Raw genomic sequence first — 144,179 nt, 5'->3', positions numbered from 1 at the left:
TGATTCAAATGAATTCTTTTTAATGGTTGAGTAATATTCCATGGTGTATATGTACCACAGCTTCCTTATCCATTCATCTGCTGATGGGCATCTAGGTTGCTTCCATGTCCTGGCTATTATAAACAGTGCTGCGATGAACATTGGGGTGCACGTGTCTCTTTCACATCTGGATTCCTCAGTGTGTATGCCCAGAAGTGGGATTGCTAGGTCATATGGCAGTTCTATATACAGGTTTTTAAGAAATCTCCACACTGTTCTCTGTAGTGGCTGTACTAGTTTGCATTCCCACCAACAGTGTAAGAGGGTTCTCTTTTCTCCACACCCTCTCCAGTATTTATTGCTTGTAGACTTTTGGATAGCAGCCATCCTGACTGGCGTGTAATGGTACCTCATTGTGGTTTTGATTTGCATTTCTCTGATAATGAGTGATGTTGAGCATCTTTTCATATGTTTGTTAGCCATCTGTATGTCTTCTTTGGAGAAATGTCTGTTTAGTTCATTGGCCCATTTTTTGATTGGGTCATTTATTTTTCTGGAATTGAGCTGCAGGAGTTGCTTGTATATTTTTGAGATTAATCCTTTGTCAACAATCCTTTGTAGCTTTATTTTCTCCCAATCTGAGGGCTGTCTTTTCACCTTGCTTATAGTTTCATTTATTGTGCAAAAACTTTTAAGTTTCATTAGGTCTCATTTGTTTATTTTTGCATTTATTTCCAATAATCTGGGAGGTGGGTCATAGAGGATCCTGCTGTGATTTATGTCGGAGAGTGTTTTGCCTATGTTCTCCTCTAGGAGTTTTATAATTTCTGGTCTTACATTTAGATCTTTAATCCATGTTGAGTTTATTTTTGTGTATGGTGTTAGAAAGTGTTCTAGTTTCATTCTTTTACAAGTGGTTGACCAGTTTTCCCAGCACCACTTGTTAAAGAGGTTGTCTTTTGTCCATTGTATATCCTTGCCTCCTTTGTCGAAGATAAGGTGTCCATAGGTTCGTGGATTTATCTCTGGGCTTTCTATTCTGTTCCATTGATCTATATTTCTGTCTTTGTGCCAGTACCATACTATCTTGATGACTGTGGCTTTGTAGTAGAGTCTGAAGTCAGGCAGGTTGATTCCTCCAGTTCCATTCTTCTTTCTCAAGATTACTTTGACTATTCAAGGTTTTTTGTATTTCCATACAAATTGTGAAATTATTTGTTCTAGTTCTGTGAAAAATACCGTTGGTAGCTTAATAGGGATTGCATTGAATCTATAGATTGCTTTGGGTAGTATAGCCATTTTGACAATACTGAAACTTCCAATCCATGAAAACGGTATGTTTCTCCATCTACTTGTGTAATCTTTGATTTCTTTCATCAATGTTTTATAGTTTTCTGTGTATACATCTTTTGTTTCTTTAGGTAGATATACTCCTAAGTATTTTGTTCTTTTTGTTGCAATGGTGAATGGTATTTTTTCCTTAATTTCTCTTTCTGTTTTCTCATTGTTAGTGTGTAGGAATGCAAGGGATTTCTGTGTGTTAATTTTATATCCTGCAGCTCTACCATATTCGCCTACTAGCTCTAGTAATTTTCTGGTAGAGTCTTTAGGGTTTTCTATGTAGAGGATCATGTCATCTGCAAATAGCAAGTTTCACTTCTTCTTTTCCTATCTGGATTCCTTTTACTTCTTTTTCTGCTCTGATTGCTGTGGCCATAATTTCTAAACCTATGTTGAATAGTAGTGGTGAGAGTGGGCACCCTTGTCTTGTTCCTGATTTCAGGGGAAATGCTTTCAATTTTTCATCATTGAGGGTGATGCTTGCTGTGGGTTTGTCATATATAGCTTTTATTATGTTGAGGTATGTTCCTTCTATTCCTGCTTTCTGGAGAGTTTTAATCATAAGTGGGTATTAAATTTTGTCAAAGGCTTTCTCTGCATCTATTAAGATAATCATATGGTTTTTATCTTTCAATTTGTTAATGTAGTGCCTGACATTGATTGATTTGCAGATATTAAAGAATCCTTGCATTCCTGGGATAAAGCCCACTTGGTCATTTTGTATGATTTTTTTAATACGTTGTTGGATTCTGTTTGCTAGAATTTTGTTAAGGATTTTTGCATCTATGTTCATCAGTGATATTGGCCTGTAGTTTCCTTTTTTTGTGGCATCTTTGTCTGGTTTTGGAATTAGGGTGTTGGTTGTCTCATAGAATGAGTTTGCAAGTTTACCTTCTTCTGCAAGTTTCTGGAAGAGTTTGAGTAAGATAGGTGTTAGCTCTTCTCTAAATTTTTGGTACAATTCAGTTGTGAAGCCATCTGGTCCTGGGCTTTTGTTTGCTGGAAGAGTTCTGATCACAGTTTCGATTTCCTTGCTTGTGTTGGGTCTGTTAAGATCTTCTATTTCTTTCTGGTTCAGTTTTGGAAAGTTATACTTTTCTAAGAATTTGTTCATTTCTTCCAAATTGTTCATTTTATTGGCATAGAGCTGCTGGTAGTAATCTCTTATGATTCTTTGTATTTCATTGTTGTCTGTCGTGATCTTCCATTTTCATTTCTAATTTTGTTAATTTGGCTCTTTTTCCTTTGTTTATTAATGAGTCTTGCTAATGGTTTGTCAACTTTGTTTATTTTTTCAAAAAACCAGCTTTTAGCTTTGTTGATATTTGCTATGGTCTCTTACTTTCTTTTGCATTTATTTCTGCCCTAATTTTTAAGATTTCTTTCCTTCTACTAACCCTGGGGTTCTTCATTTCTTCCTTCTCTAGTTGCTTTAGGTGTAGAGTCAGCTTATTTATTTGAGTTTTTTCTTGTTTCTTGAGGTAAACATGTAATGCTATGAACCTTCCCCTTAGCACTGCTTTTACAGTGTCCCATAGGTTTTGGGATGTTGTGTTTTAATTTTCATTCATTTCTATGCATATTTTGATTTCTTTTTTGATTTCTTCTATGATTTGTTGGTTATTCAGAAGTGTATTATTTAGCCTCCATATGTTTGAATTTTTAATAATTTTTTTCCTATAGTTGAGATCTAATCTTACTGCACTGTGGTCAGAAAAGATGACTGGAATGATTTCAATTTTTTTAAAATTTACCAAGACTAGATTTCTGGCCCAGAATGTGATCTATTCTGGAGAAGGTTCTGTGTGCACTTGAGAAAAAGTTGAAGTTGATTGTTTTGGGGTGAAATGTCCTATAGATATCAATTAGGTCTAGCTGGTCCATTGTGTCATTTAAAGTTTGTGTTTCCTTGTTAATTTTCTGTTTAGTTGATCTATCCATAGTTTTGAGTGGGGTATTAAAGTCTCCCACTATTATTGTGTTACTATTAATTTCCTCTTTCATACTCGTTAGCGTTTGCCTTACATATTGAGGTGCTCCTATGTTGGGTGCATATATATTTATAATTGTTATATCTTTTTCTTGGATTGATCCTTTGATCATTATGTAGTGTCCTTCTGTGTCTCTTTTCACAGCCTTTATTTGAAAATCGATTTTATCTGATATGAGTATTGCGACTCCTGCATTCTTTTAATCTCCGTTTGCGTGAAATAGTTTTTTCCAGCCCTTCACTTTTAGTCTGTATGTGTCCCTTGTTTTGAGGTGGGTCTTTTGTAGACAGTATATATAGGGGTCTTGTTTTGTATCCATTCAGCCAGTCTTTGTCTTTTGGTTGGGGCATTCAACCCATTTACATTTAAGGTAATTATTGATAGGTATGGTCCCGTTGCCATTTACTTTGTTGTTTTGAGTTCACGTTTGTACAACTTTTCTGTGTTTCCTGTCTAGAGAAGATCCTTTAGCATTTGTTGAAGAGCTGGTTTGGTGGTGCTGAATTCTCTCAGCTTTTGCATGTCTGTAAAGCTTTTGAATTCTCCTTCATATCTGAATGAGATCCTTGCTGGGTACAGTAATCTAGGTTGTAGATTATTCTCTTTCATTACTTTAAATATGTCCTGCCATTCCCTTCTGGCCTGAAGTGTTTCTATTGATAGACCAGCTGTTATCCTTATGGGAATCCCTTTGTGTGTTATTTGTTGTTTCTCCCTTGCTGCTTTTAGTATTTGCTCTTTGTGTTTGATCTTTGTTAATTTGATTAATATGTGGCTTGGGGTGTTTTGCCTTGAGTTTATCTTGTTTGGGACTCTCTTGGTTTCTTGGACTTGGGTGGCTATTTCCTTCCCCATTTTAGGGAAGTTTTCAGCTATTATCTCCTCGAGTATTTTCTCATGGCCTTTCTTTTTGTCTTCTTCTTCTGGACCTCCTATGATTCGAATGTTGTGACGTTTCACATTGTCCCAGAGGTCCCTGAGGTTGTCCTCATTTCTTTAGATTCTTTTTTCTTTTTTCCTCTCTGCTTCATTTATTTCCACCATTTTATCTTCTACCTCACTTATCCTATCCTCTGTCTCTATTATTCTAATGTTGGTTCCCTCCAGAGTGTTTTTGATCTCATTTATTGCATTATTCATTTTTAATTGACTCTTTTTTATTTCTTCTATGTCCTTGTTAAACATTTCTTGCATCTTCTCAATCCTTGTCTCCAGGCAATTTACCTGTAACTCCATTTTGTTTTCAAGATTTTGGATCATTTTTAATATCATTATTCTAAATTCTTTCTCAGGTAGATTCCCTATCTCCTCCACTTTTGTTTGAGTTGGTGGGCATTTTTCATGTTCCTTTACCTGTTGGGTATTTCTCTGCCTTTTCATCTTGTTTAGATTGCTGTGTCTGGAGTGGGCTTTCTGTATTCTGGAGGTCTGTGGATCCTTTTTATTGTGGAGGTTTCAGCCAGTGGGGGCGGTTGGACGATTGACTTGTCAAGGTTTCCTGGTTAGGGAAGCTTGCATCAGTGTTCTGGTGCGTGGAACTGGATTTCTTCTCTCTGGAGTGCAATGGAGTGTCCAGTAATGAGTTTTAAGATGGGTGTATGTGTTAAGTGTGACTTTGGGCAGCCTGTATGTTGATGCTCAGGGCTATGTTCCTGTGTTGATGGAGAATTTGTATGGTATGACTTGCTCTGGAACTTATTGGCTCTTGGGTGGTGGCTGGTTTCAGTGCAGGTATGGAGGCTTTTGGATGGTCTCTGATTACTTAATGCTCCCTGTAGTCAGGAGTTTTCTGGTGTTCTCGGGTTTTGGGCTTAAGTATCCTGCCTCTGGATTTCAGTCTTATTTTTCCAGTAGTCTCAAGACTTCTCCAACTATACAGCACTGATAATAAAACTTCTAGGTTAATGGTGAAAAGATTCTCCACAATGAGGGACACCCAGAGAGGTTCACAGAGTTACATGAAGAAGAGGAGAGGAAGGAGGGAGATAGAGATGAGCAGGAGGAGAAAACGGGGGACTCAAGAGGAGAGAGACAGATCTACACAGTTCTCTGTTCCCAGAGTGTTCTCCATAGCCCAGACACCCACAAAGATTCACAGAATTGGACTGGGAAGAGAAGGGGAAAGGAGGAAACAGAGGTGTTCTGAGGTAGAAAATGGAGAGTCAAAAAAGTGGGAGAGAGTAATCAACACACTCCTGAATAAAAACGGGAACTGAATATTGGATTCTTAAATGTCCAAAATTTATATCACATACTGAAAAACAAAGATTAAAAATCTAGAGTAGAGGTTAGACTCTTAAAAATACAATTTTATAAACAAAAATAAAAACTCAAAAAACTTTAGAATATATATGAAGTTCAGTTTAAAAATAGGGCTTCTCTCTCTTTTTTTTTTGGCAAGGTTATAGTGAAATGAAAATGATAATTAAGGGGTAGTAGAGGAGTAATAGAGGACTTTAAAAGAAAATAAGAGAAAAAAAAGAATAGAAAAAAAAAGGAAAAAAATTTTTTTTCCTAATAAAAAAAAATCATAAAAATATATGAAAATGAAAGTTAAGGAGTAATGAGGGAGTAATAGGGAATTTTAAAAGAAAACAAAAGATAAAATATAAAAAAGAAAAGAAAAAATTTTTTTTTAATTAAAAAAAAGAAGTTAAAAATTTATCTAGGAATTTCTCTGGAGTGTTGCGGTCAGTGTGGGTTTGGTTCAGTTTCAGATAGCTCCTCATTCCATCTTACACTTCTTGATATCTATAGGCAGCCAGGAGCTTGACGGGCACACTCTCCTCAGGTGTGGCGCGCCTTCTCCCCTCCGAGGTCCCAGCCTCAGTTTCTGCCCACGCCGGTCAGTTGTGTGCGCCTTGTGCTTAGCTGCGACCCTCCCAGCAGATGTCGACCATCCAGAATCTCAGGAAGTCTTTGGTTAGAAACTGGAGGCCTGTTTGCCGTGTGGTAGGGGATGCGGTCCTTGGGGCCGAGCCTGTTCCTTTCCCCTCCCCCTTGCCTCCTGCCTCCGGTGGGACTGGGCCGGTCAGCAGCCGCCTAGCTCCTCTGGATTTGCTTGGTTCCTTTGTTCTGCGAACAGCTGGCAGTGTGTTTGGGTAGGTTAATTTTCTCTCTCTCTTTTGCTATCCCACAGTTTAAGTTGCTATCTCACAAAAGCTCCCTCCAATTGCCCTCAGGGCACTCAGGCCCGGTCCTTACCCTAAGCAATGCCGCCCGCTTCTCTCCATTCCACCCCCACTTGCTGGTGGTGGATGTGGGCATCTGGGGTGCTTTTCTGCTGGGAGTTGCTATTAGGCATGTAATCTGTGGGTTTTATTTATTTTTCCTCCCAGTTAGGTTGCCCTCCAAGATTCGATAACTTCCCAGAACCGCCAGTGCAAGGGTTTCCTGGTGTTTGGAAACTTCCTCTATTAAGACTCCCTTCCCAGGATGGGTATCCGTCCCTAGCTCTTTTGTCTCTCTTTTTATCTTTTATCTTTTGTCCTACCTCCTTTTGAAGACAATGGGCTGCTTTTCTGGATGCCTGATGTCCTCAGCTAGCTATCAGAAGTTGTTTTGTGAAGTTTGCTCAGTGTTTGGTTGTTCTTCCGATGAATTTGTAGGGGAGAAAGTGGTCTCCCCATCCTATTCCTCCACCATCTTGGCTCCTCCTGCCTTACTATCTCTTAAAAGTGAAAATTATGAAGCCATTTTTTCCTAATTTACTAGACACTAAGATTTCCCTTTACTGTCTTTTATGTGTATGGTAGGTATTTGAAATAGACCGTACAATGTAACTTACTGAATTCATCCTTAGTCGCCCATAACACACATACACATTCAAGATATCCCCACATGGCCACCCCAGCCTGTTGTTCAGTCACCCAGTCACGTCCGACTTTGTGACCCCATGGACTGCTGCACGCCAGGTGTGCCTGTCCCTCACCATCTCCCAGAGTTTGCCCAAGTGCTCGTGTTCATTGTGCCAGTCACGCCATCCAGCCCTCTCATCCTCTGACACCTTCTTCTCCTTCTGCCCTTTATCTTTCCCAGCATCAGGGACTTTTCCCGTGAGTTGTCTGTTTGCATCAGATGACCAAAAAACTGGAGCTTCAGCTTCAGCATCAGTCTTTCCAGTGAATATTCAGGGTTACCTTAGAGTTAATTCTAAGGATGCCCATCTTTCCTGAGGGAGTATGCCTGTCCTTGCAATGCTTGATAACACAGCTGTATGAGAGATATGGTAGATAAAAGCTTGATTTCGGCCCAATTCAGTCTCCTCATGGGTCAGACTCATTTCAGGCTTATCTAGCACAGCCTTTCATGGGGGACATTTCCAGGTCATTTTCTAGTTTTGATCTAATCTGCTAGCTGAGAAGCTATGTTAGTAGGAACGTTTATTGGAATGACTGACTTTACTAGAAAAGAATTATGAAGGTTTGTAATGCCAATGAAATATCCTCAAAGAGCTTCGTTTTCAGTGGTTTGCCTCATGCAATTTTGTGGCATGGTACAAGTTATAATTTCTTGAAAGCATTATCTTGCTTCGACTTTTTTGAAACGTTAACAATTATACTAATTTTAGAATATTTCAGTCTTTTATGGAAACCTGATATCTAGTAAGTTTGTAACTTTTGGCCACAAAAAAGTCTTGTCACTCAGTCCTGATATTTTCAGGCGATTTTACAACTGGGGTATTCTGGAAGTTTCTTGGTATAGACAGTTTTGTGATATTTTTCTTTGGAATAACTACTCTCTGTCAACCTTATTTAGTCACACATGTTTTCAAATACTTAAAAATGTTATTTTTCCTGAAGCATTTCTTATAATAATCATTTAATTCACCATTAGAATAACAATTATTATAGAAATTTACTGCTAATTATTTAAAGTTTACATTATTATAATTATTTTCATCTTCTAATTTAAAGCTTGTTTAAAAATAGATAACCAGTATGCTAACAATGAATTGCATTTATTTTCAGAGTATTCCTCAAAACCAGTATTTTTTTCAGTTGTTTCAGAATGGAGATTTCAGAATATAAAATATTTTAATATTTATTTTTATATATTTAACAAAAATATATACTTATTTTATATTTATTTTTATGTATTTATTTATATATTTATTTTATATTTTTATATACTAATGTTTTTCTTTATTGATCTTGAATTTTAGAACTAATAATCTCTTCCCTTTGCTACTTATTAATACTTTCTTTTCAGTTTTAACTTTTCAGTGTAATACAATATGAAACATGATAAAGAAGGAAAATTAGCACTGAAATTTTTCTATAAATGTTTGTATATGGAATTTACACATACATCATTTCAACTGTGCTCCTGAAATGTCTGAGCACTGCACTTAAATGTTTTAAAATGTTAAATTCATATTTTTGACAAAATACATACCACACACCCATGGAGTTTGCTTGTATTGAAGTATTCTTGGTTTGCTTTATTTTTAATTATTGAGGTTTCTTTCCATGTACATTTTTGTTATTGTCCTTAATTCCAGATTTAAGTTCTGAATCATGTCACAGAATTCAGCACTAGGCATCTGCAAAAATGACAGGGGCATTGATCCCCCCTAGACCCTAGTACATCAGAGGAGAGTCAGGCATGGTTGGTTTGTCACAGCATGGTGGCTATCTCACAGTGGGGGAATCTTAGAATGAGTACCAGCTGAAGCAATGACCGCAGTGGGTAATCTTATGAAATTTTATGGACAGCACATGCCTCTGGATTAGCTTTGGTAAAAGAAGAGACAAGGAAGAAAATAATGGAAAATGAGCTGACAGGGCTTTTGTAAGTTGACAAGAACAGCTGGGCACTACGGAATATAACTTCAAGTGATTACTGAGGACAATATTATACAGGGCTGGGATGACTTAAATTTCACATAGAGACTTGAGGTTCAGAAATTGTTACTGAATTTGTACAATAATTTTTAGCTTAAGCCCACCTCATCTCTACTTCCTAAACCTGGAGAAAAGCCTGGAGAAATGTTAACTACATAAATTAAATTTCCAATTACATGTGTGTGTGTGTGCACATGTGTAATAAAAATAAGATTACACTATAAATTTACACATCATCTAGATGGGGGTAGCTTAGTTGCTCAGTTATGTCTGACTCTAGCAACTCCCTGGACTGTAGCCCATTAGGCTCCCTTGCCCATGGGATCTCCCATGCAAAAATACTAGTGTGGCTTGCTATTTCTTTCTCTAGGTGATCTTTTTGACCCAGAGATTGAACCTGGTTCTCCTGCATTGCAGGCTGATTGTTTACCGCTAAGCCACCAGGGGAGCCCATAGCCAAGATACTTCTGAACAAAATTTAGAAGCCTGTCTCACTTCAGGTTCAGCCTTGCCAGAAGCTATGCTGAATGGTAATCTTGGGTTAAAGTTTATTTTGGATGGGAAGGCTTGTAATTTCTTTTATTATATAGATACTTAGAATAATAATGTATTTATTAAGCATATCATACAGAAAACATCTATAAAATTACAAAGGCCGAGTGTATAGTTTCTGATTTTTATCCACTGAACATATTAATGTAATTAGTGATAGGGCGAATAATAGGGTGTTATTAAAACCTCAGATCCCTCATTGTGCTTTCTTCTAGTTCCTAATTAACACACCAAGGGTAATAACTCCCTTAATTTTCCACACTATAAATTAGTTTTCCCTGTTATCAAGCTTTGTGGATGAAATCTTACAATATATGCATTTTTCAACTTGGCTTACTTTGTTTGGTTTCATCCACACAATTTCATGTTTTAGTGATTTTATTTTCTTACTTGGATATTCTTTTTAAAAGTTATTTGCTGTTTTCTCCTTGATAAATATGAATTCTTTCTATATTTGGTATATCAATTTGTTTTCAAATTTATGTTATATGTACTTTTTCTTCCTATCTTAACATTTAATGGTTTAATAATTGCTTAACATACAGGAAAGATTTAATGTCATCCAGTTTTTCAAAAAATCATATTTGATTAGTATTTGTAGTGTTTGAATAAGAGTGTGTACATTTAAGAAATATTTCCTGAAAAAAATATGAAATTGATTTTTGTTTATGGTGTGAAGTAGGGAAAAGAGTCATATTTTCATATGCATATAAAATTAAACATTTTCAAACTTTGTTGAAAAGACCCACCTTTCTTCCCTGTTCTGTAGTGTCACATTTTCTTAAATCAGATGCTTATACATAACTTCTGTTCTGATCTACGTATTTATCCTTTCCCCAATACTGCATAGGTTTAATTGCTGAATTTATAAGAAGCTTTGAGATCTGATAGTATAAACGCTCCATTTTTTAATTTTGCTTTTCAAAGTTGTCTTGGCCTTTTACTTTTAGCATTTTACTCTTAGCCTTTTACTCTTCCATGCCAATTTTAAAATCAGCTTGTGAATATCTTGAAAAGTCCACATGGAATTTTAATTGGCATTTCAATGAATCCATAGATGAACTTAGGGTGAATTATCATTTGAAAAGTTTGATTTATATAACCTATCAACATGGTATAGTCCTCAGAATTTAATTCTTTTAATGATGTTTTCACTGAAGAGATTTTAACACATTTTATTGCATTTATTTTAAATTTTCAATGTTTTTGAAATAAATGTAAAATTACATTTTAAAATAGTTTATTTTCCACCTAGAATTTCCTATAAAAATGATCTCTAAGTAAAGTGGTGATAAGAAGTTACTTGTGTTTTGTTCTCAATCTTAAGAATGTATCTTTTGACAATTATTAAAATTACTGTAGATTTTTCTTAAATGTTTTAGAAATTTGAATTAGTTACCTGTTTCCACTTTAAGACTTATTGCCACAACCTAATGACTTTAAAAAATCAAATATTTCTTTTCTCTCAATTTCTGGTGTGAGTTTAGATATTAATAAATCCTTTGGCTCAGGTGTCTCTCATGTCTGCAATCAAAAAGGCAACCCAGACAGGCTCCACTTCCAAACTCACTCAGTGTTCATTGGCAGAATTCATTCCTTAGTGGATTATTGAACTGGGAGTCCTGAGTTCCCCACAGGATGTTGGCAGGAGGTGACTCATGTCTTCACTACTTGGACCTCTTCATAGGGCAGCACAGGTTGTAACACAAGATGAAATGCTAAATAAGGTCATGAATACAGTAGCCACCCCACCCCTTATCCACAGGGGATACTTTTCAAGACCCACAGTAGATGTCTGAAACTGAAAATAGAACTGGACCCTGTATTATGTTTTTTTCCTATACATACATATATATGACAAATTTTAAGTTATCTTAGGCACAGTAGAAGATAAACAACAATCACTTATCATAAAACAGAACAATTCTAACAATATACTGTAATAAAAGTTATGTAAATGTGGTCTCTTTCTTTCAAAATATCATATTTACAAATTTAATCCTTTTCCTTCCTTTTATTTACTAATTTATTTTTGGCTGTGCCAAATCTTCGTTGCTGTGTGGGTGTTTCTGTAGTTGCTGTGAGCCTGCGCTACTCCCTACTTGCAGTATGCAAGTTTCTCAATGAAATGGCTTTTTCTTGTTAGGGAGCATGAGCTTTAGGGCACATGGGCTTTAGTAGTTGCAGTTTCTGGTCTCTAGGACACAGGCTCAGTAGTTCTGGGGCACCGGCTTAATTGCTCTGTGGCACATGGGATCTTCTTGGACCAGGGATCCTACCTCGATCTCATGTGTTAGCAGGCAGACTCTTTACCACTGAGCCGCCAGGGAAGACCCCTTTTCCATCTTAACTAAGCGCTTACACGCACTGTGGTTATGACTTTTGCAGTTTGAGGTGCAACAGCAAAACTAGCACAAACTTCTTCACAATTTCATGAATAGAAGATTTGTACTTACTGTAAATCTTAGCAACCTCAGCATATTTTTTTTTTCTTTCCTGAAGTTTAAAACTTACCTCTTTCCCCTTAAAGGAAGTAGTTTGCCGCTTCTCTTTGACATGTCCAGATTTCTATTATCATTGCTTTTACACTTTGAGTAAAATAAAGTACAGTGAAGATGATTTGAAGGAAGTCAAACAAGTCAATCCTAAAGGAAATCAGTCCTGAGTATTCATTGGAAAGACTGATGTTGAAGCTGAAATTCCAATATTCTGGCCACCTGATGTGAAGAACTAACTCATTGGAAAAGCACTGATCCTGGGAAAGATTGAAGACAGGAGGAGAAGGGGATGACAGAGGATGAGATGGCTGGATGGCATCACCACTCAATGGACATGAGTTTGAGCAAGCTCAAAGAGTTGGTGATGGACAGGGAAGCCTGGCCTGCTGCAGTCCATGGGGTCGCAAAGAGTCTGACATGACTGAGCGACTGAACTGAACTAAAGTGTTGTGATTCTGCAACAACCAACTTAGATGTCTACTAAGTGACTAACTAGCAGGTTATGGTAGACAAAAGGATGAGTCATATTCAGGGTGGGACAAAGCGGGTGGGACAGGCCAAAATTTCATCATGCTAAAAATAGCAAGCAATTTTAAACCTCCTATTCCTGCTGCTGCTAAGTTGCTTCAGTCGTGTCCGACTTTGTGCAACCCCAAAGACGGCAGCCCACCAGGCTCCCCTGTCCCTGGGATGCTCCAGGCAAGAACACTGGAGCAGGTTGCCATTTCCTTCTCCAATGCATGAAAGTAAAAAATGAAAGTGAAGTCGCTCAGTCGTGTCCGACTCTTAGTGACCCCAGGGACTGCAGCCTACCAGGCTCCTCCATCCATGGGATTTTCCAGGCAAGAGTACTGGAGTGGGGTTCCATTGCCTTCTCTAGGGCTTGTTTATTTCTTTCCTGAATTTTGTATTTGATATTTGCAGACAATGAAACTATGGAAAGTGAAATTGCAGATAAGGGGTAATTATGGTACCAAAAAAGCAGAGATCATTGCCCTCCATTTTCAAAGCAACCTAACACAAAGCTCTTTATTCAGTTGGGAAGTTCTTTCTATTGCTAGTTTGCTGAGAGATTTTAATTTAAATAAGTGTTGGATTGTACCTACATCATCATATATTGAAATAAAAAATAGTTTTTCTCTCGCTTTTTTATTTTTTATCTTGATTTGATCAGTTACATTGTCATACCTATGGTGTTTAAAAACAAAGTTTCATTCTGGAACTAATTCAAATTTGTCCTGAGGCATTATCCTTTTGATACATCCCAGTGTCTACTTACTAATATTTTGCTTAGCAACTTTGTGTTTATTTCGAAGAAAATATTGGCCTGTAAATTATATTTCATGTATTTTATTGTCATATTTGATGTTAAAGTTATGCTGTCCTCCTTAGTTCAGAAGCATTTTCTCTTTTCTTATACATTGCATTTGTCCAAATATAAATTGGTGCTTTTTTGTCTTAAACACAACACAGGAGAAACTCTACTGGTGAATCAATTTGTTCATAGAGATCTCTATAACGTAAGCTGTAAACATGGATTCAATTCTAATATAGATATAAAACAACTTCAATATTTTACTTTTTTATTGATTTTTAAACTCCTCCATTTTTTTGAATTTTTTCCATTTAACTGGAATTTTCAAATTCAGCGCTACAGGATTGTTAATGTTAACGTATATCTTTTTAACATGTAATTGATAAGTAGTGAAGGACCCCTTTTCATTCCTCCTAAAGGTTTATCGTACCTATTCTTTTTTCTTGATTAATCTTAATAGAATTTTGTTATTTTTATTAATCTTTGAAAGGAACTGATTTTGTTGATTTTCTAATTTCTATTTTATTAATTTATATTATTATTTTCCCTTTCTTTAAGCTTTAGGTTAACTTTTAAAAAATTAGTTGAGATAGCTTTATCAATATTGGGGTGTTTTTGTTTCTTTTTATATATGAATTTTAAGATCTTAATTTCCTTATAGGTTCTGAATTCCCTATACTATTCTAAATTTGTTTCCATTAAATGAATCATTAATTTTGGCATGAAACTTTTTTTTTAATCATTTAGTTCAACATAGTACTAACTTCATAATTTATTTTGACAATGACGCTTTTTTTGCTGGAAAATAATCAATGTCTAAACAAATTCTCTATTTTTTCTGTTACTATTTTTGGATTAATTTGACTGTATCAAAGAATATATCCTGAGTGACTTGACCCTTATGAAATTTCTAGAAGTTTGCATTGTTGAACAAATACAGAACCAAATTTGGAACAGACATAGTTGAAAGGAATGTACATTCTTTTGTTGTTACTCTCAGTATCCTATCTATATCAATTAGGTCAAAATTGTTAATATTTCTGTGCCGATTTCCTGTCATCCCTACTATTTCTTTGCTTGTTTTATCAGTTTTGTGGGAGATGTTTTGAAATATCCCACTGTGAATGTTGCTGTTCAGTTGCTCAGTCATGTCTGACTCTTTGAGACCCCATGGACTGTAGCATGCCAGGCTTTCCTGTCCTTCGTGAAACTTCCGGAGCTTGTTCAAACTCATGTCCATTGAGTCAGAGATGCCATCCAACAATCTCATCCTCTGTCGTCCCCTTCTCCTGCCTTCAATTTTTCCCACCATCAGGGTCTTTTTCAATGAGTTGCTCTTCGCATCAGGTGGCCAAAGTATTGGAGTTTCAACTTCAGTATCAGTACTTCTAATGAATATCCTGGATTGATTTCGTTTAGGATTGACTGGTTGGATCTCCTTGCAGTCCAAGGGACTCCAAGAGTCTTCTCCAAAACCACAGTTCAAAAGCATCAATTCTTCAGCCCTCTGCCTTCTTTATGGTCTAACTTTCATATCCATACATGACTACTGGAAAAATCAGCTTTGACTAGACGGACCTTTGTCAACAAACTATTGTCTCTGCTTTTTAATAGACTGTCTAGGTTTTTTATTAGCTTTTTTTCCAAGGAGAAAATGTCTTTTTAATTTCATGGCTACAGTCACCATCTGCTGTGATTTTGGAGCCCAAGAAAAGAAAGTCTGTTACTCTTCCCATTGTTTCTCCATCTATTTGCCATAAAGGGATGGGACCGGATGCCATGATCTTTGCTTTTTGAATGTTGAATTTTAAGCCAGCGTTTTAACTCTCCTTTTTCACTCTCATCAAGAGGCTCTTTAATTCCTCTTCACTTTCTGCCATAAGGTGGTGTCATCTCCATATCTGAGGTTATTGATATTTCTCCCGGCAATCTTGATTCCAGCTTGTGCTTCATTCAGCCTGGCATTTTGGATGATGTACTCTGCATATAAGTTAAATAAGCAGCACCCTGCTTATATACAGCCTTGATGTACTCCTTTCCCAATTGGAACCAGTCTGTTGTTCCATATCTGGTTCTAAATATTGCTTCTTGACCTGCATACAGATATCTCAGTAAGCAGATAAGATAGTCTGGTATTCCCATCTCTAGAAGAATTTTCCAGTTTGTTGAAATCCATACAGGCTTCCTTGTGGCTCAGCTGGTAAAGAATCCACCAGCAATGCTGGAGACCTGAGTTCAATCCCTGGATTGGGAAGATCCCCTGGAAAAGGGAAAGGCTACCCACTCCTGTATTCTGGCCTGGAGAATTCCATGGTCTGTATAGTCCATGGGGTCACAAAGATTTGGACACTACTGAGCGACTTTCACTTTCACTTTTCACACAGGCAAAGACTTTAGTGTAGTCAGTGAAGTAGATAGATGTTTTTCTGGAATTCTCTTGGTGTTTCTGTGACCCAATGAATGTTGGCAGTTTGTTCTTTGGTTCTTCTGCCTTGTCAAAATCCGGTTTGAACATCTGGAAGTTCTTAGTTCACATACAGTTGAAGCCTGGCTTGGAAAATTTTGAGCATTTCTTTGCTATCACGTGAAATGTGTGCAGTTGTGGGGTAATTTGAACATTCTTTGGCAATGCCCTTTTTTGGAATTGGAATGAAAATTTACCTTTTTCAGTCCTGTTTTCTATATTTTCTGGCATATTGAGTGCTGCACTTCAACACCATCATCTGGATGAATGTAACTTTTTCTATTTCTACTCTTTGCTTTAAATTTTTTTTAATATTATATATTTGAAGTCACGTCATTGTTGGTAAATAGATTTCAAATGTTTATATTTTCCTGAAATGTATACACCTTTATCATCATAATTTTTTTTTTTTTTTTTTTTGTCTCCAGGAACACAATGCTTTAAAGTTTGCTTTTTTATGTATACACTAATATAGGGATGTAGTGCTCCCCTGGTGCTCAGCAGTAGAAAACCAACCGCCAGTGCAGGGGATGCAGTTGGATCCTTGAGTCAGGAAGAAGCCTGGGAGAAGGAAATGCAGCCTACTCCAGTGTTGTTGCCTCAGAAATCACATGGACAGCGGAGCGGGAGAGGCTTCGGTCCATGTGGTCACAAAGAGTCAGATACAACCTAGAGACTAAGAAGCGGCTGCAACAGTGTAGGGATGGAAGCTGGCTTTCAGTCGGGCTTTTCCTGGAATTATGTAATTTTTCCATCCTCTAGTATTTACTCTCTGTCTGTCTCTGCATATAGTTAACATACATGTCTAGTAAGGACTATATAATCTGCTTTAAAAATTCTAATCTGACAATCTTAGTCTTTTACTTAGTATATAGTTTTTTAAATAAGTCCCATATTTATTTATCTATTTTTATATATTCATATGTACTATCTTACTAATTGTTTTGATATATATTCAACTTTCTTACCTTCTTTGAATTACTTTTTAAATTATATGATCAACTTATTATATGTACATTATTTACTGAGAATTTATAGTAGAAAATTAAACATGAATTTTGGAATCATTTTATCTTATACAAATTATTATTTTAGGCAATTCTCAATCATATTAAAATCCTCTCATTTTGGGTGGTATATATTTTAATTATATGTATATATATAAATATATATTTACTCTTTCTATAAATATTTTTATAGCCACTATCCAACATATATCACACACACATTTACTCTTTCAAATGCAATCTTTTCTTCCTGCTTCTTCTGCTTCCATCTAGAATGACAGTCTTTATACACAAACAACACTGTTTATTATTTATGTAAGGGTAGGTGTAATAATATGTTCCTTAGTTTTAGCTTGTTTGAAATTATCTTTAAATCCATTAACGATGATGTTTTTGCTGAATATATAATATGCAGCATTTTAACTTGTCTGAATCTGGCTGTAGTTTTTGTTTTCTGGTTTCTGTATTTCTATGAACAGTGCTACTGTTGCTCTTACAAGTGTAATGTGGTCTGTTTATAGCTGCTATTAAAGCATCTTTGTATTATTGGTGTTTGCTTGGTTTATCATGATGTACAGAGATGTGGATTTCTTTGTACTCATCTTGCTGGGAGTACAGAATTTATTGCACCTGTGATTTGATGTTAGTATTTGATTTAAGGAAATTCTTGTTCTATATTTCTTGAAGTATTGCTTTGCTATATTCCCTTCTCTCTTTCTATTACTCTGGTTAAAAATATGCTAGACATTTTAAAAGAATCTTTAAAAAGAGTGAACATATGTATATGTGTAATTGATTCACTTTGCTGTATAGCTGAAAGTGATAAGACATTGCGAATCCACCTATACTCCAATAAAATTTAAAAAGGAAAACAATAGGAAAACTGGGTGAGAAGTATACAGGGGGTGCCTGTACTCTTTGCATTACTTTTCTATAATTAGAAAACTGTTCTTAAATTAAGCATTTCTTTAAATTAAAAAACTAAACACAAAATATATGCTGGACTTTTGACTTTGTCTCATATATCATTTATGGTATTTTTCTAGTCCTAATTTCTCTATGTGCTTCACTATGAATATGTACTATTACTCCACCTTTCAGTTTCTTTCAGTACACTAATTCCTTTCTCCATTGTGTCCATTCTGCTATCAGAGTTGTTTGTCAAGGTAGGATTTTCAGATGATATATTTTATCCTATATTTAAAATATACTAATTATATCTATTTTAAAAATTTTCTTAGAAATACAGTGTCAAGTTTATCACTGAGTCTGTTTATACCTGATTGTCTTTTGAATTTCAACCCCTGTCTCTTAACAAAATAATAAATTCTGAGCTTTATATTTCAAAAAAAGTAGACTTTTTTTGACAGGTTTCAAAGTTCATTTGTAAGGAAAAAAGCTGACCTCTGTCTCTGGAGCTGTCACTCCTGCTGAAGGATAGCCTCCTGTGTGTTCTGAGAATCTGAGATGATTACCAGATTGGGTATGTGAGATCTTAGTTCCCTGATCAGGGATTGAACACACACCTCCTGCATTGGAAGCGTGGAGTCTTAACACTAGATCTCCAGGAAAGACCAAGAGAATTGTCTTTATTTTTTTGCCTCTTTATTTATTCTTTTTAATTGAAGGATAGCTGCTTTACAGAATTTTGTGGTTTTCTGTCATACATCAACAAGAATCAGCCATAGGTAGTGGCTTCCTCCAACACTGCGAAAGTTCAGAATTAACTGAATGCCTTGATGTGAAAACTGACAGGGTAGTGAAATCAATTCCCAACCCTTTCTTCTCACTGGAATTGGAACATTCTTTTATCTCTATCAGCTTTCCCTCATAGCCTAGAGGGAATATTGCATCTCTGTTAATTTTCCTGTCTCTTGGTAGCTGCTTTTAGTCAGGGCTCTTTCCCAGACTTCAACTTCTTGCTCTTTATTTAGAATTGACAAATGTCCTAACAAAATGGGCTGCAAAATTTGAGCTCTTTTTTTGAGCTGCTACTCCTTTTTCCAGAATTTTATCTCTTTCAAGTTGTGCCTCAGCTTCTTTCCAATTCTTTAACCAAAGTTTTTTAAAGGGAAATGTTAGCTTTTTAAACTTGGTTTTGGTAGGAATGTTGTTATTCTCCATTCATCATAACTGTAATCAAACCCTCGGTAATATAATCAATTTATTTTGTTTATAATTTTGACTCTCAGATGAAAATTGGGATGATATGACTTTTTATATACCTTACAAAAGTTGTATTTAATTATTATCCTTACTACTGTAAAATAATATTTTCTTATACATCTACTAAAAATAAAACAAATTTGACAAACTAATTGTGCCTGAGCTGTATAGTAATTGATAATTAATATATTGTGAATACCTCCCTCACACACAGAGTAAGGTAGTCTTTTCCAGTGACAAGAGATTTTCATTTGCTGTTGAAAATTTGAATTTGAAACACAAATGCTTAATGTGAATTTTTATGTATGATTATTATTTTTAATTCCCCAAGTATTTTTATAAGAAACTTAAACTCTTTTTATCTGATGTGTACATTTAGTAATTATTTTTTATTTATAGAGAGCCTACTATGTGTGTAGCATGCATTTAAATGACAATATATTTACAGACAAGAGGATTGTTCGATTCATATTTTATTTGGTTATAAATTTTAACCATAAAAGAAAGGCATGAAGCTGAATTTGCAAATCCAAATCTTATCTGAAGTAATAGAATACAAATGGCTGCCTTTCTGAACAGTTTCACCACCTTGGATGATGGATTCCAATAAATATAACATTTTAAACTGACTATTCAAATTATGTGATACAATATTTCAATTATTATCCTGCTGACATTCTAACCCCCAAAACTTTTTTTGGTCTTGGTATAACTCCAAAAGTCATTGAAGTTTTTTTTATCCTTTGAGAAAATTACAGTGACTGTGTTAAAATTAAATGCTTTCACAATATTTAATCCCATAACTAATATCTTTAAATGCTGATATAAGTTATATATACACTTACTTGTTATGCTTATATCCATATACACTTATATAACAATGTAATTATGGGTAATATAATATAACTAATCATCATATCTTACTCATCTTTTTATCCTCAGTGTCTATACATTATGTGGCTCTTACACTATTAAATGTTTCTTAAATGTATGAATAAATACATTCATTGTATTTGTTCATATTACACATGTAGAATTTACCCTTTGCAATTCTACTTTAAAACACATTTTACTTAAAGATATAATAATAAAGGGGGCTTTTCAGGTGTCTCAGTGGTAAAAAGTCCGCCTGCCAATTATGGAGGCAGGATTCATCCCTGGTCCAGGAAAATCCCACATGCCAGAGAGCAACTAATCCCCTGTGCCACAACTATTGAGCCTGTGCTGTGGAGCTCAGGAATTGTAACACGGAAGCTTAACCCTAGAGCCCATGCTCAGGGACAAGAGAAGCTACTGCAATGAGAAGCCTCTGTACCACAATAAAGAGTAGCCCCTGCTCCCCAAAACTAGAGAAAACCCACCACACAGCAACAAATACCCAGCACAGCCAGAAGTAAATGCATTCAAGAAAGATATCATAGTAAGGAAAATCCAGGGAGAACTTGTTTACTATAGAAACTTCTATGTTCTATATCTATAGCTTCTGACTGTAATACTGTGTTGCTAGGTATTGAACAGTAATCACAACAGCTAAAAATGAACAATTAAATTACCTAAAGCTCCAAAAAGAATCTTATAAGAGTAGTGTGGCCAAACAGAAGGACTTAGTTCTAGGAGGGTATATCCAAATATCATAATGAATTAAGAAAATAGACAAAACAAAGAACAGATATGTCAGTAATCACTCCCATGAGAAGCCTACCTTCCTCTAATTAAAAAAAAACCTTGTTTGCCTAATAAATATTAAAATAATGAGATATATCAGATGATCATAGAATCCAATTAGTAATGGGCCAATAAATATTTACTGAGCTCCTACTTATACCAGACACTGTTCTACAAATATAAGTAGAGAAAAATACCATTTATAATAGTATTAAAAATGAAATATTTAGAAATAAAGTAACAAAATGTATGTAAGTACACTGAAAGCTACAAAATATTACTGAGATAAACTAAAGAAGACCTAAGTAAGTGAAGAAGTATAGCATATTTACAGATTGGAAGGGACACTGTTGTTAAGATGTCAAGAGCATGAGTCCTTCCACACAAGCAAATTTTCAGTATCTACTGTATCCTATTTGTTAACAAGAGTTACTAGGTGAATTACTACATCAGTGAAGTGAGAGGATCTATATGTCTTATAAGATGAGGTGAGGGAACATAGTTCCAAAATATAATTTGATTTACCACTGAACATTAGTAATATTAGTAACCACAGGACTTAACATAATATGGAGAAAATCATTGTTAGTGATGACTAATAAACGTATTTTTAGAAAAGTAAATAAATAAATGCAATTTAGAAAATATTTGACAGGTCAGCATTAACCTTCCATTTAGAAAAGCAGATTGTTAGTCAGCTGAATTATTGTATTACCTTGCTTTTGTTCATGAAATAAAGACATGAAGTCTAGAAACCTGAAGTTAAAGGTAAACTGTCATATTAGATAACATCATTAAAATTTTGCCTTTGCCTGTCAATGAACTGATTATATCCTTCTAACCCAAAGGTCATATCTCCAAAGCATGTGCTGTAAAGAGCATTTCAAATCTTTGAACCAAATGGAATAACTACTTCCTGCTATGATGGGCATAGTAAAACTTATATAGGTTTATTTCCAGAATTCTTTAGAATTGAACCAGCCAAATCAATATTGTTTTCAGTTTCACTCTCTAGGTAGGAAATAACCACATTCCTGAGATTCTTTTTCAGAAGAGTCATCAATTCAGAAAAGTTGTAAGTGTAGTGGCAGTTAGTTTCCCCAAATGCTACAGACAAATGTGCTCACTCCTAAAAACAACTTGAGTGCTTCTTGAAGATGTTAGTTTTTTAAAATTTGATTTTTCAGAATCTAGCAAGCAACACAAAAGGTTGGGGAGACAGCTCCTTAGATAAATAAAGGTCATAAATATTTACAGAGTTTTGCTGAAGTGGTATATTTTTGCTAAAGAGAACTTCAGAATTTGTAATCCTGTTTCATTAAATCTACTGGAAAACATTTATCTTTCCCTTATATTTTAAACATAGTGAGTCTGATCTTTAAAAAACAAAAACAAAAAAATGAAGTTCTTTAATATCACTTTCTGTTCTAGAACAAACTTAAAGTTAGTGAGATACATGTTGGTTGCCTGTCATCGATTTGCTTTTTCACAGATACCCAAAATCTATAGTAACAATTACATGTCAGTAGTTATCCACTCAACATGCTGTGTTTGGAAGAGAAGAGAAGAGGGGAATGGAGAGACTAGAGAAGAGAATAAAAGGGAAATATGACTGAGGTGGAGGAATGGAAGAAAGTGGTAGGGAGATTAGAGAAGGGAGAATTAGTAACCCAAGGAAGGTGGACTTCAAGGGTTCAAATACTTGCTTAGCAACAACATTTCCATTTAAGCATGTGTAAATCATTTTTTTATTTTTTAATCAAATCATTCAATATTTATGAACTCAAATCCATGTGCAAATCACTGTGTTAGAGATATAACACACTTACCAATCACTATTTCTGCCTGAAACTTATGAGATAGTTTCAGTATATATTTTCAAAGCAAGCAATTTATCTGTTAATTTATTTTTAGCTATGGCACTGAGGACTCTTGAGAGTCCCTTGGAAAGCAAAGAGGTCAAATCAGTTAATCTTAAAGAAAATCAACCCTGAATACTCTTTGGAAGGACTGAAGCTAAAGCTGAGGCACCAATATTTTGACCAACTGATGCAAACAGCTGACTCATTGGAAAAGATCCTGATGATGGGAAAGATTAAAGGGTGAAGGAGAAGAAGTTGACAGAACATGAGATTGTTGGATGGCATCACCTATTCATTGGACATGGATTTGGGTAAACTCCGGGAGATGGTGAGGGACTGGGAAGCCTGGCATGCTGCAGTCCATGGAGTGGCAAAGAGTCAGACACGACTTGGTGACTGAACAATAAGAAAATGGCCCTGATATTTGATAAGAATGTTTCCATCATTATGAAAGCAATCCAATGAAATGTGATTTATGATGGGGGCTTTGTGATTTATCAGTTAACTAAATATATGCTATTATTATTCCGTCTTATAAGATGATAAAATTGAACATCTAAGAGATTGCTTCTCTGGTGGCTCAGCTGTTAAAGAACCCACCTACAATTTGGAAGACCTGAATTTGATCCCTGGGTTGGGAAGATTACCTGGGGAGGGGAATAGCTACCCACTCCAGTATTCTGGCCTGGAGAATTCCTTGGGGTCCATGGGGTCTCATAAATTCAGACATGTCTCAGTGACATTCACTTGCACTTTGAAGAGATTAATAAACTCATTGGAATATAACACTGTGAAATGATCTAAAATGATTTGGGTCCTGGCAGTCCCAAGCCATTTCTGATGGTCTCATACTTTGGTTCTAGGATTTATTTATTGAAACTTCATTGCAACTCTCTATTCCTGCCTTGCTATCCTATGATTTGAAAGTTTCTCACTTTTCACTCATCTCAACTGCCATTCAAGCTTACTTTCCCCAATAATCTGATGGTGAATATTTAGATAAAAAAAGTGAACCATAGTACCCAAAACACATTATTATGTGGAGATGCCTAGCAATTCATGTTTTTCACTCCTCACAACAACTTTATCAGATGGATGGTAACTTTATCTGTTTTTTTTGTTTGTTTTAATAGCAAAGATCCAGAATATTTGGCTATATTACAACTTCATCAGCTATGACAAAGATATTACCATTTACTTCCCTGTATTAAGAAATATGCAGCTCAGTTCAGTTCAATTGCTCAGTCGTGTCTGAATCTTTGCAACCCCATAGACTTTAGCACACCAGGTTTCCCTGTCCATTACCAAGTCCCGGAGCTTACTCAAACTCATGTCCATCGAGTCAGTGATGCCATCCAACCATCTCATCCTCTCATGTCCATCGAGTCAGTGATGCCATCCAACCATCTCATCCTCTCTCGTACCCTTCTCCTTAAGCTTTCAATCTTTCCCAGCACCAGGGTCTTTTTCAATGAGTCAGTCTTCGAATCAGGTGGCCAAAGAATTGGGGTTTCAGCATCAGTCTTTCCAATGAATACTCAGGACTGATTTTCTTTAGGATTGACTGGCTTAATCTCCTTGCAGTCCAAGGGACTCAAAAGTCTTCTCTAACACCACAGTTCAAAAGCATCAGTTTTTCGGTGCTCAGTTTTCTCTATAGTCCAACTCTCACAGCCATATGTGACTACTGGAAAAACCATAGGTTTGACTAGATGGGCCTTTGTCAACAAAGTAATGTCTTTGCTTTTTAATATGCTGTCTAGTTTAGTCATAGCTTTTCTTTCAAGGAGAAAGTGTCTTTGAATTTCCTGGCTGCAGTCACCATCTGCAGTGATTTTGGAGCCCAAGAAAATAAAGTCTGTCATTGTTTCCAGTGTTCCCCATCTATTTGCCATGAAGTAATGGGACCAGATGCCATGATTTTAGCTTTTTGAATGTGGAATTTCAAGCCAGCTTTTTCACTCTCCTATTTCACTTTCATCAAGTGGCTCTTTAGTTCTTCTTTGTTTTGTCATAAGGGTGTTGTCATCTGCGTATCTGAGGTTATTGATATTTCTCCCAGCAATCTTGATTCCATCTTGTGCTTCATACAACCTGGCATTTCACAGGATGTTCTCTGCATATAAGTTAAATAAGCAGGGTGACAATAAACGGCCGTGATGTAGTCCTTTTCCAATTTGGAACCAGTCTGTTGTTTCATGTCCAGTTCTAACTCTTCTTCTTGACCTGCACACAGATTTCTCAGGAGGCAGGTAAGGAGACCTAGTATTCTCATTAAGATTTCTTCAGTTTTTTTGTGATCCACACTGTCAAAGGCTTTTCTGTAGTCAATAAAGCAGAAGTAGATGTTTCTCTGGAACTCTCTTGCTTTTTCCATGATCCAATGGATGTTGACAATTTGATCTTTGTTTTCTCTGCCTTTTCTAAATCCAGCTTAAACATTGGGAAGTTCATAGTTCACGTACTGTTGAAGCCTCATTGCAGAATTTTGAACATTACTTTGCTAGTGTGTGAGATAAGTGCAGTTGTGTGTTAGTTTCAACATTCTTTGGAATTGCCTTTCTTGGGTCTGGAAAGAAAATTGACCTATACCAGTCTTGTGGCCACTGCTGAGTTTTCCAAATTTTCTGGCATATTGAATGCAGCACTTTAATAGCACCATCTTTTAGGATTAGAAAGAGATAAATTGGAATTCCATCACCTCCACTAGCTTTGTTCGTAGTGATGCTTCCTAAGTCCCACTTGACTTTGCATTCTGGGATGTCTTCCTCTAGGTGAGTAATCACACCATCGTGATTATCTGAGTCATGAAGATATTTTTTATATTGTTCTTCTGTGTATTCTTGCCACCTCTTCTTAATATCTTCTGCTTCTGTTAGGTCCATACCATTTCTGTCCTATATTGTGCCCATTATTGCATGAAATATTCCCTTCAGTTCAGTTCAGTCACTCAGTCGTGTCTGACTCTTTGCGACCCCATGAATCGCAGCAAGCCAGACCTCCCTGTCCATCACCAACTCCCTGAGTCTACCCAAACCCATGTCCATCGAGTTGGTGATGCCATCCAGCCATCTCATCCTCTGTCATCCCCTTCTCCTGCCCCCAATCCCTCCCAGCATTAGGGTATTTTCCAATGAGTCAACTCCTCTCATGAGGTGGCCAAATCATTGGAGCTTCAGCTTCAGCATCAGTCCTTCCAATGAACACCAAGGACTGATGTCCTTTAGGATGGACTGGTTGGATCTTCTTGCAGTCCAAGTGACTCTCAAGAGTCTTCTCCAACACCACAGCTCAAAAGCATCAATTCTTTGGCACTCAGCATTCTTCACCGTCCAACTCACATCCATACATGACCATTGATAAAAGCATAGCCTTAACTAGATGGAACTTTGTTGTCAAAGTAACGTCTTTTCTTTTAAATATGCTATCCAGATTGGTCATAACTTGAAATATTCCCTTGGTATCTCTAATTTTCTTGAGGAGATCTCTAGTCTTTCCCATTCTATTGTTCTCTTCTGTTTCTTTGAATTGATCAGAAAGAAAGACTTTCTTATCTCTCCTTGCTAGTCTCTTGAACTCTGCATTCAAATAGGTATACCTTTCCTTTTCTCCTTTGCCTTTAGCTTCTCTTCTCTTCTCAGCTATTTGTAAGGCTTCCTCAGACATCCATTTTGCCTTTTTATATTTGTTTTTCTTGGGAGTGGTCTTGATTGCTGCCTCCTGTACAATGTCTTTAACCTCTGCCCATAGTTCTTCAAGCTCTCTGTCTGTCATATCTAACCCCTTTAATCTGCTTGTCACTTCTTTTGTATAATCATAAGGAATTTGATTAGGTCATGCCTGAATGGCCTAGTGGTTTTCCCTACTTTCTTCAATTTAAGTCTGAATTTGGCAATAAGGAGTTCATGATCTGAGCCACAGTCAGCTCCTGGTTTTATTTTTGCTGACTGTATAGAGCTTATCCATCTTTGGCTGCAAAGAATATAATCAGTCTGTTTTCCGTATTGACCGTCTGGTGATGTCCATGTGTAGAGTCTTCTCTTGTGTTGGAAGAGGGAGTTTGCTTTGACCCGTGCACTCTGTTGGCAAACTCTGCTAGCCTTTGCCTTGCTTCATTTTGTACTCCAAGGCCAAACTTGCATGTTATTCCAGTGTCTTGACTTCCTACTTTTGCATTTCAGTCCCCTATGGTGAAAAGTACATGTTTTTGGGTGTTAGTTCTAGAAGGTCTTTTAGGTCTTCACAGAACTGTTCAACATCAGTTTTTTCAGTATTACTGGTTGTTGCATAGACTTGGATGACTGTGATATTGAATGGCTTGCCTTAGAAATGAACAGAGATCATTCTGTCATTTTTGAGACTGCACCAAGTGTTGCATTTTGGACTCTTTTGTTGACTATGAGAGCTACTCCTTCTCTTCATTCTTTCTGGAGTTATTTCTCCACTGTTCTCTAGTAGCATGTTGGGCAACTAGTGACCTGGAGAGTTCATCTGTCAGTATCATATCTTTTTGCCTTTTCATACTGTTCATGGAGTTCTCAAGGCAAGAATACTGAAGTGGTAATTTGAGCATAATTTTCCAAAAAAAAAAAGCCACTAAAATATTGTAAAGTATTACCCTCCAACTAAAATAAATTAATTAATTACAAATATAATCTATCAGCAAGCATATGATAAAGTATTGAGGATCTGAAGACTTTCTAATATCCCCTAATACTATCATTTCTATAAATTTGTAAATGGAGTCTTCACATGAATATAAAATGGCTGTACAGGAATGCCATAAGTAGAATAAATGAAACTCCTACTTATTCTATCCTTTATACTAAATGTAATTTTAGGTGATTACTTTTTTAGTCATTATTTTTATAACTCACCTGGCTAATTAATGGGTATGGAAAATTAGACTTTAAGTCTCTGAATCCTCCATGAACAACTGCCTCATTAGGCTGCATTTGTTTCAATTTTTTGTGGTGGTGGTGGTACATATCTGAGAAAATAAAACATTTTAATGACCAAAGTTGCATCTGGAGTTATATCCATAACTCCTTAAATGTGTAGCTCTATACAGGAAGGATCTATATTATGTGTTAGGCATAGACTCGTTCTTAGCAGCAAACTCTAAATCACAATGTTTAATACTAGACATTAGTAAAAGAATTGCATGTGATGATTATTAAGTATTTGCAGCAAAACATTTCATGGTTTCTCCTTGTCTTTAATGTCTTTCTCTGCCCTTCTATTATGCCAAAACTCAGAAATCAGCAGCTTTCCCAGACATTTCAGATAATAAATTGTTACATTTCAAGCCCTAAGCAACATTTTACTTAATTTCATTTTGTAGTGCTCCAGAATTTTATTGTCTAGATGTCCATTTTTGTTGTTGGTGTTAAAACTGTTTTCTGATTTTTTATATTTTCTGAATGCCTTCAAAGTTTTAAGCATTGGGGAGAATCCACACAAGGATGTATTTGTTTAGAAAGGTAGCAGTGTTTGTTTGTTTGTTTGTTTGTTTGTTTAAGGAAGGCAGCAGTCTCTGGCCATAAAAGTTATGGTATCTAAGTTGCCAAGGCTGTCCTGTTGATTAGCATTTCATATTTATAACCAATTCCATATGAATTATTCCCTTTACTCCTTCATTTGGCAGTCAGAATATAAAAAAGATGTCAAAGAAGTGAGATGCAAGAAATATATTCCTTGTTAGGGCATATGAAACAATATGGAAATGAGAAGAATGTAACACACATACTTAAGTTTCATGATATTATTCTTAAAATATTATAAAGCATTACCTCCGAAAAGGCCAATCAAGATGATTTCAGGCAAAGGAAAAACACGTGTAAAGACAAGGTGCCTTAATAAACATGGTGACTCTCAGGAAAGGGAAGTAGGTGGTTTGGGTGAGTCTGAATATACACAGCTGGAGGGTATTGATGAGTGATGAGGTTTTTTGGTTTATCATTTAGAGTTCATTTTGAAGGTAATTGAGAACACATGAGATGTTATTCTATTTGTGGCCAACCCAATCTGAGCATTACCAAGAAATTCTGGAGCACGTAGTTTCAGTTTAGCTAAGGAATATTACAACATCATCACCATCCACCCTTGTAAATCTGAAATCCACACATACTTTCTGTAACTATATATAAATTCCAAAGAAGGAAAATAGAAAACCATGTTTTCATCTTACTGGAAGCAAGCATCACCTTGTACAGGTGAAAGCATACTAGACTTTCCCCAAAGTGAGAAAGAAGGATCTAAATATCATTTTATCCATCTTTGAGTGATAGATTTCCTCTCTTCAATCAATCACATCTTTCTTTGATATCTTGAAACTTATAAACTGAGATTTTGTTTCTCATTATTAATACAATCTATGTCATATAGGAATGGGAATGGAAAACATATATAAATATTTGTGTTAAATGGGGCAAAACCTCAAATGATTTGGAAGACATCCAAAATGTTGGATGTTATTGGAGAATTATATTGAATTATATTGGAGAGAATTACATTGGAATTATATTGGAAATACTGTCTTCTTGGACACTGAGTACAAAGTGAAGAGCTTATTTCAGCCCTAAAAACTGCTGGCAGGAAGCAAACTGAGGGAACGCCTCAAATGTCAACATGTGATTGCTATCTGCCCTGGAAAGTAGAGGATGAGGAATCGGGTGGAGGGGGAGGTGGGAGGGGGGACCGGGATGGGGAATACGTGTAACTCTATGGCTGATTCATATCAGTGTATGACAAAACCCACTGAAAAATAAAAAAAAATTAAAAAAAAAAAAGAAAAGTAAAGGATGAGACAGACAGCAGAAATAAAAGAACGAAGGATGAAATGTTTCCACAAAAGAAACTTCTGACCTACTCTTTTGTACTTATTCAGTTCAATTCAGTTCAGTCACTCAGTCGTGTCTGACTCTTTGCGACCCCATGAATCGCAGCACGCCAGGCCTCCCTGTCCATCACCAACTCCCGGAGTTTACTCAAATTCATGTCCATCGAGTTGATGATGCCATCCAACCATCTCATCCTCTGTCGCCCCCTTCTCCTCCTGCCCCCAATTCCTCCCAACATCAGGGCCTTTTCCAATGAGTCAGCTCTTCTCATCAGGTGGCCACAGTATTGAGGTTTCAGCTTCAACATCAGTCCTTCCAATGAACACCCAGGGCTCATGTCCTTTAGGATGGACTGCTTGGATCTCCTTGCAGTCCAAGGGACTCTCAAGATTTTTCTGCAACACCACAGTTCAAAAGCATCAATTCTTTGGCGCTCAGTTTTCTTCACAGTCCAACTCTCACATCCATACATGACCACTGGAAAAATCACAGCCTTGACTTGACGGACCTTTGCTGGCAAAGTAATGTCTCTGCTTTTTAATATGCTATCTAGGCTGGTCATAAATTTCCTTCCAAGGAGTAAGCATCTTTTAATTTCACGGCTGCAATCACCATCTGCAGTGATTTTGGAGCCCCCAAAAATAAAGTCTGACACTGTTTCCACTGTTTCCCCATCTATTTCCCATTAAGTGATGGGACCAGATGCCATGATCTTAGTTTCCTGAATGTTAAGCTTTAAGTCAACTTTTTCACTCTCCTCTTTCACTTTCATCAAGAAGCTTCTTAGTTCCTCTTCACTTTGTATCATAAGGGTGGTGTCATCTGCATATCTGAGGTTATTGATATTTCTCCTGGCAATCTTGATTCCAGCTTGTGCTTCTTCCAGTCCAGCATTTATACTTATTAGTAATGCTCATATAGGAGTCACAGGATAAATGCTTCACTCTTTCCCCTTATTTTTCAATATAGTGAGTTTATACACAATATGAAAGAATTTCTGAATGTACTTCCTTAGGATCACTATACACTCCTGAGCCTACAAGCAATCTAGGGATTTCTTGTAGGATCTTTCAAATGTTGTTTTTAGCAAGGTCATTATGTGAAGGGTAAATATCTGTGTTCAAAGTGTTTACTGAACCTCAATCTACTGTTTAAATATTTTTATACCAAGGCACAAGTCAGAATCTTCAAATCTGATTCTGGTTGCATTTTCTCTCTTGTACTTCATTTCTGGCCTCACTTCCTGGTGTCTCCCACTTTGCTGCAAAGAAAAGGCTCTCCCTGTTTTCAGTTTTGCTAAATTATATGACTTTGCTAAAAATTGTAAAGTTATAAGTTTAAGAATCTTAGGTCTGATTCTTCATATTAAAATGTGGATTTGGGAAATTTGGAAATTCTTTTGAATAAAGCTTAGATTTGAGATAATGACCTATGACTTAAAAAATCAGATTTAAAATACATAGAAAATAATTTTCTATGCAAATTCAGTGGTTGGGTGATATAGGTCAAATGACAGATTGAATATGAAAATATTTTTAAATACTATGTTCTTTATGCCCACTGAACTAAGAACCTCACTATATGCACCTCAATTTTCTGCAAATTATATATTCTGCCAAGTGTTTTTTACCTTTTTTTTAAGAGATTCATACTTTATTTCTCCAGTTGAGATAATTATACAGTCAAATATAAATTAAAGGCCCGGTTGTACAAGAAACCCAGGTCCTTTAGGTGGTTCAATCAAACAGGTAAGACCTCTGGCTGATTCACATGAGATGCATTCACTCCTTGGCCCATATTTTGGGATTCTGCCAGACTTGAGTTCATTAAGAGTTTCTTCAAAATCCTTAAGTGTCAGATCCTCCTAGTAGTTGTCATTTATTTGAACCATTGGTGGATTTACACAGGCCCCTAAACATTCCACTTCTATAACAGTGAAAAATTTGTCAGGTATAGTCTCTTCAGCCTTTATTTCACGTTTTTTTTTTTTTTTTTTTTTTTTCTTAATGGCCTCCAGTATGCTGTCAGACTTTCAGTGCATACAAGGCATAGTAGTGCATACTTGAATATACTTTCCAACTGGCTTTGCAACATATATTGTGTAAAAAGTTGGTACATCATATACATTCATCGGAGGTACTTGTAAAACATCTTCAGCCTTGTTCATAGCAGAGTTGGGCAGCCATCCATTCTTTCTTTGGGCTAAATCCAGGATCAGAAGCACAGCTTCTGCTTTATGCCCCTTTAGGTGTTGTTGTTGTCCAGCCCTTCATTTGTTTCTGAATATTTGTGACCCCATGAACTGCAGCACACCAGGATTCTCTGACCTTCAATATCTGCCTGAGTTTGCTCAAACTCATGTCCTTTGAGTCTATGACACCATCCAACTATCTCATCCTCTTTTACCCCCTTCTCCTCAATCTTTCTCAGCATCAGGGTCTTTTTCAATGAGTCGGTTCTTCGCATCAGAGGTCCAAAATATTGAAACTTCAGCTTCAGCACCAGCCCTTCCAATCAATATTCAGAGTTGATTTCCTTCAGGATTGACTGGTTTGATTTTGCTGTCCAAGGGAGTCTCAACAGTCTTCTCCAACACTACAGTTCAACACTACAGTTGTTCAACATTCAGCCTTTTTTATGGTCCAGCTCTTACATCTGTATGTGACTACTGGAAAAACCATAGCTTTGATTTTACAGACCTTTGATTACAGAGTGATGTCTCTGATTTGTAATATGTGTCTAGGTTTGTCATAACTTTTCTTCCAAAGAGCAAGCATTTTTATTCCATGGCTGCAGTCACTGTCCACAGTGATTTTGGAGCCCCCCAAAAGAAAGTTTATCACTGTTTCCATTGTTTCCCCATCTATTTGCCATGAAGTGATGGGACCTGAGTCCATGATCTTTGTTTTTTGAACACTGGGTTTTTTCACTCTGCTCTTTCACTTTCATCATGAGGCTCTTCGTTTCTGTTCACATTCAGCCATAAGGGTGATGTTATCTGCATATGTGAAGTTATTGATATTTCTCCCGTCGATCTTGATTCTAGCTTGTGCTTCATCCAGCCCAGCATTTCATGTGATGTACTCTGTATAAGTTAAATAAGCAGAGTGATGATATACAGCCTGACATATTTCTTTTCCAATTTGGAACCAGTCTGTTGTTCCACGCCCAGTTCTAACTGTTGCTTCTTGACCTGCATAAAGATTTCCAGGAGGCAGGTAAGGTGGACCTTCTTTCCCATCTCTTTAAGAATTTTCCACAGTTTGTTGTGTTCCACACAGTCAAAGGCTTTGGCATAGTCAATAAAGCAGAAGTCTTTTTTTTTTTTTTTTTAACAATTGTCTCTGTCCTCTTAAGAGTTTTCCACTGTGAAATCAAATGGAATATCTAGATTATTTTCACATAATTTACTTTTACTTATTGATCAGCACACCTAAAATACTCCTGATCAAACAAGAACTACAAATAATTTGTATGTGTCTGTGATTGAAATGTTTTTGATATCTTCCTTCCACAACTTTAAAATAATTATAGAATACTTTTAGAATTTTGTTAAGGATTTTTGCATCTATGTTCATCAGTGATATTGGCCTGTAGTTTTCTTTTTTTGTGGCATCTTTGTCTGGTTTTGGAATTAGGGTGATGGTGGCCTCATAGAATGAGTTTGGAAGTTTACCTTCATCTGCAATTTTCTGGAAGAGTTTGAGTAAGATAGGTGTTAGCTCTTCTCTAAATTTTTGGTAGAATTCAGCTGTGAAGCCATCTGGTCCTGGGCTTTTGTTTGCGGGAAGATTTTTGATTACAGTTTCGATTTCCTTGCTTGTGATGGCTCTGTTAAGATCTTCTATTTCTTCCTGGTTCAGTTTTGGAAAGTTATACTTTTCTAAGAATTTGTCCATTTCATCCAAGTTGGCTATTTTATTGGCATAGAGCTGCTGGTAGTAGTCTCTTATGATCCTTTGTATTTCAGTGTTGTCTGTTGTGATCTCACCCTTTTCATTTCTTATTTTGTTAATTTGGTTCTTCTCTCTTTGTTTCTTAATGAGTCTTGCTAATGGTTTGTCAATTTTGTTTATTTTTTCAAAAAACCAGCTTTTAGCTTTGTTGATTTTTGCTATGGTCTCTTTAGTTTCTTTTGCATTTATTTCTGCCCTAATTTTTAAGATTTCTTTCCTTCTGCTAACCCTGGGGTTCTTCATTTCTTCCTTCTCTAATTGCTTTAGGTGTAGAGTTAGGTTATTTATTTGGCTTTTTTCTTGTTTCTTGATGTAAGCCTGTAATGCTATGAACCTTCCCCTTAGCACTGCTTTTACAGTGTCCCATAGGTTTTGGGTTGTTGTGCTTTCATTTTCATTCGTTTCTATACATATTTTGATTTCTTTTTTGATTTCTTCTATGATTTGTTGGTTATTCAGAAGCGTGTTATTTAGCTTCCATATGTTTGAATTTTTAACATTTTTTTTTCCTGTAATTGAGATCTAATCTTACTGCACTGTGGTCAGAAAAGATGACTGGAATGATTTCAATTTTTTTGAATTTTCCAAGACCAGATTTGTGGCCCAGGATGTGATCTATTCTGGAGAAGGTTCCGTGTGCGCTTGAGAAAAAGGTGAAGTTGATTGTTTTGGGGTGAAATGTCCTATAGATATCAACTAGGTCTAGCTGGTCCATTGTATCATTTAAGGTTTGTGTTTCCTTATTGATTTTCTGTTTAGTTGATCTATCCACAGTTGTGAGTGGGGTATTAAAGTCTCCCACTATTATTGTGTTACTTTTGATTTCCTCTTTCATACTTGTTAGCGTTTGCCGTACACATTGCGGTGCTCCTATGTTGGGTGCATATATATTTATAATTGTTATATCTTCTTCTTGGATTAATTCTTTGATCATTATGTAGTGTCCTTCTTTGTCTCTTTTCACATCCTTTATTTGAAAGTCTATTTTATCTGATATGAGTATTGCGACTCCTGCTTTCTTTTGGTCTCCGTTGGCATGAAATATTTTTTTCCAGCCCTTCACTTTTAGTCTGTATGTGTCTCTGGTTTTGAGGTGGGTCTCTTGTAGACAGCATATATAGGGGTCTTGTTTTTGTATCCATTCAGCACACCAAGTGGGCTTTATCCCAGGAATGCAAGGATTCTTTAATATCCGCAAATCGATCAACGTAATACACCACATTAACAAATTCGAAGATAAAAACCATATGATTATCTCAATAGATGCAGAGAAAGCCTTTGACAAAATTCAACACTCATTTATGATTAAAACTCTCCAGAAAGCAGGAATAGAGGGAACATACCTCAACATAATAAAAGCTATATATGACAAACCCACAGCAAGCATCACCCTCAATGGTGAAAAATTGAAAGCATTTCCTCTGAAATCAGGAACAAGACAAGGATGCCCACTCTTACCACTACTATTCAACATAGTGTTGGAAGTTTTGGCCACAGCAATCAGAGCAGAAAAAGACGTAAAAGGAATCCAGATAGGAAAAGAAGAAGTGAAACTCTCGCTGTTTGCAGATGACATGATCCTCTACTAGAAAACCCTAAAGACTCTTCCAGAAAATTACTAGAGCTAACCAATGAATATAGTAAAGTTGCAGGATATAAAATTAACACACAGAAATCCTTTGCATTCCTATATATTAACAATGAAAAAACAGAAAGAGAAATTAAGGAAACAATACCATTCACCATTGCAACAAAAAGAATAAAATACTTAGGAGTATATCTACCGAAAGAAACAAAAGACCTATACACAGAAAACTATAAAACATTGGTGAAAGAAATCAAAGAGGACACAAACAGATGGAGAAACATACCGTGTTCATGGATTGGAAGAATCAATATTGTCAAAATGGCTATTCTACCCAAAGCAATCTATAGATTCAATGCAATCCCTATCAAGGTACCAACGGTATTTTTCACAAAACTAGAACAAATAATTTCACAATTTGTATGGAAAAACAAAAAACCTCGAATAGCCAAAGTAATCTTGAGAAAGAAGAATGGAACTGGAGGAATCAACCTGCCTGACTTCAGACTCTACTACAAAGCCACAGTCATCAAGACAGTATGGTACTGGCACAAAGACAGAAATGTAGATCAATGGAACAGAATAGAAAGCCGAGAGATAAATCCACGAACCTATGGACACCTTATCTTTGACAAAGGAGGCAAGGATATACAATGGAAAAAAGACAACCTCTTTAACAAGTGGTGCTGGGAAAACTGGTCAACCACTTGTAAAAGAATGAAACTAGAACACTTTCTAACACCGTACACAAAAATAAACTCAAAATGGATTAAAGATCTAAATGTAAGACCAGAAACTATAAAACTCCTAGAGGAGAACATAGGCAAAACACTCTCTGACATAAATCACAGCAAGATCTTCTATGACCCACCTCCCAGAATATTGGAAATAAAAGCAAAAATAAACAAATGGGACCTAATGAAACTTAAAAGCTTTTGCACAACAAAGGAAACTATAAGTAAGGTGAAAAGACAGCCCTCAGATTGGGAGGAAATAATAGCAAATGAGGAAACAGACAAAGGATTAATCTGAAAAATATATAAGCAACTCCTGCAGCTCAATTCCAGAAAAATAAATGACCCAATCAAAAAATGGGCCAAAGAACTAAACAGACATTTCTCCAAAGAAGACATACAGATGGCTAACAAACACATGAAAAGATGCTCCACATAGCTCATTATCAGAGAAATGCAAATCAAAACCACAATGAGGTACCATTACACACCAGTCAGGATGGCTGCTATCCAAAAGTCTACAAGCAATAAATGCTGGAGAGGCTGTGGAGAAAAGGGAACCCTCTTACACTGTTGGTGGGAATGCAAACTAGTACAGCCACTATGGAAAACTGTGTGGAGATTTCTTAAAAAACTGGAAATAGAACTACCATATGACCCAGCAATACCACTTCTGGGCATACACACTGAGGAATCCAGATCTGAAAGAGACACGTGCACCCCAATGTTCATCGCAGCACTGTTTATAATAGCCAGGACATGGAAGCAACCTAGATGCCCATCAGCAGATGAATGGATAAGGAAGCTGTGGTACATATACACCATGGAATATTACTCAGCCGTTAAAAAGAATTCATTTGAATCAGTTCTAATGAGATGGATGAAACTGGAGCCCATTATACAGAGTGAGGTGAGCCAGAAAGATAAAGAACATTACAGTATACTAACACATATATATGGAATTTAGAAAGATGGTAACGATGGCCCTATATGCAGGGCAGAAGAAGAGATGCAGAAGAACAGAACAGACTTGAAATCTGTGGGAGAAGGGGTGGGTGGGATGTTTCGAAAGAACAGCATGTATATTATCTGTGGTAAACAGACCACCAGCCCAGGTGGGAGGCATGAGTCAAGTACTCGGGTCTGTTGGGCTGGGAAGATCCAGAGGAATCGGGTGGAGAGGGAGGTGGGATGGGAGACCGGGATGGGGAATTCATGTAACTCTATGGCTGATTCACATCAATGTATGACAAAACCCACTGAAAAATTTAAAAATAAATAAATAAATAAATAAAATAATTATAGAATACTTTTAAACATACTTTGTTATTTATTCCTTCTAAATATCCTATTTTTTTTTTTCTGAGTGCTTTTTTTTTTCATTTATTTTTATTAGTTGGAGGCTAATTACTTCACAACATTGCAGTGGGTTTTGTCATACATTGACATGAATCAGCCATGGAGTTACATAAATATCCTATTTTGTTAAACTTTCCTCATATTATGTGGATTTAGTTATTATATGTGAGATTTTTTTAGCCTAATTATCTTTAAATGTCCTATTTTATTTATTTAAAAAAATTATTTTAAATGTCCAATTTTATTGCAAATTACATACACGGATGGTATTTGGAAGTTTTTTTCTTAAGTTTTTTCCTTATGTGTATGGATATTAGGGAAAACTTGGTATTTTGGTATTAATTTTAATAATTCTGATATTGAAGTCCATAAAATTCTGGAAGCTCATCTTCCTTTGGCAATGTTTTCAGTTACAGATTTTTTTTGTTGGGGGGGGGGGGATTTAGGGCATCTGTTGGAGAAGGAAAGGGCAACCCAGTCCAGTATTCTTGCCTGGAGAATTCTGTGGCTGGAGGAGCCTGGTGGGCTGCTGTCCATGGGGTGGCACAGACTCGGACATGACTGAAATGACTTAGCATTCATGCATGCATTGGAGAAGAAAATGGCAACCCACTCCAGTATTCTTGCCTGGAGAATCCCAGGGACAGAGGAGCCTGGTGGGATGCCATCTATGGGGTCACACAGAGTCGGACACAACTGAAGTGACTTAGCAGCAGCAGGGCATCTGTGATTATCTTACTAGTAGAGAAACTCAGAGACAAATAGAACGGACATTATAGGAAGAAAGAAAGGATTGTGAAGGAATTCTTGGGAATCCATGAATCCTTAATGTCTCATGACAAACATGCCAGCATTCAGAGTGTAATGAAAGGAAACTGTCAGCACACCACTGTGACAGTGGAGAGGAGTGGACATTGTTTAGCTCAATTAGCTGGTCTTCATCTAAAAGCCTTCCAGATGAGGCCAAAATGAACTGCTGTGAGGTGATGAATCATGCGTTTTAACCTTAAAATATTCCTTTAATTATAAATACGTCATTTTTTAAGCCTATACATTTCAGGTCTGGAAATAGAGCATTCTACATCTGCAATTAAAATAAACATATTCCTTTCCAGAATATGCAGAGAACACTAGTTACTCACAAAGAGGAACATACCATACAATTTGACTCAGAATAACACAGATGAGAAGTTAATCTGCTTTCTACACTTGCCAATTCTCATTTAGAAGAGAAAACTTCTGGGGCATCATTTGATGAATAGCTAAAAAATTCATTCATAACATATACAACAGATATATTTAATATTCATAAGATGTATTCCCAATTTAAGACCAATGTTTCCAATATAAACATTAAATAGATATATCACATGACAATTAGTTTTTCTGAGGATTATGAGCATAGATTATTGTGACATAAAAAGTTATTGCCTATTATTTTGTGCATTTAACATATTTAATTAAATGTGCATCCTTTTAAGTGTTAATATACATAATATTTTCCTTCAGCTGCAGGTGATAAACAATGACTTTTTTTTCTACTCTATGCAAATAATAAGCAGGAAAGTGTCATTTGGGAAAAAATGTGAAGCTATATCTTTGGAAGAAAAGCTATGGCCAACCTAGACAACGTGCTAAAAAGCAAAGACATCACATTGCCAACAAAGGTCCATCCAAAGCTATGGTTTTTCCAGTAGTCATGTATGGATGTGAGAGTTGGACTGTAAAGAAAGCTGAGGACCAAAGAACTGATGCTTTTGAACTGTGGTGTTGGAGAAGACTCTTGGGAGTCCCTTGGGCTGCAAGGGGATCAAACCAGTCAATCCTAAAGGAAATCAGTCCTGAATATTCATTGGAAGCACTGATGCTGATTGGCCATCTGATGTGAAGAACTGACTTATTGGGAAAGACCCTGATGTTGGGAAATATCGAAGGCAGGAGGAGAAAGGGATGATAGAGGATGAGATGGTTGGATGGCATCATGGACTCAATGGAAATGACCTTGAGTAAACTCCGGGAGTTGGTGATGGACAGGAAAGCCTAGCGTGCTGCAGTCCATGGGGTTGCAAGGAATTAGACACAAGTGAGTGACTGAACTGAACTAAACTGATATCTGTGAGGAAGCTTCAAATTATAGTATCAGATTATGTATGACTTTCACAGATTAAGTTATTGCCCATGTGAAGCAACACATTATCAGAGAGAAATTATTTAGTATGTACATTATTAGGCCACAACAACCTCAAGTAGTCTTGCCTTTGAAAGAGCCTCTTTTGTCATTGTTTTTTGAACGAGAGACTATTTTGCTAACTCTAGCTCTAAACTGTACATTAGTCTTAATTCTTCCTTGCATGTGACAGTTCAATTTAGATGAGGACGGTCATAAAACATCAAGTTCTTCTCCTTGCAGTTCTCCTTGCCAGTGTTGTCTGTGTTGGATAGAGGAGCTTCCTGATGACCTGTTGAGTTGGTGGAAAAAATGAATGAATGAATGAACAAATGAATAACCAAATAAAGCCTAAAGCTGAAAATATTCCATGAGTGGCAAGGAGGGAGGGAGAAAAATGAATATTTTTAATGTTTCATTTACTGAAGTTTGATGAGGTGATGTTTAGATTCCTCAGGATTCACTTGTGAATTAAGATGGAAGAGTCAAATGTAATTTTTTCTAAGAGTCTCTGAGCCATAGAAATAGGAAATTTGGGCCTTAGATATGATCACTTCTCAAATCTACTGTAAGCAGTATTTAAGTAGGACACAAGAACAGGAAGGAAGAATAATGTAATATAGAGAACCTCACATATGCATAAGGGATCTTTCATGTATTTACTCAACTTCCTTTTGAAGTTAGTGGTAAGCCTGAAGAAATATTTTTTTGTGATGCTTTTTTTTTTAGTAATAAATTGGATTATTGGAAAACTTTTAGGTTTTATTGTTTAACAAAGAAATATAGTTGCCATAGGTGATTATTATTGTAAGAGGTAAATATTCCCTATAGAATTTCTCATTAACGTTGGACAAACTATAATGGAAAACAGAAATGATATTTCTTAGAATAGGTCCATTCTCAAGGGATTCATTAAGAAAAGATAATGACATACATTGCATACCTCCTAAAATGTGGACATGTGCCTTCATTCTGTAGTTATCTTTGAAGTGAAGTCGTTCAGTCGTGTCCAATTCTTTGCAACCCCATTGACTGTAGCCTATCAGGCTCCTCAGTCCATGGAATTTTCCAGGCAAGAGTACTGGAGTGGATTGCCATTTCCTTCTCCAGGGGATCTTCCCAACCGAGGGATCGATCGTGGGTCTCCCGCATTGCAGGCAGACGCTTTACCAAGTAGGGTTAAATTAATTAAGATTAAAAAACTGTTAGAGAGAGATTTGGAAATCCATGCATGAACTGCTAGCTTGAATATGACATTTTTTGAGTGTTCTGTGTGCTTTTGAAAACCATTATTAGCATAGAATATCTTGCCTATTATATTGTAATAGCTCTTACATAACCCTTCTATACAAGATTAGTGCAAACAATCAATCATTAGTAGCAGATTTTAGAAAGAAAATTCTGATGTGTTGATATGAAGCTCCCATAAGCTCATTTTTCACTTGCGAAGACAGAGAATGTTTAGTTAAAAACCAACCTTATCTAGGAATAGCTGCATTTCTGTCAAGAGAGAAAGCTGATAGAAAGATTTGGCAGCTATAGAAATAAGATATACTCTAGGAGTTGTGTTTATTTTTTCCACATAAATTCCTTCAAGAAATATGTATGCCTCATTTTTTATTAGTGTAAAGGAGAAAAAAAAATCCCTTTCTCTTAGAAAATCCACTGTCACATATATTGGTATTTTTAGTACCTTAATAAAACCCAGGGATTTGTTCTAAAGAACATCACATTATGGATGTTTCCTTGAGAAAATGCAACAGTGAGCTTTATTTAAACAAAGAATTATGCCTCTTTGTTTCAAGTGAATTTAGTTTAAATATAGTCATTTGAAATATAAGTTTAAGCAGAATTTTAATTAGCTTATAAGCCCTGAGATATACTTCGCAGTAATGCTGAGTGTTTTGAGTCTCTACTTTCAGACTCACTCCATATTAATTTTAGCATGATAAGCAACCTTGTCTTTCATGCATTTTAAAGTCAAACAAATAAGATTGTTATTGACTCTAGTCACTTTATATTAACTCTCTGGTACCTGGTTATTATCATCTGATCCAGAAGTTCAAAAGGACCCAACATTGCCTCTGAAAAAGTTCCAAGTTAGAAGGGAACTGAGACATTGATTTGCTAAGAGATAGTTGGTTTCTTGGACAACACATCCTTGTGTTCAGAGATAGAGGTAAAATATTAAGCATAGCCTCTGTTTAAACTCCTTACATTACAATGACAGTGTTAGTAAATGATAATAATCTTAACTGCTCTATTAATTGCATAATGTACTAATACATACTAATAGTTATTGAATATTCATTACAAATTTTGCTTTGCTAAGTCTTTACATTTAATTTCTTCTTCATCACTCACAACAATGTATGGTTTGTAAATTTTCCAGTGAGGTAAGGAAAATGACAATTATTAAATATTTTACTTCAACATCACTCATCTTGGACGTGACACAGAAGAGAGTTTGATTGAGGTCTATTTATGTCTAGAGTTCAAATATTTAACGTCTTTGCTATATTGTGAAAAGACATTTGTTCTGTTAATTTGACATACTACTTCTACTACTACTAACAAGCATTTATTAAACATTTGCTGATATCCTTCTAAATGATTCCCAATAATTAATTCTTACATAGATTCTACTATACCACAAACTACAATCAATAGTACTCAAGATAGTTGTCTTATCAAATATACAATCCTGGTAATATGCCTAATAGCATTATTGTGAAAGTCACTCAATCGTGTCCAACTCTTTGTGACCCCATGCACTAGACAGTCCATGGAATTATCCAGGCCAGAATACTGGAGTGGGAAGCCTTTCCCTTCTCCAGGGGATCTTCCTGACCCAGGGATTGAACCTAATACTCCTGCATGGCGGGTGGATTCTTTACCAGCTGAGGCTCAAGGGAAGCCCCAAAGCATTATAAATATGTGTATACACACACACATATGTGTGTAAATATATATATATATATATATATATACATATGTATTACACACACATAAATATGAGCTAGAGTGTTTATAGTACCCCTATTTACAGATGCCACCAAACTGGAAATTGTCCAAACATCCACTGGTGTTTGAATGGATAAATAAATTGTAATGTATTTAAAGATTAGAACACTATAGAGCAATATTATGTTGAAATTCATAATTAAATGTTGAATGAAAGAAGTGTGCATTTTTTAAAGAGGTATGTACTAATCCAATTTTTATCCAATATAAAAATAAGCAAAACTAATCTATGTTGTTATAAGTCAGAGTAATGATAACCCTCTGAAATGAGTAAAGTGACTAGAACAGACATAAAAAGACTCTGAGAAGCTAATATAATTTTTTTGAGTGGTGATTATTTATCTATCTATATCTATCTTTAACTATATATATACCTGACAAAATGTGGTCCACTGGAGAAGGGAATGGCAAACCACTTCAGTATTCTTGCCTTGAGAACTCCATGAACAGTATGAAAAGGCAAAAAGATAGGTTAGTGAAAGATGAACTCTCCAGGTCGGTAGGTGCCCAATATACTTCTGGAGATCAGTGGAGAATAACTCCAGAAACAATGAAGAGATGGAACCAAACAAAAACAACACCCAGTTATAGATGTGGCTGGTGATGGAAACAAGGTCCTATGCTGTAAAGAGCAATATTAAATAGGAACCTGAAATGTTAGGTCCATGATTCAAGGCAAAATGAAAGTGGTAAAATGAGATGGCAAGGGTGAACGTCAGCATTTTAGGAATCAGTGAACTAAAATGGAATGGAGTGGGTGAATTTAACTCAGATGATCATTATATCTACTACTGTGGTCAGGAATGCCTTAGTAGACATGGAGTAGCCATCATAGTCAACAAAAGAGTCTAAAATGCAATACTTGGATAAAATCTCAAAAATGACAGAATGATCTCTGTTCGTTTCCAAGGCAAACCATTCAATATCATGGTAATCCAAGTCTATGCCCCAAACAGTAATGCCGAAGAAGCTGAAGTTGAACAGTTCTATGAAGACCTATAAGACCTTCTAGAACTAACACCCAAATAAGATGCTCTTTTCGTCATAAGGAGTTGAAATACAAAAGTAGGAAGTCAAGAAACACCTGGAGAAATAGGCAAATTTAGCCTTAGAATACAGAATTAATCAGGGCAAAGGCTAATAGAGTTGTTCCAAGCGAATGCACTGGTCATAGCAAACACCCTCTTCCAACAACACAAGAGAAGACTCTACACATGGACATCACCAGATGGTCAATACTGAAATCAGATTGATCATATTATTTGCAGCCAAAGAAGGAGAAGCTCTATACAGTCAGCAAAAACAAGATTGGTAGCTGACAGTGGCTCAGATCATAAATTCACTATTACCAAATTCAGACTTACGAAAAAACACTAGACCATTCAGGTATGACCTAAATTGAATCCCTTATGATCATACAGAGTAAGTTAGAAATAAACTTAAGAGACTATATTTGATAGACTGATAGCGTGATGAACTATGGGCAGAGGTTTGTGGCATTGCACAGGAGACAGGGAGTAAGACCATCCCCAAGAAAAAGAAATGCAAAAAAGGAAAATGGCTGTTGGAGGAGACCTTACAAATAGCTATGAAATGAAGAGAAGCAAAAAGCAAAGGAGAAAAGGAAAGATATATCTATGTGAATGAGAGTTCCAAAGAAGAGCAAGGAGAGATAAGAAAGCCTTCCTCAATGATCAGTGCAAAGAAATAGAGGAAACCAATAGAATGGGAAAGAAAAGAGTTCTCTTCAAAAGAATTTAAAAATACCAAGGAAACATTTTATGCAAAGAAGGGCTCAATAAAGTACAGAAATGGTATGGACCTAATAGAATCAGAAGATATTAAGAAGAGGTGGCAAGAATACACGGAAAAACTAGACAAAATAGATTTTCATGACCCAAATAATCATGATGGTGTGATCACTCACCTAGAGCCAGACATCCTAGAATGTGAAGTCAAGTGGGCCATAGGAAGCATCGCTACAAACAAAACTAGTGGAGGTGATGGAATTCCAGTTGGGCTATTTCAAATCCTAAAAGATTATGCTGTGATAGGGCTGCACTCAATATGCCAGCAAATTTGGAAAACTCAGCAGTGGCCAAAGGACTGGAAAAGTCCAATTTTCATTCCAATCCCAAAGAAAGGCAATGTCAAAGAATGATCAACTGATCAACTACCACACAATGACACCCATCTTACACAATAGTAAAGTATTACTCAAAATTCTCCAAGCCAGACTTCAACAGTATTTGAACCGTGAACTTCCAAATATTCCAGCTGGTTTTAGAAAGGCCACAGGGACCAGATATCAAATTGCCAACATCCATTGGATCATCGTAAAAGCAAGAGAATTCCAGAAAGACATCTACTTCTGCTTTATTGACTATGCCAAAGGCTTTGACTGTGTGGATCCCAACAAACTGTGGAAAATTCTGAAAGAGATAAGAATGCCAGACCACCTGACCTACCTCTTGAAAAATCTGTTTGTGGGTCAGGAAGCAACAGTTAGAACTGGACATAGAATAACAGACTGCTTCCAAATAGGAAAAGGAGTACATCAAAAGAGTATATTGTCACTCCGAAACTTTAACTTATATGCGGAGTACATCATGAGAAATGCTGGGCTGGATGAAGCACAAGCTGGAATCAAGATTGCAGGGAGAAATATCAATAACCTCAGATATGCAGATGACACCACCCTTATGGCGGAAAGTGAAGAGGAACTAAAGAGACTCTTGATGAAAGTGAAAGAGGAGAGTCAAAAAGTTGGCCTAAAGCTCAACATTCAGAAAACTAAGATCATGGTATCTGGTCCCATCACTTCATGGCAAATAGATGTGGAAACAGTGGAAGACTTTATTTATTTGGGCTCTAAAATCACTGCAGATGGTGATTGCAACCATAAATTCAAAGATGCTTACTCTTTCTTTGGGAGAAAAGTTATGACCAACCTAGACAACATATAAAAATACAGAAACATTACTTTGTCAACAAATGTCCATCTAGTCAAGGCTATGGTTTTTCCAGTAGTCATGTATGGATGTGAGAGTTGGACTATAAAGAAAGCGGAGCACAAACGAATTGATGCCTTTGAAATGTGGTGTTGGAGAAGACTCTTGAGAGTCCCTTGGACTGCAAGGAGATCCAACCAGTCCATCCTATAGGAAATCAATCCTGAGTATTCATTGGAAAGGCTAATGTTGAAGCTAAAACTCCAATACTTTGGCCATCTGATGCGAATAACTGTCTCTTTTGAAAAAACTCTCATTCTTGGAAGGATTCAAGGTGGGAGCAGAAGGGGACAACAGAGGATGAAATGGTTGGATGGCATCACTGACTCAGTGGACATGAGTTTGAGTAAACTCCGGGAGTTTGTGATAGACAGGGAAGCCTGGTGTGCTGCCGTCCATGGAGTCACAAAGAGTTGGACACGACTGAGCAACTTAACTGAACTATACACACACACACACGAACACATTTGATATACATATGTGTGAAATTAGGGACATTAATGTAATGTTAAAATTAATTTATTCTGTGACTTCCTCTGTAAGTTTTGCATTAACTAAACTTCTTCTATAGGTTTCCATTTCCTATCATTACCGTAACCTTTATAGCCCATTTATTAGTTCGTTATTTCTTTAAAGTTAGACATAAACTTCAGCTTGTCTTCTGTACCTTGAAAATAGTATGCTTCCTCTTCATGAAAATATCTGTAGACTTTAAAGAAACCTTTATAAATATAAAATGTTGAAAAATTTCCCAATGTATTTAAATTTAGATAATATTTATGTTTATATCTGAGTATTTTATGTTTGATAATTGATGGTTAATGTTTTAAACAGAACTTCACAAACATTTTTACCTTTCAGTCAGTCACTTTCATTAGTTTGCACTTCAAAAGTAATGTTTATATCTTGTCATTCACTTTTTGACTCAATTATTTCATCTCAAATGTACCATCAAAATAAGACTTAAATTAACTTGTAGAAATTTGTAATACAATAACCAGGTTCCACAAAGGATCCTGCAAAACAAATATGCATTTGCATTAGTTAACAACAGAAGCACTATAATTATGTTTTTAATGTTATTATCTTGATGAAATGCTGACATTACCATTTCATAACTGTAGCACAATGATCAGAAATAGAGATTTACAGTAAAATACTTACCTAATCCACCTTAGACAGTCAAAATTAATTTTTGCAATAATGTTTATAAAAACTATATTTTCCATGTCCACAATTTAACCTAGTATCCCACAATGTATTTAGCTATTCTGTCTCTTTAGCCTTCATCTTGGTTTATTTTCTCAGCCTATCCTTGTCTTCTATGACCTTTAAATTTTTAGGAATAGAGACCAGTCATTTTTTAAATGTCATCCAAATCTGGTTTGTCTCATGTTTCTTCAGAACGTTCAGAATATTCATTTTTGGCAGGAATATTACAATTTTAACAAGACTAAATACTATAATCCATCTTTATAAAGAATCTCCCTGCCAAGCAGAAGATGCAGGTTCAATCTCTGGATCAGGAAGATCCCCTGGAGTAGAGAAATGTCAATCCACTCCAGTATCCTTGTCAAAATTGACAAGAATGGATGCCAAAAGTTTTGGACATGACTTAGCGACTGAACAAAAGCAAACAACAATTACAACACTTACTGTGTAGGTCTATATCAGGATCCAGTAGATTACATATATAATCCATATAGCCTATCATATAATAGTTACTTATTCTATGCAGTCCTTGTATTACATTGTATGTGGAGAAGAGTAAGGATCCTAGAAATGTGTATCAGGGCTAATGATTTCCTAGTGTCACTTCTCAGTGTTTTCCGTGAAATCCCAAGAGAAAATGTTAAGCAACAGAGATCAGTGAATAAATTTTTAAATTCTATAGATCAAAAAAGAAACCAAAGAACTGAATGAAATATCACTAAATACATACATATACACATTACTAAACTCCTTTGAAACAGAAATATAAGCAAGACGGTGAGTTTTTTTAGGGACTAAGATATTTATAAAAGTCTTTGTTTATTAAAAGCTATTTATTTTAACACATTATCATGAAAACTATCATTCTTGCAAAGTCAGACTAAGGCATGCTTTTGTTATATAATGATATCTCATGATTATGCAGTTATGGATTTGCCCAGACTATCAGAAACAGATGAGACATACTGTCCCATGCAAGTCTAATAATCTAAGTCTCATATGTCTAAACTGAATGTTAAGTTTTTAGATTAATCTAAAGATGCTAATAATAGAGATTCCCTTAGGAGTAATCCCTGAGGCAAGGATTCAACTGCAAGCAAGTAATTGGAAAAGTGAAGGAGAGAGGATAAAGAAGTAAGTTAGACAAACAGAAGGGAAAGGAATAGGCTATTACTGAGCTGCTTATTAATGTGAGCCACAAAATTGATCGCACTGAAAACATGGTTTAGATCTATCCTGCTTGAGAACTGAAAGCTGGAATTTGTATACCAACTTTCATCAGCTAGGTGAAGTCTGCTAACAGGTAGCACTGACTCCTCAACACTCTGATATGGAGCACAAGAAAGGAAAGTGTATTTCAATGATTTGACTTCAGAAAAATACAAAGAAATACATGCCCTAGTGGAAGAATTTTAGGCAGTGTGCATTAAAGGGATAGAAAACACAGAGATTTATTGGACACCACCATCACCTGCTAGAGTTATTAACATCTTATCAACTATCGCATCACCAAATTATTATTATTAATGCTTTTTACTATTATTATTATAGTTTACATTTTATATCACAGAGAACAGGCTGGAAAGAATAATCATGTCTTTTGTTAGCAGAAAACCAATAGCATGCACCAGCACAAATAACATATTTTTAACTTTTTCTGAAACTTTGAAGAAGTTTAGCAATTTTACTTGGGAATATTCCTTAATTTTCCTTTAAAGAAAGAATTGAAGATTTCTTCACCTGTCTAAGTCAACATGCAACTAAGAAATGAATCAGATAGTAGAGAAACACTTATTTAACTGTTGCAAAAACCCAACTGACCAGAATTTTTATTTAGACATTGAATGAGTATATTATTTATGTAGAGCCTTTTGATTTAAAGAACAGTTATTTAATTACCAATGTTCTGGTTCACATCAAGTTTGTACCATGTTTCCCATGAAATGTTATGTGTTATGATGCAGAGTACGGGACACAAAAGATTCCTATGGAGTTTTCACTTCTAAGGAAGCGCTGAAGTATTTTATTTCCTTTTTTAAAAATTGAATATAGCTGATATGAAGTAGTGTTAGTTTCAGGTGTATAGCAAAGTGATTCAGTTATACATACATATATATACATATATATTTTCAGATTCTTTTTCCTTATGAAAGTAAAATTGTTGTCGCTCAGTCGTGTCTGACTCTTTGCAACCCCATAGACTGTAGCCCACCAGCCTCCCCTGTCCATGGAATTCTCTAGGCAAGAATTCTCTAGGAATGGATTGTTATTCCCTTCTCCAGGGTATCTTCCCAACCTAGGGATCGAACCTGGGACTCCCTTATTGCAGGCAGATTCTTAACCATGAGCCACAAGGGAAGCCCTTATAGGCCATTACAAAGTATTGAGTATAGTTCCCTGTACTATACAGTAGGTCTGGTTGGTAATCTATTTTATATATAGTAGTGTGTAAATGTTAATCCAAAACTCCTAATTCATCACTTCCTCTCTTTTGGTAAACTTGAGTTTGTTTTCTCTGTCTGTGGGTCTATTTCTGTTTTCTATATAAATTCATCTGTATCTTTATTTTTCTTTTATTTTAGATTCTACATATAAGTGATATATGGTTTTGTCTTTGTCTGGCTCACTTATTTAATATGACAATCTCCTGGTCCATCCATGTTGCTGCAAATGGCATTGCTTCATGCTTTTATGGCTGAATTATATTCCTTCATATAAATATACCACATCTTCTTTGTCCATCTGTTGATTAACAGTTAGGTTGTTTTCATATCTTGGCTACTGTAGTGCAGCATTGAACACTGAAGAGCATGAAAGTAACTGAAAGTGAAAAATCCAGTGCTAGATAAGGAAATATATTTACAAAATAAAATATATTTACAAATATATTTTAGTTGTGCCATCTAGAGTAAATTACCTTACTGTGTCTCAGTTCCTTCATATGAAAAATAGGAATAGAAGAATGTACTTAATGTATAAGTTTATAGTATGAATTAAATGAGTAGATACACAGAAAATGCTTACTACCGTACAAGAACATATTTGTAAGCTGTTATCAGTGTCACTGCATACATGTGCATGTGCGTGTATTCATTCCCATTAACAAATATGTACCAATTTCTTCCAAAACTGAGTTTATATGATTGGGCTCAGGTAACTGGAAGAAAAAAAGTAGAGTCTTAAATTCCTTTGAGGCTTTATTTTAAAATAAATTTGATAGTTTTCTGTTCTGTCAGAGGGGAAATTAGATAACATTCATAATGTTGAGTTGATAAATATATTTTGTGTTTCAAAAGATATTTAACCTTCTCCTGACTATTTGATTTATCTCATTTTTAATGTTTACTAACATGAGTAGTTACAACAATTGGCTTTAATTGCCAGCTAATAAATTATTCATAACCCATTCTGTGCTACTATGCTGATTTAGAAAAAAAATGAATGAGAACTTCAAGGAGATTATAATTTATCTAAAGATAATTTTCCACTTGTATATTTATTTACATTATTTGTTCTTTGAGTGCTATCATGACTCAGATAAGTATTTTCTTTGTTAGAAAATCTTTTAATGTAGCATGACACTCTGCTTGAATCTTGTAAAGCTTTATAAGTTGAATAACTATAAACATACAAAATCATTTAAAATCATTTAAATATATTTAAATTCACCTTTTTCCTGAACAATATTTCTCAGTCAGTATATAATATTTTTTCTAGAGTACTTAAGTGAATATGCTCTCTTCTTTGGCTAATAGTAAATTCAAAGAACAAATTGAAAGCTATAACTCAGTGCTTAAAAGCTTAATTACAGGAAATTATTTGGCATATTGAAAACAAATCAGTTGCAAAAATAGAGTTAGTTAGAATTTATGGATTAAAGAAACACTCAAAAATGTTTGATTACTTTAGGGAACACACACTATGTAAATTAAGGGTCAACTGTAAGTTTATAAATTGATTTTATTGTAGAATATGTAATATCTTGAAAATTCCTTGTTAGAATGAACTTGTGCTTTAAAAGTATTTTTAAATTAAAGCAAACGTTTAAAGGTAAGCAATCATTAAATAATAAATAGTACTTCATTTATAAACTTATTTCACTATCATAGAAGTATTCAGTGAGAGAACCAACCAATCTCAATTTGACAAAAAGTGGATACATGGACAGACATTGGTGGATTAGAATGCAGCTGGTAACTCATACATTGCAATCCATAGAACTATAATATCAATTATTTATTTCAACCACCCCATTTTCCACTTGAACCAAATTTCTTTGAGAATAGAAAGGTATATATAATATGACCTCTGTCCTCTTGAAACATTGGCATAATAAAATCAACCTAGCCACTTATATTGAATTAACTAACCTTTTTTTCCTAAATTAAAGTCAAGGGGAAATGAGAGAGAAAAAAAATTAAGCTTTAGTGGCACAGAGAAGTCTGTCAGGTAGTTTCAGAAGGTACTCCACAGTACAAGTGATAGTAAAACCATAATACTTTGATGTCATTCATCCAGTTATTATCCAGTATTGAGCTTTCCTGGTGGCTCAGATGGTAAAGAATCTGCCTGCAATGGGTGAGACCAGGGTTCAATCCATGGATCAAGAAGATCCCTTGGAGAAGTGAATGGCTACCCACACCAGAATCCTTGACTGGAAAACCCCCAGGACAGAGGAGCCTGGTCCATTGGGTTGCAAAGAGTTGGACATGACTGAGCAACTAACACTTCATTTTAACATACATTAAACATGCCAATTTGATGCTATGCAGTGAGTTTCATAATGCGGTTAAAAATACACAGCTCCATAGGACATGCCAGTCTAATAACTCTGTTCAGTGGCCAAGCCTAGTCCGACTCTTTGTGACCCCATGGACTGCAGCATGCCAGGCCTCCCTGTCTTCCACCATCCTCTCAGAGTTTACCCAGGTTCATGTCCATTGCATAGATGATGCCATGCTATATAGGAATGAAAAAATGACTGCAGGGTAGTTTTGAAAATGAACTCATTTATTTCATTCTTTGTCTAGGTCTAGATGAGCCTCAGTGTTACAGTTTGCAATGGTATATTCCTTTCAATTTCTAAGCTAACTACATTTGAGCCCATTGGAATTTGTACATTCTCAATATTTTGGATATTTTAAATTTATGTCCTCATTTTTAGCACTTATTTCTACTTAAACTTTTCAATATACTTTTAATATTATTAATGTACTCATATTTTTCTTGTTCTTATAGAATCATTTAGCTATCAATATTTTCTACTAAATGCTTCAAACATTTATTTATATTTAATATTATTCAATGTTTTTCTTTTGTGAATAAAAGTCCTCTTATTCATTTCAAAACTCCAAAAACTTCATCATAATATACCTCTTTATTAGAGTAATAAATAAGAAAAGTGAATTAGATACTCTCAATTACATAAATTTGACTTGTGAGATGATATCTCTCCTATGTAATCAATATAATTATCAATATTATTAATTGTGTTGATTTACTATCTTAGTGTAGTAAACTCACCAATGGGGCAAATCAAAGCCATAGTCGTCATCATGGAGCATGAGAGGTAAATTCTTTCCTTTGAGGAAAGATCCTGAGGATTTTGATCTTAACACAAATTTAGGTACACAAAATCTCGTTTCCTTACTTTTTCATTTCTTCTGATATTTTGGAAAGAACATATTACCTGAGTTCTAAGTGTTAAGTATAAGAATTAAGACTTTGAGCAGCAGAACAAATCTAGGAATATGGAATATGTATGCTACAGTACCTTTGTAAACTTATTAAATACAGTAGCCTATTCCTCAGAATATTTCAGAAATATCCAGAAACATGATTTGACAAGTCATTTATGTCCTGATTAAGAATTGATCTTATTTCCAAGATATTTTCAATTAATGATTGATATTTCTAGAACCAAGTCATTGAGTTATAAATCAAGTTCTAATCCAATTTTCCAAATAAAGTGGTGTGAAGTAGTGTAGATAGAGTTTTCTGATGAGTTAGGTGGATGTTAATCAATAAATCAACATTTTTTATTCTGAGAAGCATGTTCAAGAAAAGAGTAGATTAAAATTTTAAAGTAATTTCAGATTTCACAATTGTATAAGTAAACATAATTTATCATTTTCCTAACAGGTAAATATCTGAGAATTGTATTTCCTATTTTTAATGTATTAATTTATTAGAATATTTGGGGAGAAGTTAGGAAATTTTCTACTAATTCTCCATCTCAGTTTGCAACTCAAGCAGAGAACTGAAAACAGTCTCACAACTAAAAGTCTTGTACTAATTACAAATTAAAGGTGCAAGACAAACAACAAAAGTCTGGAAGAAGGATAACTTTGGGCAGTAAAAATACCTGAACATTTGATTACCTGAGGCAGATATTATTTGAAGCCAAACAATCCAGTAGGATGATTAAATTAGAAATTTTTAATGAATTTCTAATGATCAAGTGTGAGCTGGTGTGGGCTTGATGGGACAGACACATGGGGTTTCAGGAAACTCAGTGGAATCTTACACAGTGGATCATAAAAACCTAGAGAAAGATCTCCCACCACCCCAACCCTCCACCCTTGCTTACTGGGGTAGGGGAACAGCAGCCATTACTGAAATCTGTCCTGACTCACTGCTTTCCTTTCCAATGCAAAAGCCTAGACTCCAGAGAGAAAGTCATCAAAACCTGTGGGTACTAGCAGAAAACTATCCCAACTGGGATGGGGAATGGAATCCAACACCTAAACCTTTCTCTGTAATTAACAGACACCTTGATCTTCTGGGGATGGACTCCAACACTGTTACCAAAACCTGTATAAAAACACCACTCTTTTTTTTTCCCCCTTAAATTCTGAACTGTACATATGCAAAGTCACCTAGTAGAACCCAACAGCTGGGGGCAGAAAATACTAAAGAGAGGCTTCAGAAACTGCAGATTTCTGAAAAGCAAGGCTATACTTTAATTCCATATCAATGTGGACCAGCTGTTACAGTGTGGGTTTTTAGCTGTTACAGTGTAGGTTTAAATCCCTAAGGCCAAAAACTCTGAGGAGGAGACATACCCTAAAAGTAATTTCCTAAACTAGGAATAAGCACTGTACCTTAGGAGTAAGGGAAAATCTGAAATAGAATCACCTGAAAAAATATCAGGCAGGATCAAGGTGATCAATTGCTATTTAATTTCAGAAGAAAGTAAAAATAAGTTTTATCTTTCTTTAGAAAATAGATACAATTATCTTAATTACATTGGAGTTTTTTAAAAAAAATTACTGAATAGACATCATGCTAATTATGTAATTGCTTAACTCCTTTTAAAAGAGTATACTATTTCCTAGGGCAAAAATGATCTCATATGCTCTAGTTATAAAATTCCTTCTTATCACTGAAGTAGCTTAAGAATCCTCCTATATGGTCTTTACAAATTTTTTTTTCCTTTATGCTTGAATGAGTCAATTATTCCATTCATCCTTTGCTTTAATACTATTTTATGTTAATATAACAATTCATTACAAGTATTTTTCCCTTGAGTAAACTGTGTTCTTTGAAGACCTCTTTCTACTTCTTAATCTCTTTCTCTTGGACATGGAATAGTGCCTTGTCCATAATAGACCCTTAATTCATGTTCTCTGAAGAATGAATAAAAAAGGAAGAAGAAAAACAAAGAAAGGAAATAAACATGACTTTATTAATATTTAAGAGATCTGGAAACTCCCATGTTAAATTTTAGTTGCTTCAGCTTCTTTGAAAAGCACTAATATTTTTGACTAAATCACACTCTTTTTCCTCATAGAAGATGTATACCTTTGGACTGAACTTGACAATATTCCATCCTGAAATTATATGCCAGATAGTCCATTTTGCATATTTCCATAACTACGGAATGCTTCTGTTTCTCTTAATTCCCATGAAATCCTTGAAATGAATTTTGAATGAAAAATCCAAACTGGTTTACACAGGATTGCACTTGCCCTCTTTTTAAGAATTACTCAACAGCAAATTTGTTTTTTCTGCATTTTTTTTTTTTGAAACTCTTCAATGATCCAAACACTGTTTTCTTGACAAATCTAAAACTCTCAGGTCAGTTTTACTTCTAAAGCTAATTCTGTGGGGTTTTTCCCCTAATTTCAGGCTCTGAGTTATAATGTGTGTTCTAATCAGAGCTGAAGACCCTCTTTTATCTATCAATTAACACTATGGGTCAATATGTGAATCCCAAATTAAGGCTATGGATCTTCAGTGTCCTAATAACCATAAATTTATCTTTATGCTAATACACCCAGAATCATATCCTAGCTCAATGTTTAGCAAACTCTTTAGCACTCACAGTGGAAATTTGTATAATCAAAATGAACTTGGCTTGGCTATTCTCTCCTACTCTCTACCTCTCCTTGTTTCCTCTTTTTCCTCTTTTTGCCAAATAAGTTCAGAAAATACAAAAATTAATAAAGCATGTACAACGTCTAATCAAAAAGTCTACTTCAAAATACTTGGATGCTCAAGTTAAGTCATGGGGTTCCCTGGTGACTCAGATGCTAAAGAATCTACCTGCAGCACAGGAGACCTGGGTTTGATCCCTGGGTTGGGAAGATCCCCTGGAGAAAGGAATGATTATCCACTCCAATATTCTTGCCTGAAGAATTCCAGGCAAGAGGAGTCTGGAGGGGTTAATCCACGGGGTCACAAACAGTTGGACATGAGACTGACTAACACACATGCTTGTAATTAACCTGTTGGGGCTTATCTGGTAGCTCAACTGGTAAAGAACTTGCCTGCTAATGCAGGAGATGCAAGAGACATGGGTTCCATCCCTGGGTTGGGGAATCTCCTGGAGAAGGACATGGCAACATGCTCCAGTATTCTTGCCTGGAATATTCCATGGACAGAAAGGCCCCACAAGCTCCTGTTCATGGGGGTCTCAAAAGGTCAGACACAACTGAGCATATATACACACACAAAGTTAAGTCAGTATCTAATTTAAGACATTATCTTAAGCACAGAACAATTCAGTATCTTGCTTAATTCACTGACCAGAGTAGGGATTCAAAGATAGGATTGCTGAAGTTAGATGCTAAACTCTTAGTCATTGCACTTGCCTGCTTCTCATTGAGTGCAGGGAAAAGAAGCGCTATTAAAGCTGAGTCTGAAGCACTTTTAAGGAAGAATAGACTGTTGATTGAGAAGAGTTTCTCAATAGTTTCTCTTATGTAGGACTGCCTTGTTATTCTCCTCTCCATATCTTTAGAGTTTGAGCTTCCTTACTAGAGAGATCAGCAGAAGAATTTTATATTTAACCTCAACTGCTACTTGTGGATTATACCTTTCATAAACATTAATTTATCCTTAAAATCATAGCCAAGTGTTAAAAACATACTTTATGGTAGAAAAACATTTTTAGAAACATTTCCAGAAATATATAAGCTTTTTTTGTATCAAAGTTGAGGATGATCAAGTAGTATTCATTAAAGTATTATTATACATTAGTCTGAGGTGACAAAATGGAGAGATTAAAAAAACTTCATTTTTAAGTTATGGTATCTCAATATCTGTTCATAAAACTATCTATTTGTGTATATAGATAATGGAGAAAATTCATTGCAATCTTAAGGAATAAAGTAATAAAACTATTGTGAGGTTCATGGCATATCAAAAAAGTAACAAAATGTTCAAATGCAGGGACTTACTGAAAGTCCAGTAATTAAGACTACACCTTCCAAAGCAGAGGATGAGGGTTTGACTCCTGGTGGCTCAGAGGTTAAAGCATCTGCCTGCAATGCGGGAGATCTGGGTTTGACCCCTGGGTCGGGAAGATCCCCTGGAGAAGGAAATGGCAACCCACTTCAGTATTCTTGCCTGGAGAATCCCATGAACTGAGAAGCCTGGTGGGTTACAGTCCACGGGGTCGCAAAGAGTTGGACAAAATTGAGTGACTTCACTTTCACTTTCAGGCAGCAAAGAACCCACATGCTTCCACACCAAAAACAAAACACAAGACCAAAGCAACATTGTAACAAATTAAACAAAGACTAAAAATTGTTCACATCAAAAATATTTTTAAAAAATATTCAAATGTATAAATATAAAGTGAAAGTTGCTCAGTAGTGTCTGACTCTTTGCAACCCAAAGAATTCTCCAGGTCAGAATACTGGAGAGGGTAGCCTTTCCTTTCTCCAGGGGATCTTCCCAACCCAGTGATCCAACCCAGGTCTCCCACATTGCAGGCAAATTTTTTGCTAGCTAAACCACAAGGAAAATCCAACAATACTGGAGTGGGTAGCCTATCCATTCTTTAGTGGATCTTCCAGACTCAGGAATTGAACCAGGGACTTCTGCATTGCAGGTGCATTCTTTTCTAACTGAACTATCAGGGAAGCCCCTGATAAATATAAGTATAAAAGTAAACTAAATTAAATTTGGTGTTTAGCTCAAGTCTGTCCTGAAATAATTTATATGTTTTAGAGTATTTTGAACCTAAGTTTTAAAATTATTATTCCTAGCTGTAATAAATATATAAGCTTCACATAACTTTATCAGTCTCATTAGATACTTTTATATAAATCTTACTTCTACTTTTAGTCTTGTATTAAAGTACTGAAAACTCAAAGTATTTATTTAAAAACTTCTTTGACATAAACTCTTCTCTGATATTCTTGTCTTTTGAAAATTTATTGTAATTTATTATTGTTGTACCATCGATAGATAACAATCGAAGTCTGCATTAACAAAGCAATATGCTAGGAGTTGATTCTGACCCATTTGAAAACCATTATTAGGCATTTTTAAAGCTGACTGACCTATCATGAGAATTGGACTTCAAGTCAGTGCATGACATTTAATGTGACATATGTTCAATCTATATGACAATGGCAACAGATTGATGTCTTGTTTTGAGTCAGTGATAATTAATTTATTTTGGTTTTCTATCACTGTGTCTTTAGAGTTTTAGACTTATACTTTTCTAAGATTACTTTGAACTCTAAAGATAAAACAATGGTTAATTAACTCCCTTGAACTTATTTTAAATGTTTGTAAACTTTTCTATGCACTTGTACTCTTATTACATACATTTTTTCTAAGTTGATATAGAAAACTATTAACATCACAAAAAAGAAAATAAAAAGCTTGTCTAAATTTAATTGATTAGAATGTCTTGTGATAAAATGTGTTTGATAATTTCTTTTCTGTAATCATAAGCCTTTTCTGCTATGATGAGATATTTTGATGGCTTTATAAATATATTTGTGTATAACCTTACAGAGTACAGCATAGATTCATATACAATATATTGTTGAGCTGCAAAGCAAACCTGTAAAACAGGAACTGGTATTGCTAAATGCACATAATCAGCAGTTGCCTAGAAACCCCCAGTTTTTATCACTAGAATTTACTCATTCAGTTTTATTGAAGTGAAAATCATTTAAATTCACATATCACTTGTGGGAAAACCCACATGCTGTCTACCTCAGTATCTCTCAGAATACTGAAAGCTTATAGGTTTCCTAGTTACTTCTCTCTCAAATTACTAACACCTACTGAATGCTTGATTTTACTAGGCTCTCATCTTATGGTTGGTTACTGCTCTGCCATAACTAAAGACTAAAAACAAGCTCATGTTTTACTGACTTACTGGAACTTTTAAGACAATAGTTATAAAACAATATCTTACAGGAGAAACTTAAATGCTTGTTTGTAAAAATCCTTTGGCCATTTCTGCTCCCCTTACTGAATTTCATTTTTTCCCATGTTATTTTGTGGCCCTGTGATTATTTAGCCTTTTCACATTTTTCTATCTCATTCATCACCCCTTTCTTAAGATAATATTTTGGGAATTCAATTTCATGTTCTTATAAAAAAAAAATGTAACCAATTTCTTGACTCCTGATCACTCTCCACATATCTAATGATTAATTAACAGACTTGAGCAAACCAAAATCCAACTACTCTGGATCTAACTGTTCAGCATACATAAGATCTGGCAAAGGCTTTGAATAATCTTCTTTACTCCCTGAAGTAAGTGGAATGAAGCAACATAGAACTGAGTTTCTCACTGATCTAAATTATCCCATTTTTTTTAAGCAAGTATTTTTATTAACAAATGCAGTATTTTTTATTAATAGCAGTATTTCACTTCCAACTCTATTTCATTTTGAAGAAATGACCTCTAAAATGATGGAACTATTTTAATGGAAAGATACTAAAGGTGTGAATCTAGACATAAATCTTAGTTCCTTCCCTGGGTTCTTTCTTCTTTTTTAAGTCTTTTAATTGATTTCTAGTGATACTGATGTATTTAAGATAGACACATTTATTTAGGCACTTTAGAAATATAATACGCAGGAATATAATTTCAATATGCCTGACTAAGCTCATAGTTATGCATAATTGCTCAAAAGTTACATGAGATGTATTTGAAATTGTTCAAAAACAGGTTTCGGTCATTTAAAAAGTAATTGCTGTCAGCTTCAATCAGGAAGACAGAGAAAGTGCCTACTTACTGAAATAGAAGGAAGTAAAGAGTCTTCATTATGTCTGAAATTGACCTATAGAGCTGAAATAGAAGGATCTCAAGTAAGGTTAAAGAAATCTCCTCTTCATCCTCTAAAGCATTATAAATAAGGGAATCTGGGAGATATACCAGAGAGGATAAGAAGATATAGTTCCCCTTCTGTTCCATGTCTTTTTCTCAAGAAATGTTAAACAAAAAGCTATCATGAGAGGAGTGGGTGGTAAAGCAGCTTATTGGAAGATTATCTTCTTTTTCACTGAATTTTAGAAAGCAGAACACAGTAGAGAAGCATTCATCTTAACCTAATCCATCTATTCTCAGCTAAGAGGCACATCTAGGGCTCAGGTAGTGAATTATGGGATTTGTAATGAGGTGGGGCCCAGAAAGCAACAGGCAAGATCAGCACTGAATTTAGAACTAGTTCCCAAGGCTGGCTGCAGCTGTCTACATTGTGGCATTTGGGGGCAAGAGATAATGCAATGTTTCTCAAAGAGTATCCCAAGGCCATTGGCAGCAAAAGACATAGTAGATTTTCAAAGTGCACTTTTATGGCTCATATCAGACTTCTTAAGCCAGAATCTCTGTAGATAAAAAATGTGTGATTTTACTGTGATTCATAGACACTAAAATGTGAGAATAGCTGCTGCGCATGAATGCATCAGTGCCTACAATAGAGCATAGCTGGAGAAACAAGAGAGCTAGTCCTAAATTCACAGAGAAGCATAAGGGCATTTGAAAATAATGGAGACCCTTGCTGCTGCTGCTGCTGCTGCTGCTGCAAAGTCGCCTCAGTTGTGTCCGACTCTGTGTGACCCCATAGACGGCAGCCCACCAGGCTCCCCCGTCCCTGGGATTCTCCAGGCAAGAACACTGGAGTGGGTTGCCATTTCCTTCTCCAAATGGAGACCCTTAGATTCTAATATAATCTAGTAACCAGGAAGCAGGTCTAGTAGATTAAAACTCAGAATTTCAAGGCACGAGAAAACAGATTTCCCAGGCAAAAATCAGTTCAGTTCAGTTGCTTAGTCATGTCTGACTCTTTGAAACCCCATGGACTGTAGCATACTAGGCTTCCCTGACTGTCACCAACTCTCAGAGCCTGCTCAAACTCATGTCCTTCTCGCCAGTGATGCCATCCAACCATCTCATCCTCTGTCCTCCCCTTCTCCTCCTGCCTTCAGTCTGCCCCAGCATCAGGATCTTTTCCAAGGAGTCAGTTCTTCCCATCAGGTGGCCATAGTATTGTAGTTTCAGCTTCAGCATCAGTCCTTTCAATGAATATTCAGGACTGATCTCCTTTAGGATGGATCGGCTTGATCTCTTTGCAGTCCAAGGAACTCTCAAGAGTCTTCTCCAACACCACAGTTCAGAAGCATTGATTCTTCAGCACAGGAATACTGGAGTGTGTTACCATTTCCTTTTCCAGGGAACTAGAAAGCTATGTGCCTGCAAACATGACTAAATAAAAACTTACAGTGGGAGTAAAACCTTGAAGTTAGATAAGGAGAAGCAAGTCAAAACTCTGAGTAGCTGTAGATTTTCTAACATTCTTGCTTAAATTGGTTTTTCATTTTCTATAAAATTTATATAGATACAATACACATTTCTATAGTCTTTCAGAGAAGAACTTGGTTGAAATCTAAAAAAAAGAATACGATAGTTACATGAAGAACAAGTCTCTCTGATCTCAATTTTTATTTCTAAATAGATTAAATTTCCAAATCTCTGTTACCAGAAAGCATGGCCTAGTGGCATTATTGTGTGTGTACTCAGTCACTTCAGTCGTGTCCAACTCTTTACGACCCTATGGACTGTAGCCCACCAGACTCCTCTGTCCATGGGTTTCTCCAGGCAAAAACACTGGAATGGGTTTCCATGCCCCCCTCCAGGGGATTTTCCAAGCCCAGGGTTTGAATCTGTGTCTCCTGCATTGTGGACAGATTCTTTATCATCTGAGCCACTGGGAAAGGCCAGTGACAATATTACCTAATATAAATTCTAATTAATGCAATGTCATTACTGAAGTTGAGAGGAGCACATTCTAGTAATAACAAATAGAAAACTATGGGCATCGCAAACTAAAATCCATATCAAAACAACTAGTATTAAATATATCTTACTTCTCTTTAATTTGTCTCTTAAAATTGAAATAGAGTTGATGTATTTGTTAGTTTCAGGGGTGCAGCAGATTGATTGGACATCTAAATACATTAAAAAATTATTGCCACAGTAATCTAGGTACTATCTGTCCTCATACATAGTTATTATACTATTGATAATATTCCTTATGCTATATAATACATCTCCATGACTATTTATTTTATAAGTAGAAGTCTATACATCTTAATTCTCTTCACTGTATATTAATTTTGTATCCTGTCAATTTACTGGATTCATTAATTTAAAAGTTTTTTTTGGTAGAGTCATAAGAATTTTCTACATATCGTATCATTTCATCAGCAAATGCTGACTTCCTCCTTTAAAAATTGGACTCCATTTTTTTTTGTTTCAGTTGATTGTTTTGGTTAAAATAAAGTTGAATAAAAGTATAAGAGTGGGAATCCTTGTCTTTTTCCTGATCTTAGAGTAAATGCTTTCAACTTTTCGTCATTGAGAATGACGTTACCTGTGGGCTTATCATATAAGGACTCTATTCTTTTGAAGTTTGATAGAATGTGTGGTAGAAATCACCTGTGAATCTATTTGGTCCTGAAATTTGTTGGGAGTCTTAAAACTCTTGATTCAATTTTGGTAATAATCAGCCTGTTTATATTTTATATTTCTTCCTAATTCAGTTTCAGGAGGTTGTATACTTCTAAGATTTTATTCATTTCTTCTAAGTTTTCCAATTTGTCACTATATAAATGTTCATAGTAATGTCTTCATATTTTTTACATTTCTGAAGTGTTGGTTGGAACATCTCTTGTTTAATTTCTGATTCATCTTTTAGGTTCTGTCTCGTTTTCTTTCAAGGAGTCTAACTGTTGTTGTTCTGTAGCTCAGCAGACTGCAGCAAGCCAGGCTTCTCTGTCTTTCACCATCTCCAGGAGTTTGCTCAAACTGCCAGTTTTTTCTCTCTCTTCTTTCTCCTTCATCAAGAGGCCCTTTAGCTCTTCTTCACTTTCTGCCATAAGGGTGGCGTCATCTGCATATCTGAGTCTAACTAAGTTTATCAATTTGCTTATCTCTTCAAAGAACCAAATTTGAAACCTGCAGTTTCATTGATCTTTTTATTTATTTAATTTTTTAGTCTTTGTTTCATTTATACATACTCCAATATGTGCTATTTCCTTTCTTCTAATAACTTAGATTTTTAAAAAATTAATTCCTTTAGGTATAGGTTAGATTGTTCATTTGAGATTTCCATTGTTTCTAAGGTAGGTCTGAATTTCTGTAAACTTCCCTTGTTGAACTGGATTTGATGTTTCCCACTGATTTAATAATGTTGTTTTTTAATTTTCATTTGTTTTTGAGTGTTTGCTAATTTCCTCCTTGACTTTTTAACAACCCATCAGTTGTTTAGTGCCATAGTAGCATATCATTTAAACTACACAAGTTTAAGTTTTTTCCAGTTTTTTCCCCTACAGTTAATTTTTAGTCTTACAACATTATCATTGGACAAGATACTTAATATCCTTCATTCTTATTTAACTTATTAACACTTGCTTTATGACCTAGCATGTGATCCATCTGCCAGAAAATTCCATGTATATTTAAAAAGAATATGTATATTGCTGTTTTTTAATGGAATGTTGTCTATATAATTCTTAAATCAACTGATGTAATATGTCAGTTAAAGCCAACCTTTCTTTATTGATTTTACTCTCTGTATGATCTTTCCATTAATGTAAGTGGGGTGTTAAAGTTCCTTAATATTATTTTATTACTGTCAATGTCTTCCTTTATATCTGTTAATATTTGCTTTGTGTAGTTAGGTGCTTTTATTTTGGGTGCACATATATTTACAAATATTATATCTTCTTCTTGGATTGATCCCGTTGTCATTTTGTAACATCTTTTTGTGTCTTGCTACCTGAGTGAAAGTTGCTCAGTTGTATCCGACTCTTTGCAACCCCATGGACTATCCAGTCCATGGAATTCTCCAGGCCAGAATACTGGAATGGGTACCTTTCCCTTTTGCAGGGGATCTTCCCAACTCAGGGATCAAACCCAGGTCTCCCAAACTGCAAATGTATTCTTTAACAGCTAAGCCACCTGGGAAGCCCTGTCTTGTTACAGTCCTTGTTTCAAAGTCTATTTTATCTAATATAAGTATTGCTATCCTAGCCTTTTAGTTTGTTTTATTTCATTTGCATAGAATGCCTTTTTCATTTTCCTCACTTTCAGCCTGTATGTGTCTTCAGATCTGATGTGAGTCTCTTTTTGTGTGTGTGTGTGTGGTTTTATTTTTTTTTTATTTTTTATTTTTTGTTTTATTTATTTATTTATTTTTTCCAGTGGGTTTTGTCATACATTGCTATGAATCAGCCATAGAGTTACACGTATTAAGTAAAGCCTCTTGTTGGCAGCACACACATGAATCTTGGTCTTTCATCCATTCAGCAGTTCTGTGGGTTAAATAGAGCTTTTAATTCATTTACATTTAACATAATTATTGATAGATGTTCTTAGTGATCACATGTTGATTGCTTTCTGGTTGTTTTGTCATTCTTCTTTGTTTCTGTATTCTTCCCTTGCTCACCTTCCTTGTGATCTGAGGATAATTTTTAAGTGCTATATTTGGATTAATTTCTCTCTTTCTTTTTGTGTATCTATTATATGCTTTTGGTTTGTGGTTGCCAAATGTTTATTACTAAATCCTTTACATTTTTGGTACATGTTTTAAATTGATGAGCTCTTAAACTCAAGCTTAAGATTAAGTTTAAGATTAAGCTTAAAATCAGTTTTAAATTGCCCTACACTTTTACTTTTCCCCAAACATTTTATGGTTTTGATGTGATATTTCATGATTTTTATGTTTTAGTGTCTTAAATATTGACTGTGTCTATAGATGGTTTTACTACTTTTGTCTTTCAACCTTCCTACTACATTTATAAGTAGTTGATCTACTACTTTTACTCCATGTTTACCTTTACCAATGCAATTTTTCCCTTTCATATTTTTCATATGTCTTGTTATCTTTTCTTTTCTGCTTATAAAATAACTTACAACATTTCTTGTAAAGCTGGTTTAGTGGTGCTAATTTCTTTTATGTTTTTATGTCTGTAGTATCTATTATTATTCCTTCAAATATAAATGGAATCTTTCGTGGATACAGCATTCTTGGTTGTAAGTATTTCCCTTTCTTTACTCTAAATATATCATACCACTCCTTTCTGACCTGCAGAGTTTATGATAAAAGTTAGATGATGTAGCCTTATAGAATTTCCATTGTACTTGACTAGATGTTTTCCCTTGCTGCTTTTAGTATTTTGTTTAATTTTTTTCATTTAATTGCAATTGACCTTGGTGTGATTCTTTTGGGGATGATCCTGTTTGGTACTCTCTGTGATTAATAGATCTGGATGTCTTATCTTTTTTCTTTCCCAGGTTTAAGAACATTTTCAGTTATTATTTCTTCAAATGAGTTATCTGCCTATTTCTTTTCTTCTTCTTCTGGGATGCCTATAATATAAACATTAGTACATGTGATATTGTCTCAAATGTCCTTAAACTATCCACATTTAAATTTTTTCCCCTCTTTTGCTTGGTTAATTTCTACTACTTTGTCTTTCAAATAGATGATCTGTTCTTCTGTAACATCTAAGCTAGTATTGATTTCCTCTAGTATAATTTGAACTTCAGTCACTGTATTCTTCACCTTTTATTGATTCTTTTTCATGTATTATAGCTCTATGTTGAAGTTCTCACTGTGTTTTATTTCTTTCTGAAATCATTGGGCATCTTTATAATCATTATCTTAAACTTTTTATCTGGTAGATTACTTTTTCTCTAGCCATGTTTAGGTCTTTTTCTGAGAATTTCGTCTTCTTCCTTCATTTGGAGCATCTTGCTCTGTCTCATTTTGTCTAATTCTCTGTATTTACTTATAAGTATTAGGTAGGTTTGTTACATCTCTAGATACGGGAGAAATGGCCTTATGTAAAGATTTCCAATGCACCTATTAGCATGATTCCCTCTGGCTACCACAACTAAATAATATAGGTGTGTCTCCTATGTGGGTTGCAGGACCCATCTGTTGTGTTGGGGTCAAATACAATAGAAACACTGGTAGTGAAGGTTGGCTCCAGGTCTAGTTGACTAAGATGCCTTGTCTCATGTGGCTTCCTTGAACTCTGGTGAGTGGGGGCAGTCTCCCCACACTCCTGGCTGTGCATCCTCAGACCTGGCTGCTGCAGGCCTCCATAGGCTAGAGGAATGACTAATAGGCTCGCCAGTGCTGGTGTCAGCATGTTAAAACAAAATACCAAATGACTGATACCATCCTCTCAGTCCCCAGCAGCAACTCTATCTATACGGGAGGCTCACCAAAATCAGTAAGTGGGTCTGACCCAAGTACCTTTCAAACTCGTGCTTTTTATTGGGACTCAGAGCGTGAATTTCTGAGCATACTCTTTAGAAGTGTTCTCTCTTTCCAGTAACGCTATGGCTCTACTGAATGAAGTCCCATTGTTTTTCAAACCTCAGCTTTCTGGGGACTGGTCTTTCTGTTGCTGAATTTCTTGGCTGAGAAATTCAGCCCAGATGTGTGGCTAGGACCCCTCACTTAATGAGGAGAAACTCTGTGGTTGTGATATTCCTCATGTTTGTGCTCAGGTGTATGGGTCTTGTGTAGGCTGCCTTTTTGTTCCTCCGACCCACTGACTGTGTCTCCTTCTTTATGTCTTCATTGTGGAAAACCTTTTCTGTCAGTCTTTAAATTATTTCCATTGGTTATTTTCATTTCTCTGTGAGTAGTTGTAATTTTCGTGTGCTTTTAGGAGGAGTTGAGTTTGGAGTCTTCCTACCTCACCATCTTGATCTATCTGAGTTATAAATTAAATTATTTGATTTTTTTCCTGACTAAATACAAGGATAAGCAAGAGTAGAATTTACTGTTCTCCCTTAATATATAAAGAGAAAATGATAAAAATATAATTATTCATATAACACCATGGATACCTTTACTTTTAATAGTCAAGCTGTTGTTCAGTTGCTCAGTCATATCCGGCTCTTTGTGACCCGATGGACTGCAGCACACCAGGCTTCCCTGTCCTTCAACATCTCCCAGAGCTGGCTCAAAGTCAAGTCCATTGAGTTGGTAATGCCATCCAACCGTCTCATCCTCTGACTTCCCTTTTAGTGGGCATAGATATTTGTAACTAATACAGTGAACTTAAATAATAAACTTTGAAAATATAAAAGCATCAATAGACTGTTAGTACATCATCACAGGTTTGGGGGTCAGCTAGGTTTAGATAATAAACATATTACTAACTGGGTTTCCCAGGTGGCACTAGTCATAAAGAATCTGCCTGCCAGTGCATAAGACCTAAGAGATGTGGGATCAGTCACTGAGTTGGGAAGATTCCCCTGAAGGAGGGCATGGACGCCCACTCCAGTATTCTTGCCTGGAGAATCCCATGGACCAAGAAGCCTGGTGGGCGGTAGTCCACAGGGTTGAGCAGAGTAAGACACGACTGAACTGACCTAGTGTTCCTGTACACACACACGTTACCGACTAACAATAAGTGCTTGGTTCAGTACCAGTTATTTAAAGTTCCTAAACTGAGCAGTCTTTATCTTCCAAACAAGACTAATAATAGTATTACTACAGGGTTATTGTGAGGATAAGAATAGTGCGTGTTATCTGGACAGTAAACATAATCATTAACATCATTCTTTTTTGTTGTCTTTGAAGGTACAAGTTAACTTGTGTTTTTGTTGTTATTTACCTGCTGGGTGTATTTCTAATATTTTATTTGGGGAAGAGAATGACCTTATATCTAAAGTGTGGGATGGGTAGGGAGGTGGGAGGGGGGTTCAGGATGAGGAACACAGGTACAACCATGGTGGATTCACGTCAATGTATGGCAAAAACAATACAATGTTGTAAAGTAAAATAGATAAATTAATTAAAAAAATAAAATAAAATAAATAATTAAAAAATAAAGTGTGAATATGATCTTGTATAGAGGCAATATTCTAAGAAATTCCTTAACCAGAGAATATAAAACCTTGTTTCCTAGATGACCTCAGTTTGACCCATTCAGTCATTACATTATGTAGATGTACATAGAGTAAATATAGAAAAAATTAGATATTTGCCTTGTTTTAGCTAGTCTTAAACTTGGGAAGTAGACAAAACTAATATATACAAAAGGAGTACTGGCAAAATAGGCAAGAGATTGTTTTATTATTAGCAGATAATCTCTAATAAGCTATTTGGGGGCCTGAAAAATTTTACTTTTTTATTCTAAGTAGTTGTTCTTAACTTCAGACAAAAGTATATCATAAAGTTGATTTGCCCCATATTCCTCACCTTTGATCATATAACTTTGATACTAAGTGCAAATCATCCAATTCAACTAGTAGCCTGGATAGGCCATCATTTTCAAAATTTAAACATTCAAAACCTAGTGAGAAATATATTTATATATGGACCCACAGTGCTTGTGCATGCGCACACATGCAGTTACTAACATACATGTTCACACACACTTCAGGTCAGTTCAGTTCAGTCGCTCAATTGTGTCTGACTCTTTGTGACCACATGGACCGCAGCATGCCAGGCCTCCCTGTTCATCACCAACTCCCTGAGTATACCCAAACTCAAGTCCATTGAGCTGGTGATGCCACCCAAGGATCCCACCCTCTGTCGTCCCCTTCTCATACTGCCTTCAATATTTCCCAGCATCAGGGTCTTTTCAAATGAGTCAGATCTTCGCATCAGGTGGCCAAACTATTGGAGTTTCAGCTACAACATAAGTCCTTCCAATGAATATTCAGGACTGATTTACTTGAGTACAGACTGGTTGAATCTCCTTTCAGTCAAAGGGACTCTCAAGAGTTTTATTCAAAAGAGTTCAAAAGCATCAATTTTTCGGCGCTCAACTTTCTTTATAGTCCAAATCTAACATCCATACATGACTACTGGAAAAACCATAGCCTGACTAGATGGACCTTTGTTGGCAAAGTAATGTCTCTGCTTTTTAATATGTTGTCTAGGATAGTAAAAAAATTTGCTTCCAAAAAGTAAGTGTCTTTTAATTTCATGTCTGTAGTCTTCATCTGCAGTGATTTTGGAGCCCCACAAAATAGATCAGCCCTGTTTCCACTGTTTCCCCATCTATTTGCCATGAAGTGATGGGACCAGATGCCATGATCTTAGTTTTCTGAATGTTGAGTTTTGAGTCAACTTTTTCACTCTTCTCTTTCACTTTCATCAAAAGGCTCTTTTGTTCTTCTTTCACTTTCTGCCATAAGGGTGGTATCATCTGCATATCTGAGGTTATTGATTTTTCTCCTGGCAAACTTGATTCCAGCTTGTGCTTCCTCCAGCCCAGAGTTTCTCATGATGTACTCTGCATAGAAGTTGAATAAGCTGGATGACAATATACAGCCTTGACGTACTCCTTTTCATACTTGGAACCAGTCTGTTGTTTCATTTCCAGCTCTAACTGATGCTTCCTGACCTTCATACAGATATCCCCTGATGCAGGTCAGGTGATCTGGTATTCCCATCTCTTTCAGAATTTTCCACAGTTTGTTGTTATCCACACAGTTAAAAGCTTTGGCATAGTCAATAAAGCAGAAATAGATGTGTTTCTGGAACTCTCCTGCTTTTTTGATGATCCAGCGAGCGTTGGCAATTTGATCTCTGGTTCCTCTGCCCTTTCCAAAACCAGCTTGAACACTCGAAGATCATGGATCACGTACTGCTGAAGCCTGGCTTCGAGAATTTTGAGCATTACTTTACTAGTGTGTGAGATGAGTGCCATTGTGCGGTAGTTTGAGCATTTTTTTTGGCATTGCCTTTCTTTGGGATTGGATGAAAACTGACCTTTTCCATTTAAAAAAAATTTATTTATTTATTTATTTTACTTTATAACATTGTATTCGTTTTGCTACACCTTGACTTGAATCCACCATGGGTGTACATGTGTTCCCTATCCTGAACCCCCCTCCCACCTCCCTCCCCATCCCATTCCTCTGGGTCATCCCAGTGCACCAGCCCCAAGCATCCTGTATCATTCATTGAACCTGGACTGGCAATTCATTTCACATATGATAATTTACATGTTTCAATGCCATTCTCCTATATCATCCCACCCTCGCCCTCTCCCACAGAGTCCAAAAGACTGTTCAATACATTGTGTCTCTCTTGCTGTCTCACATACAGGGTTATTGTTACCATCTTTCTAAATTCCACATATACGCGTTAGTATACTGTATTGGTGTTCTTCTTTCCGGCTTACTTCACTCTGTATAATAGGCTCCAGTTTCATCCATCTCATTAGAACTGATTCAAATGCATTCTTTTTAATGGCTGAATAATATTCCACTGTGTACATGTACCACAAGCTGTGGGCATCTAGGTTGCTTCCATGCCCTGGCTACTGTAAACAGTGCTGGGATGAACATTGGGGTGAACATGTCTCTTTCAGATCTGGTTTCCTCAGTGTGTATGCCCAGAAGTGGGATTGCTGGGTCATGTGGCAGTTCTATTTCAAGTTTTTTAAGGAATCTCCACACTGTTTTCCATAGCGGCTGTACTAGTTTGCATTCCCACCAACAGTGTAAGAGGGTTCCCTTTTCTCCAAACCCTCTCCAGCATTTATTGCTTGTAGACTTTTGGATAGCAGCCATCCTGACTGGCGTGTAATGGTACCTCATTGTGGTTTTGATTTGCATTTCTCTGACAATGAGTGATGTTGAGCATCTTTTCATGTGTCAGCCATCTGTATATCTTCTTTGGAGAAATGTCTGTTTAGTTCTTTGGCCCACTTTTTGGGTCTTTTATTTTTCTGGAATTAAGCTGCAGGAGTTGCTTGTATGTTTTTGAGATTAATTCTTTGTCTGTTGCTTCATTTGCTATAATTTGCCCCCATTCTGAAGGCTGTCTTTTCACCTTGCTTATAGTTTCCTTTGTTGTGCAGAAACTTTTAATTTTAATTAGGTCTCATTTGTTTATTTCTGTTTTTATTTCCAATATTCTGGGAGGTGGGTCATAGAGGATCCTGCTGTGGTTTATGCTGGAGAGTGTTTTGCCTATGTTTTCCTCTAGGAATTTTATAGTGAAAACTGAATTTTTCAAGTCCTGTGGCCACTGCTGAGTTTTCCAAATTTGCTGGCATATTGATTGCAGCACTTTCACAGCATCATCTTTTAGGATTTGAAATAGCTCAACTGGAATTTCATCACCTCCACTAACTTTGTTCATAGTGATGCTTTCTAAGGCCCACAAGACTTCACATTCCAGGATGTTTGGCTCTATGTGAGTGATCACACCATTATGATTATTTGGGTGGTGAAGATACTTTTTGTACAGTTCTTCTGTGTATTCTTGCCACCTCTTCTTAATATCTTCTGCTTCTGTTAGGTTCATACCATTTCTGTCCTTTATTGAACCCATATTTGCATGAAATGTACCCTTGGTATCTCTGATTTTGTCAAATAGATCTCTAGTCTTTCCCTTTCTATTGTTTTCCTCTATTTCTTTGCACTGATCACTGATGAAGGCTTTCTTAACTCTCCTTGCTCTTCTTTGGAATTCTGCATTCAAATGGGTATATCTTTCTTTTCTCCTTTGCTTTTCACTTCTCTTCTTTTCACAGCTATTTGTAAGGTTTCCTCAAACAGCCATTTTGCCTTTTTGCATTTCTTTTTCTTGGAGATATTCTTGATCCCTGTCTCCTGTACAATGTCATGAACCTCCATCCATAGTTTATCAGGCACTCTGTCTATCAGATCTAGTCCCTTAAATCTATTTCTCACTTCCACTGTATAATCATAAGGGATTTGATTTAGGTCATACCTGAATGGTCTAGTGGTTTTCCCTACTTTCTTCAATTTAAGTCTGAATTTAGCAATAAGGAGTTCATGATCTGAGCCACAGTCAACTCCCAGTCTTGCTTTTGCTGACTGTAGAGAGCTTCTCTATCTTTGGCTGCAAAGAATATAATCAATCTGATTTCGGTGTTGACCATCTGGAGATGTCCATGTGTAGATTCTTCTCTTATGTTGTTGGAAGCGGGTGTTTGCTATGACCAGTGTGTCCTCTTGGCAAAATTCTATTAGCCTTTGCCCGGCTTCATTTTGTATTCCAAGGCCAAATTTGCTTTTTACTCCAGGTTTTTCTTGACTTCCTACTTTTACATTCCTGTTCCCTATAATGAAAAGACATCTTTTTTGGGTGTTATTTCTAAAAGGCCTTGTTGATCTTCATAGAACCGTTCAACTTCAGCTTCTTCAGCATTACTGGTTGGGGCATAGACTTGGATTACCATGATATTGAATGATTTGCCTTGGAAACAAACGGAGATAATTCTGTTGTTTTTAAGATTACATCGAAGTACTGCATTTTGGACTCTTTTGTTGACCAAGATGGCTATTCCATTTCTTCTAAGGGATTCTTGTCCACAGTAGTAGATATAATGGTCATCTGAGTTAAATTTACCCATCCCAGACACACTTAGTTGAATAAAAAGTTTCACAAATGGTACATAACCTTAATACATGTGAAAGAACTTGATATTTTCAGCACATAATTATATTTTTTAATTTCCTATTTACAGTGCTCTGCCCATCCCAGATTGGAAACTAAGTCATGAATCAAAGATTCAAGCAAGGATATTATTTTTTTCTGTCTTGTTTTCCATAATAAGATGGACAACCTAGTTATGAGACCAAGCACAACACAAATAAAAGCTGCAGAAACTGCTATATTAGTTATAGATGGTACTGGTGTGAATAACGTTTATTATATTCTAGATCCCTTATAAATAAACCCCCCATTACTGTTGTCATTTTCAGCTAAAGCTTTGGTTAACATGTGGTAGGATGAGGACTTATGCAATATATAATGCGTGAAGTATTTTACTATGTAGGAAAACAAGTGCAGTCTTGTTAGGAGAAACTAACTCTAAATCACACACACCTTAATGATATCTGCAAATGACATTTATCCTTTGCAAAGTCAAAATTGGAGCAGTTGCTCATTATATTACTTAATGTTCCTTATAAAAAAAATCTGTATAGTCAAAATACGCTGCAATTGGTGTCTGAGAAAAGAATATCCTTTCAGAAATAGCTAGTTTGTTTTGTTGTTTAAATAATGATAACAATATATAACTCTGTTTCCTTTTCTGTTTTATTCAACAGGAGTAAAACGTTAACCAAAGTATTGATAGTTTATATTTATTTGCTTTCATTGCAAATAATTGAATATCTTATGTTTACTTATATTTAATATTTATTTCAACATTATAAATCATCAAAATTTATGTAGTTACATGTAAATTATTTTATTTTAAATAAGTAATAATTGAATCTTTTTTTAAGTACATGCAGTTGAGGTGTCATTTATATTTTGATTAATTCTAATTAATGTATGGCCTTTGAAGGAAATATTCTGTTCTTATTGGAGCATTGTGTTTCATGATGAAGATTAGTTAATCTGAGTGTTGGCTCAGAGATGTTTCAATCAAATTAAAAAAAGAGTAATGATCACCAGTGATAACTCAGAGCAAATTTCATTTGGTTAGGACAATAAAATTTAGTGTGGTAGTAGGAGGCAGGCTCCCTATTAATATCTGCATTTGAGTCTAGTTCCAATAATTATGTGTGTGTGTGTGTTTTACTTAATATCTTTAAGCCTCAGTTTCCCCAGCAGTAATGTAATAGCATCTGCCACTAAAGGCTGCTGTGAAGGTAAATATAAATGTATGCACGACTGAGTCTAGCATGTTTCTCAGAAGGTCTTACAAATTTACCAGAGAGAATACCTAAGTGAAGTCTCAGTGTAACCTCAAATTTTATTTACAAATATTATGCAATGAAATTTATTCTTGAAATTGAACATTTTGTGTGCAGCATTAATAGCTTTCTCTGCTATAAAAATGTACATTTCAATACATAAAATAAAAAATATATAGAAAAAATGGTAATTAAAAATAATTATTTTCACCACTCAGAGATAATCAGTTAATATTGGCAAGTTTGCTTTCAATCTTCTTTTTAATATTAATTAAAATATGAAATCATATAATTGAAAGCATACAAATAAATGACATAATGTATGCCAGCCACTTTTGGAGTAGGAAATGGCAACACACTCCAGTAATCTTGCCTAGAAAACTCCATGGGCAGAGGAGCCTGGTGGGCTACTGCCCATGGGGTTTCAAAGAGCTGGATTTCACTGAGCACAAACACGAACACATGTGTCAGCCATTGGATATTGATAAAGTGATGAAAATGATAGATAGGGTCCTTGATTTCATACTGCTTGAAAATTCTGTGACCAACTGAATTAAATACTTATTTATCTGAGAAGGGGTTATTATTTGAAATTTGAATAGGACTCCTACAAATCAATGACAACAACAAAAACACCTGGATTAAAAAATGGGAGAAGAACTTGAAACCAGTAATTTATTTTATTACATGCTCATTTATGTCTATGTGACAATTAATATTCCTACTTAAATATAAATTTAACAGCTTTCCTCATTACTTGATCTTAAGAAAGCAGAATGCCCCATAGTCTACTGAGTGGGAAGACCTAATCAGACGTTTCCCCAAAGAAGACATACAGATGGCTAATAAACAAATAAAAAGATGCTCAACATTGCTCATTGTTTGAGAAATGCAAATCAAAACCACAATGAGGTGTCAACTCACACCACTCAGACTGGCCATTATTAAAAAGAAAAAAATCTGCAAATAATAAATACTGGAGAGGGTGTGGAGAAAAGGATACCCTCTTACACAACTGTTGCAAATGTAAATTGACATGGCCACTATGGAGAACAGTACGAAGATTCTTTAAAACACCAGGAATAAAACTACTATATAACCCAAAATTCCACTACTGGGCAAATACTCTGAGTAAACCGTAATTGGAAAAGGCACATGTATTCCAGTGTTTATTGCAGCAATGTTTACAATAGGTAGGATTGGAAGCAATCTAGATGTCCATTGACCGATGAGGGATGAAGAAGTTGTGGTACCTATATACAGTGGTATGTTATTCAGCCATAAAAAGGAGCACATATGAGTTAGTTCTAATGAGGTGAATGAACCTAAGGCCTATTATACAGAGTGAAGCAAGCCAGAAAGAGAAAAACAAATATAGTATATTAACACATATATATGGAATCTAGAAAGTTGGTACTGATGAACCTTTTGCAGGGCAGCAATGGAGATGCAGGCATAGAGAACAGACTCGTGGACACAGTGGGGGAAGGAGATAGTGCGACAAGTTGAGAGAATAGCATTGAGACATATGCATTTCCATTTGTAAAATGGATCGCCAGTAGGAATCTGCTGTGTGATATAGGGAGCTCAGGGCTTCCCAGGTGGTGCTAGTGGTAAAAGAACTCACCTGTCAATGCAGGGGCTGTAAGAGAGACGGGTCTGAGCCCTGGGTCAGGAAGGTACCTTGGAGGAAGGCATGGCAACCCATCCCAGTATTCTTGCCTGAGGAGTCCTGTAGATGGAGGAGCCTGGCTGGCTACAGTCCATGGACACGACTGAAGTGACTTAGCATGCATACATGCAGAGAGCTCAAATTCAGTGCTCTGTGACAATCAAGAGAATTGGGATGCATGGGAGGGGTCAGATAGGGTGAGAGGTAGGAAGCAGGAGGTAGATTGAAGAGGGAGGGGAAATATATATATATACCTATAACTGATTCAGGTTGATGTATGGCAGAAATCAACACAATATTGTAAAGTAATTATCCTCCAATTAAAAATAAATATATTTATATTTTTATAAATTAAAATTTTATTTATTTATAAGTAAATAAAATATATTTGAAGCTATGATCAAAAATCTCCCCAAAAACAAAAGCCCAGGACCAGATGGCTTCACAGAAGAATTCTATCGAGCATTTAGAGAACTCATGCCTATCTTTCTAAAACTTTTTCAAAAAATTGCAGAGGAAGGAACACTTCCAAACTCATTCTACAAGGCCACCATCATCCTGATACCAAAACCAAAGAAAACACAAAAAAAGAAAACTACGGGCTTATATCACTGATGGACATAGATGCAAAAATCCTTAACAAAATTTTAGCAAACAGAATTCAGCAACATGTCAAAAAGCTCATACACCATGATCAAGTTGGGTTTATTCTAGGGATGCAAGGATTCTTCAAAATACACAAATCAATCAGTGTGACACATTATATTAACAAATTGAAAGATAAAATTCATATGATAATAGATGCAGAAAAAGACTTTGATACAATTCAGCACCCATTTATTATTAAAACTCTTCAAAAAATGGGCATAAAAGGAACCTACCTCAACATGGTAAAGGCCACATGTGATAAGCCTATAGAAAATATTGTTCTAAATAGTGAAAAACTGAAAGCATTCCCCCTAAGATCAGGAACAAGACAAGTGTGTCCACCTCCACCACTATTATTCAACATAGTTCTGGAAATCCTAGCTATAGCAATCAGAGAAGAAAAAGAAATAAAAGGAATCCAGACCAGAAAAGAAGATGTAAAGTTCTCACTGTTTGCAGATGACATGATACTGTACATAGAAAACCCTAAAGATACTATCAGAAAATTACTAGAGCTAATCAGTGAATTTAGCAAAGTTGCAGGACACAAAATCAACACACAGAAATAACTTGCACTTCTATAACTAACAATGAAAAACCAGAAGAAGAAATTAGGAATCAATCCCATTCACCATTGCAACAAAAAATTTAAATATCTAGGAATAAACTTACCTAAGGAGACAAAAGAACTGTACACAGAAAATTTTAAGACACCAATGAAAGAAACCAAAGATGCCATAAACAGATGGAGAGCCAGTCCATGTTCCTGGGTAGGAGAATTAATATTGTGAAAATGACTATACTACCAAATGCAATCTACAGCTTCAATGTGATTCCTATCAAATAACCAATGACATTTTTTCACAGAATTAGAACGAAAAAATTCACAATTCATATGGAAACACAAAAGATCCTGAATAGCTTAAGCAGTCTTGATAAAGAAGAATGGAGATGGAGGAATCAACCTTCCTGACTTTGGATTATACTCCAAAGCTAACGTCATCAAGACAGTATGGTACTGGCACAAGAACAGAAATATAGACCAATGGATAAAAATAGACAGTCCAGAAATAAACCCATGCACCTATGGGTCCCTTATTTTTGACAAAGAATGCAAGAATGTACAATAGGGCAAACATAGCCTCTTCAATAAGTGTTCTGGGAAAACTGCACAGCTACATACAAAAGAATGAAATTAGAACACTTCCTAACACCATACACAAAGATAAACTCAAAATAGATTAAAGGCCTAAATGTAAGACCAGAAACTATAAAACTCTTGGAGAAAAACATAGGCAGAACACTCAAAGACATAAACCACTGCAAGATCCTCTATGACCCACCTCCTAGAGTAATGGAAATAAAAACCAAAGTAAGCAAGTGGGACCTGATTAAACTTAAAAACTTTTGTGCAGCAAAGGAAACTATAAACTATAAGGTGGAAAAGCAACCCTCAAAATGGGAGAAAATAATAACAAATGAAACAACTGACAAAGGATTAATTTCAAAAAGATACAAGCAGCTCATACAACTCAACACCAGAAAAATAAACATCCCAATCAAAAAGTGGGAAAAAGCTCTAAACAGACATTTCTCCAAAGAAGACATACAGATGGCTAACAAACACAAGAAAAGATGCTCAACATCACTCATTATTAGAGAAATGCAAATCAAAACTTCAGTGAGTATCACCTCACACCAGTCAGAAGGGACATCATCAAAAATTCTACAAACAATAAATACTGGAGAGGGTGTGGAGAAAAGGGAATCTCTTGCACTGTTCATGGGAATGTAAATTGATACAGCCACTATGGAAGATAGTATGAAGATTCCTTAAAAAATTTGGAATAAAACCACCATATGACCCAGTAATCCCACTCCTAGGCAAATACCCTGAGGAAACCAAAATTGAAAAAGACACATGTATCCCATTGTTCATTGCAGCATTATTTACAATAGCTAGAACATGAAAGCAACCTAGACATCCTTTGACAGATGAATGGATAAGGAAGTTGTGGTACATATACACAATGGAATATTACTCAGCCATAAAAAGTAACTCATTTGAGTCAGTTGTAATGAAGCAGATGAAACTAGAACCTATTATACAGAGTGAAGTAAAAAAGAGAAAGATAAGTATCATATTCTAATACATACAAGCAGAATCTAGAAAATGGCACTGAAGTTTCGTTACAGGGCAGCAATGGAGAAACAGACATAGAGAATAGATGGACATGGGGAGAGGGGAGGAGAGGGTGAGATGTATGCAGAGAGTAACATGGAGACTTACATTACCATATGTAAGATAGATAGCCATTGCTGTCTAGCTCAGGAAACTCAAACAGGGGCTCTGTATCAATCTAGAGGGGTGGGATTGGGAGGGAGATGGTGGGAGGGGGGAGAGTTTCACAAAGGAGGGGATATATGCATGCCTATGGCTGATTCATGTTGGGATTTGACAGAAAACAACACCATTCTATAAAGCAATTGTCCTTCAATTAAAAAATAAATAAATATATATAAAAGTTATATAAACCATACCATGATCCAGGTTTATCCAAAGTATTTGTTTGCTCCTTGTAGAAACTCTATTTTGTTGAATTGCCTTGAAAGATGTGTGGTTACACTCAAACATCTCTTCTGGGTATTAATCTGCTCAGGAATATTATAATCCTTCATTGTTCCATGGAATCTTAAAAAGACTATTGAGCTAATAATGACAGTACAAAAATTATTCTCTTCCATAGGATTGATAGGACTGCTCACACAGTGATATAATTGTAATATTTGCAGATTAAAAATGCAATTTTAAGAAAATTTAGAAGACTTTAAGTATAAAGAGAATTTTGGAAGTATTTCAGTTAGCAGAATTCTGTTAACATAGAAGCTTATGGTCCTCCTCATAGCTTTAAGAGAGGACAGCTTAAGCTTCTTGCACCTTATATTTTATCTAGTAAAATGTCAAAATTGCCACAGGTCTGATGACAGTAATTCTACATGGAAAACCCAATAGATAGCTAGCATATCTGTATCTCACCCTTTTAATTCTATTACTAAAGCTCAAATTCATTGCTTTAATTTATAAACATGAAGTACTATATAGAAGTCAGGTTTAAATGCCAATAGCTTTTATTTTTACAGTCAATATTGTTATTTGCAAAGCTAAAAATTTATTTTCCAAACTAGAACTGGAAACTTCAATTTATAATTTCCTTAACTAAACCTGTATTTTAGTGTATTTCTCCCTGTCAGTGAATGCTTCCAGCCTTTAACTTTGAACAGTGCTTGCATTTGTTTTTGACAAATGTTTGCCTTATTATAAGACCATTCATTTATGTCAATCAACTTCACATAACAATTGACAATTGAGCCAATATCCTTTCCTTTAAAACTTTGGAATATAATTCAAGTCCTGCATGATTTTACCACCTGACTTTAATTTCCTCCACATGAAGGGGTTATAGGCACTTTAAACCTGATATCTACCACCTTGTGTACGATATAAGTCACGATAAGTTATTGCTTTGAATATCAGAGGTCAACGGCATAATTTATTTTGAAAAATAATGCATTCTCACTATGCCCAAAATAGTTCATTCTGATATTTAGAATTGTTTACATCAAGGTACATATAATGAAACATAAACCTTGGGACACTCTTCTTTCTCCTTCAAAAGCACAGCAGTGCATGCTGATTCCACATGTTCACTATTTCCTAAAATATGTCTACAATCCTTATTAAATCCCTCCTTCTCATAGCCATGTTTACTGTCGTTCACTGTAGTATACCATCATGCCATGCCACCTGGACTATTGGAACACGCTCCAATCTAGTATATGTGCTGCAAATTCTTGCCTCATCCATTTGGTTCTAGACAGTAATATCCCTGGTGGCTCAGTGAGTAAAGAATCTGCCTGCAATATAGGAGACCCAGGTTTCAATCCCTGGGTCAGAAAGATCCCCTAGAGAAGAGAATGGCAAACCAACCTAGTCTTCTTGCCTGAAGAATTTCATAAGCAGAGGAGTCTGGTGGGCTACAATCAATGGGGTTGCAAATAGTTGGACATGACTTAGTGACAAACACAAACACAGTAATATAAAAAAGGATTTTCTAAGAACAAAATAGAGGTTAGGTCTCCCAAAGGCCCAGGATCTTCATCTGACATAAAATATGCTCTTTGTTTTGAAACATGTCATTCACTTGACTTTTAACACACCTTGCTGAACTTTTCAGTTTAACTATATAAAATAATGAGAGTAATAAATTTAATACTACTACTAATAATAAAATATAATGAAAATAATATCATATAAATGAAACTAATATATTTGTTGTTCAGTCACTAAGTCATGTCTCTCCGAGGTTCCAAGGACTGCAGCACACGAGGTTTCCGTGTCCTTCACCATCTCCCGGAGCTTGCACAAACTCTTGTCCATTGAGTCTTGATGCCATCCAATAATCTCATCCTCTGTCATGCCTTTCTCCTCCTGCGTTTAGTCTCTCCAAGCATCAGGATCTTTTCCAATGAGTCAGCTCTTGTGGTCAAAGTATTGGAACTTCAGCTTAAGCATCGGTCCTCCCAATGAATATTCAGGAGTGATGTTTGCATTTTCTTTCTTTTCTTGAGGATGGTTTTGATCACCACCTCCTGTACAATGTTACAAAACCCCTGCCATAGTTCCTCAGGCATTCTGTCAATCAGATCTAGTTCCTTGAATCTATTTGTCACTTCTACTGTATAAAGATAATAGTAATGAAAAAAATAAAAATAAAAAGAGCTATTAACAATATTTATTTAGTACTTAATATATAGTAGATATGCTCAACTTTTTAATAAAATTTTGTTATGTTATCACAATTCTGTAAGAAATCTGTATTTTAAATTCCATTTCATAGACCAAGAAAGATATGTTTAATATATCTTATTACTTGGTCAAAGTTACAGAGCAGAGGCAGTATTTAACCTGATTCCTGGCACAAAGGCAAACTCTTAATGACTATACTACACAATTTAAATTTTTTGCCTTTGCTTCATCCTCCATTGTTTTTCATAATTCAGGATTCAGTTTGTGAGTAGCCTATTTCATGGAACTTTCCTAAAATATACCTATACTGACTTTATCAAATAAGCTAACCACACTTTTGTAAAATATAATCTCACTGTATTTTAACCTTTTATTGATTTCTGAAACTTCAGTTTATGAGCTGTGCTTTCTGATGCATTACATTTAAAAATTCTATTGTAAAAGAGAATGAGTAAAATCAATGATGGAGTATACATTACATTGCTAAATTGGAAATAATTTATCACAGTAAGGATCCTTTGCTAAAGGAAATATTGGCCTCCCTTTGAGATATCAATATTTTGTTTCTTATATGAAATGAGAGTACACTTTTAAATATCCTTGAAAAATAAAAGAAGTATGAGCCCTCTATTTAAGATATTAATAAATTATGAAATCTCATAATCTGAAAAATCATGGTCTACACTGAAGTCATATGGGACCCTATATTTATTTATGTACAGATTTTCTTCTACACTGTAAAAACTCTTTAAGGATTAGTCATTTTCTATTTAACTTCACATTATTGGGACCATTATACTTTCTGCTGGCAGTGCAGGCTTAATATTGCTTTTGTAAGTAGAGACAAACTTGTGAAGATTTCTTTCTAAATCCAAATTTTCTGTAACATGCTGTCAGTCCAAAATTTATACCTTATTTCTTGCTGTCAACACTACTGCTATTATTGCTACAATTACAAACCTGCTCTCTTACATTACCATTTAAATATTTCATGTGCATTATCCCCCACCCTTTTTCCTCATAAACACATGTTGCAGCAGATGGGGCACATTCAGTTATTTTAATTTAGCAGGAGAAGAAATTAAAGCTCAGAGAGATAAAATATTTGGTAACAATTCTTCAATTATTAAGTTATAGAGTTGGAATCAGAACCTGATTCTTTTGTCAGCCTAGTGAACACAGCACCATGTCATATTCAGGTTCCTCCATCTCAAACTAGTTTATAAGCCCCATGCTGTTAAGGACTATTTTGAATATTTTCTCACAGAGGTAGTACTAGTGCCCTACATATGAAGATTTAAAAAGCAATAATAATCTTTCATACACAGTATCAATCAAAGGGTATACTGATACTGTGTATAGAATAGATAACTAATGAGAACCTACTGTATAGTTCAGGGGACTCTACTCAATGTTCTGTGGAGACCTAAATGGGAAAGAAATCCAAAAAAGAGGGGATATATGTACACGTGTAGCTGATTCACTTTACTATACAGTAGAAACTGACATAGCAGTGTGAAGCAACTGTACTCTAATAAAATTTGATATAACACAATCAAAGAGAGTCAGTTAAAGAACTGTAGTTAATATTAGGAGAGTCCTAAATCAGGGTGGGGCTTCCCCGGTGGCTCAGTGGTAAAGAATATGTTTGCCATTGCAGGAGACCTGGGTTCGATCCCTGGGTTGGGAATATACCCTGGAAGAGGAAATGGCAATCCACTCTAATATTGCTGCCTGGGAAATCCCATGGACATAACAGCCTGGCAGGCCACAGTCCATGGCTGCAAAAGAGCCAGACACAACTGAACAACAGCAGTCAAATCAGGATACTGCTTTAGACTTGCCAAATAACTTACTTTGGTCCATATATCAAATAACTAGAATAATTTGATTTAGGTTTACAATTTTCAAGCTGTCTTTCATCATTACCCATGTTTAATGCATGAACATGCTGAGTGGTTTCAGGTCTCTTAATCACCTTTCTTTTTAGAGCTAATTAAAATCAAATAAGAAGAAAAGAAAAACGATTGACCATACTTTCTTTTGCTATAAGAAATCATGGATCTCACTTAAAATCCAAAGGCATTCTCTGAAAGCTGATGCAAAGGACAGTGTCAAGAAAATCACACAAGAATATGTTTTTGTGTAAACTGGAGACTGAACATACCAACAATGGTCTATATGTATTTTGCCATCTTAAGATAATTTTTAAAATAAAGACTATTTTTTAGAGCTGTTTAAGGTTCACAACAAAATGGAGGGAAACATGCTACTCCCACTCATATATAGCCTCAACTCACCTTTGAAAGTGATAGTCACTCAGTCATGTCTGACTCTTCATGACCCATGAACTGTAGCCTGCCAGGCTCCTCTGTCCATGGAATTCTCCACTCAAGAATACTGGTGTCAGTAGCCATTTCCTTCTGGGGTTCTTCCAAGCCTGGAATTGAACACTAGTCTACTGAAGGTTGCTTTCAAATTTTGGCAACTGTAAGTAAAGCGTCTATGAACATTCATGTACAGATTTTTGAGTGGACATAAATTTTCAAATCCTTTGTGTGAATAAAGCCCGTTTTGTTTTGTAAAAAGCTGTCAAACTGTCTTCCAAAGTGGCTGCACCATTTTGTATCTCCCCCAGCACTGAATGAGGGTTCTTGTTGCTCTAAATCCTTGTCAGCACTTGATGATGTCAGTATTCCAGATTTTCTAGTAGGTGTGTAGTGGTATCTCACTGTTGTTTTAATTTGCAGTTCTGTGATGACATATGGTATTGAGCATCTTTTCATATGTGTATTTGTCATTTGTATATTGTCTTAGATGAGGTATATATTAAAATCTTTTGCTCATTTTAAAAATTGGGTTCTTATTAAGTTTTAAGTGTTCCTTTTATATTTTTATAACGGTCATTTATCAGATAGGTCTTTTGTAAATATTTTCTCCCAAGCTGTAGCTTATCTTATTATTTTCCACAGGACAGATTAAAAAATATTTTCAAAATCTGAAAACACCTCATATCCAGATGAATCTGAGCCAATGAAATATAAAAGTCTAACAGTTCTTAGAGATCATTATACTTTGAAATCTTAGAGATGAAACTATTTTTGGTGGAGCTGACACTAACCACAAAATTGAGAAGATTTTGGATGAGATTCCAAGAAATCTGGCATCACTTTGGCAATCATATATCCTAAATGCTTCTCAAGTTCCATTGTTATACTTTCTGATGTCACCAGCACTTGATTTTTAAACAATAGGAATTTCAGTTTATCTTGCATATATAAATTGTTGTCACAAAATATTAGCTTAATGGGGAGAGAATAATGACTTAAATAAGCAGATGAGCTTTTTATTTTCTTTTAATTGCAAGTTTAAAGCCAAGAATTTTAGAGTAACATCAATTAGAAACTCTAAAAGGAGAATATAAATCTAGATTGATATATGCTTACTTGGAGACATATATGACTTTTGTGAATTCTTGCCTTTGCTAGCTCTTTCCTCTATAGAAAAAAATATTTTAAATATGCTATGAGTACATTTATACTTAAATATGCGATGAGTACATTGCCACCCTGCTTATTTAACTTATAAGCAGAGTACATCTTGCAAACTGCCGTGCTGGATGAAGCATAAGCTGGAATCAAGATTGTCAAGAAAAATATCAGTTACCTCAGATATGCAGATGACACCACCTTTATGGCAGAAAGCAAAGAGGAAATAAAGAGCCTCTTGATGAAAGTGAAAGAGGAGACTGAAGAAGTTGGCTTAAAACTCAACATTCAGAAAACTAAGATCTTGGCATCTGGTCCCATCACTTCATGGCCAATAAATGTGGAAACAATAGAAACAGTGACAGACTTTCTTTTCTTGGGTTCCAAAATCATTGCAGCCATGAAATGAAAAGATGCGTGCTCCTCGGAAGAAAGGATGTGACCAACCTAGACAGCATATTGAAAGCAGAGACATTACTTTGCTATCAGAATTAACTAGTCAAAGCTATGGTTTTTCCAGTAGTCACATATGGATGTGAGAGTTGGACCATAAAGAAAGCTAAGCATCAAAGAATTGATACTTTTAAATTGTGGTGTTGCAGAAGACTCTTGAGAGTCCCTTGGACTGCAAAGAGATCAAACCAGTTCATCCTAAAGGAAATCAGTCCTGAATATTCATTGGAAAGACTGATGCTGAAGCTGAAGCTCCGATACTTTGGTCACCTGATGCAATGAACTGACTCATTGGAAAAGACCTTGATTCTGGGAAAGATTGAAGGCAGGAGGAGAAGGGGATGACATAGGATAAAGTTGTTGAATGGCATCACTGACTCGATGGACATGAGTTTGAGCAAATTCTGGGTGTTGGGGATGGACAGGGAGCCTGGTGTGCTGCAGTCCATGACTTCACAAAAAGTCGGACATGACTGAGTGACTGAACTGAACTGATGAGTATCTTAGTATAAGAAGGAATATAACCAGAATGTATGTACTATCAGAAATTCACTATTATTAGATATATGTTCCTTCCTTTAAAAAAAAAGTAAAAACATTTTGTATATCCCTGAAAATATCAAGGGTCTGCTGAACTGTGACTGATGGATAAGTCACTCTACCTCATAGTAATACTTTTATTAATTAGTTTAGTGTTTTTATTTATTTCAAATTTCATTCTTAAGATTTACTGCTTCCCATTCTGTTAGGAAGCTAAAATTGAACAGGTTATTAATAATAGCTAACATTTTTTCCACTTGTACTTTTTCTGTGCAATACTCACTCAAACATTGTTCCAAATACTTTTACACATATAAGTTCATTTAATTTTTATAACAAGCATATGAGGAAGTATTACTTGTTAAAATTGTAACTGAGTAGTTGACAAAGTATTATATTATTTTCAGGTCCACCACATAGTGACTCAGTAATTTTATAGGTTATACTCCATATAAAGTTATTATAAAATGTTGGTTCTATTTCCTGTGGTACATTGCATTCTCATGTCTTACTTGCTGTCTCGTTATTTGTACCTCTTAATCCCTTTCACCTATCTTGCCTCTTTTCCCATTCCTCTTCCCACTGTTAGCCACTGGTTTGTCCTCTGTATCTGTAAAACAATGAGGATTTCTCAAAAAATTAAAAATTAAACTACCATAGGAACCAGAAATTCTTGCTCGTATATATCTGAGTTATATCTGAAGAAAACAAAAAAAGCTAATTCAAAAAGATATATCCACCCCAATGATCATAGTGACATTATTTGCAGTAGTCAAGATATGGAGGAAGTATAATTTTCATCATTTCTCTTCTGTTTTCTGCTGTTGCATAGAATATTTCTCCAAAACAATGTAAAACAACAATTATTTTATTTTGTTCACATTTTGTGGATTAGGAATTTGCTAAGGGCTTCCCTGGTGGCTCAGTGGTAAAGAATCCACAGCCAATGCAGGAGACACTGGTTCGATCCCTGAGTTGGGAAAGTCCCCTGGAAAAGAGCCCACTGGAGTCGACCCACTGCAGTATTCTTGCCTGGGAAATGCCATGGCCAGAGGAGCCTGGCAGGCTACAAGTCATGGGGTCATATAAGAGTCGAACATGACTCACCAACTAAGCAACAACAAGGGCCCCCCAGGATAGTTCTTCCTTGCAGTCTTTATTAGATACCTGAACTGACTATTTTTAATGTGGCTCTTCTTTACAGCTGGAAATGTTTGCTTTTTATTGGCTGGGAGATCAGCTGGAGTTGTTGACTGAAATAGATACATGTGGATCACAGGGCAGTTGTATTTTGTACATGCATTCTGACTTTCACCAGAGCAAACAGAGATAATCAAGTAACTCAGTAGCTTTTTCTGATTCAGCTTTAGCAGACAAAGCATCATATTTGCTGTATTGTCCTGGTTATTTAAACCATGAAGAGTAGTTTAAAGTCAAGAATAAGAAATATAGACTATACTTCTCAGTAGAGGGAGTGTCAAAGAATTTATAGATTTAAATTGTCACAATTCCCTACTGATGTTGAGAATATTATAGAAAGAGGTAAAGTAAATTAAATGGGGAATCTAGCATTAAACCCAGTTCATTCCAGCTCCAGAGACATTACACATAACCACTCTTCTGTGGAGCCACACTTAAGAAAGAATTGACATGGTCTGTGTAAGCACTCTCTGCTGTAATATGTCAGATCACTTTATTTAAAATCATGTCAATTTTTTATGATTCTTTTGGAGAATAGAGCAAAAGATGAAACATAAGAATTCATTTAGCCCAACTCAGGGATACTGTGGCTTATGGGTCAAATCTGGCTAATAATTCATTCCTGTAAAAAGAATTTTATCAGAACAAAACCTCACCTATTTGTTTATCTATTGTTTATGGCTGCTTTTTTGTTTCAAAGGCAGAGTCCAGTGCCCCATATGGATCATTTGTTCTCAAAATTCTATGATAGTTATTATCTGGCTTTTAAGAAAATATTTTCCAGCTCCTATTTAAAGGATCAGAGATTAAACGTTAAGGTAAAAGAGAAAACAGGCATTGTGGTAAGAAATGTTAAATAGCTAACCTATTATTACTAAATCAACCAGTGTATAGATTAGTACAAGTATACAGGTAATGTCTCTAAAGGGAACATTCATTTTCATTTTATAATATCTGTAGTTTATTCTAGTCAGAGCTACATTCAATTATATAATAAAAGTCTTAGTATTAAATACATAAAAATGCCAACAGCATCTTGCTGCAGTGAACAGAAAGAAGTCTTCCATTTATACTTATCAATAGTTTATACTCTCAGATCTCTGATTTGTCAAATAGGATTTTTGAGTTTTAATTACTACATATAAAGTATATTCAATCTCACTTCTCACTGTTGTGACAAAAAGACTTTATGTGTTGACTTAGAACGAGGTATACCACTCTGATACTTATAAGTTATGAGGAAAAAACCAGGATAAGCTAAGACTAAACCTAGACCTGTAAAACCGAGAATTGAAAGTTAGTGTTTTAGTCCCCAGGAAAGAATATTATTCAAAGAAACTTAAGAAATTATTTATTTATGTGTTATATAGTAATTCATCAGTAGGCACAAAAGAAAGTTGTATTTAGAACCCCTATTATTACAGATAGCAGAAAATGAACACTAACCCAAATGAAAGAGCTCAGCTCATATTAATTTGAAATTTTTGAGCCCATCTTTGAGATTATTGAATAGTTGATTTGATGACAGTTAAGGCAAGAAGAACATTAGAATCATCTCATTTAACTCTTTCCATAAATCTTTGACAATGATACAACTTGCCTTGTTTCTCACATGAGGAAATTCAAATGGTATGTCCAAGATCCCAGAATTACCAAGAAGCAGAATCAAAACTTGAATCAAACATTTTGTTATATAAAACATGTGTACCATAGAATTGACCATCACTAAAGGAGAAAAGAGAAATTTGGTTATTTGAAATGCAGTTTCTCAGAAATAATATCATGTTTTCATGTGTGTTAGTCTTATATGACAATACAAATAAAAATGATAATAACATCAACAATGATAAAATCTCCCCAAAATATAGCTCTTAAACTTCCAATGTAATACTATCATTAAGCCTTTTTTCTCCCCTAATAAATCTTGCCAACTACCTCAAAACCAATAAAGGATTCTGATTTTGATCTCCATGACAGGCAAAAATATAAAACTACAAATGGGATGCTCTGCCACTTCCTAGTCTCGTGCTTGTAGTAGGTTACTTAAGTTGACCTAAAATATATTTATCTCATGTTGTGGGGAGGATTAAGCCAGACAATGTACACAAACTTGTTAGCATAGAATTATCAAATAGAAATTTAGGGAATTCAAACTGTTGTGCTATCCATATTGTTGCCTTCTGGCACCTCAGTAAAGAGATGCAACTTTGGGCAACTTCAAAAATGTTTTAGAAGGTTTTAGCAGTAGATATGAGAAGAAATCGAGGGTAAGTCTCCAGGGTCCAGAATAAGGGACTCCAGACTCTTTAAATTAGAAGAGCTTAGGAGATATGGTGAGTAAATGCAATGTGAATCCTGGAATCGAAAAGGGGCATTAGGCGAAATTGAAATGACTCTGAACCCAGTATGGGCTTTAGTTGATAATAATGTATCAATATTTATTCATTAACCATAAAACAATATGTAATACAAATGTAAGATATTAATAATAGTGATCGATGCTTTTAATAATAGGATTGATGCTTTTGAACTGTGGTGTTGGAGAAGACCCTTGAGAGTCCCTTGAACTGCAAGATCAAACCAGTCCATCCTAACGGAAATCAGTCCTGAATATTCATTGGAAGGACTGATGCTGAAGCTGATACTCCAATACTTTGACCACCTGATGGGAAGAACTGGCTCACTGGGAAATACCCTAATGCTGGGAAAGATTGAATGCAGGAGAAGGGGACAACAGAGGATGAGACAGTTGGATGGCTTCACTGACTCAACAGACATGAGTTGAGTAAGCTCCAGGAGCTGGTGATGGACAGGGAAGCCTGGCTTGCTGTGGTTCATGGGATCACAAAGAGTTGGACACAACCTACTGACTGAACTGAACTGAATCATAGGGGCACCAGGGTACAGGATAAATGGAAACTCTGTGTTGTACCTTTGTAATTTTCTCTATGTATAAAACTGATCTTAAAGTTTATACATGTATATTGTATAGAAATAGTTGATTTAAAGTACAGTGATTCAATATTTTTATAAATTATACTGTCAAAAGTTGTTACAAAGTAATGGCTAAATTCACTGTGCTGTACACTATGTCAATGTTTCTCTTCTCTTTTATACTTAGTGACTTGTATAACTAAGTCCCATATTTCTACCTTGCTCCCGGCACGTTCCCTCTCCTCACTGGTAAACACTAGTTTGTTTTCTACATAGGTGAATCTCTGTTTTGCTATACACATTGGTATGTTTTATTTTTTAGATTTCACATAAAGTAATGACATAGAGTTTTCTTCCTTTCTGTGTCTGACTTATTCCACTAAGCATAATATTCTCTAGGTCCATCCACATTGCTGCAAATGGTGGAATTTTATTTCTTCTTTATGACTAACATTCCGTTGTAGGTATATGCCATATCTTCTTCATCCATTCATCTGTTGATGGACATTTCCTTCCGTCTTGGCTATTGTAAAGAGTGCTGTTATGAACATTGGGAGATATGTATCTTTCCTAATTAATGTTTTACTTTTTTTGTATATATACCCAGGAATGAATATATCATATAGTAGTTCTATTTTTAGTTCTTTGAGGAAATCTCATACTGTTTTCCACAGTGACATCAATATACATTCCAACTGAGAGTGCACAAAGGTTTCCTTTCTTTATCTACATTAGCTATAGTTACAGTTATATAAGCTATAGTTATTGACTTCTTGATGATAGCCATTCTGACTGATGTGAGGTGTTATCTCATTGTGGTTTTTACTTGCACTCCTCTAGTAAATAATGGTGGAGAAGGAAATGGTGATCCACTCCAGTACTCTTGTCTGGAAAATCCCATGGAGGTAGGAGCCTGGTAGACTGCAGTCGATGGGGTCGCTAAGAATCTGACACGACTGAGCTACTTCACTTTCCCTTTTCACTTTCATGCATTGGAGAAGGAAATGGCAACCCACTCCAGTGTTCTTGTCTGGAGAATCCCAGGGACAGCGGAGCCTGGTGGGCTGCTGTCTATGGGGTCGCACAGAGTCGGACTCAACTGAAGCGACTTAGCGGCAGCAGCAGCAGCAGCAGTAAATAATGGGATTGAGAATCTTTTCATGTGCCTATTTGCCATCTTTTTGTCTTCTTTGAAAAAATGGCTATTCAGGTCTTCTGCTCATTTTTAAAACAAATTGATTGCTTTTTTTTTCATAGAATTTTGTGAGCTATTTATAAATTTTGAATACTATTGTCTTATTATCGTCTTATCTGTGATATCATTTGCAAATATTTTCTACCAGTCTTTTCATTTTGTTTGCTGTGCCAAAACTTTTATGTTTAATTAGGTTTCATTGCTTATTTTTACTTTTATTTATTTTGCCTTAGGAAACAGATATAAAAAATGCTGCTTTGATATATGTTAAAGAGTATTCTATTTATTTATTTTTTCTTCTTGGAATTCTATGGTTTCAGGTCTCACAGTTAGGTCTTTGATTCATTTTCAGTCTATTTTTATATATGGTGTGAGGTAATGTTCTAATCTCTTTCTTTTGCATGTAGTTGTTATTCCAGCCAGTCACCTTATGTCTTTTGATTAGAGTAGTTAGTCCATTGGCATTTAAAATTGTTATTGATAAGTTTATGCTTATCATTATTTTATTACTTGTTTTCTGATTGTTTTATAATTCTTCTCTCTTTCTTTCCTTGTCGATTGATGATTTTCTTTAGTAAAATACCTATGTTCATTTCTTTTTAGTTTCTTCATATATCATTGTAGATCGATGATTTGTGGTTACTATGATGTTCATATACGTGTTGTGTATGCATGCTAAATTGCTTCAGTTATGTCCGACTCTGTGCAACCCTATGGACTTCAGCCTTCCAGGCCGCTATGCCCATGGGATTTTCCAGGCAAGAATACTGGAGTGGGTTGCCATGTCCTCCTGCAGGGGATCTTCCCGACACAGGAATTGAACCCACATCTCTTATGTCTCTTACATTGATAGGCAGGTTCTTTACCTAGTGCCACCTGGGAAGCCCTCATATATGTGGACTTATAACAATTTATATCTATTTGTTTTAAACAGTCATTTAAGTTCAAACACATTGTAAAACACCTATATTTTTGCTCCCTTTTCCTTCATTTTTGTTTCTATTGTCATGTTTTACATCTTCATGCTTATCCTTTAATTGTTTATTGCAGTTATAGATGCTGTTACAATCTTTGTTTGCCTTTAATCTTTTTAAGGCTTAACCACACGATTGAATCCCAGTCCCTATTATATATATATATATATATATATATATATATATAGCCTTTCCTAGTGGGCTTTTCCCCTTTCCTGTTTATTCTTTTCTATTGAAAGCAGACCTCTTAACATTTCCTTAGTGTAAATTTAGTATTAATGAACTCTTTTAGTTTTCAGTTGTCTGAAAGGTTTTTATCTTTCCTTTGATACTAAATGAGAATTTTTCTGTAGTATCTTAAGTTTCAGGTTTACCTCCTTTTAGCACTTTGAGTATATCATGCCACTTCCTTATGGTCTGCAAGTTTTCTGCAGAGAAATCAGCTCATAGCATTATGGGGATTACCTTATAAATATTACTGTCTGTTTTATCTTTCTGCCTTTAGAATTCTTTCTTTATCTTTAGCTGTTACCATTTAAATTATGATATGTCTTTTTGTGCGAGTCATTCTTTTTCTTTTCATCTTGATTGGAGCCCCCATCCCACCATACTTTCTTTACCTGAATATCTGTTTCCTCTTTCAGGTTTGGGAAATTTTCAGCCATAATTTACCCATACGCATTTTTGATCCCCTTCTTTCTCTCTTCTCTTTCTCAAGAATTCCAATAATGCAAATATATGTAAGCTCAATTTTATCTCATAAATCTCTTAAACTTTTTTCATATTTTGATAGTCCAGATGTTTATTAAATGACATTTTATCATCAAGCAATTAGTAATAATCTTTCCTTCTTTTCTTCCTTCTTTTAACAAGTATTTACTAAGCATCTATTACATACCAGGTATTATTTTATGTGCTGGGATAAGATAATAAGCAAGTTAAAGAAAAAATAAGTATAAACCATTTTCAAACAATGAAGAAGAAAATAAAGCAGGTGATGTGATAAAAATGTCTAGGTGGGGTGGGCTACCTTAACTCCAATGATCAGGGAAGTTGTCCCTGAAGAGTTTCAGAAAGTTCAGAAGCAAGAGAGGCAAGAGTTTTCATCAGATATGTTGCAAAAGGAATCATAAAAGTCCTAAGATGGTGTATTAGTCTCCTACAGCAGTTGTCAAAGACTACCACAAACTAAAAACTGTTTTCGTTTAGCTGTTCTGATTTGGTGATCTCCATTGTTCTATCTTCCAGATCACTTATGTGTTCTTCTGTATCATTTAGTAAGTTACTCATTCATTCCTGGTAGTGTTTGTTTTTCATTTCAGTTATTGAATTATTTATTTTTTTGATTTGGGCCTTTTCCCTATTTTCAAGTCCTTGTTAAATTTTTACTATGTCCATCTATTCTTTTACCTAATTCAGTTAACATTCTTATTACCAGTGCTTTGAGTTCTTTATAAGGTAAATTGTTTGTTTCTATTTCATTATTTTTTCAGAGGTTTTCTCTGGCTATTTCACTGAGACCAGTTTCTCTACAGTTTCATTTTGCTTCACTTTCTCTCCTTCTATTAATTTAGATGAAACAGTTACCTATTGTAATCTTGAAGTAGTGTTCTTATGTGGGAGCTCCTATATACAGACTATGCATGGCCAATGCATTTGGTTACTCTCAAACTGGGTTTGATGTGAAGTCACAGGTTTCCTCATGTTGCTATGGCAGCTATCGCTTTGATAATATTTGGGGCTGGAGATGGAGATGCTAGAGCAAGGGCTTGGTGTGAAGCATGACTTTCTTTCTGTTCAGTTTCTGTCATCACCCTCATGGGGTAGGGTCTGATTTCAAGGTACTGGGATCAGAAGTTCTGAGAACGGGCCCTGAGTTGGCTCTGTTCCTTTCAAGTGTGTACTTCCAACATAGAAATTCTTGCCCCTGCAGGGGATAGTGCTGAAATAGGGAATGCCTATGTGTGTTTGTTTGTTTGTTTTCAGTAGCATAGAGCCAAGGTGTCTTCAATGCACTGCTTGTACAAGTGCCTACAGTTGCTTGTCTTGATCTGAACAGATGCAGACTCAGGTGAAAGTCCCCTTTGTCTTTCACAGCTGATCACTGCCTCCAGCCTCCACTGTCCCTCCACCCCCTCTATGGAGCCTCACTATAGTGTAAGGGAGCCCATGTGGACACTTTTATATATCAAGGTGTGATCTCTAATAAAGCAGCCACTGCCAGAGTTCTGGGCTCTTTCTGAGGGACTTTTGAGTAGGTGCCAACAATGGTCACCAACCCATGATCCTTCCCAGAACTAGATTGCCTTAGTGTTCCAGGGCCAAGTTTTCTCCCTGGTTACGGCATTCCTAGGTCATGTGCCACACTGCAAAGTGCAGTAAATAGGGATGAAGTATTTGCTCTGCTCAGGTTGTGGTGCATGCCAAGGCAGGTGTGGGAAAGTCATTAGAGCAGTCTCCAAACTGTCCCTTTCACCTTTCCTTAGGTGCAATCCAGCAAGAACATGCTTCTCATAAGTGGAAGGCTGGCTTATCATAGCCCTCCTGTTAGTTTCAGTGGTCCTCCAAATAGCCAAAGGGCGTCATCTCCCATGGGGTGGGGGATGGTGGGTGTAGGACATGGGGATTGGGCCTCCATGTCTGTGACTTTTGCTACTCATTCCAGGCAGGTTTCTCTCTTTCCCTTTGAGTTCCTTCTGAGAGTCTCAGGTCCCAACCTGATTGTCATTCTTTCTTATGTGTTCTTCTATCTTACAGTCTTTCTACCAGTTCTCATTCAGTTTTCAGTGAGATCTGTTCCATGAGTATATGTATTAATTTTTTCTCTTTAAAATTTTTTTATTTTTTAGTTGAAAGAAATTACCTTACAGGAATTTGTTGTTTTCTGTCAAACCACAGCATGAATCAGTCATAGGTATACATGTGTGCCCTCGTTCTTGAACCTCCCTCCCTCTTCCCTCCCCATCCCACCCCTCTAGGTTGATACACAGTACCTGTTTGAGTTTTCTGAGACATAGAGAAAATTCCCTTTGGTTATGTATTTTACATATGGTAATGTAAGTTTCCATGTTGCCCTCTCCATATATCTCACCCTCTCCTCCCCTCTCCCATGTCCATAAGTCTGTTCTCTATGTCTGTTTCTCCATTGCTGACCTGAAAATAAATTATTGGCACCATCTTTCTAGATTCCATATATATGCGTTAGTATATGAGCAGGGTCTTTTCAAATGAGTCAGTTCTTCACATCAGGTAGCCAAAGTATTGGAGTTTCAGGTACAGCAAAAGTCATTTCAATGAATATTCAAGACTGATTTCCTTTAGGATGGACTGGTTGGATCTCCTTGCAGTCCAAGCGACTCTCAACAGTCTTCTCCAACACCACATTTCAAAAGCATTAATTCTATTATTAAAAGCATCAGTCTCTATTATTAATATCATATGTTTTCTATTGCATATAGATTTATGGTTAATAAATAAATTTTGATACATTATTATCAATGAAAGTCCATACTGGGTTCAAAGCCACTTTGATTTTGCTAATGAACTTTCATTTCCAGGATTCACATTACATTTACTCATCATATCTCCTTAAGCCCTTCTTGACTTAAAGAGCCTGGAGCCCCTGATTCTGGACTGTGGAGACTTACCCTCAACTTCTTCTCATCAGTCAGTTCAGTCAGTTCAGATGCTCAGTCATGTCCGACTTTTTGCGACCCCATGAATTGCAGCACACTAGTCCTCCCTATCCATCACCAGCTCTCGAAGTTTACTCAAACTCATGCCCATCGAGTTGGTTATGTCATTCAGCCATCTCATCTTCTCCGTCACCTTCTCCTCATGATCCCAATACCTCCCAGCTTCAGGTTCTTTTCCAATGAGTCAACTCTTCGCATGAGGTGGCCAAAGTACTGGAGTTTCAGTTTCAGCATCAGTCCTTCCAATGGAAACCCAGGACTGACCTCCTTTACGATGGACTGGTTGGATCTCCTTGCAGTCTAAGGGACTCTCAAGAGTCTTCTCCAGCACCACAGTTCAAAAGCATCAATTTTTCAGTGCTCAGCTTTCTTCACAGTCCAACTCTCACATCCATAAATGACTACTGGAAAAACCAAAGCCTTGATTAGATGGACCTTTATTGGCAATGTAATGACTCTGTTTTTTAGTATGCTATTAGGTTGGTCATAACTTTCCTTCCAAGGAGTACGTCTCTTTTAATCTCATGGGCTCAATCACCATCCACAGTGATTTTGGAGCACAGAAAAACAAGGTTAGCCATGGTTTCCCCACCTATTTGCCATGAAGTGATGGGACTGGATGCCATGATCTTAGTTTTCTGAATTTTGAGCGTTAAGCCAACTTTTTCACTCTCCTCTTTCACTTTCACCTAGAGGTTCTTTAGTTCTTCTTCACTTTCTGCTATAAGGGTGGTGTCATCTGCATCTCTGAGGTTATTGATATGTCTCCCAGCAATCTTGATTCCAGCTTCTGCTTCTTCCAGCCCATCGTTTCTCATGATGTACTCTGCATATAAGTTAAATAAGCATGGTGACAATATACAGCCTTGATGTACTCCTTTTCCTATTTGGAACCAGTCTGTTGTTTTGTCCAGTTCATCCAGGTCAGGTGGTCTGGTATTCGCATCTCCTTCAGAATTTTCCACAGTTTATTGTGATCCGCACAGTCAAAGGCTTTGGCATAGTCAATAAAGCAGAAATAGATGTTTTTCTGGAACTCTCTTACTTTTTCGATGATCCAGCAGATGTTGGCAATTTGATCTCTGGTTCCTCTGCCTTTTCTAAAACCAGCTTGAATATCTGGAAGTTCACGGTTCATGTATTGCTGAAGCCTGGCTTGGAGAATTTTGAACATTCCTTTACTAGTGTGTGAAATGAGTGCAATTTTGCGGTAGTTTGAGCATTCTTTGGGATTGCCTTTCTTAGTGATTGGAATGAAAACTGATCTTTTCCAGTCCTGTGGTCACTGCTGAGTTTTCCCAATTTGCTGGCATATTGAATGTAGCACTTTCACAGCATCAACTTACAGGATTTGAAATAGTTCAACTGGAATTCCATCACCTCCACTAGCTTTGTTCGTAGTGATGCTTTCTAAGGCCCACTTGACTTCACATTCCAGGATGTCTGGCTCTAAGGGAGTGATCACAACATCTTGATTATCTGGGTCATGAAGATCTTTTTTGTACAATTCTTCTGTGTATTCTTGCCACCACTTCTTAATATCTTCTGCTTCTGTCGGGTCCATACCATTTCTATCCTTTATTGAGCCCATCTTTACATGAAATGTTCCCTTGGTATCTCTAATTTTCTTGAAGAGATCTCTAGTCTTTCCCATTGTATTGTTTTCCTCTATTTCTTTGCATTGATCGCTGAGGAAGGCTTTCTTATCTCTCCTGGCTATTCTTTGGAACTCTGCATTCAAATGGGAATATCTTCCCTTTTCTCCTTTGCTTTTCACTTCTCTTCTTTTCACAGCTATTTGTAAGGCCTCCTCAGACAACCATTTTGCCTTTTTGCATTTATTTTCTTTGGGGATGGTCTTCGTCCCTTTCTCCTGTACAATGTCATGAACCTCCATCCACAGTTCATCAGGAGCTCTGTCTATCAGATCTAGCCCCTTAAATCTAATTCTCACTTCCACTGTATAATCATAAGGGATTTCATTTAGGTCATATCTGAATGCTCTAGTGGTTTTCCCTACTTTCTTCAATTTAAGTCTGAATTTGGAAATAAGGGGTTGATGATCTGAGCCGAAGTCAGCTCCTGGTCTTGTTTTTGCTGACTGTATAGAGCTTCTCCATCTTTGCCTGCAAAGAATATAATCAATCTGATCTCGGTGTTGACCATCTGGTGATGTCCATGTGTAGAGTCTTCTCTTGTGTTGTTGGAAGAGGGTGTTTGCTATGACCAGTGCGTTCTCTTGGCAAAACTCTATTAGCCTTTGTCCTGCTTCATTCCATACTCCAAGGCCAAATTTGCCTGTTACTCCAGGTGTTTCTTGACTTCCTACTTTTGCATTCCAGTCCCCTATAATGAAAAGGACATCTTTTTTGAGTGTTAGTTCTAAAGGTCTTGTAGGTCTTCATAGACCCGTTCAACTTCAGCTTCTTCAGCGTTACTGGTTGGGGCATAGGCTTGGATTACCGTGATATTGAATGATTTGCCTTGGAAACGGACAGGGATCATTCTGTCGTTTTTGAGATTGCATCCAAGTACTACATTTTGGACTCTTTTGTTGACCATGATGGCTACTCCATTCCTTCTAAGGGATACCTGCCCACAGTAGTAGATATAATGGTCATCTGAGTGAAATTCACGCATTCCAGTCCATTTTAGTTTGCTGATTCCTAGAATGTCGACATTCACTCTTGCCATCTCCTGTTTGACCACTTCCAATTTGCCTTGATTCATGGACCTAACATTCCAGGTTCCTATGCAATATTGGTCTGTACAGCACCAGACCTCGCTTCTATCACCAGTCACATCCACAACTGGGTATTGTTTTTGTTCTGACTCCATCCCTTCATTCTTTCTGGAGTTATTTCTCCACTGATCTCCAGTAGCATATTGGGCACCTACCGACCTGGGGATTTCCTCTTTCAGTATCCTATCATTTTGCCTTCTCATACTGTTCATGGGGTTCTCAAGGCAAGAATACTGAAGTGTTTTGCCATTCCCTTCTCCAGTGGACCACATTCTGTCAGACCTCTCCACCATGACCCGACTGTCTTGGGTGGCCCCACACGGCATGGCTTAATTTCACTGAGTTAGACAAGACTGTGGTCCTGTGATCAGATTGGCTAAATTTCTGTGATTATGGTTTCAGTGTGTCTGCCCTTTGGTGCCCTCTTGCAATACCTACCATCTTGGGTTTCTCTTACATTTGACGAGGAGTATCTCCTCATGGCCACTCCTCCTGACCTTGAACGTGGAATAGCTCCTCTTGGCCCTTCTGCACCCGCACAGCAACTGCTCCTTGGACGTGGGTAGCTCCTCTCGGCCGCCGTCCTGACCTCGAATGTGGAGTAGCTCCTCTCGGGTGCTCCTGTGTTGTCACAGCCTGGTGCTCTTGGTCACCACCCCTGAACTTGGGAGAGGGGTAGCTCCTTACAGCCATGCTTCTGTGCAGTCCGTCACAGCCGGTGCACTTCTTGATTATATACTTTGCAGACAAAGATGGAAGCACTATACAATCAGCAAAACAAGACCAGGAGCTGACTTTGGCTCAGATCATCAACCCCTTATTTCCAAATTCAGACTTAAATTGAAGAAAGTAGGGAAAACCACTAGAGCATTCAGATATGACCTAAATGAAATCCCTTATGATTATACAGTGGAAGTGAGAATTAGATTTAAGGGGCTAGATCTGATAGACAGAGCTCCTGATGAACTGTGGATGGAGGTTCATGACATTGTACAGGAGAAAGGGACGAAGACCATCCCCAAAGAAAATAAATGCAAAAAGGCAAAATGGTTGTCTGAGGAGGCCTTACAAATAGCTGTGAAAAGAGAAGTGAAAAGCAAAGGAGAAAAGGGAAGATATTCCCATTTGAATGCAGAGTTCCAAAGAATAGCCAGGAGAGATAAGAAAGCCTTCCTCAGCGATCAATGCAAAGAAATAGAGGAAAACAATACAATGGGAAAGACTAGAGATCTCTTCAAGAAAATTAGAGATATCAAGGGAACATTTCATGTAAAGATGGGCTCAATAAAGGATAGAAATGGTATGGACCCGACAGAAGCAGAAGATATTAAGAAGTGGTGGCAAGAATACACAGAAGAATTGTACAAAAAAGATCTTCATGACCCAGATAATCAAGATGTTGTGATCACTCCCTTAGAGCCAGACATCCTGGAATGTGAAGTCAAGTGGGCCTTAGAAAGCATCACTATGAACAAAGCTAGTGGAGGTGATGGAATTCCAGTTGAGCTATTTCAAATCCTGTCTCCAAGCCAGGCTTCAGCAATACATGAACCGTGAACTTCCAGATATTCAAGCTGGTTTTAGAAAAGGCAGAGGAACCAGAGATCAAATTGCCAACATCTGCTGGATCATCGAAAAAGTAAGAGAGTTCCAGAAAAACATCTATTTCTGCTTTATTGACTATGCCAAAGCCTTTGACTGTGTGGATCACAATAAACTGTGGAAAATTCTGAAGGAGATGCGAATACCACACCTCCTGACCTTCCTCTTGAGAAACCTGTATGCAGGTCAGGAAGCAGCAGTTAGAACTGGACATGGAACAGCAGATGGCTTCTAAATAGGAAAAGGAGTACGGCAAGGCTGCATATTGTCACCGTGCTTATTTAACTTATATGCAGAGTACATCATGAGAAACGCTGGGCTGGAAGAAGCAGAAGCTCAAATCAAGATTGCTGGGAGACATATCAATAACCTCAGAGATGCAGATGACACCACCCTTATGGCAGAAAATGAAGTGGAACTAAAAAGCCTCTTGATGAAAGTGAAAGAGGAGAGTGAAAAAGTTGGCTTAAAGCTTAACATTCAGATAACTAAGATCATGGCATCTGGTCCCATTGCCTCATGGGGAATAGATGGAGAGACAGTGGAAACAGTGTCAGCCTTTATTTTTTTTGCGGCTCCAAAATCACTGCAGATGGTGGCTGCAACCATGAAATTAAAAGACACTTGCTCCTTGGAAGGAAAGTTGTGACCACCCTAGATAGCACGTTAAAAAGCAGAGACATTGTTATAGCCACGCTTTCCGGGAAACAAACTCACTCAAAAGGACAATGCAGATAGTGGAGAGCAGTTTATCACACCGGCGTGCCCAAGACAGAGTCTCCTCTTAGCCAAGGGCCCCGACCAGCATTTGTGAAAATCTTTAATAACCCATGTGTATGTGTCCAAATCCACCAGCCCCAAATCCCTTGAGGCTTACAAAGAAGGGTGAATACAATCACAATCATTCACGTGTTATGTGTTAAGTGCGTGGTTACATTCCAACCAGTTAATAACCGATATTCCCCTGCCCAGAGGGGGGTCTTATCCTTCCATTGTCATTCCCACAGGCGCTAAGCATAGAGTTCAGAGTCCACTGGAGAGGTGGCCGCGCACGACCAGTACGGACAGGCCTGAGATGGAGTCCAGGCCCTATGAATTCCTTCTTCATTCTCCCCTCTTGATGCTCTTAGTTTCCATAATGAGCATCATTTATTGAGATATATTGTACCTTAGCCCTCCTGCCACCCACATGAGAGAATGCTATCAACCTCTGGGTTACAAAATTCACAAGGCATTATAGGAAGCAGGGCCCACAAAGCAGTATGATCAAGATTACTATCCACCAGTAATATTTTCATGTTAAATGTGCAGTAGGGTTAGTTAGAATAACATAAGGGCCCTTTCATTAAAGGGCTATCAGATCATGTTTCCAATCTTTGACCCATACTTGGTCACCAAGTGTAAACTCATGAATCTGTTCTCCAAGGGGGAACGGCACCCTTTCTTGTACAGACTTAGTTACCTGATTTATTACCTTACCCTGTTCCATCTGCTGTGAAATCCTATCCCCCCTTACCTGAGGCAAATTTGTTGACACCTGTTTTATTATGGGAGGAGGCCTCCCATACACAATTTCGTATGGAGAATAGCCTTGGGACTGTGGGGTCATCCTGAGTCTGAGCAGAGCCATTGGAAGCAAGTCCACTCAGGAGCAGTCAGTCTCTCTGATCCACCTGGAGAGTCTCTTTAAGTGTCTGGCTGGTTCATTCCACCATCTCAGAACTCTGGGCCTATATGCAGTATGCAGTTTAAAGTTTTGACTAAATCAGCTACAAAAGCCGGGCCATTGCCTGATCCAATGCTGGTAGGAAACCCACATCTGGGAACCATTTCCCTAAGCAGGCACTGGGCTACTTCTGATGCTCTTTCAGTCCAGGTAGGAAAAGTTTTTACCCATCTCAGGAAAGCACATACCATGACCAGCAGGTAAGGGTAGTGTCAGTGAGGTTTCATTTCAGTGAGATCCACTCCCAGGTGTTCAAGGGGCAGTGTGCCTTTCAGCTGAATACCTGGAGGTTTTTGTCTGAATACCCGAGAGGCAGCATTAACCTGTGAGCAGGCAGCATGGCCTAGGTGGGTCATTTGGTGTGTTTGGCTTACCAGAGTGTGTGCCAGCTCTTCCGGTACCAATAATTTGCCAGTTGGCAATTCCCACCATCTCTTTTCAGTCTTGATGGCCCCTTCTGCTCTGGCTAACCCAACAGCTGTTGTCCTTGTTTTATCAGGCTTGTGCCATCAGTGTATAGGACCCAATTAGGGTCTGGAACCTTGAGCCCTTCTTTAAAACAAACCCCAGATACCTTACCTCCTCTTTGTAGATCTGTGCCTTCTTCTTCGACACCCGGTAACCTTATTCTATCAACAGCTGGAACAGTGCATTTGTCCCTTTCCAGCATTTTTCCTTGGTCTCAGGCAGCCAGCAGCAGGTCATCCCCATATTGTAGGAGCTGACATCCATACTCTTCCGGATGGAATGAGTCCAGATCAGAAGCCAAGGCTTCCCCAAAGATGGCTGTGGAGTTAGCCTTTGTTATCTGGTGGTCCCAACTGGATATTCCCATTCAAAGGCAATGATGGGCTGTGACGCTGGGGCGAGGAGTATGTAGAAGAAGGCATCCTTGAGATCTAGGCAAGTGTCCTCGGTGGAAGGAGGCTAAGCAAGGTATAGGGGTTTGGAACAGTGGGATGTAAAGTCACAGTAGCCTAGTTGACTAGCCTGAGATCTTGTACAGGCCTATAGTCCTGTCCTCCTTCCCTTTTGACTGGTAGGATTGGCGTATTCCAAGCCGACTGACACTCTACTAGAATGCCTGCTTGTTTCAATCTATTGATGTGGGGCAATATGCCGGTTCAGGCCTCCATCCATAGCGGGAACTGGTGCCCTCTAACCGGGATGGTGCCTGGTTTGAGTTCCATTATCACTGGGGCGTGATGTTTAGCCAGCCTGGGGGGAGGGGGTTTGTCTTCCACCCAGACCTCAGGGCTCTTTCCGACCCACCCGGTTCCGCTTTCAGAGGCTCATGCAACCTCCACTCATCTTGGGTTGGCACTGAGAGAGAGGGCAAATAAGTCATAGAATCCATCCAGAAGGTGGGCCTCTCCTCAGGGGAGAAAATCACCTGTACTCCTAGTTTGGAGAGCAAATCTCCTCCCAACAGGGATACTGGGCACTCAGGAATGTCACTTGGTTCCCCCCTCCACCCCATCTGACATTTTCTGGGCTGGCAAAACGATTTAATCATCTCTTCTCCCGATACCCCAGTTACATCGGTAGTCTTTTTGGGCCACAGGTTTTGTTACTACCGAACGTTCTGCTCCTGTATCCACCATGAAGTCAATGTTTTGGTCCCCCACTTTTTTTCCAAGTCAGCAAACCCCACAACTGCGGGAGCTTCCTCTTCCTTCCCTGCCTTAGGGCATTCATCCTTCCAGTGGCCAAAACCTTAGCACCGGGCACACTGGTTTGGCTGTAACGGGCCCAGGGCCTCCCTTGGGATTGGCTGAAGGACTGTCCTGTCCCTGGGGCAGAGGAGGTTTTCCAGAGGGCCCGAGATAGACTTTCCCAGAGCAGCAGCTAGCACTGTAAGTCTCTTGTCTGTTCTCTTTCGTTCCCTCCAGCTCTCTGGCAGAGCGCAGTCTCTTCTTAATTCCAACGTCTCCCTCCCCTTCTTGTCAGTACTCACCGGGAAAGACAGGTATAGCTTGGGCGGTTCGGTTGGAGCCAGATCCTGGAAGTGTTGGCCATCGGCTTCTATCACCAGGATCGGAGTCTGCCCAAACGGCGGCTCTACGAAATTCAGGAAAGCTGGTGGAGGAGCAGAGGCTGTTGCATAAACTTCACCTGGCCCTGGATCGGGCATTAAGGCAGCCTCTGGTCCTGGGAGGCAGGCGCATCATTATCCAGCATGAGGGAGGGGTCAGGTCATCCCCGTCCAAATCCTGTAGAATTTCCTTTTTTATCATCAGTCAATTTTTGTGCCATTAATATTTTTCCCTTTCCCTTCTGGATACAGAACCTTGTCTAAGTAAGAGGGTCTCAAACTAACTCTAGCCATGAGTCAACAGATGGATATTGATCCAGGTGTCCTGGCTTTCCTGTGACTACTGTGTAGACTGCTTCCACTATTTTTGAGTTCGTGGTGTTTTCTGGTGGCCATCCTACTCCCATAGGGGGCCATTTGACATCACAGGGTATGTGGAGGTGGTTAGGCTTCATCTTCCCCATAGTCTCCTCCTAATCCCTTCTTTAAATTTTTAATCATGCACTCCAATACAGTTGCCTTAGATTCACTTCGCCCCATCTTGCTTACCTTCTTCCACTCAGTGACACTTAAATTGCCATTCTGCCTCCTTCCTAATTGGGGTGAGAAGAGCCTTACCTGCCAGATCCCAGAGGGAGAAGGGGGATCAGCGTGTCTTCACCTGTCGGTCAGCACAGCTGAACCAGAACATCACATGGTCCAAGACTGTTTCTCCCTTAAAGTCCATTCTGCCTTGGTGGGTTTGATCATGTGCGCATGAAAACACAGATGGGTTAAATATCCCACGTCCCAGACCATCTCCGGAAAAACCAATTCATACTCACTTTTGTATCCTCCTCCTTCTAGCCTAACAATTCCGAGGGGTTCAAGAATTTCACAGCAGATGGGATACCTCCTGGTGGAGGGCAGGATACGAGCATACAAGGACCAGTTTAAAAATCCCCTGGCGATCGCTTGGTAATAATTTTCCCCGAGATGGCGTGGACACACCTCCTAAATGACCTTCACAAATTTCCTTCCTAAACCCTAGCACGCTCTTCGACCTGTGTACCAAGCAATTGCCACCTGCCTATTCCAGGCTCCTGTGGGTCCCTGCTCCTTCTAGTTCCTCCTAGGGGGGGTGATCAGGCCCCCTCTTCCACCCTGCTGGGTGGGTTCCTCCTCACCTGAGCACTCAGTTCCCCTGCTGCCGTCCACTACCTGCTGACGTCCACTACCTGCTGACGGGGAAGGTCCGGGCGTTGAAAAACAGAATCCTTCCAGAGGGGCGAGGAGCCTTCCCCCTCTAGGAGATTCAAGCTACAAAGCCTCGGGGTGGCCTCAAATGAGACCTGTCTCCTCAGAGGGAGGAGTTTCCCAGCCAACGCACCAAATGTTATAGCCATGCTTTCCGGGAAACAAACTCACTCAGAAGGACAATGCAGATAGTGGAGTACAGTTTATTACACCGGCGGGTTCAAGGCAGAGTCTCCTCTTAGCCAAGGACCCTGACCAGCATTTGTGAAAATCTTTTATACCCCATGTGTATGTGTCCAAATGCACCATCCCAAAATCCCTTGAGGCTTAACAAAGGAAGGGTGAATACAATCACAATAACCCCATTATTCACGTGTTATGTGTTAAGCCCGCGGTTACATTCCAACCAGTTAATAACCGATAAGCCTGTGGTTACATTTCGATAGATACTGTCCGGTGGCTGGGGTGATTAGTGTATTCCCCTGCCCAGAGGGGGGATCTTATCCTTCCATTGTCATTCCCACAGGCGCCAAGCACAGAGTTCAGAGTCCACTGGAGAGGTGGCCGCGCACCACCAGCACGGACAGGTCTGAGATGGAGTCCAGGCCCTATGAATTCCTTCTTCAACATTACTTTGCTAACAAAGGTCCATCTGGTCAAGACTAATATTTATCCAGTGGTCATGTATGGATGTGAGAAATGGACTGTGGAGAAAGCTGAGCACTGAAAAATTGATGCTTTTGAACTGTGGTGTTGGAGAAGACTGCAAGGAGATCCAACCAGTCCATCCTAAAAGCAGATCAGTCCTGGGTGTTCATTGGAAGGACTGATGCTGAAGCTGAAACTCTAATACTTTGGCCACCTAATGTGAAGAGTTGACTTGTTCGAAAAGACCCTGATGCTGGGAGGGGTTTAGGGCAGGAGGAGAAGGGGACGACAGGATGAGATGTCTGGATGACATCACCAACTCGATGGACATGAGTTTGAGCAAACTCCGGGAGTTTGTGATGGACAGGGAGCCCTGGCATGCTGCGATTCATGGGGTCGCAAAGAGTCGGACACGACTGAGCGACTGAACTGAACTGAACTTGAATTTATCACTTGATTATTATGTGATGTCCTTCCTTATCTCTTGTAATAATCTTTATTTTAAGTTCTACATTGTCTGATATGTGGATTGCTGCTCTAGCTTTCTTTTACTCCCTATTTTTCCATCCTCTCACTTTCAGGATATATGTGTCTTTAGCTCTGAAATGGGTTTCTGGGTTTCCTGTAGACAGCATATATATGGGTTTTGTTTTTTTGACCCGTTGATCAATCCAATCAGTCTTTTGGGTGGAGCATTTCATCCATTTACATTTAAAGTAATTATTGATATATATATCAATATATATATTGGTGGTACTGAATTCTTTTAACTTTTGCTTGTCTGAAAAGCTTTAGATTTCTCCATCAATTTTGAATGAGATCCTTGCTGGGTAGAGTAATCTTGGTTGTAGATTTTTCCATTTCAATACTTTAAATATATTCTGCTATTCCTTTCTGGCCTGCAGAGTTTCTGCTGAAAGATCAGCTGTTAAGCATATGGCATTTCCATTGTATATTACTTGTTGCTTTTCCCTTGAGTTTTTTAATATCCTTTCTTTGTGTTTAATCTTTGTAAGATTGATTAGTATGGGTCTTGGCATGTTTCTTTTTGCATTTATCCTGTATGAGACTGTTTGCACCTCTTGGACTTGATTGACTATTTCCTTTTCTATGTTGGGGAAAATTTCAACTATGATCTCTTCAAAAATTTTCTCATACCCTTTCTTTTTCTCTTCTTCTGGGACCCCTATAATTCGAATGTTGTTGCATTAATATTGTTAGAGTTCTCTGAGACTATTCTTAGTTTTTTTCATTCTTTTTACTTTATTCTGCTCTTCAGCAGTTATTTCCACTATTTTATCTTCCAGCTCACTGATCCATTCTTCTGCCTCAGATATTCTGCTATTGATTTCTTCTAGGGTATTTTTAATTTCAGTAATTGTGTTTGTCTCTGTATGTTTATTCTTTAATTCTTCTAGGTATTTGTTAATTGATTCTTGCATTTTCTCCATTATATTTTAAAAGTTTTTGATCATCTTTACTATCATTATTCTGAATTCTTTTCAGGCACTTTGCCTATCTCCTTTTCATTCATCTGTACTTCTGTGTTTCTAGTTTGTTCCTTCATTTGGGCAGTATTCCTCTGCCTTTTCATTATTTTTTAAAGCTTATTTTGCTTAATATGTTCTTTTCCCAAGCTTTAAGGTTGAATTCTTTCTTCTTTTTGGTTTCTGCCTTTGTAAGGTTGGTCCAGTGGTTTATGTAATCTTTGTATAGAGTGAGATATGTGCTGAGTACTTTTTTCCCCCCTCTGATGTGCAGGGTTGAGTGAGGTGCTAATCTTGTCTGCCGATGATAGGTTTGTATTTTTGTCTTGTTTGTTGTTTGGATGAGGCATCCTGCACAGGGTGCTACTGGTAGTTGGATGATTCTGGGTCTCTTTTTCAAATGGTTTCCTTTGTGGGAATTCTCACTATTTGATGGGATAGAAGGTCTCTGGTAGCCTACTGTCTTGGAGTCAGTGCTCCCTCTCCAAAGTCTCAGATACTGATCTCTGGCCAAGAAAAGAGATTCCAAAGGTGGCTTGCTATGGCATTAAATGAGATTAAAACAAACACCCAGAAGTGAGAAACCGAAGATGAACCCCAGTCAAGTGGCAGTTACAAAATCAGGCAAGTAAGAATTAAAATAATGGAATATAGACACACACACACATATATATACACTCATAAGCAAAATCAAAGCAGTCCAACAAAAATAAAGTACAATATATTGGCCCAGTATACAAAGGAAACCAGAAATTAAGAGCAAAACTAGCTAAAGCACAAACTGGAAAACAAAACTAAAGGAAGGTGCCAATTGGGAAATAAACTTATGAAACCAAAACTAACAAATATTCTGAGAAAAAGATTGAAAAAAAGAAAGAATAGAAATGCAAAGTTCCATGGAATTAGATAAAGAAGATTTATATATATTAAAGATTAACTGCAAGGGGAAAGGACAGTAGGAAAAGCAAAGGAATAAATGTAGAAAAAATAATAATAGGTTAAAAAATTTACAAAAAGAAAAATTAAAAAAACAAAAAGGAAAGGAAACTTCACAGAACTGCAAAAAGCCAATATAGAGGCAGAGGTTTATAACAGCAATAAAAAGTGTGATTAAAAAAAAATCAAAATCTTAATTAGATTTCATAGTGCTAATAAAATCAAAAACTAAAATGGGGTAGGGGAGATGAAAGAAAAAAAAAAGAAAAGAAAAGAAAAATCCAAAAGAAACTACAGAAAAAGTCAAAATTTAAGAGTAATAAATGTTTTTTATTGAGTATCTGCTGTCAGTATCCTTTCCTTTTCCTTGCTGGGAGTCACAGTCCACCTCACCTCCCTAGAATGGCCTCCAACAGTGTGCTGAACTCTGGACCTGCTGTGAGAGCAGCTCAGACTATAACCTGGTCCTACTCCTGTTTGTTCTTGTCTCCAATGTCTGCAGCTCTCAGAAATAGTGCATTTTCTTTTGTGAGAGCTCTCAGTGTCCTTTTATATATTCCATAGACACAGAGTCTGCCTAGTTGATTGTGTGAATTTAATTATCAGTTTCTACATCTGGTGGGAAGATTTTGGTCTTCCTTAGACACACTGCCCCTGGGTTTCAATTGTGATTTTTATTTCCACCTCTGCAAGTGGGTCATCCACTGGGGTTTGCTGCTGAGGCTGCCTTGGAGGACTTGGGTCTGTCCCAGTGAGGACCAGGTGGGACGTTGGGTAGCTGCTTGGCTCCCAGGAGTTCTGGCAGTACCAAGTACTCAGGGATGTTGGCAGCTAACGCATCAGGAAATATAGTGCTCTAGAAGGGTATGACAACCAGCATTGGCCAATACATTCCAGTATTCTTGCCTGGCAAATCCCACTGACAGAGAAACCTGGCAAGCCACATTCCACAGAGTTGCAAAGAGTTGGGCATGATCAAAGTGACTCCTTGTACATAGGTGCAAGACTTTTTTTTTTTTGCCTGTGACAGCTCTTCCCCAGTGAGTGTTGAGTGTGAAGGTAGTGCAGCTGTTTGGGTCGCAGGGACCCTGAAGGTGCCAAGTGTGCAGGGATTAAGACTTCTTCAGTCACAGGAGTTACGGTCCTATCAGAGTCTTTTTCCAGCTGTAGTTGGCAATCAGAAGACCTCTTTGGCTGCACCCTTTCAGGTGCTTAGTGGGTTCCCTTGCCAGGGATCCTTCTCTGTTTGTTGCCTCAGCACCCCTGCTTGGGATCCTAGTCTGTAATTCAGTGCATCAGTCACTTCAAGGGAAACACTAGGTGGGTCCTACTCTGCTGTTCCTGTGTTAGGCACCTGATGGGCCAACCTCTCTAATTTCCATCTGCCAATGCTGGCGTGTGGGGAGAGAGGGTATGGTGATGGCTTCACCCACTATGCATGACTCAGCAGTATCGCCTTGCTTCCATGGCTATCTGGCTTTCCTCCATAGGCATCTCCCACCACAGTCTCCTCCCTCATGTCCCCTCAGTCCATCTCTCCATAGTCAACAGCAGTGCTCACCCTGAGATTCCTCCACAATCCCCATGCTCCAACTCCTAACTGCTGCTCATTCTAGGAGACCTGTGTCCCTGTTCAGGGTATGTATGACTGTGGCAAGGACTGTCTGAATCTCATTCCATTTAGGCTGCCACAGATCAGTTGCTTCACTCACAGCCTTAAATGTTTCTTCTCTGACCCACACAATTGTCCTGATGTGGGGATTGGACCTGTTTCAGTTCCCCCACTTGCCAAGGGCAGGTTCAGTCCTACTAACACTCCTGTTTTCCCCCGATTCTTTTGCCCTACAGAGCTTTGCATGGTTCTATATATTTTTTTCCAGTGCTCAAGTAGTCCTGTCCACTTTCAGCCGATGTTCTGCAAGCACTTCTGTGCCTGAAGGTGTATTCTTGATGCATCCACAGAGAGAGATGTACTCCAAGTCAACCTACTCCTCTGTCATCCTTTTCCTGTTGACCACATGTATATGTATTTTTAATGTGTTCATGGGAGGAAGTGAATTTCACATCCTCTTACCCCACCATCTCGATCTAATTGCCAATAAAGTTTATTTTTTTTTAAGTTCTATTGGTTGTCTCTTGGATCTTTGCACACAATCTAGTCAATGATTTTCTTGAAGTTTTCTTACATTGAAGGTGACATATTTGGGGCTCTTACTTCTAATAAAGCATATTTAAAGTTATATCTTGCAAATGCAGAAGCATAACAGTATCATAGAGGAAGCTTAATACATAAATGAAATTATGGCAAGAATAATCATAAACAGACTTTGGCCACTTGACCAAATTTCTGAGATACACAAAACCACACATTTGGATAGACTTTTATCCATAGAGAATTACCTCCTTCTGTTTAATTCATGATAGAATATAGATGATATATTATTAATTCATGCATATAATATTCATATAAAATAGAGTCTACTAGCTATTGTATGTCATTTATTATTTGCAATGCCTCAAATAAAATGTAGTGATGTTCAGTTTTCTTTTTTGAAGTGCCATAGGGAAGAACATTGTAATGAAAGTATTCCTCATTTTGCAAAATCTATTTCTGATTTTATTCATATTTTGCAAGTTATCTAAGTTATGAAAGGCAATTTGAATTGTCAATCATTGCCTGAGCCTAGTTTAAGTGTTGAATTTTGCTTAGAATCATAAGGCATACACAGGTTTAGTTTCAAAGGAGAGTTTTCTCTTTCAAATGTTACAAATATTAAAACTTTACCAAAGGAATTCAAATTGTCAGAAAAAAATATGACAGTATTCTTTCAATTACAAAAATATATATGCCTTTCAAAGATACTGGTTATTTTCATTGGAATGGAAATAACTTTTCATTATTTTTTTATAATAAAAGCAATTTCATACATTGCTTTCTACTGAGAGAATGAACCAAAAATGAGCCTTTTAAAAATCTGTCTTGATAATTAAGCATGCAAACAGGCATACATAATTATTTAACAAGCTATTTCATGTGCCAGAAAGTAGACTATTTCAAAATAAATGAAGGGGAATTCTTGAAAAATTAGTATCCACAGGGCATGTGTATACATATATGTATTATTATTAAATAATAAATAAATTAACTATTCTCCTTATCCTTGAGCATTATATAAATTCAGATTTCACCTTCTTTTTTTCCTTACTTACATTTACAATGCTATTACTTTTAAAATTTAAGTCTTTATTGGTCATCTTTGTGTTTCTTTCTCTTAGTTTAAGTACTGGAGAGGAGTATTCAGGGGGAAGGTCTCATTCAGCATATGAGTCTACATTGTTTAAACTTACTGGTGTGGTTTAGAACCACAGGACCAGTTTCCAAGCATCAATCTTGGTATGGCAAAAACCACAACAATATTGTAAAGTAATTAGCCTCCAACTAATAAAAATAAATGAAAAATTAAAAGAACAACAACAACAACAAAAAAAACCTTCTGGGAAGTACTTCTGTCTTCCCACACTCTAATCACCCAGAAGGGAGTTGGCGTATTTGTACAAACCACTTCGCCTCTTGACCTCCAGTTGAAGATGAGGCAAGGAAAAATAAGGTCAATGAATCCTTCCCTGGGATCTCTGGTCCTGGAACTAAGATGAGAGATTTTGTTGTTATTATTATTATTATTTTCCATTTATTTTTATTAGTTGGAAGCTAATTACTTTACAATATTGTAGTGGTTTTTGTCATACACTGACATGAATCAGCCATGAATTTACATGTGTTCCCCATCCCGATCCCCCCTCCCATATCCCTCTCCACCTGATCCCTCTGGGTCTTCCCAGTGCACCAGGCCCGAGCACTTGTCACCAGCCCAGGTTGGATGCATGAGATGGGAGATTTTTGTTTCTTTCCATCAACTGAACTTGCAATATATAAAACACAGAGGTGATGGCTAACACCTTGTAGAAAGAAGTATTTCACAGGCAGAAAAATAGAAATCTATCACACAGAGTAGAAATGGGAGACACACTCAAAAACATTCAGTCAACAAGTCCCTGTTGCTCATAAGGCTGAGCTGCAGATGTCTATTTAATAGACTCTATTGCTTCCCATCACAATGCAAATAACTGATTATAGGTGCTTGATTCTAGGTGCTTGCCCATCAATCTGGTTTCTCGAGTTTGTCCATGGTCTTTTGGTAGATCCCTCTTTCACGTAAATCAATCTATATTGAAATTCTATCACTTGCTTCAAAGAAAATTTAAAATCCCACAAAATACTATAAATGATATCTCAATCAAGTATGACAAATATAGTGATTCTGTTTTTATGTAATTAATGAAATAAACTGTATCAACCTACTGCAGGTAGACTAAAAATAATGACTAAACACTAATAGCCAATATTGTGCTATTTCAAATTGACCTTAAATATATTTTTGCTTTAATATTGGCAATGAACATCCTACTTCCATTTATATCAAAGTATCTAGAAAGGTATTCTAGCATATTTTATTTTCAGAGATGATCTATTAGATAATCTTGAATACTTTGAAATTCACATGATAGTGTAAAATATTTCTTATTGAATAATGTTTCATATATATATGGTGGGGGGTTAGTCGCTATGTTGTGTCTGACTCTTGCAACCCCATGTACTGTAGCCTGCCAGGATCCTCTGTCCATGGGATTCTCCAGGCAAGATTACTGGAGTGGAGTCACCATAAAATTTGCTGAGCAGATATCACTGTCCTCATCCATTAACTAGAGGGTTGTAAAGATTAAATAAGAGAAGACATTTGAATATCTTATGTATAGCATACAATTAATAAATATTTTTCCATTCTTCTTCTATACTATTACTTTTTCTGTGATGGTTTATTATAATTATCATTTCCCATTGATAAATACACATTGAAATTTTATTGTATTCTTTTATGTTTAAAAAAAGAAAACCCAGGGATTTTTGGACACAAAATGATCCAAAGTATGGAATGCTTATTCTTTTTCAGCTTTCTTTGTCCTTCAGACAATCATTACTTTAATACTTTCTTGTCAAAGTTGAAGAAGTCATCTAAATTTGCTAATAACATAAAGTTGTTGTTGTTTTCCTTTTAATTTCAATCAGTCAGTCTCAAACTTTAGCACCCATTTATCTAGAGAAATGATTGAAACATACATTTCTGAGCCTTAGCTGAGTTTCTTCTCTTCCTCCTTCTCCTCCTCCATTTCCTCCTCTTTCTTTATTAAGTAACAGAGGAACCTCTCCATTCTTCATCAAAGAAGTAAACATACTTAAAGACATGAAACACTCATTTCTTTAAATTATAATGTTTTTACAAAGTCTTTTTTATACTATAAGTCTCTCATAAATCATTTGTAAAGTGAATGAATTAAGAGACTTCCTCCAATCTTCTAAGTCATATATGCCCATATTTCTGATTCGGCACTTCCTTTCAGACAAGTGAAACATTTGGTTTTATCTTTTCTTCATTCTGTGTAAACCATTCTACAGTTTTGGCAACATTAGGACTGACACCATTTTTTTCACAGATATTTTTCGCTTGTGGCTCAGCTGGTAAAGAATCCGCCTGCAATTACGGAGACCTGGGTTTGATCCCTGGGTTGGGAAGATCCCCTGAAGAAAAGAAAGGCCACCCACTCCAGGATTCTGGCCTGGAGAATTCCATGGACTATACAGCCCATGGGGTCACAAACAGTCAGATACGATTGAGAGACTTTCACTTTCACATTCTCTTATAAACCTCTACCTCTCATATTGCCTTTTCTTTAAACTCCTTAATTTGTTCATGAATTTGAAAGCAGATTATTTTGAATACGTTTTATTTTTATAGTATACAAGAAAACCAAAGTCATTCAAGATTTAGCTAGACTAGAGATGTTAATTTTTAAAAATTAAAAAAGTATTTCAAAGAAGTTCTAGCACGTGTTTTTTTTTTTTTTTTTTGCTTATTTGTTGCTCATATATGACCCTTCTGTTTAACAGAAAATGAATCCTTTAGGTAAATTCAGAAAATACAATTTGAGACTTCAGTAAACTGGATGCAAATGATGATTTGGTATATTTTATGATTATAGGCTATTAGAAAAATAAATTGATACATTCATTAGCTCTGCCCATTTGTTTTGAGCCAATGAGAAAGCTATTTTTGGTATTCCTTATTCCAAACTTCCAGGTGGTGTATGCACCTACCACTTTTATGTCAGGTAGAGTTTAGAAGATTCTGGGATAGGGAGGGAGGCGGGAGGGGGGATTGGAATGGGGAACACATGTAAATCCATGGCTGATTCATGTCAATGTAGGGCAAAACCCACTACAATACTGTAAAGTAATTAGCCTCCAACTAATAAAAATAAATGAAAAAAAAAATCTCCAGAACTGAAAAAATAAATAAATAAAAATAAAATCCCAGCATCTAGAATCCTGTCTACCACACAAACATACACACACATACACACATACACAACGGAAGATTCTATCTCCAGGCTTTAACATCAGTAGCTTCAGATATATTGTTTCATTTTTTTTTAAGTTTTGTATTTGTGATTCCTCTTCCTCCAGATTTTCATAGCCCATACCAAATAGCAGATGTTTGTTGAACATACTCTGATTGGCGAACAGCATCTTAGAAATTAAATAACTCTGAAATCATACAAAATAGTCATGAATTAAAATTTCTGCAGTTTATTAATTACATGTTTTGGGTCAATAACTCAATATCCCTTAAAAATCTATAAATAGAAATAATCTACATGCTTCACTACTTGCTGTGAGGATTAAACAAGAGGCAATGTGCAAAATACTGAGCATTATATTTAGCCCAAGCTATGAGTCACATAGCATCATCCTCACCACCACGTGAACAATCAGATGTGACTTCTCTCTTCTTTCTCATTCTTCTTAAGCTCTGATTGTCAATGTTGTTGCATGTTCACCTTTATCCATTCTTCTTCAATTGATTTTTGGAATTTAGCATTAAAGATGGCTAGGCTATCATTTCTTTTCTTAAATGGAACTATGTTAGTGATATAAATCAATTTTTGTAAAAGACATACAAATTCCAGAATTTCCTATTTGTTTTATTTTTTAATGAATTTATTAAGTTGACTTTATTTTAAAAATATACTGGCATAAAGTTGTTTATTATAATTTATCATTTTGTTAATAAAAACTTCTGTAGAAAGACTACTTTTGCTTCTGATACAAATGCTTGTATTTCTCCTATTTTCTTCAAAAGTATCATTCAATTGTATTAGTACATTCATGGAGCAAACTTTATTTTTTATTTTCTCTATTATGTGTTTGTATTATATTTTAAAATTTTTATTACTGATTCCAATTTCGCATTTTATGTGAGCTTAGTTTTCTATTTTTAACTTTTTGATTTAAATAGTGAGATTATTGATTTTCAGGTTTTATTTCCTAATATAAGCTTTTAAGTATTTCCTAATATAAGCATATAAGTATATAGACTTCAATTTTGGCCTTCTTTAGCTATGCTCAACACAGTTTTAATTTAATATTTTGCATTCATTATAGGGGCTTTGCTGGCAGCTGAATGGTAAAGAATCCACCTGCCAATGCAGGAGATGCAGATTCAATCCCTGGGTGGGAAAGATCCACTGAAGAAGAAAATGTCAACCCACTCCAATATTCTTGACTGGGAAATCCCGTGGATAGAGGAGGCTGGCAGGCTACAATCCATGGGGTCGCTGAAAAGTGGGATGCAATTTAGTGACTAAACATAACAGCAACAACAGCATTCATTATCGTACAGGGTAGAAACTTCTGCAGACACCAGTACTGGGATAGGGAAGCCTCATCTGCAATTGATTAATCACAGGAGGCTAAGTGTAGACAGTTCTGAAAATTCAGAAGCTACACCAGGATGGAGTAATACAAGATATCCCATGCTTTTGAGTTTTACCACCAGAAGCTCTACTACCATCACACAGATTATATCAGAGAAAAATTCCCTCATGCTTCCAACAAGAGATGGGGGAAAGTCAACTTTTTGAAATATGCCAGAGCATTTTTTTTTTTCATCTTAACAAGATATGACTTCAGGGAAAACTATATAACCGGAGCTTAACCCAACTGACGGAAAGAAAAAACCCAACTCCAGCACCCTCCAGTTATCCTGTCCCATCCAAAACTGAGACTTCATTACAGAACATTAGATGCTCCCCTCCCCCCACACCATACCACTGCATTACTAAAGGCCTGTTTGCTGCAGGTCTTAACAAGAATGTTATATTCAACTCTCTACGAAAATTACAAAGCATAAAGAAAGGGAGAAAGAAAGAGTTTGAGGAGACTAAACAAGCTTCAGAACCAGAGTCAAGTACATCAGATATGTTGGACTTATCAGATTAGGAATTTTTTAAAAAGTAATGTATATGCTAAGGGCATTAACGCTAAAGTGGACAACATGAAAGAATAGGTAGTGTAAACATAAAAGTAGAAATTCTAATAAAGGATCAAAAATAAATGCTAGATCAAAAATGTTAACAGCACAGATGAACAATGCCTTTGATGGGCTCTTTAGCAGAGTGAACATGACTGAAGAAACTCTGATCTTGCGGGTATGACAAGAGACACCTCCAAAACTAAATAAACAAAGAAAAAAATCCCACCAGAACAGTGTTCAAGATGTGCAAACACATACAAAGGATGTAACATGCACATAATGGGTGAGCTAAAAGGAAAAGAAAGGATGAGAAGCAATATGTGAAAAAAACAAGAAGCAATATGTGAAGCAATGAAGACTGAGCAGTTTCTTAAACTAATGCCAAAGACCAAACCGCAAATACAGAGAGCTCAGAAAGACCAAGCAGGCTAAGCACTAAAGATTAAGCTAAATCATACTGTAGTCAAAGTTTAGGAGAAGAAGCATAAAGAAAAGACCAAGGTAGGAAATTCTCAGCTATAGTGAAATGTACTTCCAGAAAGTTTTTCTCTCTCCCATTTATTTATTCATGGTCAGTTGCAAACCTTTAAGTGGATTTTCAACTGTGCAGAGGGTCTGTACTCCAACCCCTGCTTTGCTGCTTTGTTCAAGAGTCACCTATAAAGAGTATATATATGTGTGTGTGTGTGTGTGTATTTATTTATTTTACGTATATATATGTATTTTACATATATATACGTAAAATAAATGACAGCAATGATACAAGGTATGGAATGAAGAACTAGGAGGATTTTCTTTTGTAGAGTACTTGCCTTACATGGAAATGGTACAGTGTTAATTCAAAGTGGATGTGGATTAGTTGTACATGAAAATTACAAACTCTAGGGAAAACACTAAAAAATGTAAAATTAGAAGTATAACTGATACACTATGAAACTAGAGAAATTGAGATCAGAGAAAATCTTCAATTATAACAATGAAACACAAAATGTGTGGAAGACAAAAATAAGAACAAAGACCATGTTCAATAAACAGAAAACAGTAAAAAAAAAAAAAAAGTGGTTGATTTTTAACTATGTCGATATTCATTTTAAATATTAATGGCCTAAATACACCAAATAAAAGACAGATAAGCAGGGTGGATCAAAATACAAGATCCAATTTTATGTTGTCTATAAAAGCCTTAATTTAATTAAGGGGATACACATATAGATTAAGGTTAAAGAAATGGAAAAAGATATAGTACTAATCACAGAAAAGCGGGTCCAGCTATGCTAACTCAGACAGTACAGACTTCAGTGTAAGGAAGGTTATTAGGAGTAAAGATGGACATTACATAATAACAAAAGGATAAATTCTCCAAAAAGACATACCTATTTTGGATATGCATGCACCTGGCAATAGAAAGTTAAAGTATTTGAGTCAAACATGTATTGATCTACCCTGATATCTCTGTCTTTTATTTGCTGTTTTATATTAATATTAATATTGAGTGAATATTGACATAATCAGAATAAAATCAACCCTATTTTTTTGTTGCTGTTTTCTGCTTGTTGAACTTATACTTTGTCTAAGAGCGAAAGAGCTACAAGGAGATATAGACAAATCCAATATTATTTTTGGAGAGTTTAACACCTCTTTATCAGAAATGGACCAATCCAACAGACAAATAAACAGTAAGGATATAGTTGAACTCAATAATACCGCCATCACCTTCATTTAGTTGACATCTATAGATTACTTCATCATGAAACAACAAAACATACATTCCTCAAGCTCTCATGAAACATTCACAAATATAAACAACATTTTGGGTCAAACACACCTTAACAAATGTAAAAATAATAGAAATCATATAATATCTGCCCTCACACCACAGTGGAATTAAACTAGAGATCAGTATCAAAAGTATGGCTGAACATTCCCCAAATATTTCCAGATTAAAACCACTTGTAAGCCACATACAGTCAAAAAGTAAGTATCAAGATATATTTTTAAATATTTTGAGCTAAATGAAAATAATGCAACTCTCCAACACTTGTTTCATATACTAAAAGTGGCGCTTAGAGGAAATTTTATGGCATTGAAAGCATATATTTGAATAGAAAAAAAGAAAGATATAAAATCAATAGTCTAAGCTCCCACCTTAGGAAATCAGAAAAGGAAGAGTAAATTAAATTTAAAGTATGTAGACCCACCTCAGGAAATCAGAAAAGGAAGAGCAAATTAAATTTAAAATATATAGAAGAAAATATGAAAATTATAGCAGAAATTATAAGAAAAAAACAATGCAAAAGAAACTGGTTCTTTGAAAAGACAATAGACTTGGCCTCTAACCAAGTTAACTAAAAACAAAAAAGAGAAGATTTAATTATCAATATAAAATACGCAGAAGGAAATAGAGAAGGAAATGGCAATCCACTCCAGTATTCTTGCCTGGAGAATTCCACGGACAGAGGAGCCTGGCAGGCTACAGTTCATGGGTTTGCAAGGATTAGACATGACTTAGCACTATAAGATATGAAAGAGGGGATATCATTGTAGACTTTGTGGATATTAAAAGGACAGAAAATATATAAAAGAACTAATTAAATGGAGAGATATTCCATGTTCAAGGAAAGAGGACTCAGGTATAGTTTTTCCCAACTTGATTGATAGGTTCAATGCAATCTCAAACCAAATTCTAGCAAGTCATTTTGTGGATATTGACAAACAGATTATAAGTTTTTATGGAAAGCAAAATCTGAGAATAATCAGCTTGTTATTAAAAGAGAAGAACAAAGTTGCAGGACTGACATTATCCTATTTCCGGACTTAACAGTGGTCAAATTCAAGGTAGTGTGATATTAGTGAAAGAATGGTCAAATAGAACAACAGAACAGAATTGAAAGACCACAAATAGAACCATATATAGTCAATTGGTCTTTGACAAAGGAGCAGGGAAATACAATGGAGTAATTATTAATTATTAATTAATTAATTATTAATAATGGTGCTGGATCAGGTGGGCATTCCCATCCAAGAAAAGTGAATCTAGACAATTATTAATTATTTTAATTATAATAATCAATAATTATAATAATATAATAATTACAATAATATAATATAATAATTATAATAATTAATTATTAATAATAGTGCTGGATCAGGTGGGCATTCCCATCCAAGAAAAGTGAATCTAGACAAGGACCTTATACCATTCAGGAAAATTAACTCAAAGTAGGTCATCAGTCTAAATGTAAATGTGCACTTTGATTTCTTTCATCAGTGTTTTATAGTTTTCTATGTATAGGTCTTTTGTTTCTTTAGGTAGATATACTCCTAAGTATTTTATTCTTTTTGTTGCAATGGTGAATGGTATTGTTTCCTTAATTTCTCTTTCTGTTTTTTCATTGTTAGTGTATAGGAATGCAAGGGATTTCTGTGTGTTAATTTTATATCCTGCAACTTTACTATATTCATTGATTAGCTCTAGTAATTTTCTGGAAGAGTCTTTAGGGTTTTCTATGTAGAGGATCATGTCATCTGCAAACAGCGAGAGTTTCACTTCTTCTTTTCCTATCTGGATTCCTTTTATGTCTTTTTCTGCTCTGATTGCTGTGGCCAAAACTTCCAACACTATGTTGAATAGTAGTGGTGAGAGTGGGCATCCTTGTCTTGTTCCTGATTTCAGAGGAAATGCTTTCAATTTATCACCATTGAGGCTGATGCTTGCTGTGGGTTTGTCATATATAGCTTTTATTATATTGAGGTATGTTCCTTCTATTCCTGCTTTCTGGAGAGTTTTAATCATAAATGAGTGTTGAATTTTGTCAAAGGCTTTCTCTGCATCTATTGAGATAATCATATGGTTTTTATCTTTCAATTTGTTAATGTGGTGTATTACGTTGATTGATTTGCGGATATTAAAGAATCCTTGCATTCCTGGGATAAAGCCCACTTGGTCATGGTGTATGATTTTTTTTAATATGTTGTTGGATTCTGTTTGCTAGAATTTTGTTAAGGATGAGTCAGGTGCTCGGGCCTGGTGCACTGGGAGGACCCTGAGGAGTCGGGTGGGGAGGGAGGTGGGAGGGGGGATCGGGATGGGGAATACGTGTAACTATATGGCTGATTCATGCCAATGTATGACAAAACCCACTGAAATGTTGTAAAGTGATTGGCCTCCAACTAATAAAATAATATTTAAAAAAAAAAATAATAAATGTAAATGTGCAACTGTTAAACATCTACAACATAAATTAGAAGAAAATCTAGAAGTCCTTGGATTTTGCAATGATTTTTTAAATACAATACCAAAGTTATAATCTGTGATATTTGACAACCTGATTTCATGAAAATTAAGAACTTCAACTCTGTGAAAGACAGTGTCAAGAGATTTTTAGAATAAGCCACAGCTTGGAAGAAAATACTTGGAAAAGAAATATCTAATAAAGGACTGTTATCCAAAATATACAAAGAACTCTGAAAACTGAATTATAAATTTTTTTTTAATTGATTAAAGAATGAGCAAAAGAACTGAACAAGGAATATACACAGGTGACAAACAAGCATAAGAATACATGTTCAACATCAATTTGTGTCACATGAGTAATGTAACCTAAAACTACAATGCAATAACACTTTTATAATAATGATGAGATGACCAGAATCTGAAACGCTGACAAAACACCAAATGCTGACCAGGATGTGGTGCACCAAATCAATTTGAAATTTATATCTACATAGAAACCTGAATTCTGATCATATTTATGTTTTATTTATAATGGCCAAAAAGTTGTTAGCAATAAGGTTTTTCTTCAGTAAATAAATGGATAAATAAACTGAGATACACCCAGACAATGGAATATTTTTTAGTTCTAGAAATAATGAGCTATACAGCCATACAAGGATATGGAGGAAATTTAAGTACATATTACTAAATGAAATAAATTGATTTTTAAAGCCTAAACACCATCTAATTTTATCTATCTTAAATTCTGGAAAAGTGAAAACTATAGAGCAGTAGAATGATGAGTGGTTGCAAGTATTCAAGGGAAGGGAGAGATGAAAATGTAGAGCACAGAAAAATTGTAACCAAGTGAAATTTACATATATAGCCTATTGTCCTCTCTAAATCAAACACTGATAATTATGGATAAAGAGAATACTTAATGTGTATTATCTTTAAATTTTGTATTGCTCAAATAAAGGCTAAAAGTTGTAAAATACTAAACTAAACCTAATCATGTCTAATTCAGTTCACTTCAGTTGCTCAGTCGTGTCCAACTCTTTGTGACCCCATGGACTGCAGCATGCCAGGCCTCCATGTCCATCACCAGTTTCCAGAGCTGACTCAAACTAATGTCCATCGAGTTGGTGATGCCATCCAACCATCTTATCCTCTGTCATCCTCTTCTCCTCTTGCCTTCAATCTTTCCCAGCATCAGGGTCATTTCAAATGAATCAACTCTTCGCAGCAGGTGGCCAAAGTATTGGAGTTTCAGCTTCAAAATCAGTCCTTCCAATGAACACCCAGGACTGATCTCCTTTAGGATGGACTGGTTGGATTTTCTTGCAGTCCAAGGGACTCAAGAATCTTCTCCAACACCACAGTTCAAAAGCATCAATTCTTCAGTGCTCAGCTTTCTTTACAATCCAACTCTCACATCCATACATGACCACTGGAAAAACCATAGCCTTGATTAGATGGACATTTGTTGGCAAAGTAACGTCTCTGCTTTTTAATATGCTGTCTATGTTGGTCATAACTTTTCTTCCGAGGAGCAAGCGTCTTTTAATTTCATGGCTGCAGTCACCATCTTCAGTGATTTTGGAGCCCCAAAAAATAAAGTCTGCCACTGTTTCTACCTTTTTCCCATCTATTTGCCATGAAGTGATGGGACCACATGCCATGATCTTTGTCTTCTGAATATTGAGCTTTAAGCCAACTTTTTCACTCTCCTCTTCACTTTCATTAAGAGGCTCTTTAGTTCTTCACTTTCTGCCATAAGTGTGGTGTCATCTGCATATCTGAGGTTATTGATATTTTCCCCAGCATTCTTGATTCGAGCTTGCAATGTCTGTAATTGCATGTAATGTCTACAATTACATTTATAATAATAAGCATTGTTCTTAGAAGTTTCTCATAATTGATTAAAAGCTTGACACCACCATATGCTATGTAAGTAAGAGGCAGTTTAGATATAAATGCATAAGTAAGTTGAAAATAAAAGGATGGGATAACATATCCCAGGCAAATAATAAGATTATTAATTCTAGTGTGGTTATAATATCAAACAAATTTATCTTCAAGAAAAAAAAAATATTACAAGAACTGAGGTAAGTCATCTCATAGTGATAGGAGAATTAATTCAGTAGGAAGACAATGATCTTAAAAACAGATCATAAATTGACCAAAATGAAGAAGATGTTTTAGACAAAGCTAAAACATAGTTTGAAAATAAATCACTGAGCTTTAATAATTGATGAAAATGTTAAAGACAAAAGTCATAAAGATATAGATCTGAACAACATTATCAAAAACCTTGACCTAACTGTAACTTATAAGGCAAGTACACCTAAAAACTGCAAAATACTCTTTTTTTAGCATGCTATTCACCAAAAAGTACTTATTATTGGAGGATAAAAAAAGCATTAATAATTTAGAAAGATTGTAGTAGTATAGGTATTTGGTATTATCTTACCAAAGGAGAATTGTTATAATGTAAAGCAATAAGATATCTTTAAAATGCTCACATCTTAGAAATTTTAAAAAGAACACAATTTTAATATACATATGAGTAAAAAATGTCAAAAATTAAAATTGCCTTCTATTTCAACCTGGGAGATTAAGAAAGTATAACATATCAAAAGTTGGTGGATGCATGTAAAGCAGTGCTTAGAGGAAAATGTTTAGCTTTAATTGTTAACATTTTAGACTTGAAGAAAGCTCTGTGATCAATGAAATAATTTTTATTTACTTTAAAATAAACTTTTTTTAAGTTCTTGATTTAAAGAGAAGTTGCATAGATAATATAGAGAGTTCTCATAAATATCTCACCAAGTTTTCCTTGTTGTTAACATTTTATGTTGCTATGAAATTAACAGTGGTCTTTAGTACAAATGAAAAGAAATATTTGGTAGAAGAATATCAGCAAATTTTAAACAAAGTGTAGAGGAGTAAGAACATAAAATAGATGAAAAAAGTTTAAATATATATTTAATTTGATGTAGTTTGGTTCTTTGCAAATATCAATAAAATAAATAAAATGTTACCAATACTGAACTAGGAAAAGCATATATACATATATATGTATAAGTTAATTACTTTACTATATACTTGAAACCAACACATTGATTGTTGATCTACACCAATATAAAATTAAAAAAATAATAATAAAGTCATTGTAACAGTCACACAGAAAAAGAAAAATAATAGAAATACAATCCACCATCACAGAAAAGTGGAAATAATTCCATGCAGTTTGTAGATATTTTTAAAATTAAGAAATATTATGAATAATTATATGTCAAGAAATTTGATATACATTTTGGTCACATTTAGCTTCCTATAAGTAAAATTTCAGAATCAAAAATTTTATTGGTAAATTATTTTAGTCATTTAAGGAAGCTATATAGCACACTTAAATGAAAACTTCTAAAGGATAAAGAGAAAACAATCTGAAATCTCTTGTGAGGTCATATAATCCTGATACTAAAATTGACAAAAACACCAAAATAAAAACACTTCTATAAGTATAGATGCAAATATTTTTCACAAAGTATTATTAGCAAAATTCAGGACTATGTGCAGAGTAAAATATGATAAAGAACAAGCAAATATAGCACAAAAGTACATTGAGTACCAAAGAGATTTATCCCAGAAATGTGAAGTTGATTTAATGTTTTAAAATCAGTGAAAGTAATTCACAACATCAGAAGGAAAACATATGTGTACATACACACACAAACACACATAAATATTACAAAAGATAATGAAAAATCATTTGCTGATTGTCAGAAATTTTTATGATAAAAACTTAGCAAACTTCAAAAGGAAGGAAAGTTGTTAAATACAATTGATGATGTCTATGAAAAAAAACCACAAAGATACATTTAGCGTGACCTACTTAATACATGCTTATTTTAACAGGAATAAGGCAAAGATATTTTTTCACAACCTGATTTAATGCTATAACTGATGATCAGCCCAATAAAATGTAAAAACAAATTAAGATTATAGGTCCAAAAGTTAGAACTATTTGCAAATAGCATGGCTGTTTATTAAGAAAATCTTCATGAATCTAAAATTAACTGTTAAAACTAAGTAGGACATTTACCAAGGTGATAGAATACAATGTCATTACACAAAACTTTAATCTATTTTGCTGTGTTTGAATCAAACTACTAGAAAGCGATTGCAGCCATGAAATTAAAAGATGCTTGCTCCTTGGAAGGAAAGTTATGACAACATAGATAGCATATTTAAAAGCAGAAACATTACTTTGCCAACAAAGGTCTGTCTAGTCAAGGCTATGGTTTTTCCAGTAGTCATGTATGGATGTGAGAGTTGTACTATAAAGAAAGCTAATCGCAGAAGAATTGATGCTTTTGAACTGTGGTGTTGGAGAAGACTCTTGAGAGTCCCTTGGAGTGCAAGGAGATCCAACCAGTCCATCCTAAAGAAGATTAGTCCTGGGTGTTCATTGGAAGGACTGATGTTGAAGCTGAAACGCCAATATTTTGGCCACCTCATGCGAAGAGTTGACTGATTGGAAAAGACCCTAATGCTGGGAAGGATTGGGGGCAGGAGGAGAAGGGGGCGACAGAGGATGAGATGGTTGGATGGCATCAGTGACTGGATGGACATGGGTTTGGGTAGACTCCAGGGGCTGGTGATGGACAGGGAGGCCTGGCGTGCGGTGGTTCATGGAGTCGCAAAGAGTCGGACACGACTGAGTGACTGAACTGAACTGAACTAACTGAACTGGAAAGTGAACCAAAAAACATGTATTTTTAATAGCAAAAGAAAATAAAATATCAAGGAGTAGATCCACCAAAAGATGTGCAAGAGTTTTATACTCTTGATCTGAAATTTACACTGACAGAGATATTTCTCCAGCAAAGATGGGCTTATTTGGGATTAGCAGAGAATTGCAAATTGAGTTTTGCAAACATGAAATGCATCTGTGCTCAGTTGCTTCAGTCACGTCCGACTCTTGGAGACCCTATGGACTGTAGCTCTCCAGGTTCCTCTGTCCGTGGGATTCTCCAGGCATGAATACTGGAGTGGGTTGCCATTTCCTCTGCCAGAGGATCTTCCCCACCCAGTGATCGAACCCTGGTCTCTTTTATCTCCTTCATTGGCAGGCGGGTTCTTTACCACCAGCGCCACCTGCAAAGCCCCCAGATGCACCACATTTGAAGTCTCACTCGGCAAAAAAAGGAGAACACTTTGGTAAAAAGGAAAAGGAAGCTGGGAGGGCAATATGAAACAGAGACCATGGCTTTTCATTGGCTAAGTTCTTGCTACGATTGAAGAAGATTATTTGTTTTTTTTTTCCCCTGTTTGGCTCTGTTGTTGCAGGGCATGAGAATTCCCCATTCTGGACTCCCAATTCTATTCAACTGAGATTTGTGTTTATTAAGTTTTACAACACTAATGCTTATATCAATATAGTATTCATGGAGGGATGTCATATACATGATTGTCAAGAAGCTAATTTGCCTTAAATTGATATATAAATTTGATATAATACAATAAAAAATCTGAATAATTATTTTGATAGAAATTGGCAACTAATTATAAAACTTACATAGAATTGCAAAAGATTCAAATGACAAGAATAATCTTAAGAGAGCAAATTTGGAAGACTTACTCCACATGACTTCATAATTTATAATAGAGTGTCAGTCATCAGGAGAGTGTGGAGAAGGCAATGGAAGCCCACTCCAGTACTCTTGCCTGGAAGGTCCCATGGACCGAGGAGCCTGGTAGACTGCAATTCATGGGGTCGCAAGGAGTCCGACACGACTGAGTGACTTCACTTTCACTTTTCAATTTCATGCATTGGAGAAGGAAATGGCAACCCACTCCAGTGTTTTTGCCCAGACAACCCCAAGGAGGGCAGAGCCTGGTGGGCTGCAGTCTATGGGGTCGCACAGAGTCGGACACTACTGAAGCGACTTAGCAGCAGCATCAGGAGAGTGCAGTATAAGCATTAAGAAACAGTACTGTCAATGTAACACAAATATGTAAGAAATATAACACCAAATTGAAGAAATTTAAAAGATGGAGAGAAAAACTTTTCAACAAAAAACTGGATTTCAGTGCAGAAAAGTACATATCTATTTTCTATTATATGTAACTTAGAAAAAACGTTTCAATAAAAACTTTTGAATAAAAAAGTTGTCTTCACTGCTTTGGGGTAGCTCAGTCATGTCTGACTCTTTGCGACTCCATGGACTGTAGCCTGCCAAGCTCCTCTGCCCGTGGAATTCTTCAGGCCAGAATACTGGAATGGGATAGCTGTTCCCTTCTCCAGGGGATCTTCCCAACCCAGGGCTTGAATCCAGGTATCCCACATTACAGGCGAATTCTTTACCATCTGAGCCCAGGGAAGCCCAGAGGAGACATACAAAACTCTAAATATAAAATTTAAAAATTGATATATTATACTCCATCAATATGATAAACCATCAAAAGTCACATTTTAGAAAGTATAAAGAAAAGCCACAGACTATGAGCAAATATTTGCTATATGTATTTCTTACTCAAGACTGGTATTGAGAATATATAAATAACTCTCCCATGAAAATTATGAAAAAAAATCCCTATAAATGGGGAGTATTAGTCTGGGTTTTCCAGAGACAAAAAATGAATATCTGTCTCTATATCTAGATGTAAATAGAGTCAGAGAGAGAGGAAAGAGAGACAGAGACAGACAGAGAGAAAAAGAGAGAAAGAGACATTATGTGATAGTCTTTTTACTTTAGAAACACACACACAAACATACACACACACAGACACACACACACTACACCATTCTCAGAGATAAGTATGATACAAGTTTGGTTAGAAACACAAAGGGTCTATTCATCATCCTTGAGTAAGAGAGAGGGGACACCATATGTAACACAAATGTTAGTTTCCTATGAGAACAAAGGAAATCTTGTGCTTCTGTTTTTGAAAATAGAATGTAAGATTTTCATTATGATATCCTGTCCCAACTATTATAAAACCTACACTAAGAAAGCTCTTACTAATATGGCAGAGATTGAGCTAAACTCTAAAGTTCCAAAGATAAATAAAATTTCTTTCCTTCTGCATTTTGTGATTACTATTTCTTAAACAATTAAATTCTAACAATAAATTATTCCCGCTCTTCCTCCTTGCCCACCAAAATTCATATACTGAAGTCCTACCACCATTTCAGATTGTGACTGTGTTTGGAGTTTGAGTAATTTACAGTGGAAATTAAAGTAAAATGAAGTCATTAAGGTAAACCCTAAGCCAAAATTACCCATGTTCTCATAAGAAGAGATTCAGATATAGACACAGAAGAAAGCTAATGTGAAGGCACAAGATATTCATCTACAAACCCAGGAGAGAGGCCTGGGACAGATCCTTCTGTCATGACCCTCAGAAAAAAACCACACTGCTGACACTGGCCTCAGGCTTTTGGCCTCCAGAATCATGAGAAAACTCATTTCTGTTGTTTAAGCCACCCAGTCTGTAGTCCTTTGTTACAGCAGCCTTAGCAAGCAAATACAAAGTACATTTAAACAGCAATTTATTTTTCTGCTTTATATTCTGTTTTAAAGTAGGCTTACCATTTAATAGTTTAAATGTTAAACCAATAATTATACACAAACACATACTCATAGATCTCCCAAACTATACAGAAATAAAAATGAAAATTAGATTTTCTTTCTTTTCATTAGAGTTACATAAAAAAGTAATACTGACATTTCCATGTGTAAATCCTTCTAGAGATGGATTCCTTTAATGTAAGTAGAATCATAATAATGATAAAGATGATGATGGTGATGGTGATGACAATGATGACTTATTTATTTATAATGTGACAGGCAGTGTTCTAAATGTGCACACGTGCTATTAATAACATATTAAATCTTCAAAATAAATCATGAAGTAAATGTTATTATTTTCATTTTACAGTATATTAAATCTTACATTTTGTATTACAAATGGGGGTCACTTTCCCCAAACCATGGAGGTATTATTTAAATAAAGGACTTCAAGATTTCACAGGCTAGATGATGTTCCTTCTTTGTATTTATGTATGTATGTGTATGGGCCTCCCAAGTGGCCCAGTGGGTAAAGAATCCACCTGCAATGCGGCAGATGCAGGAGATGAGGCTTTGATCCCTGGGTTGGGAAGATCACCTGGAGGAGGTCATGGCAACCCACTTTATTTTTTTAATTTATTTTTTGTTATTAATGTTATTTTATTTATTTTTTCCATTTATTTTTATTAGTTCGAGACTAATTATTTTACAATATTATAGTGGTTTTTGCCATACATTGACATGAATCAGCCATGGATTTACAGAGACTCCCATTGACAGAGGAACCTAGAGGGCTGTGGTCCATAGGGTCACAAGAGACAGACCTCTCTGAAGTGACTGAGCATACATGTATGCATGTATGTGTATACATGTATACACACATATATACATATATATGCTATATTTACATATATAATACATATGCATTTAAAGTATATGTACACACTACACTTAAAATGCATTTGACTACATTATACAGAATTATATTGTACTATTGTTAAATTTTAACACATAATAAAGATATATCTACACCAAAACATTGAGTTTTATCTTAATTCTAAAATTATTGCATAGGATTTGATAGTCTATATGTATCATTTTTCATTTAAATTTCTCCAAATTCATGGTCATTTAGGTTGACCTTAGCTTTTTTCCCTATATTACAATCCATGCTGTAATGAACAGCATGGCTTTTACCACTTTTTATTTCACTCTTTATTTCTCTGTGGGAAATATTAATAGAGAAATTGCTATTATTTCACTAAGTAGTAGATAAATTGCTAAGTTAAGATATGCAAATAAAAGGTTTGTATAGTCAATGCCAAGTCCTCTTTTCAAAATCTTGAAGCAATTTAAAATAGCTCCACACTGTATGACAGTGTCTTTTTTCAAGGTGAAGACTTTAAAATATTAAGGTTATTTTATTTATACCACAGAAAAAAGATTTAAATGATTTTCAATATTCCATAAAAGACAATTTTTGAGTACACTAAATCACACAGAACATCAAGGGTCTTGTTGATTACTTATAGTAACCCTGTTATCAGAAGATCATGCTGTAATAATAATCTTAATTGCTTTTCTCCCGTTCTTGTCTTAAGAAAAATGTAGCTCTCGTCCTCTTTCTTCGGATGGCAAGTTAGCTCCATTATAAACTATAATTAAATCAAATTCATAATCTTGTCTTCTTTCTAGTATTATTAGATCTCTTTGTATGGATAATTCTAATATGGATACAGATCTTCATTTTATCCAGGAAATATATCTTGGCAGCATATTCTAATATCTTGACCTATCATGCATTTATACTTTGATTTAACCTCTTCTGTATTCATAACTTTGATCCCAATTACTTTTTTCAGGATTCCTCATTATTGTCAAGGCACACATCGAATTCGCTTGACCCAATTAGCATAATATTTCTTCCCTTAGAAATCTCAAGTCATTTTGTTTGGGTGTGCATACTTGTGTACGTGAACCTAATGGACTTTTCTCAGGCACTATATAATTATCATGAAAATGAAACAAACACAGCTATAAATGCAAAACTGTAAGACTGACAATCTGCATTTCAACTGCCCATTCAAATGAGATGACAAAAATATTGGTAGCTACACTTTTGAAGAAATGGTCTAGGTTAATACCTATCATTCAATAATCAATGCAATAAAAATTAGGAATACACCAGTTCTATGTGATCACTTTGCATTATTTCCAGATGACTGAAGATCACAGTCAGCAGAACTGTGAATTACTGGCCCTACTTATTTCAGTGAATATTTATTGAATACATATCTTGGGGAAGCCCCTCTGCAAAATTTTGTGAATAGATCTGCACCAGGATTCATGGGTTTTCTGTCTTCCTTCCAGCAAGGCTCTTAACAACCAGATTATACACATAATAAAGAAGTTTATTTGTATTTATATACTAGACCTCAAGTGCATCAATCAAATCTGAGGGGAAATACACATGCAATAAAGAGAAATATCAAATAGCCAAGAGTAAGATTTTGTTGTATGTTATGGACTATTTGTTGAAACATTCTTTTCTCTCAGAAATGACATCCTCTTCAGTCCCTATTCAGAAAGCAGGGGAACCAGAAGTGCACTGCATACATATTTATTAAGAATTTCCTCTATAAACGCACAGCAAGCACTATTCTTAGGCTAGAAATTCAATGGTAAACAAAAATCTTGTGCTGTCATAATGATGTTGGAGAGATAGACAATAAACCAATAAAAATAAATAAAATGCCAACTGCTGACATATTCTATGGAGAAAAGTATTTCTGGGATACTATTAGGGAGGATGGGAGTTTCTGCCTTCTATAGGTGGTTAGGGGTGTTCTTGATAAGATTATATTTGAGGACAGACATAAATGCTGTACCCTTGGCAGTTATCTGGATTTATTTCCTCAGAAAGAGATTTTCCACCAGCAAGAAGGGGAGCATTAAAGCCCTAAACTGTCAGCTTCCATTGTGATAAAAAGAACAACAAGGAGGTCAATCTCTCTGAAACACAGTGGGGAAAAGAGAGAATGGCAGAGGATGAACCAGAGAAGCAGTGAGTGAGAGATCATGTACAGCCTTGTGGACAGACTATGGTGACCTCCATAGTCATGTCCTGTGTTTCCTCTCCCTGAGCATAGGTAGGATTTGTCATAACTTTTCACTATTAGAAGATGGTAAATGTGATGGATGTTACTCCCATGCCTCCACAAGATACATGCACCCCAATGTTCATTGCAACACTGTTTACAGTAGCCAGGACATGGAAACAACGAAAATGTCCTTCAACAGAGGAATGGATAAAGATGTGCTGTGTATACATATGGAGAAAGAAATGACAACCCACTGCAGTACTCTTGTCTGGGACATCAAATGGACAGAGGAACCTGGTAGGCTATGGTCCATGGGATCTCAAGGAATCAGATGTGACTGAGGCTGAGCACACATTCAAATGTGTATACACACATACACATACGTGTGTGTGTGCACACACACATAGTGGAATGTTGCTCAGCAATAAAAAGGAACTAAATTGTGCCATTTTCAGATATATGGATGGGTCTAGCGATTGTCATACAGAGTGGAGTAAATCAGAAAGAGAAATACCATATATTAGCACATTTGTGTGGAATCTAGAAAAATGGTACAGTTGAACCTATTTGCAAAGCAGAAATAGAGACATAGACATAGAGAACAAATATGTGAACACCAAGCAGGGAAAGTGAGGGTGAGATGAATTAGGAGATTGGGATCGACATATATACACTGCTATATATAAAATGGATTACTAATGAGAACCTACTGGATAGCACAGGGAGCTCTACTTAGTGCTCTGCAGTGAGCTAGCTGGGAAGGAAACCCAAAAAAGAGAGGGAAAATGTACACTTATAACTGAGTCACTTTACTGTAGAGCAGAATCTAACATAATGTTATAAAACAACTATGTGTGTGCATGCTCACCCAGTCATGTCTACTCTTTGTGACCTCATGGACCATACTCCAAAAAATTTTTTAGAAAATGCAGTATGATTTTACACACACACACACACACACACACACACACACACACACACACACGAGATTTTCTCCATGTTGGTTTTGAAAAATTAAATTATTGTGTTCTGATAGAATCTATGGACAGGGTCACATGACAAGGAATACAGGTGACCTCTAGCAATGAGTGACCTGTGCATGGCAGCCAGAAAGAAAAAATAGCCCTCAGTCCTACAGCCAATCACAGACTAGAAGTGGATTCTGCCAACAACTTGAGGAAGTATGGAGACACACCCAACCCCTGATGAGATCATAACCCTGTCAGCATTAGGATTTCAGCCTGGTGAGACCTGAAACAAAAAACCTGTATAATCTGTATCCACACACAGTCCAGAGAAATTGTAAGATAATAAATATGTGTGATTTTAAGTCTTGTAAATTTATGGAAAAATATGATACAGATACAAGAGTTTTTAAGGTAGCGTAAATAATTTGTATGTCACTGCCTTACTCAAAGATGGAAATGTTGGAAGATTTTGAACAGAGAGGTGTCATGATCTGACCTACATTTAAAAGTATGGCTTGGCTGCTGTGATGGAATAAAAAGCAGAGGAAAGCACAAGGGTGGAGATGCGGGACTGTTTAGAAGACATTGCAATAATCTAAACAAAATATTTTTCTGCCTTAGGCTTGAGTGGTATGAAGTGATTTGATTATAAGTTGGATTTGAAAATAGAAATGTTGAGAAGAGTCAGGAATACCAAGTTTTTTGACCTGGGCAAATGAAAGACTTAGTTGACATTGGATATGACAGACAATCCTGAAAGTTGTACTAATCATCTGCTCCCCAAAGTAGACCTTTGCTGACAAATGTCCCTATAGTCAAAGCAGTGGTTTTTCCAGTAGTCATATATGGATGTGAGAGTTGGACCATAAAAAAAGGCTGAGCACTGAAGAATTGATGCTTTTGAATTGTGGTGTTCGAGAAGACACTTGAGAGTCCTTTGGACTGCAAGAGATCAAACCAATCCTAAAAGAAGTCAGCCCTGAATATTCGTTGGAAGGACTGATGCTGAAGATGAAGCTCTGATACTTTGGCCACCTGATGAGAAGTGCCAACTTATTAAAAAAGACCCTGATGCTGGAAAAGATTGAAGGCAGGAGGAGAAGGGGATGACAGAGGAAGAGATGGTTGGACTTGATGGACGTGATGGACATGGACATGATGGACAGAGCAAGCTCTGGGAGATGGTGAAGAACGGGGAAGCCTGGCGTGCTGCAGTCCATGGGGTTGTAAACAGTTGGACGTGACTGAGTAACTGAACAACAACAAATCCCCAAAAGTAAGTAGTATGAAGCCTATGAATAAACAACTGAGGATATCATTAATTTTCCAATCCTGTTATAGGAGAACATATTGTGGTCATCAGGGCAACAATAGTTCAATGTGCTTTGGAAGTGTTCCAGTCCAAGTGAGCCTCACTTGCTATTGTTTACCTAATACTCTATCTGCAAACTGTATCTTAAGCCTTAATATCTAGGGCTTCTCATCTAGCCATATCTAGTCATGTCCACACTGCCAAATAAGTCTGGTAGACATCATAGCTGTTGCTCAGTTTTTATCAAGAGGTTATTTTATGCTTAATACCTTTCTGTTTTATACTCTTCATAAAATCCTATATTAAATAATTAATATTCATTAACAAAATGAGGTATTAAATTACCAAAGGTGGTCAGACCTTAAAGAATCCACTTGCCAAGTAGGAGATGCAGGTTCAATTCCTGGGTGGGAATCTGAAGATCTCCTGGAGAAGGAAATGACAACCCACTCCAGTATTCTTGTCTTGGAAATTCCATGGAAAGAGGATCCTGGTGGACGATAGTTTGTGAGGTTGCAGAGTTGGACAAAACTGAGTGACTAACACTTTAATAATCAATGTGGTAAAATTTATGCACTTGGAGTGCCTTGATATTAGCTACTCTGTAGATGTTTGTAATAGAACACAGCAATAAACAGACCAAAGATCCAAATCACTATTTATATATTTTTGATATGAAAAAATCATTTTTGCCACTGAGACTATGTAAAACTCCTGTATGAATTCACATACTTTCACATAAGTACCCCTGTAGAGATCAAGTTAGTATAGTATTTTTTTGTGTACAAGTTAGTACACAAGTAGTGTACACTTGTGTGTAAATATTACAATTTAATGATATTTATTAGATTTTATTCATATAAGATCCAAACTTAAGAGAAACAATGAGGAAAACTGCTTTCAACCTTTGTAAGAAAAATGTCTAAGTATAACCAACAAGAAATATATCTGATAAATTTAGGGCAATTTCCTTTCCAGAGTGTAAAAGTTGCCATAATCCTTTAAATGTATTATTTTACTCTTTTCATCCAACTTCAACTCCTCCCCAAAGTAAGATCTTTTACAAATTCGGGTATTTTTTCTTGGAATATAGACAATCTGTTTTTTAAGTATAATGAAACATTTTGTAAAAAGTTTCACTATGAAAAATAAACTCTTTCCCATCAACAAATTCATTGTAGATGTGTTGAAAATGTAAATTCTGGGTTCACAATAGGTCAAGAAAAGTTATGGGCTCATATTAATGCAAATCCATTATAACTTTATTAAATCCTATGCTCATGTCTGATATAATCATTGAGTCAGATCTACATGCATGAAAATAGTATAATGTTACCAGTTCTTAATGAAACAGTTTTCCAATTTGAAATATCATCAAAAGTTCCTGAAACAAATATATTTGATTTTCTTCAATAATACAGATTTATAAGAAGAAAATGGAGATTTCATTGTAATACCTGCCTCTTCTGCAGCTGCTGTCACTCTTGGATGTATTAGCAAGAAATAGAGGATTCATTGCCAGTTAGGACTCCTATAATGCTAGAAAGAAAACTTTGAAGAACATTTCTTTGTCTACTGAAGAAATAGGCAAATAAACAGAACTGTCAGCTTGCTAAGGACAATGTGTATATATATATATATATATAAATACATATATATAATGCATTTGGGGCAAAGCCATGTGTGCAACTAAATATTGGAGAAGGAAATAGATGGGATGTTAGTGGGTAAAATTAAGGATAAAATATGTGGAGAGATAAGAAAAGGCTGAAGAAATGGGCAAAGGTCCTATGATAAAGGATCCTACTTGCCAGTATAAGAATTTGGGTTTCTGAAATGGAAGAAGGACTGAAATATTTTAAGCAAGAATAATAGGCCTTTATTTTAATTAGAAGACAACTTTTATAGAGTTGAATGTATAAAAGTGAAAACTAATGATAAATAGGCCAGGACAAAGATATTATCATTTAAGAGGAAGATTTTTATTTCTGTAAAATCTGTTGGAAGAGGAGGCATGTTTGGGAATATTAATTTAGGAATCATCTGCTGACAGGAGGTAAGTGGAATGAAGAAGGTCACAAATCATTTTAGGAAAATATACACAAGAACAGGAGGGTGATAAAAAAAATCTTGAGCAATATCAATATTTGAGGGACAGGAAGAAGAAGTAACATGAGCAAGGGGGAACTAGAACAAGGGATAGAGAGGTAAACAACTCTATGAGACACCATGGACTGTAGCCCACCAGGCTCCTCTGTCCATGGAATTCTCCAGGCAAGAATACTGGAGTGGATAGCCATTCCTTTCTCCGGGGGATCTTCCCAACCCAGAGATGGAGCCTGGGCCTCCTGCACTGCAGAAAGATTCTGTTCCATCTGGACCACCATGCAAGCCCAAAAGAATCTACATAATGTGAAACTGTAGACTCAAGAGAGCAGAGGTCTATGAAGGAGGAAACAGTATAGAGTGTCAAATGGAGAGGAATCTGGCAAGGTCAAGACTGAAATGCTTTTCACTGTCAAATATAAATCTTTGATGAATTTAGTGAGCATAGTTCCATACCAGTTAGGGCAGAACCTTAAGTATAGTGGTTTATGGAATGTATTGAATGAGTAGAATGAGAATCAAATTTACCACCTAAATCAGAACACTTTAAGAATAACAGTGAGAGTTAGTAACAATTTCAGCAGGTAAACAGATGCAACTAGAACTATTGTACCCAAGTCAGGGCATAAATTTACTCTAGAGATGTGTATTCTACATTGTCAAAAATGGTGGGTGACATAAAGAGAAGAATAGATAGTGTTTAGACAGAAATACAGAGAGTCAGGGAGTTATTTTATACAATGAGAAGAACTGAGCATGTAAAGGCATCTAGAAATTAAAAAAGAAATACAACATTTTTGAGTTAAATGACATGGTCACAGAAATGTCTGTGAAGGCAGAAGTGTGAGGAACTTCAATCAGGCAGATAGTAAGTGGAGATAAGGTTGTACTGGCAGCGGATAACAGAATTGATCTCTATATACATGAATCATGAACAAGACTGTAGCATTCAGGAGCTGAACAAAGCAGATAACCTGTATACATATGTAACTTTCCACTAAACAGAAGATTGTATTCCCATATTATGCTGGATATGAGGTAGTTTTACTGATTTAATCTTTTTCCATGTTGAGAAAAAAGAGTGAATACTTCAAATCAGAGTCTCAGACAATATATTACAGGCAGAAATCCAGTTACCAAAACTGCTATAAGGACCCAGGGTACAGAATAGGCAGAAACGAAGTTAATGGAATGGTAATGTATTACAAGGGGTCAATTCACACAGTAGGCTTTGTTGGAGACACAATGTGTTGGATGTATGTGAAAACTGCTCAGTCATGTCTGACTCTTTGAGACACCATTGACTATAGTCCATGGAATTCTCCAGGCCAGAATACTGGAATGGGTAGCCTTTCCCTTCTCCAGGGTATCTTCCCAACCCAGGGATCGAACCCAGGTCTCCTGCATTGCAGGCAGATTCTTTACCAGCTGAGCTCCAGGGGAAGGCCAGGAATACTAGAGTGGATAGCCTATCTCTTCTCCAGCAGATCTTCCCAACCCAGGAATTGAACTGGGGTCTCCTGTATTGTGGGTGGATTCTTTACCAAATGAGCTATCAGGGATACATCATGAGATTTTATAAGCATCTAATAGCGCATAACATAATTAGTATTTGTTATCAGCATATATCAGTATCAAGAAATTCCAGTTATTCAATGTGGAGGATGGATTTACCAGAATAGTATATAAGAATAGGATTTAGTTTTTACAGATGTGTATTTTTAATGATTTTGGGGGGCAATTATATTTAACCTATTTGACTTAGTTATTTTTTGAATTCATCTTTTGACATATGCAAGTAAGAATGCATAAAATAATACTGATAATCATAAAGTTGCATTCTAGATATGTAGTCTTAATGTATTCTAGACTTATGTGTCTGCACGTGTGTGTGTGTAATGAGTGTATAGAGGGTATTTGTGCATATTACTAATTATTCTATAATTTTACAAAAAGACATTCTTTGTTACGCTTGCTCAGGTATTTTTACATGGAAAGATCTCTCCCATATCTTATCTAGACAGAAAAATTAAGAAATTCAAACTTTTGTGTTTTGTAGTATTACAAAATAATTATTTAACCAGCATTTCAATGCCTTAGTGGTAGAATGAGAACTTAGATTGTTTTCATGACTACACAGCATCTGAGATCTTGCAATGTCTTCATAGGAAACGGAAAAATCTTGACAGATTAAGATATTTTTAGTGTCTCTCATTTGGTAATCCAAGTGAATGATAATTTGTGATTAATTTATGCTTAGATATCCCTATGTATTTTATTATATGGAGATTTTTCTTCAGTTTGTATGAGCACTTTCTAGTAAAAAGCTCTTAGAAGCATAGTAACAATTTAAATATTGATTAAGTTTATGTTGAAAAAGTGAACATCCTTCTAAGTTTATTTTTAACAGTGATATTAATAATGATGACCACCGAGTGGAACTAACAACTGACAGGTGTTCAACACCTCTCTGTGCGTGTATGCTCAGTTGCTTTGTCATTTCCGCCTCTTAGCGACCCCACGGGCTGTGGTTTGACAGGCTTTTCTGTCCATGGGATTATCTCAGCAGGAATATTTGAGGGGACTGCCATCCCCAAAGCTCCAGGGAATCTTTTTGATCCAAGGGGTCGAACCTGCATCTCCTTTGCCTTCTGCATTGGCAGGTGGATTCTTTACCACTGATTCACCTGGAAAGCCCATTTTAACATTTATTGTTCACCATATCTTAGACTCAGCAATTTATGAGTTGTATGTTATCAGCGACTTCAAAACACTCTGACAGATGATTCATTTAATTTACCAATGAAGAAACAGAAGTTAACAACGCGGCTAAGTTGTCCAAGGTCACAGAGGTAGTTAATGGCATCAGATAGGGTTTTGGCTTCTGTTCATCATCAAAGTCTGGGCTCTTAAGTATTATCATTGATGCCCTGGTTTTCACCTTGAAAGGTAGTTAATGTTTGATGATTTATATTTTTCACTTCGTCTTCATCAACTACTTTTTCTTTGTCCATAGCTCTGATCCAAACCTCTCTCTTCTGGCATTGCCTAACTCCAAATATGAATGCTGCTGAAGTGCCGTCTGTATGTAGTCAATCTCTGGTATATGTAATAAAACTAAGTCATGATGGAGTGGCTGGCTGTCCCTTTGTGTGAGCTAATATTCTAGACAAGATGATTTTCCCCCTCAAACACAGAATGGCAGCCCAGAGAGAAGACAAAAGGTTAAAATGAGAGAGAAAAACAAAAAAGATACTTTACAATTTTCTAAGTGAAGGAGACAAAATTTGTGTGGAGGGTCAGCAAAGTTCATTTCTTTTCTGCTTTTTTTCTCCTCTGTGGTCTGTTCCACAGACCGTACACTTTGTGATTTAAAAGAAAATAACGTACAATAGCCCCTTTTCTTTTTAGAAATCTTTCAAATTGGCAAACAGCCATTTGGAATGCTAGGCACATTCTGGTCTTTCTACATTGACGTGAGGTTGGTACTTGTCCAAGAAAGAAATAGTCTTTATTTTTTATGCAACCACAGAAACTACACTCCTTTCCAAGAAAATCTATCTTTATAGCCAAAGTTAACCCTGAAATCTCTAATTTGACTCAAATTCCCAGATTCATGAACATACAATCTGAATAATGCTGGCAATGTTAAAACCACATTCTTTCAATAAATTAGAGATAAATAGATTAATTGCCAGGTGAGTTTTACAAACTCAGTGTTTAATGAACATTGTAACCATTTTTTGTATAGATAAGGTAAGTGGGCTCTGCCTTTTATGTTTAATATAGTTATTCAGATAGAAGGTTTAAGAACATGTCTGCCTAACCCTATGGAGATCCATAGCTCCTGGCATGCGAGCATGCACACACACACACACACACACACACACACACACACACGCCATTGTTAACTTATTTGGAAAAAAACCCACATAACTCTAAAAGTCTTCGATATGCTTTTATATATACTAAGTCCGTAACCTTGGAAGCTTTTTGTATAAATTTGATGCCAATCCCATATAAACATATTGTGATTTGTCAAGAAAATAGGCTGCCTAGCAACTCCTATTTCTTTAACTTCCAACATCTCAATTCATACATGTTTGCTGTGTATTTTAAAATTTTCTATAGATTAGGTTAAGGAAATAGAATTGCTGGATTGATCAAAAGACTTGAGATATATATATTTATTATCAAATTGCTTTAAAATATATTCTATATGTATAATTTACTATCACATTGCTTTATAAAATATATAATATGTCTATATTTTTAAATTGTCTTAAGAGTATATTATATAGTATTTTACATATAAACTATACATATATTCTCATTATTTTCAATTATAACATTTAGTCAAAATTACTATTAAATATATTTATGTATTAATAGCATATATATAGTATATTGCAATGCATTATATCATTTATATCACTGCATATGTGTAATATTATATGCTATATATGTTATAATTAGCATTTTCATAACTAATATGATAAATAAATATATTTTAATATGCTTATGTGTTTTGCATAATTGTAAGCTTTGCCAATTTTTTTCCCTTGAACTCTTTTTTATATTAAAACTTTTATATATTTTAAAAATATTTACTTTAAGACTTTCATTTGCTTTTCAACTTTGTGATTTCTCTTTATAAGAACATTTAAAAATTTTACTTAATGTAAATGAAATATATTTAACTTTATTCAGTGTGTGAAGCAGAGTGTCTGACTTTGTTTTTTCAAAAATGTATACCATTTGTCCCCAAATTTGTTGAAACATCATTTTGTCTCCTGTGAGTAAAAGATGATATTTAATATAAATTGAATTCCAATCTACTATTGGTTCTTTATCTGGGGTTTATTTATTCTGTTCCATAGAACAATATTTAAAATTTTTTGTGATAATGACAAATACGTTCAGTTATGATTCCCTTATATTGCATCTGAAAGCTGAAAGAGCAACTACTTTGTGCTGGGCTGCATCCCACCATACTGCAGTCTTTGCAACTGCCCAGCCTTGAAACCAAAGAAGAACTCAGAGTCAGAGACAGAGACGTCATTAATTTGTTGAACAGGGAGACTTACAAGTCAGAGGCAAAGACGCAGGAGCAACACACTGCCTGGTATGGCTAAAGGCAGGCAGGACTCCACAGCCAGCTTTGCTACTCAGGAGACAAAGAGGCTACCAGTCACAGGGTGGATGACATCAGAAGGGCTCCCTGGTTACCAGGGGAACTGTGGAAGGAACGCGTTCCCCACAACCCTTCAGCTTATCAACCATCCAGAGGACTGACATTTCTTGTTGATCCCCCAATAATAGAGCCTCAAATCTGAGAATCAGAACAGTTCTTAGCTGGGGGTTAAGGGATCACGCAGGCAGTTGCTGATTGAATTCTAAGATTAGGAGGGGGATGCAATCAGGGGCTTCCCAGGTGGTGCTGGTGGTAAAGACCGCACCTACCAATGCACGAGACTCAAAAGACTCTAGTTTGACCCCTGGGTTGGAAAGATCACTTGGAGAAGGAAAAGGCAACCCAGTACAGTATTCTTGCCTGGAGAATCCCATGAAGAGTTGGAGGACTGCAGTGCATAGGGTCGCACAGAGTCAGACACAACTGAAGCGACTTAGCACGCAGGCACGCAATCATGTGAGTAAGGTGAAGGTGAAGCAGAACCTGGTAGGGTGTCATCATCCCATTCAGTCACTCAGTCATGTCTGAGTGACTCTTTGTGACCCCATGGACTGCAGCACACCAGGCTTCCCTGTCCTTTGCCATCTCCCAGAGCTTGCTCAAACTCATGTCCATTGAGTTAGTGATGCCATCCAGCAATCTCATCCTCTGTTGTCCTCTTTTGCTCCAGCCTTCAATCTTTCCCAGCATCAGAGTCTTTTCCAATGAATTGACTCTTTGCTTCAGGTGGTCAAAGTATTGGAACTTCAGCTTCAGCATCAGTCCTTCCAATGAATATTCAGGGTTGATTTTCTTCAGGACTGACTGATTTGATCTCACAGGGGAATCCTACCAAAGATAAAATCTATCCTTTTCAAATGAGTCTAAAGTTTTGAAGAGGAGGTAACACTCTCAAATTCGTTCTACAAGGTCATCATTACATTGATGTGAAAACCAGACAAAATTAAAAAAAAAATACTGCAGGCCAGTATCTCTCATGTATATGGACACAGAAGTGCCTAACAAAATGTTAGCAAACTAAAATAAAAAATAAAAAGGATTATACACCAGGAGTTGTGTAGATAGAAAACACAAATCCCCCAGATAGATCACTGCAACTAATGACATGGGGAAGAAGGAACTTACTTCACCCAGTTTCTGGACTTAACTATTTTACTTATTTGGGAATAGGACTTTACAATATTTGGTGATTCGTCATGTATACTGTTTTGAAGAATGGAACCAAAAGCTGTGGGTTGTTACCTCCAAGTTACACATCACCTATGCCTTCAATAATTTCTTTTAGGCCAGTAGATTTCATGAATGATACCCCATGTAATAAAGTCTGTGAATCCAATTGTTGCCAACAACCTCCTATACCTTTTTTTTTTGTTTTTCCTGTTAAGGGAATCTTTGGCTCTGATGTACCATTAAGCTAAATTCCACAGCAGTGCATCCAATGTTCTTAAACTCCTAAATACTAGAGCTAACTTGCAAGTATATACTTGGATTCATTCAAGGGATTCACTTCAGTTTATTTGACCAGATCTTGTAGGTGAATTGCGACACAAGCACTTAGAATTTTGAAGAAAAGCTCCAACATACTCTGGTGACAGCTGTCTCCTTTTGAGAAACAACTCTCAGCCTGCTACTAGGCCTTAGTAGAGATTGAATATTTAATCATGGGCCACCAAGTTATGCAACCTGAGCTGCCCACAATAAACTGGATATTCATCTGACCTGCCAATTCATAAATTTAGTTATGGACAATAGTTCTCCATTATCAGAAGAAAGTGGTAAGTATATGATCATGCTCAAGTCAGTCCTGAAGGCACAAGTAAATTACTTCAACAAGTAGCCCATGGTCTTTGTTCATACTGCACATACTCCTCACTCCCAGCCTATGGTCTGCTAGAGAGTTCCCTATGCTCAGCTGACAGAGGAAAAGAAGCCTTGAGTTTTGTTAACATTTGATTCTGTGCAATATGCAGGTAGTATTCAAAAGTGGACAGCTGTATCATTATACCCTCTTTCTAGGATAGTCCTGAAAAATAGTGGTAAAGGGAAATCCTCCCAGTGGGCAGAACTTTGAGCAGTGCCCGAGACTGTCCACATTGTTTGAAATAAGAAATGACCAGATACGCAATTACTGATTCCTGTTTGTGATGAGTTTTTTGCCATGGACTTGGAACTCATATGATTTAAAATTTGGTGACAAGGAAATTTGGAAAATAGGTATATGGATAGAATTTTCTGTATGAGCAAAAAACATGAATGTATTTGTGTCCCATGTAAATTCTCACCAAAAGGTGATCTTAGCAGAGAGAAAATATTTACAATCAAGTGGATAGGATAAACTTTTCTGTGTATATCATTCAGACTCTTTCTCCAACCAACCTTGTAATTCCTGAAAGAAATGTGGTTAAAGTGTTCAGTCATGGCAGGGGTGGAGGTTATGCCACCATTGGGCTTATAACATGGCCTTCCACTAACCAAAGCCGCCTGGCCACAGCCACTGCTGAGAGCCCAATCTGCAAGCAGTAGAAATCAATTCTGAGTCCTAGATATGGCACTCTTCCCCAGGGTGATTAGTGAGCTCCCTGGTGTTGGATTGATTATACCAGGGCTGTTTCATCATTAAGGGCAGCGTTTTGTCCCTATTGGAATAGATACTCTGTATATGGTTTTGTCTTCATTGTATGTGGTGCTTCTTCCAAAATCCCAATGCGTGGAGTTACATGTTTCATTCACAGCCATGGTATTCCACACAACATTGCTTCTAATGAATAAAAGTTACTTCACAGCAAATGAAGTGCATCAATGGCCCAGTAGTTCACTGTGTTACCATGTTCTTCACCACTCTGAAGCAGCTAGCTTGATAGAGCAGTGGAAGGACCCCTTGAAGTCTGTTACAGTGCCAGCTATATGGCAATGTTTGGCATGTCTGGGGCACATTTCTCCACAAGAATGTTTATTCTCAGTACACAATATGTGGCACTGTTTCTTTCTGATTCAGTATTCACTGGTACAGGATCAGGAGATGGAAATTGGAGTAGCACCACTCATTATTATATAAGCTATCCATTAGCAAAAATTGTACTATCTATTTCCATGATTTTTTGATCCGTTGGCCTAGAGATCTTATTTTTAGAGAGAAGTTTACTTCTACCAGAAAACACGTTGATTCTATTGAACTGGAAGTTAAGACTGTGGTCCAGTCACTTTGTTCTTCTCACACCTCTGAGTCAACAGATAAAGGAGGGAGTTACGGAGTAACTGATCCTGACTACCAAGGGGCAAATTGTACTATTATTTCACAATGGAGCTAAAGGAGATCATATTTGTAATAGAGAAGATCTCTTAGGGAATCTCTTAGTATTACCATGCCCTATAACTAAGGTCAATCTTAAATTACAACAATCCAGACCAGGCAGGACTACTAATGGCTGTTCAGAAATAATGGCTTAGTTTACCCTAGAAGAAAAAGAACTGTGACCATGAGACGCTTGTTGAAGGCAGAGGGAAAAGATAGTGGAAGAAGGTAATTATAAATACCAACTATGACCACTTGGACTTGAGTTGGTTAATTCTGTGTATCAACTCAGTTGGTACATGGAGTACCCAGATAGCTGATTAAACATTATTTCTGGGTGTGTCTGTGATGGCATTTGCAGAAGAAATTAGTACTTGAATTCATGGACTGAGTGAAGCTGGTTGCCTTCCCCAATGAAAGTGGATATCATCCAGTCCTTTGAGGGCTTCAGACAGGGAAAAAAAAAAAATAGCCAGAGGAAGGTCAGATTTGCTCTTTGCCTGACTGTTGAAATGGGGCATCAATGTTGTCATGTCTCCAGCTTTGTGACTCTGAGGCCTTCAGAACACATTTCTGGCTTTCCCGGGCCTCCAGTTGCATGCAGAAAATCACTGATCCTCTCAGCTTCAAAAATGATATGACTCAATATCTCAAAATAAATAATTTTGCACAAATATATGTACACATGCTGTGAAAATGCTGCACTCAATATATCAGTAAATTTGGAAAACTCAGCAGTGACCACAGGACTGGAAAAGGTCAGTTTTCATTCCAACCCCAAAGAAAGGCAATGCCAAAGGATGCTCAAACTACCACACAATCGCACTCATCTCACATGGCTAGTAAAGTAATGCTCAAAAGTCTCCAAGCCAGGATTCAGCAATATGGAATTGGAGTAGCACCAGATGTTCAAGCTAATTTTAGAAAAGGTAGAGGAACCAGAGATCAAATTGCCAACATCTACTGG

At 36.4% G+C, this 144,179-nt stretch overlaps 1 pseudogene; it reads right to left on the bottom strand.

Moving 5' to 3' along the window:
- Positions 1 to 31,221: 31,221 nt before the first annotated feature.
- LOC136174514 (NADH dehydrogenase [ubiquinone] flavoprotein 2, mitochondrial-like) lies at positions 31,222 to 97,442 on the bottom strand (annotated as a pseudogene).
- Between the last annotated feature and the right edge of the window lie 46,737 nt (positions 97,443 to 144,179).

The sequence above is a fragment of the Muntiacus reevesi genome, chromosome 9, assembly GCF_963930625.1.
Source record: "Muntiacus reevesi chromosome 9, mMunRee1.1, whole genome shotgun sequence".
NCBI lineage: Eukaryota > Metazoa > Chordata > Mammalia > Artiodactyla > Cervidae > Muntiacus > Muntiacus reevesi.
The sequence above is the reverse complement of the archived record's forward strand: the minus strand, read 5'-3'. Positions and strand labels throughout refer to the sequence as shown.